Source organism: Microcebus murinus, chromosome 1 (assembly GCF_040939455.1).
Source record: "Microcebus murinus isolate Inina chromosome 1, M.murinus_Inina_mat1.0, whole genome shotgun sequence".
In the NCBI taxonomy this organism is placed as follows: domain Eukaryota; kingdom Metazoa; phylum Chordata; class Mammalia; order Primates; family Cheirogaleidae; genus Microcebus; species Microcebus murinus.
The window spans coordinates 140,276,494-140,398,389 of record NC_134104.1 but is presented as its reverse complement, the minus strand read 5'-3'; the positions used below and the strand labels follow the sequence as shown (position 1 = coordinate 140,398,389).

The 121,896-nt window shown below is 39.6% G+C and overlaps 1 protein-coding gene, 3 non-coding genes and 2 pseudogenes across 5 annotated transcripts; 3 read left to right on the top strand and 3 right to left on the bottom strand.

Annotated features, from left to right (window-relative positions):
• Positions 1–853: 853 nt before the first annotated feature.
• Positions 854–81,369, bottom strand: CNOT10 (CCR4-NOT transcription complex subunit 10). 2 transcript variants are annotated; one of them, XM_076005993.1, is made up of 19 exons: positions 81,075–81,369; positions 62,788–62,882; positions 61,640–61,801; positions 56,736–56,886; positions 51,348–51,490; positions 48,511–48,597; positions 47,748–47,831; positions 45,645–45,762; positions 42,144–42,293; positions 41,208–41,410; positions 36,873–36,994; positions 35,098–35,274; positions 33,326–33,406; positions 15,631–15,744; positions 10,175–10,305; positions 8,671–8,706; positions 8,341–8,468; positions 4,228–4,303; positions 854–1,289 (listed from the first exon to the last, which is right to left on the bottom strand). In XM_076005993.1, the coding sequence occupies exons 1-19, from the start codon at positions 81,094–81,096 to the stop codon at positions 1,135–1,137; spliced, it is 2,235 nt and encodes a 744-aa protein (XP_075862108.1). In that variant the 5' UTR covers positions 81,097–81,369; the 3' UTR covers positions 854–1,134. The 2 variants fall into 2 exon arrangements, with proteins under 2 accessions (XP_075862108.1, XP_075862104.1); XM_076005989.1 differs by lacking the exon at positions 81,075–81,369 and adding an exon at positions 72,802–73,089.
• LOC142875450 (small nucleolar RNA SNORA18) lies at positions 3,603–3,737 on the bottom strand. The gene has a single exon (XR_012922803.1). It is a non-coding gene; the product is annotated as a small nucleolar RNA SNORA18 (small nucleolar RNA).
• LOC105873878 (small ribosomal subunit protein eS12-like) lies at positions 9,250–9,718 on the top strand (annotated as a pseudogene).
• On the top strand, positions 12,756–12,854 carry LOC142875496 (small nucleolar RNA U13). Its single transcript, XR_012922855.1, has one exon. It is a non-coding gene; the product is annotated as a small nucleolar RNA U13 (small nucleolar RNA).
• Positions 81,370–105,220: 23,851 nt separating the features above from the next.
• Positions 105,221–105,328, top strand: LOC142875102 (U6 spliceosomal RNA). The gene has a single exon (XR_012922621.1). It is a non-coding gene; the product is annotated as a U6 spliceosomal RNA (small nuclear RNA).
• An 11,832-nt stretch (positions 105,329–117,160) lies between these two features.
• Positions 117,161–119,607, bottom strand: LOC105873905 (WW domain-binding protein 11-like; annotated as a pseudogene).
• Between the last annotated feature and the right edge of the window lie 2,289 nt (positions 119,608–121,896).

Below are 121,896 nucleotides of genomic sequence, written 5' to 3'. Positions count from 1 at the left end.
GAGGAAGAAATTTTTCCTGTCTCTGCATCTGTGGGCAATGCCTAGTTAAATCACAGATACTCAGTTCCAGTACATATATCCCTATCTGAATTCTTTTTATGGTCAGCAACAGAATAATTCAGATGGTTTCAGATAAATCATGTGCTTATCCAAACACTTGCCTCTCTATTTCTGAAACTGAGGAACCATGTAGATTCAGCTAGTGTGTTCCACTTCCCTGAGGCTGGTCTCCAAACTAGGGAACTGAAGAGATGTAGGCGGCAAAGGATATTCCTAAATGGCAAGCTGTGATGAATCTATTAATGCTTAAAAACTATCTTAACTAGAGGTCACCCAGTTTTCTAAAGCAAATCTGTGTTATTTTTTTCTACTTAAAGTTAGCATACATCTACCCTATTGGCAAATTTGTCAATGTCAGTCCCATAAAACATATCTGTCTTTTGGGAAGAAGCTTTTACATTCTTGCTTGCATTTGCAAAGGGGTGAGCAATGGACCTTGAACTACATGCTAACAGACTCCAGAGCTTCTGCCTAAGGGTACAGAGCATAGAACAAGCCAAGTGCACTGAACCTTATTTGTCTGTATTTGTAATTTTTAAGGAAATTATTCCTAACAGATCAGTCATCTCTTCTTAACCCAATTATACCAGCCCTATGGGTTATTACACATTTTCTGGTCCCTTTAGTCACAACTAGGCATAAAACACATCAATTATCTCTCTCCCTTCCCTCCACCCCAGGTCAGCTTCTGGACTGGCTATTTATCTATTGCTGATGTTCTTGTGTGAATTTTTAAAATAATTAACACTAAATCTCAGATGCTAAATATTCTGTTGCAAGAAAAGACTATAACTTCTGATAAGATCGTGTTTTAATTGCCTATGACACATGTTGAATAATGGTTCAAAATTAACAGGCAGAAATTAAAGAAAAACAGCAGAAAATGAGTTTGTGAATCCTTAATTTTAAGTATGCTTCTGGCAAAAAAGTCACAGGTAGAGAATGTCTCAAAATTCTGTCTTCAAAATTAATAACCTTCACCATCTGTCTTTTATTCATTTTGCTGTGATACAACGAAAAAGGCCAGTGAATACCACCCTGGGTCTCAGGTAACAGTTTTCCAAAAGTGCAATATCACTTTCTCTGCACAGTGGTGAAAGCTGGCATTTGAATGGGCTGGATCGGGTGGACAGGCTGAAACACTGGCTTCTTTCTCACATCAGCGTGTGTTTTCACTGCAGGGAGCAGCTGATTCCTTTTGATGATCTGTAAGGCCAGCTGGGTATTACCTGTAAAAACACATCCCGGTAAAAAACAAAGCACACAATAATACCACCGCACAGAAAGCTACCCATCAGAATTCTGCAAGTGAGGTAAAAGATGATCTAGAAAAGTGGTGGGTCTGTAGCCTTGGCTGTACACACAATGCCTACGACCCATCTCCCAAAATTCTGATTTAAGTGATGTAGGGTGTGGCCTGGGCAATGGGATTTTTAAAAGCTTCCTAGTGATCCCAAGGTACAGCCCAGGTTAAGAACTTGCTACATTTTTCTCTTTTGGAGCTCCGAGGGACGGGGGAAGAACTTGTTACAGGTGAGCTATATAAAAGAAGGGATCTAGGACTGTGCACTAACCCTAATCAAGTCTTTAAGGAGTCCAAGGCTTACTGCATACCAGGCACTTAAAACTACTTCTTCAGCTACAAAAAAAAAGGGAGCCTTGTAAGGGTTTCCATGATCAACAAGGAGGTATAACTTAGATCTCTCTCTTTTTTTTTAAAGTAATGGGGTCTTTCTCTGCTGTCCAGGCTAGAGTTCAGTGGCCATTTACAGGCATGATTGTAGCACACTGCAAACTCAAACTCCTGGGCTCAAATAACCCTCCCACATCAGCCTCCTGAATAGCTGGGACTATAGGCATGTATCACTGTACTAGGGTGTGACTCAGAACTCTTAATATTTCTATCCCTTCTATTATAATTTATCCCATTCACATCTCTTTTCTATTTTATGCCATCTCATATTTAAGGCTTATAGCCTTTTTTCTAGGAAGCCACACCCTAGAGATCACATATGCTCTAGAGGCATGACCTGGATTTATGTTTAAATAAATAATTCTCAGCAAGAACTGGCTTACTGTAAAACTCATTAATGACATCTGTGTTCAAAATACTACGGTGTAGAATTCAAAGCAACAGGAATTCTGACTCATGTTTTCAATTAGAGTCATTTAGCTGCCTAAGAGAAAAGTTAATTAGTAGAGATTAATTATAATTAAGTGTCAGAAGTTATGATTCTGCATTTTCACAGATAAAAGAAAATATGCTTAACTTGCAAGGAGGTATTTGTAGGATATAAAAAACTCTCTAATTATATTTTCTCTTTTTCTTTTATAAAAAAAAGTTTTGGGTTTTTTTTTATGATGGCATTAGGCAAAATTATTTAAAGTCAAATAAATTTTCATTCAAGGAATTTAACATGTGGTTCCTTCTACTGTCCATCAAGGGTAGCCCTAGTTCTTCAAAGGGTAGAGTCTCTGAAGCTCTACCTTCAAGATGGCCCTTTATAATAGAACATATCCTTAATCCACAGTTGTTTTGTCAGCCCAGAAGTTACTTGCCACAATTTTTTTTTTTCATTTTGGCTTCTTTTATCTCCATCTGAATATGAACATTCTGATAAAAATTAAAATTCCCCAGCAAGAATCTGTGGGATCCGCTGGGAGCAGTGGCTCACGCCTATAATCCTAGCACTCTGGGAGGCTGAGGCGGGCAGATCGCTTGAGGTCAGGAGTTCGAAACCAGCCTGAGCAAGAGTGAGACCCTGTCTCTACTAAAAATAGAAAGAAATGAATTGGACAACTAAAAATATATAGAAAAAATTAGTGGTGCATGCCTGTAGTCCCAGGTACTTGGGAGGCTGATGCAGAAGGATCGTTTGAGCTTGCTGTGAGCTAGGCTAACGCCATGGCACTCCAGCTGGGGCAACAGAGTGAGACTCTATTTCAAAAAAAAGAATCTTTGGGATCTAATTTCTTTCAGTTACTTTAGGGTCATTTTTAGAGTAGATCTGACTAAAAAAAAAAATAAAAGAAAAAAAAGAAAAAATCTGACTGTACATATCTTGACTAAAAAAAAAAATAAAAGAAAAAAAAAATAGAGTAGATCTGCCAGGTTCTCCATTTGACACCCTTTGGAAAAATAAATGAGTTCAAATCGCATTAGTTCCTGAAGCCATCACACTCAAGAATAGTACAGATCTGGCCGGGTGCCGTGGCTCACACCTGAGCTCAGGAATTTGAGATCAACCTGAGCAAGAGCGAGACCCCGTCTCTACTAAAAATAGAAACAAATTATTTGTACAACTAGAAAATATATATAGAAAAAATTAGCCGGGCATGGTGGTGTATGCCTATAGTCCCAGCTACTCAGGAGGCTGAGGCAGGAGGATCACTTGAGCCCAGGAGTTTGAGGTTGCTGTGAGCCAGGCTGATGCCATAGCACTCACTCTAACCTGGGCAACAAAGCAAGACTCTGTCTCAAAACAAACAAACAAACAAACAAACAAACAAAAACAAATTATTAGGTCTTTCATATTTTTAGCAACTGTCTTGTAGTTCCTTCCTACAGATCTAACAAAGTTTAGTCCTGTGAGTAAAGCAAAACCACAAAGTTACTCTATGAGACGTTTCCAACCATTTGCAGCTACAGGAAAAGCCCCAGTGGGATAGACCTCAACCTCTACCTACATTTTTGTTTAAAAGAATTTGATGGGTGATATCTTCAAGGAAGGCAAAGTTTTGATTTTTTTGTGTTTTTTTTTTGAGACAGAGTCTTGCTTTGTTGCCCAGGCTAGAGTGAGTGCCTTGGAGTCAGTCTAGCTCACAGCAACCTCAAACTCCTGGGCTCAAGCAATCCTGCTGCCTCAGACTCCTGAGTAGCTGGGACTACAGGCATGCGCCACCATGCCTGGCTAATTTTTTCTCTATATATTAGTTGGCCAATTAATTTCTTTCTATTTACAGCAGAGACGGGGTCTCGCTCTTGCTCAGGCTTGTTTCAAACTCCTGACCTCGAGCAATCCGCCCACCTTGGCCTTCCAGAGTGCTAGGATTACAGGCGTAGTCACTGTGTTTGGCCCAAAGTTTTGATTTTTAAGAGAAAAAGCACACATTAAAAATCTTGGGTACTTTTAAGGGTTAAAGTTCTAACTAGAGAGAATTACTCACCATTCTGCAGTTCAAGGTAGACTGCCAACAAGATGGCCTCAGGGGGCACCTCTTTAGGATGGATCATTGAAGCCGCCTTTGCTCAAAACAGAAAGACACCCATGAAAAACCAACAGCTTTAGATACAAACTCCAACTCAGACTTGTGGGGGGAGGGGGGGAAAAGGGCATTTATTGAAACCTTAAAATCTGTACCCCCATAATATGCCGAAATAAAAAAAAAAAGATACAAACTCCAAGTACATCTGCCAACCAAAGACAAGGTAGCAAATTTATTCAACCTCATTCAAACATAACTTCCTGGGGACTACCTATTGTTCTGCTAAACTAGACGTCCCTCAGCTGCCTTTGTCTTAAAACTTACCAATTAAGCTAGACATATATATTTTTTTATAGCCAGGGTTTTGATATGTTGCTCAGGCCAGCCTTGAATTCCTGAGCTCAAGCAATCCTCCTTCCTCAGCCTCCCAAGTAGCTGGGACTACAGGTGTGCACCACTGCCTCTGGCTTAGACATGTAATTTTTAGTTAAATGATTCAATATTTTCGCTTGCCTAATCCATAACAAGTTCTTAACAGGGGAAAGTTTTTCTTCCCTCTTGGTTTTCACATGCTTGGAGTTCTTATTCCGTCTCTTGGCTATTCTGGGTTTTGAGATGGGTGATCCAACACCCCTGATTGTACATGTTAGTCATCTGTCCAGGTCTGCTACAGTTGCATTTACATCAAAATCTGCATGCCCATTTGTTTTCCTAAGCAACATCTCAGTATTGTAGGCTGTAAGTTGCCAATGTCGGGAATAAGAATTCAAACTTAAATGGTAATAATATAGAAAACATGTACCTCTTAGCATGTTTGATTTCCTTACTCTTTTTTCCCATAGGACAATATCACCTTTATGATTTCCTTATTCTTTTTTTTTTTTTTTTTAATGATTTCCTTATTCTTAAGGACTGAAACATAATACAATTTGGTCAAATAGAATCATTTATTGGCTTAGGCAACATGCTGCCCTTAAATCTGATTAAGAGCCATAGCACCAACCAGCAGTTTCTCTCTGATCCAGTCCTGAGGAAAGGAAGCCTGGACTGCTCTGGTCAAAGGCGCTGAAATGATAGGTTTATTTTCTCAGTCTGGGCCTCTCTGGGCTGTGGCCTTTTCTTCACCTTACTATCAACTTGTACTTCCCCATCTAGTCTCAGTTGCTCACTACTTCCAGTCCGCTTTAATTCTTCCCTTAATCTAATCAGAAAATGTACTTCTACAAATACTGGTTGACCAGAGGTGGGTGTGGAGATAAGACAGGGACTTCCCCTGATGATAAACCAGCATGTAAATAACTAACAATAATCCAAACAACTTTACCTAAATTGCTGCATACCCTGGCATTACCTAAATGCCAGGGAAAGAGGCCAGTTAAATGTGCTGTGAATATGGAGAAAAAGAAAGAAGTTTCTTTTTCTTAAGGAAGATAAGGCAAGGAAAGAATTTTCTTTCAAATAAAGAGCTTTGGGGTAAGGGAGGCCTCCCTTAGTCTCTGCAGGGCAGATATTTGATAGGCAGAAAATGGGGGAAAATGGCATTGAAGGCTGAAGCTTGAATGTGGAAGATGTCTGGGCAAACCAGAAACTTGTACTAGGTTAGTTCCTGGCAGCACAAGGAGAGACCAGTGGGGCGTGTCACCCAGAGAATGTGCTCCTAAGAAGTTCCTCATGAATGAGGTGGGGAGACTTTTATTCTTCTCACTATATCACTGAGGTATAACAACTTAGTTGAAAAAAAATGAGAATTTACACTTCTAGGCCTAGCTTTATAAGAAAGCCATATAGCCAAGATCTTTACATCATTTTATTTCCCATCCAAGTGGCTAGTACACACAGGCCATTTATTGTTCTTTGCACTGACCACAGTCTGCAGGTTTCTCTAAAATACAAGAGTTCAAGGCAACAATTTTATGAGACTTTACGGCATTTTGCTTACTGGCTGTTCAGAATGGTTAGTGGTGGGCAGGCAACCTCGGAAACATCTACTCGGAGCCCTTCTTCACATCATTGTTCTGCCCTCCCAGGCACGGTGGGCCTCCCAATTAACAAAGGTCCAGCCATTGGATTAACCTAAAAACCAAGGGACCAAAACAAAACCCCCTTCAGACCCCAAACCAGGCCTGACCCCATCTGTCTCTCCCAGCGTGGCAGCAGCCATGGCCACCTGCTGTACGAGAACCTGAGTTGGACTGTACACACTGTAACTTTAGATCAAAAGCCCTGTTTGCTGCAGTGACTGTGGTCCGGGGGCACTTTGAGAAGGGCTGTTAAACACCCTAGCCTTGCCACTGAGAACAGCGAAACATTCTAGCTCTTACCAGTTGAACTCATGCACTGCATTCCTAGAGAAGTAGCAAACACGTCACCCTGCATAGTCTACCGCTTAACTTTTCTGATTTTAGATCAGAAATACTGACCAGGTGACACTAAGTTGACTAAGGATCACATGTTGCTCATTTCCACATGGTAACACATCCTCCTTTCTAGATACAACAAGGTTGCCCACATAGGCAGGAAGTTCTGGAAGCAACCATATTTCCTGAGAATAGGTTTAATTTCAATTTTACTCTGGCAAGCATGTGGGGATGTGGGCTCTCATGTGCTGCTAGTGAATTGGCACAAACTTTCTATTCATGTATTAGAAGTTTTAAAATTCTGCATAGTCTGACTTTGTAATCCCCCTTTTAGAAAGGCGTCTCCTAACTGTAAGGTATATGGGGGCAGACTGTATCATGTCTACTTATTTACAGTCATACTCCCACTGCTTGGCACAGAAGTTAGTGCTCAACACATATCTGCTGAGTCAGTTTCCTTTTGAGGAATTATCCCTTTCTAATTCTGTGAAACCCCTTTCAGGTTGCCAATGGCAGTATCCAGCCACCTACTGCACATATGGTTCCATGCCCAGGGATGAGTAGGTAACCTAAAGAGGTCCAATCAGAATCTCCCTTGAGACTTGATGATATACCATGTCAGTAGTAGAATTCAGAGGTCTATTTTAGTTATATATTGCCAGCAGCTTTCTTTAGTGTGTATGGAGTTTGCCCAATACTGCTCTTCTGAACACTGACTTTCTGAAAGGTGTATTTGTATTTTTTTTTTTTTTTTGAGACAGGTCTTACTCTGTCGCTCTGGCTGGAGTGCAGTGGTGTCATCATAGCTCACTGCAATCCTCTTGCCTCAGGCTCCTGAGTAGCTGGGACTTCAGGTGTGTACTACTGTGCTTGGCTTATTTTTTCTATTTTCAGTAGAGATAGGGTCTCACTCTTGCTCAGGCTGGTCTTGAACTCCTGACCTCAAGCGATCCTCCCACCTCTGCCTCCCAGAGTGCTAGAATTATAGGTGTAGCCACCGTTCCTGGCCATAATTAACTTTTTGAATATACATTTATACAATTCAAAATTAAAAAGCATTAAGAGTATACATTGAAAAGTCTCCCCATTCTAGTGTTCCAGCCACACAGTTTCACCCTGTTACCCCTACAACTGTTAGCAGTTTCTGGTGTGTCCTTTCAGAGATCTTTTACATACATATAGGATTAGGCAGAAATTTTTAAAAATTTATTTTCATTTTTTTCAGAGATGGAGTCTTGCTCTGTCACCCAGGCTAAAGTGCATAGGTATGATCATAGCTCACTGCAGCCTTGAAATCCTAGGCTCAAGTGATCCCTGCCTCAGCCTTTTGAGTCACCGCGATTAAGAAACTGTTTTATACCTTGCTCTCTTCACTTGGACATCCATTCACTTTAATGCATAGAGTTTATAGCTGCATTGTGTTCGACTATATGGCTGTGCCATTATTTATTTCAGTGGTCTCTTAGATGGCTTTCAATCTTTTGGAATTTTAATTACTATAATCATCAAGAAAAACTCCCCACTAAGTGTATAGGTTCATTTGCAAGACTGATCAGTTGTTTACCTTGCAAGAATATTTGTAAACCTCAAAGAGTAATATTTCAACTGTTCAACAAACTGACCAGATGCCTCAAACAAAATAACAAAAGCCATAAACCTCAAACCCTTTGCTGGCTGCTTTATAAGAAGGTTCAGCCCCTCCCACTCTTGGGCTCACCTGCTGGAGACATTTTCGGGCTTTGTCATATTCGCTCCTCAGGCAGTAAGCACTGCCAAGGTTGAACAGCATCACAGTCCTGGCAGAGTTGACGGAACTGGGGTAGCACTGAGGGGCCCGCTTCCCAGCTGGGGAAAAAAGAGTGTAGATCCAGGTGAAGAGGCCGTGCCAAAGGCAAGGGAGCAACCCAATCCACCGCCCTTGAGGAGCCACTCAGAAAAAAGCACAGCACTATTCCTCAGGCTTTCAAATGGATGACACAAGATTTAGAGTCGAAATTTTGGGGATGCAGGCCAGACTACTTAAGTATTTACAAAACTTCTTACTTACAGGATTCCATTGCTTCATTTTCACCTTTGTCTGAGCCTATAAAAACATGAAAATGAATCTGAGAGGCAAGACAACAGAGCATATTTTTTAAAAAATGTAACTTTCTTTATGAAATGGAAATATACTATAAAATAATTTATCAAATTTACTTTTCACGTAGTGGAGGTTCTATTAAGAGACATCAGGCTGGCCGTGGTGGCTCATGCCTATAATCCTATCACTCTGGGAGGCCAAGGCGAGAGGATCACTCAAGGTCAGGAGTTTGAGATCAGCCTGAGCAAGAGCGAGACCCCATCTCTACTATAAATAGAAATAAATTAATTGGCCAACTAAAAATATAAAGAAAAAATTAGCTGGGCATGGTGGCACATGCCTGTAGTCCCAGCTACTCAGGAGGCCGAGGCAGAAGGATTGCTTGAGCCCAGGAGTTTGAGGTTGCTGTGAGCTAGGCTGACGCCATGGCACTGAAGCCTGGGCAACACGGTGAGACTGTGTCTCAAAACAAAAACAAAACAAAAAACAAAAAGAGACATCAGCTCTTTCCCTGCGGCCGCCGAGTCGTGCGGAGGCAGAGGCTTGGGTGCTTCCAAGATTCAGCTTCACCAGTAACCCACCGCCATGGCCGAGGAAGGCATAATGCTGGAGGTATAATGGATGTTAATACTGCTTTACAAGAGGTGCTGAAGACCGCCCTCATCCACGATGGCCTTGCACGTGGAATTCGTGAAGCTGCCAAAGCCTTAGACAAGCGCCAAGCCCATCTTTGTGTGCTTGCATCCAATTGTGATGAGCCCATGTATGTCAAGTAGGTGGAAGCCCTTTGTGCTGAACATCAAATCAACCTAATTAAGGTTGATGACAACAAGAAACTAGGGGAATGGGTAGGCCTTTGTAAAATTGACAGAGAAGGGAAACCCCGTAAGGTGGTTGGTTGCAGTTGTGTTAAGGACTATGGCAAAGAATCTCAGGCCAAGGATGTCATCGAAGAGTACTTCAAATGCAAGAAGTGAACAAATAAAAACTTTGGCTCATGAAAAAAAAAAAAAAAGAGACATCAGATTGCAACCACCCACCACCACATTAACCTGAGAGCTAACCTTGAATAAAGTGAATGTCACATAATTTAACTTCCTCAAAAACGTAGCCATGATTTAAAACTGACTTTTGAATGCAACAGTTTTATTCCCCCTTTGATAGTGGAAGCACTCCAAAGAAAAAAATACAGGTAGAATCAACGTATCTAAAAAATATGTTAGAACCAACATAAATGTCCTAACACTACCAGCCTATTAGCCTTTTAAAAGCGAGAATTTAGATCATGTGATAATCAATTCCCAGGTCTACTTAGCAAACAATTACTATAAAGTACAGCCCAAAATGTGGAAAGCTGGCCCACAGCTTCCTTTTCTTTACAGCCATGCCCTTAAGTTTCCACATATCCTGAGTTACGACAGGAAGGAAGTAGGAACGGTGACCAGTTCTGATCAAACGTGTCCTCATTAACCTTGGTCCTGCTCATTTGAAGAGACCCCTAAGGAGACATCAGTGACATTCTCTGGGTTCAAGTGAGTAATAGCATCAGATATTCTGTCGAGAGAGATGAGTGCTTCTGCAGCATATAAATGGCCCAAAAACCTAAAATGAAAAAACGGATTTCCAAATTGAAAAGTAGGTCATGGGAAAAATACCTAATGTAGAATAATATTGGGTATACTATGTTATTATACATTACATATAAATCTCCTATATTAAACTTGAATTAAAATCTACATTTACTTAGGAAAAATGGATCAATTAAGAGTAACTTGGCCGGGCGTGGTGGCTCACGCCTGTAATCCTAGCACTCTGGGAGGCCGAGGCGAGCAGATTGCTCAAGGTCAGGAGTTCCAAACCAGCCTGAGCAAGAGCAAGACCCTGTCTCTACTATAAATAGAAATAAATTAATTGGCCAACTAATTATATATAGAGAATATTAGCCGGGCATGGTGGCGCATGCCTGTAGTCCCAGCTACTTGGGAGGCTGAGGCAGCAGGATTGCTTGAGCCCAGGAGTTTGAGGTTGCTGTGAGCTACGCTGACACCACATCATTTTAGCCCAGACAAGAGACTCTTGTCTCAAAAAAAGAAAAAAAAAGAAAGCAGTTAAAACTGACAAATTCATGCTGTTCTATTCATATAGAAAATAATATTAACACAAGAAGGTAATAAATTTCTAAAATAAGAGAGAGATCCTAGGATGGATGCCCATATGTGAAGAATGAGGATCAGATTTTTCTAGTACATGTTGCTGGGAGAGTCTAAAAGGCACCAGAGCGCCAGACCAAATTTAGGCTGGATCAACCTTATTTCTATTCCAAAGGTTTCCTACTTCTCACACTATCAATTTTATTTTATTCCCAATGATGCTAGAGAAGATGCATAGCCTCCTCCTTTATCCAGTCTCTTACTTTGAGCCGTTTTCTTGATTGAGTTTTCAAAATTACTAATAAAACAGTCTTAGACATATTATTATGTCCTGTTCAAAATCTTAATGACTTTTCTACATGAGAACAAAACAAACAAAACTAAACTTTTATAGTTTCAAAGCTCTCCACAATTTGCCCCCACTCAACTATATCCAGCCAATGTTGTCGCTGCCCCAACCCACTGCTACCCTGCAGCCCTGCCTCCTAGGGCTCAAAGTCTGGCCTGATCTCCACAAACCAGTAGCTAATGACACCTTCTTTTAAAGGGCCTGCTCAGGTCTCATCTCCTTAGTTGGCCTCCCTCAACTGAGTCAGTCCACATGGATATTGAGTATCAAATCTTAGGCTCTTTTCAATTTGACCATTTTTTGGGATTTATGCACATTAATCACCTAAGAGTTCTTTATCTCTCTGTTTTTTGCTTTTGTTTTTGAGACAGGGTTTCATTCTGTCACCCAGACTGAAGAACAGTGGTATGGGTCACAGTTTACTACACCCTCCAACTCCCAGGCTAAAGTGATACTCCTCATTTAGCCTCCCAGGTGGCTAGACTATAGATGCTTGCCACCATCCCTGGCTAATTAAAAAAAATTTTTTTTGTAGAGAAGGGGTCTCACTATGTTGCCCAGCTTGGTTTAGAATCCTAGCCTCAAACAATCCCCCTCAAATCCTGGTCTCCTTATCTCTTTATTAAGCAATTTCTTCTAACTAGTGGGAGCTACAATGACCTTTTGTTTCTCTAACAAATATCCTAAGAGAAATTATATTTAAGAAAAAAAAATCAGTAACTTCAAATATATATATATTATTATTATTTTTTTTTGAGACAGAGTCTCACTTTGTTGCCCAGGCTAGAGTGAGTGCCATGGCATGAGCCTAGCTCACAGCAACCTCAAACTCCTGGGCTCAAGCAATCCTCCTGCCTCAGCCTCCCGAGTAGCTGGGACTACAGGCATGCACCACCATGCCCGACTAATTTTTTTTGTATATCTTTTTAGTTGGCCAATTAATTTCTTTCCATTTATAGTAGAGACGGGGTCTCGCTCTTGCTCAGGCTGGTTTCAAACTCCTGAACTCGAGCAATCCGCCCGCCTCGGCCTCCCAGAGTGCTAGGATTACAGGCGTGAGCCACCGCGCCCGGCCACTTCAAATATATTTTGAAATAAAATTTTTAAAAAAATTAATGCAGTACCTACAAGCCAATAATCACTACAAAACACAAACATACAACTTGAAAGAGCTATGTCAATCTGTTTTCTGTAAAATTAAAAATATATATTTTTTTTGCCAGGCGTGGTGGCTCACACCTGTAATCCTAGCTCTCTGGGAGGCTGAGGCAGGCGGATTGCTCAAGGTCAGGAGTTCAAAACCAGCCTGAGCAAGAGTGAGACCCCGTCTCTATTATAAATACAAAGAAATTAATTGGCCAACTAATATATATAGAAAAAATTAGCCGGGTATGGTGGCGCCTTCCTGTAGTCCCAGTTACTTGGGAGGCTGAGGCAGGAGGATCGCTTGAGCCCAGGAGTTTGAGGTTGCTGTGAGCTAGGCTGACGCCATGGCACTCACTCTAGCCTGGGCAACAAAGCAAGACTCTGTCTCAAAAAAAAAAAAAATTTTAATCCTTTGGTAGTTTATAAGTGTGATGACTGAGTTTTCACGCTTCTGTGTGAGATGTGCCTCCCTTAAACCTTGTTATGAATCAGCACATTATCTGACATGAAAAATAATTTTATTTTAACCAAATGAAATGTCTTCATGATACAAAAAGTGCCAAATCCTTGACTAGGTGTATAGAAAGCAACGAACAGTGGGGCAAAAGCTGTTAGGTATTCAAGGGCAGCCAAATGCAGAAAGACCTATTCACTGGGAAGACAGACAGGTGGTCTTGTTATTAATTAAGAAACCAATACTTAGGATAGAATGATAGAATGGTTAAGACAATTAAAAAATAAATTTCCATTCTACACTATGAGTTAAAAAAAAAAAAGGAATTTCCAGACATGGCTTGGCCAATCCCTTAGAAATTACCTAAGAAAACATACAATCTTATAACCTAGGAATTTTATTTTTTTGACTTTCAGAGTAAAAAGTTGACAAATGAGGTTAAAACCTCCCAAATGCCAAATGGAGAATCTACTTTGAGTTACTTGAAAATAATGATCACAATGTCAACTAAAGGATTCAAAAAGCAGCTAAAGGCTGGGCGAGGTGGCTCACGCCTGTAATCCTAGTACTCTGGGAGGCCAGGAGGACTGATCAAGGTCAGAAGTTCGAAACCAGCCTGAGCAAGAGTGAGATCCCATCTCTACTAAAAATGTATTAATTGTACAACTAAAAATATATAGAAAAAAAAAAATGAGCTGGGCATGGTGGTACATGCCTGTAGTCCCAGCTACTCGGGAGGCTGGGGCAGATGGATGGCTTGAGCCCAGGAATTTGAGGTTGCTATCAGCTAGGTTGACGTCATGGCACTCTAGCCCGGGCAACAGAGTGAGACTTTGTCTCAAAAAAAAAAAAAAAAAAAAAAAGCAGCTAAAATTTGGGTGTAATTTTTGTTAAAATAAAGTCCACTGTTGTCATAATAGCCATACACACCACAGCCACAGCTCCTAACTTCGGCACTTCACAGAGTTGGGCAACAGTAAGGATGTAAGGCACTTTAGAAGCAACCCAACTGCCTTGAACTGAAACTCAGAATCCCCCTTCTAGGCCTGGATATTGGACAAAGTTCTCTTGCAGAAGAGCAGGAACCCCCTTATATTTGAATTGTGACAAACTCTCTTATATGACTGGATGATTTCTTAATTACTTTTTATTTATTTATTTTGAGACAGAGTCTGACTCTGTTGCCTGGGCTAGAGTGCCGTGGCATCAGCCTAGCTCACAGCAACCTCAAACTCCTGGCCTGAAGTAATCCTTCTGTCTCAGTCTTCCGAGTAGCTGGGACTACAGGCATGCGCCACCATGCCTGGTTAATTTTTATATATATTTGTAGTTGGCCAATTAATTCCTTTCTATTTTTAGTAGAGATGGGGTCTCGCTCTTGCTCAGGCTGGTTTCGAACTTCTGACCTTGAGCGATCCTCCCGCCTCGGCCTCCCAGAGAGCTAGGATTACAGACATGACCACCACGTCCGGCCTTACTTTTTATTGTTTAATTTTTTTTATTTCTTCTTTTTTTTATTTTAGCATATTATGGGAGTATAAGTGTTAAGGTTACTTATATTGCCCATGCCCCCCTCGGCCCCTTACTTTTTAAATATAAGGAATATTTGGAGAACACTGACCTGAAACAACCTTAATCAATGTTAAATTTAGATGTTTATATAATCAATTTTTTAAAAGGTAAAAAAAGTCAAATATTTATGGAATTATTTCTCAGAGTACAACCTTACAATTCTAAGTATTGGACATTGTAACCAAAGACCACTAAAAAGCAAAAGAGTTAGTAGTTACATTTTAGAATTTACTTTTAAAAAATTTATTATTTTTTTGTTTTGAGACAGAGTCTTGTTCTGTTGCACCGGCTAGAGTGCCATGGCATCAGGCTAGCTCACAGCAACCTCAAACTTCCTGGGCTCAAGTAATCCTTCTGCATCAGCCTCCCCAGTAGCTGTGACTACAGGCATGCGCCACCACGTCCGGCTAATTTTTTCTATATATATTTTTAGTTGTCCAGATAATTTCTTTCTATTTTTAGTAGAGACAGGGGTGGGTAGGTGGGTCTCAGTCTTGCTCAGGCTTGTCTTGAACTCCTGACATTGAGGGATCCTCCTGCCTCCGCCTCCCAGAGTGCTAGGATTACAGGCGTGAGCCACCATGCCCAGCCTATATTTTGGAATTTGTAAGTATATATCTACAGGATGAATGAAAAACAACTGTCCTATTATTATGCAGAATACTCATGACTTCGGATAAAATTTCTAGGATCAGCATCATTAAAAGATTCAAAGACACCGTAATTTTACCCAATTTTGATAAAAGAAAAAATGATGTGCTTTAGAAAATTTTAGCATGACAATCACACTAATACTGAAGAGCCATCTAGAATCTGAATAAAAATATCTTAATAAATGGCTAGGAAAAAATCTTTTTTAGTATTTTAAATATTTAAAAATTCTTATCTATCTAAATTGCATTCCTCAAAGTAGATTTATCATGTTGACCAAATTCCTGTTTTGGTGGGTCTTCTCCCTGAGGACCTGACTTATTTTGTGGCCTAAAGTGCTCCAGTCAGGCCTAGCAATGGACATTAGTAGGTCCCAAGTTTTTGTCTCTGAACACTCAGTATAGCAAATGCCATTTCTACTAATCCCTGAGGTGCAACAAATGAAAAATTTCCACTGTCAACACTTGAGTTAAGAAATTTTTTTAACTAGTTTGTTTCCCCACCAAAATATATTCTACCGGAGGAGTGAAAAGCAGCAGTACATACCATAAACTAATTGGAAACCTCAAAACGAACCAGGGACACATAGGGCAAGTCACACTTACTTAAGAGATCCTGACAGCTTGGGCTGCTGAAGAAGTTTATCTGCATGGTTCAAAGCCATAAGGTTATCACCCAAAGCCAGAGCCACATATGCACTGCAAGCAAGTATGGAGCACCTAGAACACAGAAAGGAAGGGGCAGAAAACCTCATTTTAAAAGCTGATGATGGTTCTATCTGCTAAATAGGAAAGAATGACTTAATTATAGCTGTGACAATCTGGACACCAGGAAAGAGGAGAGGAGGCCATGGCACTGATGGTAAGAATTAGAATAATGTATAAAATCATCCTAAAGCACAATTTACCTATTTACCTAAATCATCTTTGGCTTCCATCCAACTGACCCACACCCCCAACAAAATAACCAAACGAAGTTACAATATATATTTAACCTGTAAAAAAATAATGTTGCAGTTAATGGCTTAATAAGAATTTACTTCATAGAACATTTCTTTTAACATTCTAGAAATAAAGCTATGGAAGCAAATCTTATCCTTTCTATATATATATTTGTGATTTTGCTAAGAAACACAATTAACTTACTAAAGAATCCATTAACTTAGCTTACCATAAAGTGTTCTTGTCTGAACCTTTTAAGAAGACAATAGTTCTCGCTAAGTAACAGTATCAAGAACAGCTAAAACAATTTTTTTTATTTACACAGTTACTATTATTCTAAATGAATATTCAAGGAAGAAAATAAGTTAAACATATCTGATGATAAAATTTAAGTTACATTGACTTTGCTAAGTTAGGTTGGAAACCTAAATTTCGATTTGGTTTTCTACTTAATGGGCAAGCTCATTTAAAACAGTTCTACCTAAAGACTTGACACTAATAGATCACTTGAATGTTAAACAACTGCTCCAACAAAGCAATCTTAAAATAAACCCTTGTCGGCCAGGCGCGGTGGCTCACGCCTGTAATCCTAGCACCCTGGGAGGCCGAGGCGGGCGGATTGCTCGAGGTCAGGAGTTCGAAACCAGCCTGAGCAAGAGTGAGACCCCGTCTCTACTATAAATAGAAAGAAATTAATTGGCCAACTAATATATATAAAAAATTAGCCGGGCATGGTGGCGAATGCCTGTAGTCCCAGCTACTTGGGAGGCTGAGGCAAGAGGATTGCTTGAGCCAGGAGTTTGAGGTTGCTGTGAGCTAGGCTGACGCCACGGCACTCACTCTAGCCTGGGCAACAAAGTGAGACTCTGTCTCAAAAAAAAAAAAATAAAATAAAAAAAAAAATAAACCCTTGTCAAATAGAAATGAAGTCTGAATGGCCGATCATAAATGACCTGACTAAGATATAGGGTTTTGAGTTATGTTTACAAATTACAATATGCGTACATATCATTAAGTGCATTCAGGTTGTAATTTTAGTCTAACGAAGAGTATAACCATCATATCACTAGAGTTTTCTAATGCTCTGAAATCCTCCAACTACAAATGGCCCTTCTAGTAAAAGGTACAGCTAGGCAAATTCAAAAGTATTCTGCTGTTTCCTCTTTATTTGCTCACTTTTGGTTGATAGAATCTCAGAAAAATATACCCTCAACTCCAAACAACATAGAGAAGTAGACTGGTCCTGGAAAAGGCACAAGGAAATTGAGGTTTATGGCCTTAGACTACTATGGTAGGGCACAAAGACTGTTTAAGGCAGTGTGTTGTTTTACCAATGTAAAGACTGACATCCAAAATGGTTAAATATTTAATATATCCTCTAGCTTGGAGTATATGATTAGTCGGGACTTTCAACACTGTAGACTCCCAAACCACTGCTCTTCCCATCTAATCACATTGGTTCTCTATCAATTCAAAAGACTGCCTTAAAAATAAAGAAAAGATTACTGTACATGATGATTTTTTTAAGTACTATGCACACATAACATAGGTACTCTGGGCCTACTCCAAGCTAGAGGATATATTAAATATTTAACCATTTTGGATGTCAGTCTTTACATTGATAAAACAACACACAGTCTTTGGGCGGATTGTTCTAGGTCAGGAGTTTGGAACCAGCCCGAGCAAGAGCGAGACCCCATCTCTACTATAAATGGAAAGAAATCAATTGGCCAAAAAATATATACAGAAAATATTAGCCGGGCATGGTGGCACATGCCTGTAGTCCCAGTTACTCGGGAGGCTGAGACAGAAGGATTGCTTGAGCCCAGGAGTTTGAGGTTGCTGTGAACTAGGCTGACGCCAGGGCACTCACTCTAGCCTGGGCAACAAAGCGAGACTCTGTTTCAAAAAAAAAAAAAAAAAAAAAAGGGAAGCACATTAGGGTTAAGTATGTGTGGCAAGATTAAGTGACAATCTTTTCTTTTGGCTTATTTATAGTTTTTATTTTAAAATGGCAATGAACATTCATTCACTTAAGAAGTATACTGAATGCCTACCACATGTCAGGCATGTACTACTTATGAAGAAAAAAAAGAGACTTTAAAGGTCTAGTGTCCAGAGGCTCAAGAAGATCATCAGCTTAGAGGCCAGGATGAATGACAGTCACAAAATTTAATATCCTTTTCATCTGTGACTTTGCCAAAGGTTAGGGCAAAACACAAGCTCCTTAAGAGCAGAAGCACACACATCTTTTGTTGCCTATGCAAAGACTAGAACAATTTCTCACCATCTGCAGTAGGTGCTTAATAGGTAGTTGTTAAAGAAGACAGCTTTCAATGTTTTAAATTTCAGGCACCCAGACTTCCACCTTTCTCGTTGGTAGGTCACTTTGCTGATGAAGCCAACTCCTTTTTGGCCCCCATATACAGGCGTCTCTTCCTAGGTCCTAGGGTCTACGATAAACCCAATCTCAGGAAGGCTTGCTGGGAAATGCCTGCCCTGGCCTCCCCTGACAGTAGGTGGGCTATTACTGCTCCAGCCCACTGTCAAGCCCACTTTGGGTCCAGAAATCAGTCATGTAAGATGTGCAGCAAGGTTTTGTTTCTTAGGAAGCCCAAACTATAATTATGTACAAGAACATAAAAATCTTTCTTCAACTTTTACCTTTTACTCTAAGGTATCATATTAAATCACAACAGGGTAAAAGAGTCTAACAATAATCATTCTATTAAAAAATAAATATGCAAATAAAAATCTTTGGGGTTGTCATTCTGACCAAGGGCCATCAAGATTAAGCAAGTTTCACTGCCCAAAACTCAAACCAACACTTATGCTCCTCCTCTCTTGGTGCCTTACAATCTACCCCAATTCACCTCTCATCACCCTCTCACACTCATCCTCCTTTTCCTTTTAGAAAACATTATTGCACTCAGCAGAATTCCTGCAGACTGCTAACACTAGAGGATACACACAGCTCTATCTACTAAGCCTCTGGAGAAATCACTTTACTTTTGATAGTTACTGTTTAAAATAACCCCCCTTCCCCCCAATTCCTCGAGTCACTGTCCAATCCATTTTACCAATCACTCAGTGGATCTGACAGTTCATCAGACTGGAAGAACTATTCCTCAAGGGAAGAGACACTAGCTTCTCCCCCCTGTGGAGGATCTGACAAAACGCCACACTCTCCCCTTCACAGGCTGGAGGAGCTAGCTCTAGGTCCTCAGAACCCCAACCCGTGGAAAAGAAGAGGAAAAAAAAAAAGGAAAGCAAGGAAAGGAGGGAGGAAGAATGGAAGGAAGAAAGGAAAGAAAAGGGAAAACATTTCTTCTTAAAGCACCAAATTACAACTAACTATACAATACTGGGCATTAAAATTTATCAAGCCACATATTCTGTGAGTTAAATGAATCTAAACCAAATATCTGAAATAGATTAACCCTTTATTAAAAGAGGCTAAAGTGGGGGTAAATCCAGTCTCCATTTGTCAAAGGAAAATAAATTTACAAAGCAATCTTACAGTAAACATTACATGAAAATTTGTCTAAAAAAACTCAATGTAATTTCTTAAACTGTATATATGGTAGATTTAAAAATGTCAAGCAAAAAATATTCAAGCTGATTCACTTTATCTACAATAATCCAAAAAATGTTAAATTTGGCAACTTTCAACTCTTTTTTTTTTGAGACAAGAGTCTCACTTTGTTGCCCAGGCTAGAGTGAGTACCATGGCATCAGCCTAGCTCACAGCAACCGAAAACTCCTGGGCTCAAGCGATCCTGCTGCCTCAGCCTCCCGAGTAGCTGGGACTACAGGCATGCGCCACCATGCCTGGCTAATTTTTTCTCTATATATTAGTTGGCCAATTAATTTCTATTTATAGTAGAGATGGGGTCTCGCTCTTGCTCAGGTTGGTTTCGAACTCCTGAACTCAAACGATCCGCCCGCCTCGGCCTCCAAGAGAGCTAAGATTACAGGCATGAGCCACTGCGCCCGGCCAACTTTCAACTAAGTTTAAAAGCCCGGCGCGGTGGCTCAAGCCTGTAATCCTAGCACTCTGGGAGGCTGAGGCGGGCGGATTGCTCAAGGTCAGGAGTTCAAAACCAGCCTGAGCAAGAGCAAGACCCCGTCTCTACTATAAATAGAAAGAAATTAATTGGCCAACTAATATATATATATAAAATTAGCCGGGCGTGGTGGCGCATGCCTGTAGTCCCAGCTACTCGGGAGGCTGAGGCAGCAGGATTGCTTGAGCCCAGGAGTTTTAGGTTGCTGTGAGCGAGGCTGACGCCATGGCACTCACTCTAGCCTGTGCAACAAAGCGAGACTCTGTCTCCAAAAAAAAAAAAAAAAAAAAAAAAAATTCAATTAGGTTTTCACTTTATGTCTTCTGTAAACATTTTGCTATTTATAACAGTTCTATGCAAAAAGAATCTCATTGACAAACATATCCCAGATCCAACAAAAACAGAAGTCCAGCACAAATAAGCTAAAAAAGTTTTATCTTCACCAAATCTAGCATCCCAAAGAGCCCAATCCTAGCCCAGGCAGGAAATAAAATGCATAAAGTCACAGAAGTTAGCAATTTATACACGGACAGGACCTTAAGATCACCCAATCCAACTGCTTTATTTGACTCAAGAGGAAAGTAAGGCCCACTGGGGTTAAATGATTTGTCCAAGGTCAACAGTGCCTCTGTGGGGTTTCCACAGAGTGGCAGACCAGTGACAGATTATTTTAACCCTGGTTTGTCATCAATCTGATCACCAGTTCATTTAAATGAGATCCTTGGAGGCAGATGTGAATCATGCCAAGGTGAACACAGACTACTGATAGTGTGAAGAACATGCCACATGGATGGGTTCCTTTTATTGTAGGGTTTATTAAATGAACAAATTACAGTAGGACCACACTTAGTCATAAGAATGAAATGGAGGCCAGGCGCGGTGGCTCACGCCTGTAATCCTAGCACTCTGGGAGGCCAAGGCGGGTGGATTGCTCAAGGTCAGGAGTTCAAAACCAGCCTGAGCAAGAGCGAGACCCAGTCTCTACTATAAATAGAAAGAAATTAATTGGCCAACTATTATATATAGAAAAAATGAGCCAGGCATGGTGGCACATGCCTGTAGTCCCAGTTACTCGGGAGGCTGAGGCAGCAGAATTGCTTGAGCCCAGGAGTTTGAGGTTGCTGTGAGCTAGGCTGACGCCACAGCACTCACTCTAGCCTGGGCAACAAAGTGAGACGCTGTCTCAAAAAAAAAAAAAAGAAAGAATGAAATGGGGCTGGGTCTCTAGCAAAAGCAATAGAAGATTTAAAAGATTATTAACCATAATCCAGTTAGGTATATCTTATGAGCTACAGTGTCACCACTGGGCTAAGACCAAAAGAAATATGATTCCTTAAGTATACTAAAGCTGTCTATAATATTTATGTTATCAACCATTTGTTTGATTCATCTTCTTTTATAAACAATGGACCACAGGAGGTCCCTTTTAACTAAATGGGAAATAATTCACTGAGTGTCACATTAGCGTCTGAAAGAACTAATTAAAGCTTTTATAATTTATACCTGTGGAATAACTTTAACTGGGCTTAATTAAATTTGGTCCAAACATTTCCTTTTATATAGTTTGGGGCCTCCCATTAAGAAAAAGACAAATTAAAATTTCATTTTCTATGCTTTGATTTTAATTTCTTATACAGACATTTCTGATGTTGGCCCCAACATTATTTTCTATCCTTTTCTAGTTCTGTTATACTCTTTTCCAAATTCTAGAGCAGTCTCCATTTTAATTTTAGAAAATAAAAGTTTGGCTAGTATCACAATCTCTGATTGAATAACAAAGATGTCCTGTAATACGCAACATGTAAGACTTAACACATATCCATGACAGTAACGAAACCACTATGCAATAATAAAATGTCAATATGTCACTAAACCTATGAACTCATTTCTTTATTATTAATAAGATCCCAGTAGGCACAAGAATGAAGTTGAGCCTTATCTTACACCATACACAAAAATTAACTCAATATGGATCAAAGTCTTAAATCTAAGCTCTAAAACTTAAAACTCTTTTTTTTTTTTTTTTTCTTCTTTTTTGAGACAGAGTCTCACTTTGTTGCCTGGGATAGAGTGAGTACCATGGCATCAGCCTAGCTCACAGCAACCTCAAACTCCTGAGTTCAAGCAATCCTCCTGCCTCAGCCTCCCAAGTAGCTGGGACTGCAGGCATGCACCCCCCATGCCCAGCTAATTTTTTCTATATATATTAGTTGGCCAATTAATTTCTTTCTATTCAGAGTAGAGACGGGGGTTTCACTCTTGCTCAGGCTGGTTTTGAACTTCTGACCTTGAGCAATCCGCCTGCCTCAGCCTCCCAGAGTGCTAGGATTACAGGTGTGAGCCACCGTGCCAGGCAAAAACTCTTACAATAAGGATAAATCCTCAAGATTTTGGATTTAGCAAAGGAACCTTAGATGTGACATGAAAAGCAAGAGCAGCATAAGAAAAAAATGTAGGCTGGGCGCGGTGGCTCATGCCTGTAATCCTAGCACTCTGGGAGGCCGAGGCGGGTGGATTGCTCGAGGTCAGGAGTTCAAAACCAGCCTGAGCAAGAGCAAGACGCCATCTCTACTATAAATAGAAAGAAATTAATTGGCCAACTAATATATAGAAAAAAATTAGCCGGGCATGGTGGTGCATGCCTGTAGTCCCAGCTACTTGGGAGGCTGAGGCAGCAGGGTTGCTTGAGCCCAAGAGTTTGAGGTTGCTGTGAGCTAGGCTGATGCCATGACACTCACTCTAGCCTGGGCAACAAAGCAAGACTCTGTCTAAAAAAAAAAAAAGAAAACAGTCTGACAATTCCTCAATTAAAAAGAAAAAGTGTATGACCCAGTAATTCCACTCTTAGGTTTATACTCAAGAGAAATAAAAACATATGTTCACACAAAAACTTATACATGAAGTTTATAGTAGCATTATTCACAATAGCAAAAAGACAGAAATAATCCAAAAGTCCATCAATGGACAAATGGATACATAAAATGTGGTATTATCTACATAATGGAATATTATTCAGCCATAAAAAGGAATGAAGTACTAATACATGCTACAACTTGGATCAACCCTGAATACATTATGCTAAGTAAAAGAAATTAGTCACAAAAGCTCACTTATTATATGATTCCATTTATACAAAAGTCCAAAATAGGGAACTTCATATAAACAGAAAGTAGGTTAGCTAGAGATGGGAGTAGACTGAGGAAGAGGGGGTGAACAACTAAAGAGTATAGGGTTTCTTCTTTGGGTGATGAAAATGTTCTGAAAGTGACTATGGTGATGGTTGCACAAATCTATGAATATACTAAAAACCATTCATTGGACTGTACATTAACTGCCATGTGAGTTGTATTTAACTCATGCTAGTTTTGAGCCTGGGACTTCATGAAGCTTATGTAACTCACATACCTCTTTACCGTGGGAGCTTCTAGAACTATTTTTCGAGTTGCATATAACTCAGGCACAGAAAGCAATAAAAAATAATACATTTTTCATTAAATTAGAAAAAATCATTTTGTTTTTGAAGTTTTTATTCTATTCTCCTAATAAAACACCATGGCCCCAAGGGAAAAAAATATTTTCTAGTGTGGTAGTCAATGTGTTAAATGGGCGAATGGTATGGTATGTGAATTATATCTCAATAAAGTGATTTTCAAAAAATAAGGTACCAGTGCACAGTCAATAAATGTTTGACTTTTTTTTTGAGACAGAATCTCACTCTGCTAGAGTGCCATGGCATCAGCCTAGCTCACAGCAACCTCAAACTCATGGGCTCAGGCAATCCTCCTGTCTCAGCCTCCTGAGTAGCTGGGACTACAGGCATGTGCCACCATGCCCAGCTAATTTTTTCTATATATTTTTAGTTGGCCAATTAATTCCTTTCTATTTATAGTAGAGATGGGGTCTCACTCTTGCTCAGGCTGGTTCCTAACTTCTGACCTTGAGCGATTCCTCCGCCTGGGCCTCCCAGAGTGCTAGGATTACAGGCATGAGCCACCGCACCCAGCCAATGTTTGACTTTTTAAAAAATAAGAAACATCTTAGGAGAAAAATATACTCATATTATAACCAATCATTGTATTTAAAAAAACCCATTATCTCCCAAAATGTATATGGCAAACACTCATATTTAAATCAAAGCATATGGCCAAAATATCAATCCTGCATAAGCAACTGCATTCTAAGATTCCTTTGGACATTAGGCCTTTTAAAGAAAAAAGTTCCCTGAAGAGGCTGGGCAAGGTGGCTCACGCCTGTAATCCTAGCACTCTGGGAGGCCGAGGCAGGTGGATCGTTCAAGGTCAGGAGTTCGAAGCCAGCTTGATCAAGAGTAAGACCCTAAATAAAAATATTTCTACTAAAAATAGAAAGAAACTAATTGGCCAACTAAAAATATATAGAAAAAATTAGCCAGACATGGTGGCGTGTGCCTGTAGTCCCAGCTACTCGGGAGGCTGAGGCAGGAGCATCGCTTGAGCCCAGGAGTATGAGGTTGCTGTGAGCTAGGCTGACGTCATGGCACTCTAGCCGAGGCAACAAAGTGAGACTTTGTCTCCAAAAAAAAAAAAGAAAAGAAAAAAAAGGTTTCCTGAAGAGATTAAAAAAATTCAGCTAAAATTTGTGGCATGTGAGAAAACTCTCGCCTAGTAACATTACACACTTGTAGAAAGCATGTTACAACAAATACAAACATTTCAAATACACTTTGGTCTTCAGCCTGAGAGCAGTAGTGTTCAACAGAAATATATTTGGAGCCACAAATATAATTTTAAATTTTCTAGTAGACACATAAAAAATTAAAAGAAACAGGTGAAAGTAATTAATTTTAATAAATTTAATTTAACTCAGTGTCTAAAATATCATTTCAACATATAATCAGTATGAAGATATTAATGACATATTTTACTTTATAGTAAGTTTTGAAAGCTGGTATGTATCTCACACTTAAAAGCGCACCTCAATTCACACTGGCCACATTTCTTTTTTTTTTTTTTTTTGAGACAAGAGTCTTACTTTGTTGCCCAGGCTATAGTGAGTGTCATGGTGTCAGCCTAGCTCACAGCAACCTCAAACTCCTGGGCTCAAGCGATCCTGCTGCCTCAGCCTCCTGAGTAGCTGGGACTACAGGCATGTGCCACCATGCCCAGCTAATTTTTTCTATATATATTAGTTGGCCAATTAATTTCTTTCTATTTATACTAGAGATGGTGTCTCGCTCTTGCTCAGGCTGGTTTTGAACTCCTGATCTCCAGCAATCTGCCCGCCTCAGACTCCCAGAGTGCTAGGATTATAGGTGTGAGCCACCTCGCCTGGCCTATCTATCTAATCAATCAATCAATCGATTAAACTATCTATCTATTTATTTATTTTTTGAGACAGAGTTTCACTTTATTGCCCAGGCTAGAGTAAGTTCCATGGTATTAGCCAACCTCACAGCAACCTCAAATTCCTGGGCTCAAACAATCCTACTGCCTCAGCCTCCAGAGTAGCTGGGACTACAGGCATGGGTCACCATGTCCAGCTAATTTTTTCTATATATATTAGTTGGCCACATTTCAAGTGCTCAGCAGCCGTGCGTGGTAAATGACTCTGGTACTGGACAGTGCAGGCTTAGAGTCTAAGGAATACCTGTTAAATACAATTAGAGAAGTTTTCTTTTTCTTTTTGGTTAAGAAACCAAGTTTACCATATCATGTCACTTTATAAATGATATATAAGGAAAATCTACCACTTATCAATATTGATGACAAATTATATTTCCTGGCCGGGTACAGTGGCTCACACCTGTAATTCTAGCACTCTGGGAGGCTGAGGCAGGAGAATCACTTGAGGTTTGGAGTTTGAGATGACCCTGAGCAAGAGTGAGACCCTGTCTGTACTAAAAATAGAACAAATTACCCAGGCCTGGTGGCACATGCCTGTAGTTCCAGCTACTTGGGAGGCTGAGGCAGGAGTGCTTTGCACTTGATTGCTTTTTTCTCGATTCCTTTATTCTACTCGGGATTTAATTTTTTAATACCCCAGAATAACAAATACTGGAGTTTCTTTTCATACAAACTTATTTATTTGGATTTTTTAATATTTCAAATTATTGATACATTCAAAGAGTAATTTTAATCTCTATAATTTTTCATGGTGTGAGCTGTTACCGATGCTAACCATGTCGAGTCACACTCGACACCCGAGTGCAAAGGGTTAAGCCCAGGAGTTTGAGGTTGCTGTGAGCTAGGCTGATACCATGGCACTCTAGCCTGGGCAACAGAGTGAGATTGTCTCAAAAAATAAAAAAATAAAGTAATACAACAATAAAAAAAAAACACAAATAAAAAACCCAATATGGTGTAACTATTAATACTATTTACATATCATTTATATTGTATTAGGTATTATAAGTAATCTAAAGATGATGTAAAGTATAAAGGAGGATGTGGTAGATTATATGTAAATACCATACCATTTTATATAAGGGAATTGAGCATCTGTGGATTTTGATATCTGTGGGCAGTGCTAGAACCAATTTCCTACAGATACCCAGGAAGAACTGTGTCCTAACCCATTACATTAGTATCTCTAAGTTCATCCAAGCCTTATAATTAAACTATTTACTTGATTTCTCAGACATTTTCCTAATTTGGGGACAAATTTTTATTTGTAAGACTATGTTTCTGAAAGCTACTTTGATTTAACGTAGAATCTCACAACAGCTTCAACTGTCATCTGTCTTCTGAAAACATACCTATAACTTCATTATAATGAATTTTTTGACTCATCTTCATTTATGTATGAATGAAAAAAAAGTGAAAATACTCAAAGGGCTGTGAACCCATAACATAAGAAGTGGCCATTAGAAAAGTCATGGTAATTTAGTGCATATTAGTTATGCTGGAAATAGGAAATGGGGCTGTGCATTGGTGTCTTAGGTATTATAGAGCACAAGGGGTCAACTATGGAAGTCCATAGAAACTAAACTATATACTAGTCACACACATTTTCAATCACATAAAAGATTCAGATCAGAAATAGACAGAATCTCTAAGAATTCCACAATCTTAATAGAGAACCAATGTGTCTAGGATCCTGACATAGAAAACAGCAGGCTCCTGCCACAGAATTGCGCTTTAACACACCCAACCGCACTGTGAGCTTTTATAGCTCTGAAAATTTCGACACAAATATTTTACGACTCCTTTCCTTCACCATTTGTCTCCACATTATCATTGCTACTGTCTTTGCATGGCAGTCCTTTTTATAAATCTACCTTAAGGCTCCTTCCAACTTGTTCCATTTCCTTTCACCCATCTGTTCCATAAGAAAAAAAGGTTAATATATACCAGAGAGCCCATCTTTGCCTTACTTTATGATGATGGAATTCCCTATGGAGGCTCTCTGCCCCTTTCCACAAAAAGAGGGAAGTAATGGGAAGTAATTTTATCTTCTCTGAAAATCACCATCCCCTACTAGGACATATGGAAAGCAAAGAGTTGTACCATGAATGGTACAAAATTCTTTGAGAAGAATCCCACCCTGCACGTACCCTTCTCTTTAATGACATTCTTAGAAGGTAAAGTTAAATTACAGTTCTGCAGATGTTGAACCATTATGGGATACTTATTAAATTGCATGCATAAATAAAGCAATCCTAAGATTAGTACTTGTTCAAGTAAATTTTTTTTTTTTTTTTTGAGACAGAGTCTCGCTTTGTTGTCCAGGCTAGAGTGAGTGCCGTGGCGTCAGCCTAGCTCACAGCAACCTCAAACTCCTGGGCTCGAGTGATCCTTCTGCCTCAGCCTCCCGAGTAGCTGGGACTACAGGCATGTGCCACCATGCCCGGCTAATTTTTTATATATATATCAGTTGGCCAATTAATTTCTTTCTATTTATAGTAGAGACGGGGTCTCGCTCTTGCTCAGGCTGGTTTTGAACTCCTGACCTTGAGCAATCCGCCCGCCTCGGCCTCCCAAGAGCTAGGATTACAGGCGTGAGCCACAGCGCCCGGCCAATGTTCAAGTAAATTTGTAAAAATTAAATCAAATTTGAAAAATCGTTTCAAATCCCTTATTCATTAAAGATTTCCCTTAAATGTGTACAATGACATTCACTACAGCATTTGTAATAGAAGAGACTGAAAATATTATAAAATGCTAAAGTAATGTTAAGTAAATTATGTCATATTCATAAAATACAACTCTGTGCACCCATGAGAAAGAATGAAAGAGGTTTGTACTGATATGGAACAATCTCTAAAGATATATAGTCAAAAAGGAAAAGTAAGGTATAGCACGGTGTAGAGACCACACAATTCCTGGTGTAAAAAACATCACACACATATGTTGGGATAAGGAGGAGAAATGTCACTAGGAGGATGTACAAGAAACCAGTCAGGCCAGGTGTGGTGGCTCACGGCTGTAAATCCTAGCACTCTGGGAAGCCAAGGTGGGCAGATTAATCAAGGTCAGGAGTTCAAAACCAGCCTAAGCAAGAGTGAGACCCCATCTCTACTATAAATAGAAAGAAATTAATTGGCCAACTAATATATATAGAAAAAATTAGCTGGGCATGGTGGTGCATGCCTGTAGTCCCAGCTACTCGGGAGGCTGAGGCAGCAGGATTGCTTGAGCCCAGGAGTTTGAGGTTGCTGTGAGCTAGGCTGATGCCATGGCACTCACTCTAGCCTGGGCAACAAAGTGAGACTCTGTCTCAAAAAAAAAAAAGAAACCAGTCAGCAAATACCTGCAGGGGAGAGGAAACAGGACTGGCATAGGGCAAGATTTACATTACATTACATAACCTTTTGTATTATTTGTATTTTTACTATATAAAATAACTTATTAAAAATAAACGAACCCTTCAATATGAAATTCAAGTGGTTCCGTAAACAGAAATCTCTCTAGAAAACATTAAGCACACTAGGGGAAAAGGAACTTTTTTTAGCAAGTTGAAGCATTTCCCCAAATATTGCCTTTGCTGAACTTTACAATCTACACCTTTCCTCCTGAAGCTTACTTTATACTAAACCCAGTTTAGCTTTACTTAATTTGCTTTGTTTTACACAGTCCCACTTAGAATAAAAATCTAGCATAGTGACTTTATTTTAGTTATATAGCTAGAATTTGATTGCTTTCTTTCCCATTTTGGGTTCATGGTTGGAGCTCTATGACAAAAGGCAGATTAAGAAGAGAAAAGAAACCAAATTTACTTAATAAGTTTTATGTGACACCAGGAGCGTTCAGAAATGAAGACTCAACCAAGGAAACAAACGTGTGTATTTTCATGTCTAGGTTTGTTGAAGAAGTTGGTAGTTGTAAAGTATGATTGGACAGATATGGTATGATAATGGTAATAAACTGGGTAGAACTTGGTAAGGCTCCCTTTCTCCCTAGATTCTTCTCTGTGTCCCTAAGTCTTCAGAGATAAGAATGTTCCTTTCCTCCATGTATAGGAAAGGCACCTCTTGAATGAGGGTCATATGACCTGTTTTTCAAGGGAAACAAGTGGGAGAAGGTCAGAGAGTGACCTTCCTAGGTTTTATAGCCTATTTCAGGGAAGAAGGTGAGGAGAAGGTGAGAATGGACTCCAGCTTCTGCTGTTTTCTCAAATGCCAAAGCACCATATTTTGGGGGTAGCGTGTTCTGAACCCCACCAGAAAGTATTACCAGGGATAAAGAAGGATAATTCATAAAGATAAAAAGGTTAGTTCATCATAAACCTAATGTGGCATAATAGGAAACATATTTGGTTTTTGTTCCTATTCCTGGCAGAGAGCTCCTAAAACTCTTGGAATTTCCTGAGTAAAAGGAATGTCTTTTCTTGCTCATAACCAGCCGCTTATTAACATAACCACACCCTAGTTTATGCTAATGAACCAATTTAGGGTAGGGCCCCCAGACAGCCTTAGGATGGGGCTGGTCAACAAAAAGACCCAGAGATTAAAGAGAAGGCAGGAACTTTTTGCTCCTCCCACCAAACTGGGGGTAGAGGGGAGATGGGCCAGAGATAAAGCTCTATAAAACTCTTGAACTAGGAAATCTGATGAGCTGCCAGGTTGGTGACTGCATCTACAGCTAGGAGGATGGTGTACACAAGCTCCATGGGGACAAAAGCTCCTGTGCTGGAAACCCTTCTGGACCTTGTCCTATGTACCTGTTCATCTGGCTATTCATCTGTATCCTTTATTGTTTTTATTTTATTTTATTTTTTTTTGAGACAGAGTCTTGCTTTGTGCCCAGGTTAGAGTGAGTGTCGTGGTGTCAGCCTAGCTCACAGCAACCTCAAACTCCTGGGCTCAAGCAATCCTACTGCCTCAGCCTCCCTATAGCTGGGACTACAATATGCGCCACCATGCCTGACTAATTGTTTTTTTTTTTCATATATATATATTAGTCGGCCAATTAATTTCTATTTATAGTAGAGACGGGGTCTCGCTCTTCCTCAGGCTGGTTTCGAATTCCTGACCTCCAGCAATCCGGCTGCCTCAGCCCCCCAGAGTGCTAGGATCCGTATCCTTTAAAAGTACATAAAGTGTTTCCCTCAGTTCTGTGAGCCATTTTAAAGAAATTTAAAATGATCAAATTTTAAAACTTGAGAAGGGGGTTGGGGTAGCCCTTAATATATAGCCAGTCAGTGAGAAGTATAAGAGGCTCAGAATTGGACTTGGCATTTCAAATGGAGGCAAATCAAATGGACACTTTACAAGATGGTACCCTTTAACTTGTGGGATCTGGCCCTAACTCCAGGTATATAGGTACCTATATATATATAGGTGTGTGTATATATATATATATATATATATATATATATATATATTTTAATTCAACATTAAATTAAATTACAGGATACTCAGCCAATGTCCACAGAATTGGTAAATTTGGTTGGTATAGGAAAAAATCCACACATCGGATGCAAGAAGTGTTCTGCATGAGTGTGTTGAGAAACTGTTTTCTTCAGACATGGTATGTGCCTAATAATAGGACTTTCAAAATACATGAAGGAAAAATGGGCACAGTTAAAGGGAGAAATAGATGACTAGTCTACCATCAGATATAACTATTTTAATCTCAGCCCCGAAACAATTGATAGGAACTGAACAACAAAAAATTAGTAAAGACATGGAAGATCTGAACAATATAATACTATCAGCTACGATGAGTAAATATTTACAGAATAATACACTCAACAATTGCAGGACACACATTCTTTTCAATAGTATAGCTCACTCATTAAGATAAACCATATGTGGGCCATAAACTGGGTCTCAATAAAGTTAAAAAGAATTAAAATCATACAAAGTATGTCATCTGATCTCAATGGAATTAAACTAGAAATCAGTAAGATATCTCAGAGACACAAAAATATTTGGAAATTAAGCAATATGCTTGTAAATGCTCTACATCAGATATGAAATCACAGGAGAAATTAGGTAATTAAAACTGAGTGATGGCCGGGCGCGGTGGCTCACGCCTGTAATCCTAGCACTTTGGGAGGCCGAGGCGGGCGGATCGCTCAAGGTCAGGAGTTCGAAACCAGCCTGAGCAAGACCCCGTCTCTACCAAAAATAGAAAGAAATTAATTGACCAACTAAAAATATATATATACAAAAAATTAGCCGGGCATGGTGGCGCATGCCTGTAGTCCCAGCTACTCGGGAGGCTGAGGCAGTAGGATCGCTGAGCCCAGGAGATTGAGGTTGCTGTGAGCCAGGCTGACGCCACGGCACTCACTCTAGCCTGGGCAACAAAGTGAGAGACTGTCTCAAAAAAAAAAAAAAAAAAAAAAAAAAAACTGAGTGATAATGAAAACACAGCAACATTTGTGGGAATCAAGATTCAAAACATTGAGCTTGCAGAAAACCCTGTGCTAAGAGAATGAAAAGATAAGCTGCAGACTGGGAGAAAACATTAATATGCCACATATCTGACAAAGGACTAGTACCTAAAGAACTCTCTAAATAAAGTTTAATTAAAAAGAAAAACCACACCATGCCAGATGAAGTAACAAACAAAACAAAACAAATTATTAACCTGGCATGGCAGCGTGAGCCTGTAGTCCCAGCTACTTGGGAGGGTAAGATACGAGGGTGCTTGAGCCCAGGAATTTAAGGTTGCAGTGAGCAATGACGACACCACTGCACTCTGGCCCTGTCTTAAAAACAAAAACAAAAAGAACCCAAAACAAAACAAAAAAACCAATAAAAATCAAATTAATTTGTGGGATAAAGTTATACCTGGGCTTAAGAGGAACTGTGTAGCTATTTAAAATGTTAGTATTAGAAAAGAAGGTCTAAAATAAATAAAGAAGCTAAAAAGAGAACAAAACTCAAGAGTAGTAGAAGAAAAAATAAAGGTAAGAGCAGAAATAAATGAAATAGAAAACAGACAACAAAGGAAGAGAATGAAGTAAAAGTTTATTCTTTGAAAATATCCATCTAATAACTAAACCAGTCAGGGGAAGGAGAAAAAACGAACAAACCCAGAAATGATCATGGACAGAGAACAGTAGATCCTACAGACATTAAAAAGATAAGGGATTGCTTGGTGGCGTGCACCTGTAGTCCCAGCTACTCAGTAGGTTGAGTCAGAAGTAGGCTGGAGCCCAGGAGTACAAGTCCATTCCAGGCAACAGAGCGAGACAAAACCCTGTCTCTTTAAAAAAGTAAAATAAAATAAGGGAATATTATAACCATGTTCTGCCATAAATTTGACAACATATAAAAAGAAAAATTCCTTGAAAACTATAACGTACCCAAACTAATACAAGATGACATATAAAATCTAAATAATGCTCTATTGAATAATTTGAATTCATTTATCAAAAATTTTCCCACAAACAAAAGTCTAGGCCAGATGGTTTCAGTGGTGAAGTAGTCCAAATATTTGAGAAGCAAATAAGACCTATCTTACACAAACTCTTTCAGAAACTAGAGGGGGAAGAAGTACTTCTCTCTCTTTTTTTTTTTTTCAGACTCTGATTTTTGCAAACTTCTCAATTCATTGACATGGTCAGCATAACCCTCAAAGTATAACCTGACAAAGACATTTCAAGGAAAGAAGAGTATGAACCAAACTTCCTTGAAAATATAGAATCAAATATTACTAACAAAACATTAATGAATCAAATCTAACAATTTATAAAACAGGTAATACATTCTGACCAAGTAGATTTTACCACAAGATAGAAAGGCTGGTTTAACATTTGACATTTAATAAATGTAACTCATAATATTAACCATATACAGGAGATTAAAAAAAAAGACATGCTCATTTCAATAGATGCAATGCTAATTCTGCTTAGATACTCACTTTAAGTTTTCTAATTCCTGTCTTCTCAATGGAGAAGAAGGTGGAGCTGGAATGAATTTGTCTCCATCATGGCTTTTACTGCTAAAATAGAGATAGAATCTTAATTATGAACAGCAACAAATAAACAATTTTGTTTTTTTTGAGACAGAGCCTCGCTTTGTTGCCCAGGCTAGAGTGAGTGCCGTGGCGTCAGCCTAGCTCACAGCAACCTCAAACTCCTGGCTCAAGCAATCCTCCTGCCTCAGCCTCCCCAGTAGCTGAGACTACAGGCATGTACCTGCATGCCCAGCTAATTTTTTCTATATGTATTAGTTGGCCAATTAATTTGTTTCTATTTATAGTAGAGATGGGGTCTCGCTCTTGCTCAGGCTGGTTTCAAACTCTGGACCTCAAGTAATCTGCCCGCCTTGGCCTCCCAGGGTGCTAGGATTACAGGCATGAGCCACTGCGCCCGGCCAACAAATAAACAATTAAACGTAAAATTTTGTTTCCCTGTTCCCACTCTGATGCAATTTTTTATGACAAAAGTATAAAAGAGTCAGAATAAAAATGCTTATTTGGTAGCACCAACAAGTTAAAGCTATACTGTATATTATTTGCTTTTCCCCAGTACACAATACTGCTTTTAAAAAATCTCTAACTGAAAATAATATTTCTTCTACATAAAATAAATCAATCTAATATTTTCACATATTGCTCATTCTTCTAATTGCTTTTTTTGTTTGTTTGTTTCTTTTTTTTTTTGAGACAGAATCTCACTCTGTTGCCCCCAGGCTACAGGGCCATTAAGTCAGCCTAGCTGACAGCAACCTCAAACTCCTGGGCTCAAGGGATCCTCCTGTCTCAGCCTCCCAAGAAGCTGGGACTACAGGCATGTGCCACCATGCTTGGCTAATTTTTTCTATATATTTTTAGTTGGCCAATTAATTTGTTTCTATTTTTAGTAGAGACAGGGTCTCGATATTGCTCAGGCTGGTTTTGAACTCCTGACCTTTAGCGATCCACCTCGGCCTTCCAAAGTGCTAGGATTACAGGCGTGAGAAACCGAGTCCTGCCTGCCTTTTTTTTTTTTTGTAATAGAGATGGAAGTCTCACTAAGTTGCCCAGGCTGCAATGCAGTGGTTATTCACAGGTGTAATCATACAGCCTTCAACTCTTGGGCTCAAGGCCTCCTGCCTTGGCTCCTGAGTAGCCGGGACTACAGGTGCATGTTACTGCATCTGGCTATTCTGATTGCTTTTAATCAACTGCAGTAAAACATAACTTGTTAACAGGAAAAACATAAAACCCTAACTCCATGATTTTGTTTCACATTTTCTACAGTAAACATGTATTTCTACTATAATCAAAGAAAAAATGCTGGGATGAGACATATGAGTTCAAATGTGCCATGTGTGAAAAGCATAATTTCTTATATATAATGATGTTTGTTTTGTTATTATTAGATAAGCTCCCCTGATTTCTACAGATTCACATAATTTTTAATTTATACTAGGAAACTAGAAATATATAGAACTTCTTACAAAGTATTATGCTTCATGTCAATAAAAAGTTACTTTCCACTCTTCTCTCTCAAGGATCTCTCCTCATTTTAGCCTTTATTTCTCTCTCCCAGAAATACTTAGAAATATAAATACTTTCCTATTATTCAAAACAAGAGAATCTTGGAAATTCAGGCTGAAGATTTTAGGAATTTATCTAAAGGAAAAAGAGGCTTAATAAAGGAAGTCCTGAAATGATTTTGCCAAGGGAGGTCACAAGGATTAGAATACCTGCAAGTTTCACTGCTTTCGCTGCTTTCTGTGTTCCCACCTAATTGATTACTATTTTTAGACCCATTTTCCTGCTTTGGATCTTGCTGTTCTTCAGGTAGCAGCAACAAGGCATTTCTGAGACAAATGGCTGCAAACTCCATACTGGCTACAGGAATGGCTGAAGACTGTCCATCACTTAAAAAATAAAACCAAATTAGCTAAGCAGAGAGCATAAAAAAATAAAACTTTTCTATTATCAGGAATAAAACCAATTGATCATAAATGAAAACTTTGTCTTCTGATAGGTAGAAATTTTAATATAAGAAGTTATAAAACAATGCTAAATAATGCAAATCCTGAATATTATATATAGGTTGTAAACAGTAAAATTAATGTATTGTATTAAAATTAATGTATATACATTACATACATTGTGTCTCTATGAATGAGACCAAGGATGCGAGACAACTTTAAGTATATCTTATGTTAATGTTAACGTAATAGAAGAACTGCAGACAAGGAAAGTTGTAACGAAGGCCAGGATAGGTAGAGTAAGAATGGGAAGAGAGGGGAAAAAAAACAGATTTTCACATTTGAGCTTTGCTTTGTGATTTCAAAAATGCCTTTATACATTTTGAAACAGCAGTATTCTCTTTTGTCTTATCATTTTGCTGATATTTTATATTTAATATAACTTTCTGTTGGTTTGATATAACAAACTGAATCATCTTTATTAGGAAAAAATAAAATTTTGAAAACAAGTAACAACTTTGAAATTGTAGGAAAATGGTGCTTTATCATAATAGTCTTTTAAAATACTCCTGAATTATAGTTGAACTAAATTAAGAATAAAATATTGTATTATCAGATACTATTTAAGCTTTGGAAAACCTTTAAAACAGCAGAAAACAATTTTCTTCTCTGACCAAAAAAACAAATGCAGCTAGTACTTTGTAAAGTGTACTACTTCAGAAATAACAGCAACTCCAAATTAGGATTTTTTGAGTTGCTGGGACTACAGGCATGCGCCACCATGCCCGGCTAATTTTTTCTATATATATTAGTTGGCCAATTAATTTCTTTCTATTTATAGTAGAGACGGGGTCTGGCTCTTGCTCAGGCTGGTTTCGAACTCCTGACCTCGAGCAATCCGCCCGCCTTGGCCTCCCAGAGTGCTAGGATTACAGGCGTGAGCCGCCACGCCCTGCCTCATGAGGATATTCTTAATTAAAAATTCTTCAACTGAAAGTTGTCCATGTAACATCTTCTATATTGCTTTGGTTGCTCTATGTACACTTTCTTCCCCTAATACTAAGAATTAGCTTTAAAGTATTTCCATTCCTAGGACTACGAAAAATACCTAAATGAAAAGTAACAATGATGACCCAAACTATGTATTAATAAAAAGGAGACATCAAGATGCCCTCTTCTGGACATTCTGAATAATGGCACTGAATGGACCAGGGCTTATTAGGCCACTGACCATTTCAGCACCCATGGACGTCATAAACCAAAATCACAACATGTTAGATAACATTCACTATGGACCTACCTATGGGGATCTGTTTGTTGAAGTAGCAATAAAACCTAGTTACAAAGTAGTTCTTTCACCTAATGATAAATCCTAAGCATACTTTTATACATAAGTAACATACCAAACAGTATTAAATATAAAAACACTTTCTCTCCAAGTTATACTGAGGGCTTAAAAAAAAAACAAAAAAAACAAAAAAAAAACAAACAAAAACAAACAAACAAACAAAAAAAACACTTTCTCTTTGTAAAATACTTACTTATAAACAGTATTCTGTATGGACTGTGAAGCCAGAACTATTTTACGGTGATAGCCTTGACCAACAATGGACTGTACAATTCCTTTTTTGCTTGGAAGACCTTTAGTTTCTTGTTCAGATGTCTAAAAAATACCAGTAATTTCCAATAAACTTAAGAGAACTATAAGATATGGTATAAAATATGATCGAATACCTTTTACAACTGCTCTAAACTTAAAGTTCTTAAGATCCATCAATGTGGACTTTTTTGGTGATAAAGGAAATATTTGTTATTATAAGAAAAATTACATGAAGCTGAAAATCTGTATATTTTGTTAATATGAGAGCTGAAGTAATTCTAAGAAAACACTCAATTCATTTATGACCTAACAATTTATTTAAAATGATTTAGTTAGAACTTTTACACACCCGGTATCATGCTGTATTATATTACAGGAGTTTGATATCAGAGTAAGGAAAATAAGCTAAAATGCAGTGTACTGGCCCATGTTCTGGAGGAAAAAAAAATGTAGTGTAAAAGAAAAGGGAGGCAGCTATTTAATACACTTCCTAAAATACAGACATTTTCTTTTCTTTTATTGCCCAACCTGGGTTGCAGTGGCTATTCACAGATATGATCATAGTGCACTGCAGCCTTGAACTCCTGGCCCGATCTATAACATCCCCCTATCTCATCCCAGCTTCCTTAGTAGTTGAGACTACAGGTGTGCACCGCCGTGCCCAGCTTGATCTTGTCCTTCTTAAATGAAAGTATTAATTAAATTATCAACAACATGTAACCTCTACCAAGCTCTATATGTTAAAATTTACATGAGCACAATTTTTTTTTTTTAAATAGACAGAGTCTGGCTCTGTTGCCCAGGCTAGAGTGCCGTGGTGTCAGCCTAGCTCACAGCAACCTCAAACTCCTAGGCTAAAGCAATCCTCCTGCCTCAGCCTCCTCAGTAGCTGGGACTACAGGCATGTGCCACCATACCTGGCTAAATTTATTTATATATATATATTATTTATATATATATAAATAAATATATATTATTTATATATATATATAAATAAATAAATTTTATTTATATATATGTACACACAGACACACTTTTTTTAGTTGTCCAGATAAAATTTTATATATATATGTACACACACACACTTTTTTTTTAGTTGTCCAGATAATAAAAATTTATTTTATTTATATATAAATAAATTATATATATATATATATACACATATATATATACACACACACACACTTTTTTTTTTAGTTGTCCAGATAATTTCTTTCTATTTTTAGTAGAGATGGGGTCTCGCTCTTGCTCAGGCTGGTCTCGAATTCCTGAACTCAAATAATTCACCTGCCTCGGCCTTCCAGAGTGCTAGGATTACAGGCGTGAGCCACCACGCCCAGCCTAATAAAAAATTTTAAAAAGTGTATATTCTTAACCATTACTGAAAGGACTTCCATTCTGACTGCTTTTCCTAGTGGTGGTAATAAATTTACATTGAGTCATGCATATTCTCTTCCCTGATCCCTAAGGCCATGAAAACTGATCCAATGGCTGTATCTGAAGACAAAAACAAATTGGCTTGTCATGGAATGGAACTGAAAACTCATAATAATAAACTATAGCTTTAATCACCAATAGCAGAATATGTGCCAGATCAGTTTTAATGTAAAAGGATCACATATAATTAAAATATTGGGTCTACGATTGTGTTTAGCAGGATCTTTTTCATATATTATACACTTTCTAGGTAATCACAAGCCTGGCTTCTGCCAAGAAAAGTCTATAACAACATCCACCAGATAAACAGGACAAAATGACCTCCTTAGCATCACCAACTTACCTTTTTTTAATTCAAAATGAATTCATTTCTGAAAGTACAAACTGCTTTGTTCAGCATCTCTCCTGTACTAACTAAATAAATTTTATGGAATTTCATTTGGAGCTTGTAAGTACTCCTATTGGGATTTGTTCTCTGATTTTATTCTGCAGTGTTTTGAGGTTGTTTTTACTGTCTTTTAGGTTACCTCAAATCTTTTTTATTAATTTATTTATATTTTTAGAGATGGGGTATTGCTCTATCACCCAAGCTGGAATGCAGTGGCACAATCATAGCTCACTGCAACCTCAAACTCCTGGGCTCAAGTGATTTTCCTGCCTTAGTTTCCCAGGTAGCTGGGACAACAGGCATGCACCACCACGCTTGGCTAATTTTTTTTAGGTTTTGTAGAGGTCTTCCTGGTCTCGAACTCCTGGCCTCAAGCAATCTTCTTGTCTTGGCTTCCCAAAGTGCTGGGATTACAGGTGTGAGCTGACAAACCTTTTTTAGAAGGAGCAAAAGCAAAAACAAAGATAGATAATTATTTATGGTAAGTTTCCTACTAGCAGCACAGATTGTATGTGTTCTGATATCCACCAATTATGGCAACCAAAAGTCATCCTTGGGCTGGGTATGGTGGCTCACGCCTGTAATCCTAGCACTCCGGGAGGCTGAAGCAGGCGGATTGCTCAAGACCAGGAGTTCGAAACCAGCCTGAGCAAAAGCGGGACCCTCTCTCTACTAAAAATAGAAAGAATTAGCCAGGCACGGTGGTGCATGCCTGTAGTCCCAGCTACTCGGGAGGCTGAGGCAGAAGGATGGCTTGAGCCCAGGAGTTTGAGGTTGCTGTGAGCTAGGCTGACGCCACGGCACTCACTCTAGCCTGGGCAACAAAGACTGTCTCAAAAAAAAAAAAAGTCATCCTTACCATTTAAAAAAAAATTATAAATTTAGAACTTTCTAGAAAAATATGGAAAGAAGGGGAGGAGTCTTTGTAAGCCCAATGATATCTATAGAACAAAGACAATCCTAAAAGTACTATTTCTAAAAATAAGTAATTTAAAAAGAAAATATTAAACTTTACTATATTCTCTAGTTCCAGAAGAAGTAACCCCCTGGTTTCTAGACATTTTCACAAAAGGCCCTCAATATTTAAATTCATGAATGGATTAAAGAGAATAAGCAATTTCTAGAGGTCTTTTTATTTTTAAAAAGTATAAACTCTACCTAGAATTATTTATCAGTTAACAATTATCTGATAAGAGGCCAGCTGTCGTGGCTCATGCCTGTAATTCTAGCACTTTGGGAGGCTGAGGCAGGAGGACTGTTTGAGGCCAGAAGTTTGAGACCAGGCTAAGCAAGAGTGAGACGCCATCTCCACAAAAAAATAGAAAAATTAACCCGGCATGCTGGAGTGTACCTATAGTGCCAGCTACTTGGGAGGCTGAGGCAGGAGGATCACTTGAGCCCAGGAGTTGGAGGCTGTAGTGAGCTATGATGGTGCCCCTGCACTATATAGCCAGTACCACAGAGTGCGATCCAGTCTCAAAACCAACCAATCAAACAAAAAAATCCAGTAAGAAAGTTGTCTTTTAAAAGCAAAGTACAATTAAATAAATCATTAAAGCCTTTCAAAGACATCACTCATCTCTTCCTCTAAGGTGTACTCAAATCATAAATTACTTATGTGCCACATGTAAAAACTGCCAGGCAAATATACCTATTTAACCTCATTAGCTCTTGTAGTTGTTTCTCAGCAAGTGCTGTTCAGTAGGAGAGCCCTAACATCTTATATCATCTATGACAGGTAAAAACTCAGGAAGCCATACCACCCCAGTCTTCACATATCCAAAGAGCACAGCAAGGGCAGGGGTGGATGGCAGATGGAGGATATAGACATCGGGTAATTCTGATACAAATTCTTTCCCCTACCTCCCACTGACCCCTCCCAACCTGAGATTCAAAAGGCTTCCACCAGCTGCCATGTGTAGATAATCTAAGCATGGAAGTCCACACAAACCGGCCTATTCTCATAGCCACTATGGTCTATTATTGTATATTAGAGATAAACAGCCTGGCATTCCATAAGCTCTGTTATCATTTACTGAAACCAAAGTAAGATCCCCAAGGAACTGAAGGAAATACAGTTTAACGCAGTGTCCTTTCAACACTGCATCAGTACTTCTCTAATCACCTGGTACACACCCCATTCTAATGCCAGCAGATGGCATGGGCCCTGCCCCAGCCACTAGCAAATCACTGTTTCAACAGACATGACCTTCTCGTTGACTGCAACTCTTTAATGTTGCCATACTTACCAAGGGCCAGAATGTTAACAATTTTTTGAAACTAAATTTTTTTCCCAATGATTAAAAAATAGAAGACTATCTTTACAAATTCACTAAGGGTTAAAAAGGCAATGATGTCCTATATGTTCCCAAATATTTTTTGCTTTCCATATAATAATAAGTGTGTGTGTGGGGAAGATGAGCTATAAAAAGATATCCAAGCCATACTCACCCCCTTATTGGCAGCAATGCAGCATTCAGCCAGCCGTAGCCAGAGGCGAGGATTTGCATGATAAACCTGAACTGCTTCAATCAAACACTCAAAGGCAGCAAGAGGCCTTCCAATGTGAAGAAGCTGAATTCCACAGTTATATAGCAACTCATACCTCTTATTGGTTAGTAATGTACACATGGGTCTTCCAGAAAATTTTTTGCCTAGTGATAAAAATCAGGTAAGAATAAATAATTAGATTTAAAGCAACAGTTTAACATTCAAAACATTTATTCCACTAAGTACTTAAGTGCTACCATGTTTAATACCAAAAACCCTGATTTGAAGTTGTAATAGCTCTCACCAACGGTGGTCTCCATCCTTAACCCCACAAATATTCTCCAGAGTCATCTCAGTTGTCTATGCTGGCAGGGCCAGAGATGTATGTCTCTTCTCATTTGCCAGCTTCTCAGGCAACAATGTTCCAGGAAGGCAAAGATAAGAGATAGGACCCACTCTCACTCCTTTGAACCTTACACCACTTTCCACATTTTTAGAGTCTGCAAAAGTTTCCATTTTTAAAATGTTTGGCTTGGTTAACCATTTTGTCAGGTACTATCACTTATTCAATGTTTCACAGTCCATAAATAAAATAAGACGTGTGATTTGGAATACATTTTTCATCAATTAATTTAAGGAGGTTTTAATTATTTTAAAAAGCTAAATAATTCTTGATATTGAGCATTTCAGATCAAGGATCCACATGACTATTAAAGGATAAATCTCAGGAATTTGGAGCAATATATACTAAAAATCCCTAGAGCCAAACTTGTTGGGCAGGATCAGTGTTAACTGTATGTAGGTCTACATGGCATGTATTTTGACCAGATGCTTGCTCTGTAAATCATGCTTTTCTCAAATAGTAAAATACAAACTGTCCCCCAGCACTGGGATTACCTGGATCAGTGCTACCTGCACTGAGCTGAGCACAGACATTGTCATTCTCCTGCAGAGCCTTTTTAAAGTAGAAAATTCCCAAATTGTGCTTGCTCATGGCAAAATGGATGCAACCAAGATTATTCCAGAACATGCATCTCAAACATTCACCTGAGGAAAACACAAGCAAATTTGTTTGCTGACAAATTTTACCGTTGATATCCCTCATACAAGAATGGGGCTTAATCTGGTATGAATCAATTGTTTGCCATTCTACTTAGTCCCCAAAGAACAATTCATAAGGCATTTGAAATTTACGAAACATCTGAAAAAGTTTTAAACTCCCTTTAAAATCTTTTATTAAAGATGATAAACTTATTTTTAAAAAGTCAACCCCGCATATTTTGTTGGCCTAATTTTGTTCTGATTTTGGGGGGTTTTTTGAGACAGAATCTGTTGCCTGGGTTAGAGTGCAGGGGTGTCACCATAGCTCCCTGTAATCACTACTAACTCCTGAGCTTAAGTGATTCTCCTGCCTTGTCCCTCCAAATAGCTGGGAGTACAGGCATAGCCCCACCTGATTTTTTTTTTTTTTTTTTTTTTGAGACAGAGTCTCACTTTGTTGCCCAGGCTAGAGTGAGTGCCATGGCGTCAGCCTGGCTCACAGCAATCTCAAACTCCTGGGCTCAAGTGATCCTTCTGCCTCAGCCTCCCAACTAGCTGGGACTACAGGCATGCGCCACCATGCCCGGCTAATATTTTTCTATATATATTAGTTGGCCAACTAATTTCTTTCTATTTATAGTAGAGACGGGGTCTCGTTCTTGCTCAGGTTGGTTTCGAACTCCTGAGCTCAAACGATCTGCCCACCTCGGCCTCCCAGAGAGCTAGGATTACAGGCGTGAGCCACTGCGCCCGGCCCCCACCTGATTTTTAATTGTAGACAAATAATACAAAAACCCAAAAGATAAAAAACATTTATTAGTAATGTAATAGATAGCACTGTATCCACAAAATGAAATATTATGTAAAAACTGGAAACAAGGAAGCAAATATATGTGTAGAAACATATATATAAAGTATATTAAGTGAAGAATGGTAAGAATATATAGATCAGAACAGAATATGTAAAATCTTGCTTTTGTTTGTTAAAGAGTAAATCTCCACTGTTATTTTAATTCACACTCCTTTAAATATCACTGTGGCTATGCATCTTTTCATGTTTGTTGGGTACTTGTATTTCTTAGCCTGTACATCGCCTCTTCCTGTCTTTCTGCCCTTTTTTATTTGGTTACAGATATTTTTCCTATTGGTTAGCAGTTGGTCTATAGAAACCGGCTGTCATATCTGTTTCAAATATTCCTGCCCACCCGTCTATCATTTGTTTTGTGACTAGGTCCAGTATGTGCATGTGTGTTTATGTTTCTAATCATAAAAAGTTTAACATTTTTTTGTGGTCACATTTAGTTATCTTTTCTAAACTCTATGGTATTTGGATTTTGGATTATGTTTAATCAAACTTTCCTCACCACAAAATTAAAATATTCATCCAAGTTTTGTTTTGCTACCTTTATTTTATTTTTATATTTTAATCCTTCCTATCTCTCTGGATTTTTTTTTTCTTTTTTTTTTTTTTAATGCAACAGACTGGCTTAATATCTCTGGATTTTATTTTGGGTAATGAAGGTAATTCAAGCTTTAGCTTTCTTTTTCTAAATGGCTATGCAAACATTCCAAAATAATTTACTTAATAGTTCATATTTTTTTCTTCAATGATACAAAATGTCTGACTAGAATGACAAAATTAATAATCAGGATATTTATTGCTTAGTACTAAAAACTAAAGGTTATCTTCTGAGATATACATATATACTTTTTGGTTTTTTTTTTTTTTTTTGAGACAGGGTCTCTCATTGTACTTCCCGGCTAGAGTGCAATGGCATCACAATAGCATACTGCAACCTCAGACTCCTGGGCTCAAGCAATCCTTATGCCTCAGCCTCCCAAGTAGCTGGGAGTACAGGCATGTGCCACCATGCCCAGCTACTTTTACTTTCTTTATTTTTTGTGGAAACTGGGTCTCCCTCTTGCTCAAGCTGGTCTTGAACTCCTGGCCTCCAGCAATCCTCCTGCCTCAGCTTCCAACAGTGATAGGATTACGGGTATGAGCCACTCTGCCCAGCCTGTCTTTTGATATATTTTTAAATTAAGCAATGACAATATTTTAAAAGGAGAAAAACTAGGCTTTGAAAAAGGTAGTAGGAAGCACACTAAAATGTTTCAAGGAGGTTGTTTCCTGGTAGTGGCATTGTTGACAATTTAAGAAAAATTCTATTTTCCAAATTTTCTCTAATAAGCATCTTTTAGTGGCAGTAAAAAATAAAGCTTATATATGGAAAGCAAATTAAAGATTTTAAAATTAATAACTATGAAAAATATCAGTACATAAAATATACAACTATATAAAAATCTTTCCCATTAGATAACTGTTATATCCCATCTCTTCCACCAATATTGATGCAATAACTCTACTAATAAAAAGAAATAGATTATAACTGTTGACTAGTACACCCTGCTTCTGATTTCATTTTAAAGACTGACAATATCAACACTGAAATCTGCATCAAGACAATCCTAAGCAAAATTTTCTCAAAGCATATTATCTTTTTAGTTTGAGAGATAATTTCATGTTGAGTGTTAGTGAGCCCCTGAGGGGATACTATGTTAATGAAAACATAAAAAATTAAAATTTAGCAGAATCAGAAAATGGGTACTTTAGAACAAAAAGAATACCCACAAAAGAATTATAATGGAACAAACTGCCTTTTCCAACCTCATGTCTCCAATGACTTGAAAGGATAAATGGGGGAAGGTATGAGTGAATTTGCATGTGTACTCTGTGTATGTATCAGACAGAATGCAAAACATTTTTAATAGTTTACCCTCATTTCTTGAATAACTGAGTTTTCTTCCTTCTCTTTACAAAACGGTGATGACATACCTAAATGACAGCCATAATTTTTACCTTTCATTTTACCATTAATATAAAGGGATTCATAAGACTTTCTAAATAGAGGCAAGAATAGTTAACAATAATTATCTTCCTACTTTGTAGAAATATTTTGATATCTTTAATAGCCTAAAGAAATCATCATATTATTCACTGCTTTTATGGGAGAAAAGGGAAAAGTAAAAATTATCTCATTTCCTTCAAAGGTCACATTTTACCCATGAACCTTATGCCTCAACATAAATTCTAACCTGGAATTAAAAAACAAAATAAAGAAAGAGCAAGTGAAGTTAAAGAAAAATGAAAGAATGAAGTAATGAGGCTTCTTCTAAAGTGGAAACAAGCCATAAACTGAAATTCCAGGAACTTTCTGCAGAAATATTAACATATTTTCATTGAAAAATTAGCATAAATTCTTATGAAGACCAGTTCAGGAAAAAACAAAAACACCAACCAAAAGGGGTAAAAAAGCCAGGCAGAAAAAATATTAAAATTTCACAATTTTCTTTTACCTGTTTTCATGAATCCTGGATGCTCAGCAATGTTTGAACTATTTAATAGCTTCACAGCTTTTCGATAATTGCCCCTTAAGTACTCAAAATTGCTTTTAAGAAACAGAGAGGGTGCTGACTGTAAAGAAAATATAAAAGTTACTTATAACTTTTTTTCAAATGACTAATGGAAGATGGTATAATACTTATACTGTTGCAGCAGTGTGTATTTAAGAGCATAAATGAAATCAATTACGTCATGGTCACAAAAAATATAGTCTCTAAATTTTTCACTGTTCTTGCAATCTAAAAATTGAAACCTATGATAGAGCATCTTGTAAAAAGAATTATTACAGGGCTACCTAAAAAATAAATACAACATATATATAAAAATATAGTCTGCAGATTATCAACTCACTGACTGCCTTCATCTATTACACTACTAAATGGAAGTCAACTTAACGAAACAAACTAGGTCCTTCTTTTTAATGGTTATTAGAAATACTGATTATCTTCCATATTTTTAAAGATACAATTGCACTTTTCATTAGAACTCAAAGATAAACAAATACTTTTCTTTCTTTCTTTTTTTCTTTCTTTTTTTTTTTGAGACAGACTCTCACTTTCTTACTCAGGCTAGAGTGTCGTGGCATCAGCCTAGCTCACAGCAACCTCAAACTCCTGGGCTCAAGCAATTCTCCTGCCTCAGCCTCCCGAGTGGCTGGGACTACAGGCGCATGCCACCATGCCCAGCTAATTTTTTCTGTATATATTTTTTAGTTGTCCAGCTAATTTCTTTCTATATGTTTTATAGAAGAGACGGGGTCTCGCTCTTGCTCAGGCTGGTCTCGAACTCCTGAGCTCAAACCATCCTCCCACCTCAGCCTCCCAGAGTGCTAGGATTACAGGCGTGAGCCACCGCCCCCCGCCTGAATGGAAGAATATTCTAACAGAATGCCTTATTTGGGAGCACTAATCTTGCCATTCCAAAGATGTTTTGGATTGTAGATAACCTTTCATTTCTCCTAAGAATCCTCATGGTGGAAGGGCCTCTAAACAGCAATACCTATTTTGAGTGCAAAAGCATGCAGAGATATAGAGACTAAATATCCATGCAGGAGGACATCTGGAATCCTTGTCTCATTATTAATCCACTGTAGCTTAGCCAACAGGCTTTCCTTCTAAATCCTAGTTCATCCTTTGCTCTGCCTCCCGTCCACCCCAGAGTTCTGGTCACTAGGGAAAAACAAGGGCTTTCGAGGCTTATTCTCAGTGGCAGCACTTCCTCCTGAAGTTTTTCTTGATTCAGGTGTGACTATTACACTGAATTGTAATTATTTTTGTTTGTCTCTCCTCTATGACTATGGCCTCCTTTAAGACAAGGATTATGTCTTTTATCTCAAGAAAGGTTTGATAATGGCTGGATAGCTAATTAGGCCTTTCCCTCTTAGCCTCAGGTTTAAGCTACAATTCTCAGAAATCACAAGAGAACTAACCTAGTGGGTAATCTGGATCCTGCCTGAGATTTCTAACTGTATCTTCTTATGATTTCATACTTCTAAATTTACAGTTTTCCTAAAGCATCAAGATTTTTCACAATTTTGTTTCTTCCCTAGACTATCTTAAAAATTATTTATCAATAGAGGATTAGGGTGGAGGGAATGGAAGGATGGAGTAATTATATCTCAAATACTCCAGTACTAGTCAAACTGAAGGTATTATCAAGCCAAATCATTTGGAAGAGGCAAGTTTTTGCTATAATTTGACTGTTTTTAACAGATGCTTTGAGTATAATACTAAAAAATTCTAAAATAATCTAAATGTCTAATATCAGCAAAATGTTTAAGTAAGCTGTGATAAACCACTCACAGAATACTAAGCAGCTATTTAAAATGGTGGTTTTGAAGGCTACATAAGGGAAAATTTTTGTTATAATGTTAAGTGAAAAAATGTACTAAACTATAGACACAGTATGATCACTAGTTCCCAATTCTATAAAACCAAGGTTCTCTCTGGTTGTATGTATAATACACTAAAATAAATTATTTAAAACTGACAAATACCCAGTCTAAATAAGAAACTCACAAATTGAAAAACAAGAGAAAAAGTCCAGAAGAAACTTACATTTCCAGCTGTGTTCATAACTGACTTGATTTCCCTTTTGCATGCTTTCAGAGATTTCATTTGGATATAAGCTCGTACTTTGTACTGTCAAAGAAAAAATGCTAGCATGTAAGAATCATGGTAGATTTACATGCACTAAAGTTTTTCTTTCTAGTTAAGAACATTTAACTCAACCTGTTTATAACATCATTATACTGGTTATTTGCCATAGCAAGTTTAAAATTATCTGAAATATTCTATTTTGACTGTATCTTGGAAGGTACTTTAAAAACTATTAATAAAACATGGTAGAATTGGCTGGTCTAATGGTAGTGGGTTATAAGAACTTAATAACATTAGTGTCACTCAAGTTGGTATTTGATCCCCCACTGTTAAATTTGACTGACTTTAAAAAAAGAAAAGAAAAAAAACAACTGGTAGAGTAAAACTTATACATAAATTCTAAGAAAAAATCCTATTAATCCTCATCTGTTCATTATTAATAACAATGATTTTTAAAAATCCACCAACTGATTTTATCACCTAGAAATATCCCTAGGACATTTCTCTCAACCTTTTATACAGTAATTTAAAAGAAATTATATATTACATTATAGTGTTAAGTAAAACATATTCTAAACTACAATATCTCAAAGCCAAGTAGGTATACATGCCTTCAATTATTTACTGGTTTCAATGACCTATCACACTGCTTCATTCTTCATAACCACAAGTAAATATATGTGATGTATAGATGTATAATCTCCCTTTAAATTTATACTACCTGATGTATCTTTGATTTTGCAGCTTCTATTAGAGCTCCACTTTCAGCTTTATGATTAGATCCATCTTTGTTGCTGTTATTACCAGTCTGTAGGGTAATGAAAGAAAGTTTACCAAAATTAAATATTTTTTCACCATAATATAAATCAGAGTGAGCTAATCTAAATCATCTAGAGAGCATTTTCAAAATGCAGAATCCCTGGTCCTACTCCCAGAAATTCAGGTTCAGCAGTCTGGATTGGGTGAGTGGGTGCTAGGAAACTACTTATAAGAATCTCACAGTTGAGCATAACAATGAGCTTGTTTTAAAAAGCATGGATATTACTTGGGCAAAACTCAGATTATCCTTCTATAACTCAGAAAAGATCATATTACTCCCTTCTTAAAAACTCATCCTGTTATAAACACTGCCAAGAACATCAAATCCTATCTTAACAGTAAGCTTACCATCTTTCAAGGCCCAAATCACATACATTTAAATTCCTCTGAAACATTCCCTAACCTCCTTCTTCCCCTATCTGTGAACAGATACTGCTCAATCTAAGCCCAGACCTAAAATACTTGAAAGCAAGAACTGTAATGTTTTCATTTTTGTCACCTTGGGAGCTGGTAGAGAGTACCTTAGAACCGGTAGAGCATGCAAGCATCTGCTGAACTAAATTATATTTCATCAAGTATTTTAAGTACTGAATATAAATGAAATATTTTACTGCACATTTAGAAATAAAGCTAAGGCTATTCAACTGAAATCGCTTATCAACTTATGTAGATACTTAAGTTGAGAAAAGTAATGCTACATGTTTATTTTATTTTTAAACCTCAACAGCTTACACAGACAGAAAGATATTGACAATATGGTTTTTGCAAACACTCCTTTTTTTAACAAAGGGCAGGAACAGAAGAAACAAGAGCTATCCTTTGATGACCAGAAGCAAAAGCAAAAGCAAAAAAGTGAGACCCAGGATGTTTTCTTACTATACATCAAGTCTCTTATTAGAACACAGTGAAGTTTTATCTCATAAAGATATGTTCTTTTTGAACAATGTTAATGATGAAATTTTCCCTAATCAAAGCTACACTGTTTATCCAGACTATGGATTCCAATTGTCTTAATATTCTAACCTTTTTTTTTTGAGACAGAGTCTCACTTTGTTGCCCAGGCTAGAGTGAGTGCCATGGCATCAACCTAGCTCACAGCAACCTCAAACTCCTGGGCTCAAGCAATCCTCCTGTCTCAGCCTCCTGAGTAGCTGGGACTACAGGCGTGTGCCACCATGCACGGCTGATTTTTTCTATATATATTAGTTGGCCAATTAATTTCTTTCTATTTTTAGTAGAGACGGGGTCTCGCTCTTGCTCAGGCTGGTTTCGAACTCCTGACCTCAAGCTATCCGCCCGCCTCGGCCTCCCAGAGTGCTAGGATTACAGGCTTAAGCCTCGGCCCCCGGCCTCTTTCTATTTATAGTAGAGACAGGGTCTTGCTCTTGCTCAGGTTGGTTTAGAACTCCTGAGCTCAAAGGATCCGCCTGCCTCGGCCTCCCAGAGAGCTAGGATTACAGGTGTGAGCCACCGCACCGGCCCTAGCCTTTTACACTCTGTAAAAATAATATCTCACACATGAAAAAATGCTCAATGCACATCCTTAGTCATTAGGGAAATGCAAATCAAAACTATAATAAGATATCCTCACTTCACACCAAGATGACTAAATTTTTTTTAAAAAGACAGACAATAACAAGAGTTGGTGAAAATGTGGAGAAATTATAACCTTGCTGGTGGGAATGTAAAATAGTGCAGCCACTTTGGAAAACAGTTTGGTAGTTCCCCTTGAGATTACATACAGTTACCATTTAATCCAGTGACTCTGCTCCTAAATGTTATACCCCAGAGAACTAAAAACACATGCTCTTACAAAAATCTGTACATGAATGTTCATAGCATTATCTGTAACAGCCAAAAAGTAGGAAACTATCCAAATGTCCATCAACTGATGAATTTAAAAAATGTGGTATATCTAGATAATGAATGAAATATTATTTGGCTATATAAAGGGATGAAGTACATTAAAAAGGAATACGTACATGCTACAACATAAAGGAAGCTTGGGCCAGGCGCAGTGGCTCTTGCCTGTAATCCTAGCACTCTGGGAAGCCAAGGCGGGCAGATTGCTCGAGTTCAAGAGTTTGAAACCAGCTTGAGCAAGAGCAAGACCCCGTATCTATGATAAATAGAAAGAAATTAATTGGCCAACTAATATATATAGAAAAAAATTAACCAGGCATGGTAGCACATGCCTGTAGTCCCAGCTACTTAGGAGGCTGAGGCAGAAAGACTGCTTAAGCCCAGGAGTTTGAGGTTGCTGTGAGCTAGACTGACACCATGGCACTCACTCTAGCCTGGGCAACAAAGCGAGACTCTGTCTCAAAAAAAGAAAAAAGAAAGAAAGAAAAAAAAGAAGCTTGGAAGCATTACACTAAGTGAAAGAAGCCAGTCACTAAAGGCCACATATTATGATTCCATTTACATGAAATGACAGAATAGAGAAATCCAGAGACATAAAGTAGATCAGTGGCTGCCATGGAGTGAGGGAAGGGGAAAATAGGGAGCAACTGCTAATAGGTACAGGGTTTCTTTTTGGGGTGATAAAAATGTTCTGGAATCAGATAGTGGTGATGGTTGTACAATTCTGTGAGTACACTAAAAAACAATGAACTCTATACTTTTAAAAACGGTAAAGTTTATGATATTTAAATTATATTTCAATAAAGCTGTTAACATATTTCAAAACCACAAATATTAATATTTTAAATTTTAGCCTGATTATCTCTGAATACTCACCTCATTCTTTCCATTTTTATTATTGTTACCCTGTGAAATCATTTTTTCTAGGACAGCAAGAAGATGCAAAGCTTTCTCAGCTTGGTAGGTTAATATATATAGGTCTACAAGCAAAAAACACACTGCTTGGGCAAATTTTTCTTCTGGGAGAAAAAAAAAAGGAAAAGAAAAGTCACAATACAAAGTGAAACACATATCTCAGACCACCCCTGCTCCTCCCCACAAAAAGATGCCAAGCTTTAAAAAGCAGTTTAAGTCTTTACTCAAATGAATGCATATCACCTGGAGCCATGAGCACCTAGAGCAACTTCCAATGCAAACAATGTTATTCTATTAGGCATCACAAAGTCTCTAATTTCAGAGATTCCAGTGACTGAATCTTCTTTGGCAAAATGTTTACTAAACACTAGCACATGGATGTTACTGTCTCTTATGGAAAAGATAAAAAATAAACAAAAAAAAAAGGAAAACTTTATTTTATAAAATTAAAACAAAAAAACAATAAACACTAGCACATATAATGAGGAATATTACTTTAGGCAGAAGAAAATCAGAATCCCAGTATAGGTTGAGTATTCCTAATCTGAAAATCTGGAACCGAAAATTCAAAATGCTCCAAAATCCGAAACTTTTTGAGTGTCAGGATGACACTCAAAGAAAATGCACATTGTAGCATTCTGGATTTCCGATTTCCTGATAAGGGATGTTGAACCTGTCAGTATAACACAAATATTCCAAAATCCAAAAAAAAATCCCAAATCCAAAACACTTTTGATCTCAAATATTTTGGATAAAGGATACTCAACTCTGCCACTAACTAGATGTGTGGTCTCTATACATCATTTAACTTTTCAGATCTCAGTGGGCTGACCTGTAAAATGGGGAGAATGCTTTGCCTGCCGAAAGACAGAGAAGGTGGACCAGGTGACATTTTGACCTTCCTTTTAACTCTAAAAAGCTCTATAAATCTATGAAATAGATTTTCTTTCTAGGTCACAGAAACGTAAAAAGGACATAATCTGATTACAGAACCAAAAGAAGAAAGGCGTGGATTGGAGTATATCGAAAATGAAGACCGCCAAGAGGAAAATATAAAGACAAAGCCTTCAAAGGAAGAAGGGCCCAACAAAGAGAGGAAAGGAAAAATATAAAGGAAAAGTAAGGTCTAAAAGGCAGCTGCAACAATCAAGAACAGGAAATTTCAAAAGCCTTTAAAGAGTGGATTCTATTTAAAACTAAAATCAACACAGTTAGTGCACAAGTGTCATAAAAGTGCTTCTCATTACACCTAAGACAGTAAGTCCTTCCCTAGCAGTTACCTGTTCCATCTCTGGCTATTTCTGACTTTTTGTCCAACTATTCTCCCCACACAATGGCCTCTCTGCCGTTCTTGTCACCAAACACTGTCACTCTCCTCAGGTTCTTTTTTTTTTTATTTTGGCATATTATGGGGGTACACATTTTAAGGTTTCAATAAATGCCCTTTCCCCCCCCTCCACCCACAAGTCTGAGTTTCCAGCATGACCATCCCCCAGATGGTGCACATCTCACTCATTATGTATGTATATACCCGTCTCCTCAGGTTCTTTGCATATACCATTACCTCTGGCAGGAATACTTTCCTTCTAAAGAGTCAAGAGGCTGGCTCATCTCCTTTCTTTATTCAGGTCTCTTTTCAAATACTGTCTTATCCCAGGCCTTGCTAGACTACCTTAGCTATTAGGTCATTAAATATGAAATGGCTTATTTTGAATTAAAAGCGTAGTTTATCTCAAACAAGAAGCAGTACAGGCCAAGTGCGGTGTCTCACGCCTGTAATCCTAGCACTCTGGGAGGCTGAGGCGGGAGGATCGTTTGAGCTCAGGAGTTCGAGACCAGCCTGAGCAAGAGTGAGACTTTGTCTCTACTAAAAATAGAAAGAAATTAATTGGACAACTAAAAATATATAGAAAAAATTAGCCGGGCATGGTGGCGCACACCTGTAGTCCCAGCTACTCGGGAGGCTGAGGCAGAAGGATTGCTTGAGCCCAGGAGTTTGAGGTAGCTGTGACCTAGGCTGATGCCATGGCATTCTAGCCCAGGCAACAGACAGAGACTGTCTCAAAAAAAAAAAAAAAAAAGAAGCAGTACAATTAATCAAAGTATGAGCCCAAACTATCAGCACAGTTTTGCCATCTTAACAGTGCTTGTTTATGACAGCAGAGAAGAAGCCTGAAGAGCAAGTGGCAATGAAAACACAAAAGGCGTTTTCCACAGCTTGTTGAGAATTGAATATTTTTCTTTGCAACAAGTGGTACAAAGCTTAAAAGAAGTGGTAGTTGGTTCTGGTGAATACAACGGATGACAGAGAGTTTCCGAGTCCAGCTTCTGCAGCTTGAGCAGCATTATTATTATTTTTTTTTTTTTTGCAACATGTGGTCTTACAAGAGGATTGGCCTGTTTCTATTGACCAATATTGGCTGCTTAATCACAAGCATCCTCATCATTTCATCCAACTGGCTGCAATAGACATGTGCTGTAATTGACTGACCACGTTTCATGAAGCTGTAGTGAATACTACCAGTGCTGGACCACCAAACAGACACAATTAGCTGTTTTTAGTGAACATTTGGTTTTGGACTGTGTTTCACACTTCATCTTCGTCCACTGTGCTATACACTTGCGATTGTCAAAAAACCACATTTTTCATCACATGTAACAATATGGTGTAGAAATGGTTCACCTTTATGTTGTGACAGCAAAGAAAGTCAAGCTTTGAGATGATTTCTCTTCTGATGCTCATTTAATTTATGCAGAACCCATTTATCCAGCTTCTTTACTTTGCTCATTTGTTTCAAATGGTCCAATATTATTAGAATAGTAATGTCAAACCTTACTGCTAATTCATGTGTAGGTTGAGATGGATTCACTTCCACTAGAGCTTTCAGCTCATCATTATCCATCTTGTTCTCAGGTTGCTCACGTGGCTCATTTTCAACATTAAAATCATCAGAATGGAACTTCTCAAACCATTGATGTACTTTGTGTTCATTAGCCACATCCTTCTCAAACACTTCATTGATATTTTGATCTGTCGGCACTGCACTGGTTCCATGATGAAACTCATATTAAAAAATAACACGAATTTTTGACTTATCCATAGATTCATGAAAATTGCTCTAAAAAAATGTGAAAGATAATCACAAGCCAAAACGTGCATTTGAAAGAATATGTACCCTCACAATAAAAAAACAAAACAAAAACCCAAGTGTCAAAAATGAAATATCAGAGCTATCAACTGTCAAACTTAGTACTTAAGGAAATCAAACATTTCATACTTAATAACCTAATAAAGCTTTACAGCATCCAACTACCTCACAATATAGTCAGCCTTCCATTTCTGTGGGTTCTGCATCTGTGGATTAAACCAACTATGGATTGATATTAAAAAAAAAGATTCGTTGCATCTATACTGAATATGTAAAGACTTTTTTCTCAAAGAATACAGTATGACAACTATTCATGGAGCATTTACATTGTATTAGGTTTTATAAGTAATCTAGAAATGATTTACAGTATATGGAAGGATGTATGTCAGTTATATTACAAATACTATGCCATTTCGTATAAGGGATTTGAGTATCAGTGGATTCTGATATCCGTTAGGGGTACTAGAACCAATCCCCCAAGAATAGTGAGGAACAAATGTATATACAGTGTTGCTTTTTCTCTCATTAGAATATAACTTAATGAAGGTAAAGAGTTTCTCAATTTTGTTCACTGCATTATCTCCAAATGGAATAGTGTCTGGCCCACAGTACTGGCCCATGGCTCAATAAATATGTTGTATGAAGAATATGAGTACTTATGATTCCAACTTTGACATTCTGGAAAAGGCAAAACTATAGAGACGGTATAAAGGGACGGGGGAATGAAAAGGAAGAACACAGAGAATTTTTAGGGCAGTGAAAATATGCTATATGATACTCTAAGTGGATACATTTGTCCAAACTCATAGAATGTACAACACTAAGAGTGAACTCTAATGTAAACTATGGACTTTGTGTGATTATGATGTGTCAATGTAGGTTCACAAATTATAACAAACCTACCACTCTGTTGGGTGGCATTGATAATAGGAGAGGCAATGGATGTGAAGGGGCCAAACGATACATGAGAAATTTCTGTACCTTCCTCTTGATGTTGCTGTGAATCTACAACCACTCTAAAACAATAAAGTCTTAAAAAAAAAAAAGGAGTATTAGTAAAAGTTAAAAAAAAAAAAACCAAAATAATTTTCAAAGAAGAAAAATATGAACACTGACTAGTTGATTGCTATATTCTGTTTAGCCACAGTGCATATAAACAGCATTACATGAACTATTCCAAGAATCCTAAAAAGCATCAATAACAGTAGCTTTATAGAAATAAACATGCGCCATCCTATAAGTATATTCTGATTTCTAGCTACACAGAAGGAAGGAATTGGTCACTAATTACACAATCCCTTATAACTGATGTCTCTCTAGCTCAATCTGTCCAGCCACCAAGCCCTCAGGATTGAGAGAAAGAAGAGAAGCACTTAAAAATGGATCCCTGAAGCCACAGTAACCAGCTGTTCAACCAACTGTCAGCAAAGGGAGACCCTCTAATTTTTCCCAAAGCACCACAGAGAGCCATCACACCCCACTACTTGTCCTGTGGTAATCACATTAGCAATTAGGTGTTCTTAAATTAGGAATTCCCATTACTGTTTTGAATTTAAAAGAAAGTAACCAAGGAGAAAAAACAAAAATGTGACTCACAAATGAAATCTGACTACTTGTGAGCTGGAAACCAACAGCCCTCTCTAACCATTTCCTGGATCTAGATTTCCCTTTGCTGCTCTTTTTTCCTTTGCCCTTATCTTTCTTATTACCCCTACTTGAATCTATAATAGTAACAGTAAGCTAGGTAAGATAACAAAAAAGCTAAGAGTTCCATTCTACTTACTCCATGATTATCCACAAAAATTTCGGTTAGGCAACACACAAAAGTGAAATGCTACACTATCTCCTAACATTCCAAAATGCTCCTTCCTTAATGTACTAAAGTAAGAATGAATCAGGCAAATAAGGTAGTGTTTCAGGCAAATAAGGTAGTGTTTAAACAGAAAAGACAACACAAAAATCAGTAAGTCCAACATTTTCCAACAATAATTACCTTCAAACTTTGGGAAGGAAGGGGGTCTAAAAGAAAATCTGGATTACATTTTTATTTTTTCTAACCATTAAGAAAAGCTGACACAGCTTTTCTTTTTTTCTTTAAATTGTGACATAATTCTCTGATATACGTAATCTATGTAAAAGTAACAGAAAACTTTGCAAGTATGAAAAGACAGGGAAATTTCTGATTTGACTGACAACATACCAAAAGGTTCTATGAACTGATAAAGTTTTTCACCAACTGATATTGCTTCTGTATACTGCCGCAGATGATACAGAATGACTGCTTGATTATAATACAACATGCTGTTTTCAACATCATCTAATCCATCCATTTCTTCAACAGCTGAGTGGACCTATAAAACAATCAACAGAGACCATTTTCGAACAACATTAAGAAAATAAAGAACAAAAGTCAAAGAATTCATACGAGTAAACAGAAACACAGCCCAACATTCTTATTCTGAATTTCTCCATACTTTCAACAGCACCTCCAGATTTTTAATTATTCTCACATACTAAAAATTACTTCATTTGTCCATTTCATACATAATAAAATTTTACTAAGTAAACTTTTTATTTTTTAATTTTATTTATTTGAGACAGGGTCTTGCTCTATTGCCCAGGCTGGAGTGCAGTGACTCGATCACAGCTCACTGTAACGTCAAAGTCTTGAACTCAAGTGATCCTCCTGTTTCAGCCATAGCTGGGACTACAGGCATGTGCCACCATGCTTGGTTAATTTTTCTATTTTCTGCAGAGTCTATGGAGTCTTGCTATGTTGTCCAGGCTGGTCTCGAACTCCTGGCCTCAAGGGATCCCCCCCACCTCAGCCTCATAAAATGCTAAGATTACAGAAGTGAGCTACCATACCTGGTCAGGTAAAACATTTTGCTGGGACCTTATTAAGTACTCAGCACAAGGCAAGGTGATTCTCCTCTTTTCCACGGTGAAGATATGTTCCCTGTTTTAACTGCCAACATGGTTTCTGAGTGGGATTCCCATTTTCTTATTTTTTGGGGTGGTGGGACGGTTAAAGTAGTTTATTGAGGGGAATTGAGGACAGGGAACAAAAAAGGGCATAGAACAATGAGATTTAACGTCTTCAGCTGGGCTGGGACCCCCAAGCCTTTGCTGACATGGACAAGCAGGATTTCCACTTTCTAATTTCATGAGCGGCAAGAGACTATACGGGGAGTGGGCAAAACTCAAAATGACCTTTCCCATAAAAATGTAATACAGAATACACAGTTTGACTCCATTTTGTAAAAACTAAAGTAAAATTTAAACATTAATAACAATAGCTAACTACTTACCATGTGCCAGGTTTGCTATGTTAAAACTTTTATGTGTTAATTCTCACCATACTTCTAGGAGACAGATGATTTCATTTCCATTTTATAAATAAGGAAAACCAGCACAGAAAAGCTTAATTACCTAGTCCAAGGTCATATGGCTACGAAGTATATTTTCAGGTTTTGTTCCCATAGTAAAAAAGAATAGATTTTTTAAAGTAATAAACGACAAAAATATACTATGCTACATGTGATGCTTAGAATAGGTTTTTAGGGGCTTTGGTAGAACCCCAAATATCCATAACTGATACCGAAATTTAAAAAAATCTTGACACATTGCATTTTAAAGTTAATGACATTTGCAGTTTAAAACTGTAACTCCTTCTGTAAGCTATAGCAATAGGATTGTTTGTTTTTAGAACAGTTTGTTTTTTATTAACTGATGGAACCTTTAGATGTCTATTTTTAAAGAAAGAATGATGAAAATGAAATAGAAATTATCTTAAGTATTTGTGCCACTTCTTTTTTTATTTCAAAATATCAAGGGGATACAAATGTTTTTGTTACATGGATAGTTTTTGTAATTCTTGAATCAGGGCTATAAAGGTTCCATCACCCCAGCAAAAGGCTTTTAATTTTAATCAAGTTTCACAACCATTCCATAATTCCACATAACACATGAAATTGAAGTCTACCTGTATTTAAACTAATGATTCTTTGTCATTACAAAGATTGGAATGAATTATTGTAAAATATTAAGTAATTAATTCTAAGACTGACCTTTCTCTAAATCATGCAGAACTCTGATTTATAGTACACGGACTTCACAACCTCTGGCTAATGGCAAGGAACCTCAAGGTTCATGACACACAATGATTTGTAATTGGATTTTGACAAACTTCAATCACACATGTGGTTAAAAGTTTGACAAGACCACAAATTGTTAGCAAGGGATTACCTGACCAACAACGTGTGTCTCAATGAGTTTGGAAACTCTTTATAATCCTCATTTCCCAAGTCCCTATCTTCAAGTAATTAAAAACAGTCTCTTTAAACAGAGAAACTTCAAAGTACAACAAAAGGCAACTCTTCTTTTTTTTTCGAGAGAGAGTCTAACTCTGTTGCCCAGGCTAGAGTGAGTGCCATGGCGTCAGCCTAGCTCACAGCAACCTCAAACTCCTGGGCTCAAGCGATCCTCCTGCCTCAGCCTCCCGAGTAGCTGGGACTACAGGCATGCGCCACCATGCCTGGCTAATTTTTCTATATATATTACTTGGCCAATTAATTTCTTTCTATTTATAGTAGGGATGAGGTCTCGCTCTTGCTCAGGCTGGTTTTGAACTCCTGACCTTGAGCAATCCACCCTCCTTGGCTTCCCAGAGTGCTAGGATTAAAGGCAAGCGCCACCGAACCCAGCCAAGGCAACTCTTCTTGTATGAATACTTATGTAATGGAGAATGAGCTAAGAAAAGGTTAATTCTTAGCCAGAAAGGAAGCTTTTAGATAAACTAAGGAGTTTTGAATTCAGCAACAGCTGAACTTACCATTACCATGTGAATAACTTAGTCACATTTTCTATGATTCACCAAAATAGTCTAGTAATTGCTCCAGCCAGAATAAAATTCATTAAAGAAGCCAGGAACTTCTAGGAAGCATAAAAATTCTAGGAAAATTAAGAGTTGGAAGGCACTGAACAAACCTTATTAAGAATAAAAGCTGGTGAAAAGATCTTAAAAAACCATTTTCCTGGCCTAATAGGAAGTCTGCAGGAGCCCCTTATTTAAAAAAAAAAAATTAAGGCTGAACTTGTGTTCAAAGACCAATCAAATCTGTCCAGGAAGAAACTATCTATGGGGTTATAGGGCGCATGTACTAGATATTAGCAAACATCATCTTTCCTTTGATTCTGGAACTCCAGATAAAGTCATGGGTAATAACATTGGAGTAATGATGAATGTGATGACATATAAATTTATGAACACTGAGGTGGTTATAAGAACAGGCTCAAAAGTCAGACAGCCTGGTTGATACACTGCTACTTATTCACTGTATAAATTAAAACTATTCGACTTCCTAAATCCAAGTTTTAAAACTGAGATAACAAGTACCCATCTCAAGAGGTGAATGTGCAGACTACATAAGGCATAAAAAGCAATTAATATAGAATCTGGCATCAAGTAAACATTAAATAAATATTGGCTGTTATTTTCATTTTTGTTGAAGAATTTTAATGGAGTTTTTAAATTAGTTTACTCCTATATAAAGTATTATGGGCTGGGCGTGGTGGCTCACGCCTGTAATCCTAGCACTCTGGGAGGCTGAGGCGAGTGGGGTGGATAGCTCAAAGTCAGGAGTTCGAAACTAGCCTGAGCAAGAGCAAGACCCCGTTCTCTACTAAAAACAGAAAGAAATTAATTGGCCAACTAATATATATAGAAAAAATTAGCCGGGCATGGTGGTGCATGCCTGTAGTCCCAGCTACTCGGGAGGCTGAGGCAGTAGGATTGCTTGAGCCCAGGAGTGTGAGGTTGCTGTGAGCTAGGCTGACACCACGGCATTCTGGCCTGGGCAACAGAGTGAGACTCTGTCTCAAAAAAAAAAAAAATTATGAAGAGCCCAAAGGGATCACTTATTTCTAAATGTATCATGTTTTAGGGTGATGCTGTATGGTATAATAGTACTCATGACTACAAGGCAGGGGCTTCAAAGGGTCTCAAAACTCCCAACAGCATGAAGTAGTAATTTAAATGTGCAGTCTCTAGAGTCAAACAGAACTGGGTTCATGTAGCTCTTACTACTTAAAAGCTTAGTGTCTGTGGACAATTTACACAGCTATCTGTGCTTGAGCTTTTCCACCCGTAAAATGAGAAAAATTAAAGTAGCTACTTCATAGTGCAATTGAGAAGAATAAAATGAGATGTTGCATATAAGGTTACTAGCAGAGCCTGTCACACAGTGAGCACTAATGTCTTCTAGCTGATCCTATAAGCAAAATCACTGTTAACAACGAGAAGTATTAACTGTTATGGCCAGCCCAATGACCCATTCAAGTCCCAAACTAGATGTAAATCAGAATATCTATTTAATTAATCATCTCCTGATACAAAAAGCTAAAACAACCTGACATTATTAATAATCAGATATTTGCAGTTACAAACAAGATCTATCTCAGTAGCTAAATTTTTTTTTTTTTAATTTTTTTTTTTTTTTTTTTAGACAGTCTTACTCTGTTGCCCAGGCTAGAGTGCCGTGGCGTTGGGCTAGCTCACAGCAACCTCAAACTCCTGGGCTCAAGCAATCCTCCTGCCTCAGCCTCCAGAGTAGCAGGGACTACAGGCATGCGCCAACGCACCCGGCTAATTTTTTCTACTTTTCAGTTGTTTGGCTAATTTCTTTCTATTTTTAGTAGAGATGGGGTCTCGTTCTTGCTCAGGCTGGTCTCAAACTCCTGAGCTCAAGCAATCCTCCCGCCTCGGCCTCCCAGAGTGCCAGGATTACAGGCGTGAGCCACAGTGCCCGGCTTAAACTTCTTCATATAGTTCTACTTTAATTCTTTCTCAAAACTCTAAAGCTCAATCAAATGTGGTATATTAAGTTATTATGTTCAAGTTAATTAAAAATCAGACAACATACCTTTCATTTTCTGGAATAATTTTATGAAAATAAAATTAATACCAACAAATGTTTCAGATACATAAAAAATTATGCTACCAATATCACATAAGAAGTCACATTTATTTTCCTTAACTATTTATATTTCACAAATTAAAGAACAGAACAGTATCTTTTATAGTTAAATTCATTTGTGTATCACCTGATTCTTCAGCTGGTTAAGTGTTTGTCTCAAATTATCTGTTGTTGTTTGGTTACTCTTAAAAAACTCAGCTACTGCTGTATTCAAAATTATTTTATAATCATCTTTGTTTATATCTTGTAGACAGGCAAGGTGTTGTAGACAGGCATCATAATTTCCAGACTAAAAAAAAAACCACACACATACACACAAAATTACATACCAGCTTTAAGAACAATACATCATTCCAAATATATTTCACTTATCTTTATCTTAAAAATTCTTAAAAAGATAATCCTCCTAATAATCAAAATTGCTAGATAAAGCAATATTCATGTCAGTTAAACTGTAGATATATCCTTACTAAGACTCAAACTCTGACACTGACACATGTATCTATAAGAGACATATATAGATATAATAGATACATTGCTATATATGTATTAATATAATGCTAGCAGAGTATAAATAGTTGAAACTAGCCAAGAAAAGTAATATAATTACTCCAAGTTTTAATTTCTAGTAAGTATATTTTGAATACTCAAGTATCAAGTTCTTATGCTTACTTACATGTATGTAACCTGATAATCATTATTATTATTTTTTTAAAGAGATGGAGTCTTGCTATAGGCTGGAGTGTAGCGGCTATTAACAGGGGTGATCCTAGAGCACTGCAGCCTTGAACTCCTGGGCTCAAGTGGTCTTCCCACTTCAGCCTCCTGAGTAGCTGGAACTACAGGTGTGTGCTACCAAACTTGGCTCTTGAAAATCAAATAAGATTTTTCTCTCATATCATTTAATGTCAGAAAAGTTAAAATTCTGACAATAAACTTTTAAAGTTCCATTTTAAAGTAAATTAAAGAAAAAGAATTGACCAGAGTAGTGAAATGAAAAGACTGATCCATATACTTACAAATCTAAATTTAAAAGACTTAAAAACATGTTTATGAAAATAGAAAAACTTGGGAATGGCTCAAATTATTCCCATTCTTTCACCATATTTAAACTCTAAGATATTTTTCTTTACTTTAACATTAAATCTACTTCTTTCTAAACTTAACTCTTGAATGATTACAGCATAAAAATTATAAATTAAAAAATTCACCATAAAAGGATTCATACTTGGCAGAATCCTACAATTGAGCAGATTAAGAGAAGTCAAAGCTTACTGTGAAAGCTTGGAAAGCATTGGTGGAAAACTCCTTCTCTTGATCAGTGATCCCAGAGGACTGACCTGTGCCTTCATGTTTCTCTGCTCCCTGATCTGCAAACAAACAAGTTTTACAGTTCTTTAGAAAAAAATTGTATAGTAGTCTCTCCTAATCCATGGTTTCAGTTACCTGAGGTCAACCATGAACCAAAAATATCAAATGGAAAATTCCAGAAACTAACAATTCTACAGTTTAAGATCACACACTGTTCTAAATGGCAGAATGAAATCTAGTGCCATCCCAAACTATCCCACTCCATTCCACCCAGGAAGTGAATCATTTCCTTTGTCCAGCATTCAATGGTGTGTATAATACCCACCTGTTAGTTACTTGGTTATCAGGTTGACAGATCACAAGGGTGAGTATAGTACAGTAAGATATTTTGGGGAAAGAGGGACCATATTCAGATAACTTTAATTATAGTATATTGTTTTAACCATTCTATTTTATTATTAGTTATTGTTGTTAATCTCTTACTAGCTTAATTTATAAGTATTATCATAGACACATATGTGGAGAAAAAAACATTACTAGCATAGTACCTGTAATCCTAGCTACTCTAGAGGGTGAGCTCAGTGAGAGCATTGCTTGAGCTGAGGAGTTAGAGACCAGCCCAGGCAACATAGCGAGACCCTGTCTCTATAAAAATAAAAAAAATTTGCTGGGTGTGGTGGCATACACCTGTTTCCCAACTACTAGGGAGGCTGAGGCAAGATTGCTTGAGCCCAGGAGTTTGAGGCTGCAATGAGCTATGATCATGCCACTGTACTCCAACATGGGTAAAAGAGCAAGTTCAGTACTATCCGCAGTATCAAGCATCCTCTAGGAGTCTTGGAATGTATTCCCTGAGGATAAGGGGGGACTACTGTACAGTGAACTTGTCTCCAGTTTTCTTCTTAAATGTCTTCTTCCTAATAAAGTTGCCAAAATTAAAGCTCTCTAAACAACAGCCAATCAGTGTGATAAATAAGAAGCCACTCCTCTGAAAACCTGAAATGTTTTTCTTGGTTGGCCTTGGTGAAACACAATGAAAACCTACCCACTTAAATAAGGACTACAAGTTCTGCTGATCAGGACAAGCAAGCCGAGGATGGTGTGCTCTCCTAAAAATATTAGATCTGCCACCTAGCAACATACAGACACCCACATACTCAAGAAAACATGACAGATCCTGGAGATACAAGAAGAGTATAAATACACTTACAATGTCTTCAAGAGGTTTAATAATCTAGTTGGAAAGTAGTAACAATTAGCAATTAGAAAACGATATTGATAAGAGCTCAGTATGGATATCTAATTTCAGGCTAATAAAAAAAAGAAAAAGAGCCGGGCACGGTGGCTCACGCCTGTAATCCTAGCACTTTGGGAGGCCGAGGCAGGTGGATTGCTCAAGGTCAGGAGTTCGAAACCAGCCTGAGCAAGACCCCGTCTCTACCAAAAATAGAAATAAATTAATTGACCAACTAAAAATATGTATACAAAAAAAAAAAAAAATTAGCCGGGCATGGTGGCGCATGCCTGTAGTCCCAGCTACTCGGGAGGCTGAGGCAGTAGGATCGCTGAGTCCCGAAGATTGAGGTTGCTGTGAGCCAGGCTGACGCCATGGCACTCACTCTAGCCTGGGCAACAAAGTGAGACTCTGTCTCAAAAAAAAAAAAAAAAAAGAAAAAAAGAAAAAGAAAAAAGTTCACTTAATTTCCAGGCAAAGAATGTTTTCATAGGCTTGGAAATCCAAAAGCCAATGATTAACAAATTTAAAAAGTTTCTTTAACATGATTAAGTCCATTTATATTTTAAGTAAAGATGAATAATCTATTTAGCTGGGAAAACTATCTCCTACCCCACTAATTAAATACTAAATTTAATTTCCTATTTTAAAAATTAGATTTTGTTTTTTTTTCAAAGACAAAGCTTTGCTCTGTCACCTAGGCTAGAGCACAGTAGCACAATCACAGCTTACTGCAACCTCGAACTCCTGGGCTCAAGTGATCTTTCCAACTCAGCCTCCTGAGTAGCTGGGACTATAGGCACAAGCCACCACACACAGCTTTTTTATTTTTATTTTTTATAGAGATAGGTTCTCACTATGCTGCGCAGGCTGGTCTCAAAACTCCTGGGCTCAAGTGATCCTCCTCACCTTGGCCTCCCAAAGCACTGGGATTATAGGCGTTGCTTTGTTTTGTTTTGTAAACAGAATTCCAAAGTAAAGATAAAAATTTCAGCAGAACCAAATCTAAAACTCTACTCAAAACAAAAGCATGTAAGTATAACACTTTAAAGAGCTCTGACAAATGCTTCAGTGGTTTTTAAGGTACACTAAAGAAGAGTAGTCATCACTTTCAAAGTTTGTGAGCACACCACAGTAAAATTATATCACTTCTTGTTCACTATGGATCTTTCTAGACTAAGCCTAATTTGTGGTAGATGATTTTTGGTGGGGAGAGGTTTGCAGAAATCATTTGTCCATTTTCTTCTCCTTGGGAACTGGAGCCTTGATGTAAGATATAAGTCAAAGGAAGCTAATTCACTAAATCATACTCTGCAGACAGAAGAATGATGCTTATTTAGTTCTCACAAACTTCAAACCTTCACGTGTAAATTACATAGTAGTAGCCATAAAACATATTTAGAAGAATTCAAAAACATAGTTCATATTTCTGCACAGAGAAATAGACACGATTTTTAATTTTTTTTTAAAGCAAAGAAAAGGTAACAAAATACATTATAAAAATTGAATTAATAATAAATACTTCTAGGCCGGGCGTGGTGGCTCGCTCCTATAATCCTGGCACTCTGGGAGGCCGAGGCGTGTGGATTGTTCAAGCTTGGGAGTTCGAAACCAGCCTGAGCAACAGTGAGACCCTGTCTCTACTAAAAAATAAAAATAAATTAATTGGCCAACTAAAAATATTTGAAAAAATTTAGCTGGGCATGGTGGCACATGCCTATAGTCCCAGCTACTCAGGAGGCTGAGGCAGGAGGATGGCTTCAGCCCAGAAGTTTGAGGTTGCTGTGAGCTAGGCTGATGCTACGGCACTCTAGCCCAGGCAACACAGTGAGACTGTCTCAAAAAAACAATACAAAACAAAAAAAATAATAAATACTTCTATAGTTAACCACATCTGGGCATGGTGGCTCACGCCTCTAATCCTGGCACTCTGGGAGGCCGAGTCGGGAGGATTGTTCGGAGGTCAGGAGTTCCAAACCAGCCTGAGCAATAGCGACACCCCGTCTCTACTATAAATAGAAAGAAATTAATTGGCCAACTAATATATACAGAAAAAATTAGCCGGGCATGGTGGCGCATGCCTGTAGTCCCAGCTACTCGGGAGGCTGAGGCAGCAGGATGGCTTGAGCCCAGGAGTTTGAGTTTGTGAGCTAGGCTGATGCCACGGCACTCACTCTAGCCTGGGCAACAAAGCGAGACTCTGTCTCAAAAAAAAAAAAAAAAAAAAAAAAAAAAGTTGTCTAATACATCAAGGGACCATAAAAAATGTTTTGAAACTGATTTCAAAATCTTTTAGCCCCTTTCACATTTATCCAACACTATGAATGGCAGGTGGGGAAGAAAGCCATGGTCCTTGAGAAGGTATAGTTAGCTATAATGCCATGGGTTATTTTAACGTCATCCTTAACCTCAAAATTTAGGATACCATGACTCTTCTTGCTTTTCCCTACGATACTGATCTCAACATACAAGTTGTCTTTAACTGTTTTCTTCTAAGATTTACAAAGATTTTTTCCACTTAGAAAACTTTCTTTTGATTTTTTTTTTTTTTTTTTGAGACAGAGTCTCACTTTGTTGTCCAGGCTAGAGTGAGTGCCGTGGCGTCAGCCTAGCTCACAGCAACCTCAAACTCCTGGGCTCGAGTGATCCTTCTGCCTCAGCCTCCCGAGTAGCTGGGACTACAGGCATGTGCCACTATGCCCGGCTAATTTTTTTTTTTTTATATATATATCAGTTGGCCAATTAATTTCTTTCTGTTTATAGTAGAGACGGGGTCTCGCTCTTGCTCAGGCTGGTTTTGAACTCCTGACCTTGAGCAATCCGCCCGCCTCGGCCTCCCAAGAGCTAGGATTACAGGCGTGAGCCACAGCGCCCGGCCTTCTTTTGATTTTTAAAAAAACTCCAATCTACTTTTCTAGTATTTTTTAGATCTTTTTATCTCCAATCAGCCCTCCTCACAAACTTTGAAAATTTTCACACCTACAGAAAAGCTGAAAGAATATACAATGAACATCCATATTTTCCTCACCTAGACTATTTTTTACATTAAACTTTTTATTTGGAGATCATTGTAGATTCACATGCGGTTGTAAGACATAATACAGAGCTATCCCTTATATTCTTTGCCCAGTTTCCGCCAATCTAGTATCTTCCAAAACTATAGCATAATATCACACTCAGGACATTGACAATGATACATTTAAGATACACAAGGATCCTTGGAAAAGCGGAGGGGGGTAGGTATATTCACAGTTAATGGGTGCGGTGCCCATTAAATGGGGGGATGGACACACTTGAAGCTCTGACTTGGATGGGGCAATATATGTAATCTAATTAGGATTTTTATATTAATATAAGGGTATGCTTAATTAAAAGCTGTTCAACTGAAAGTTGTCCATGTAACAGTTTATATATTGCTTGCCTGTTTTTTCTTTTTTTTGACAGAGTCTCCCTCTGTTGCCTGGGCTAGCTAGCTGGAGCATCAGCCTAGCTCACAGCAACCACAAACTCCCGGGCTCAAGCGATCCTCCTGCCTCAGCCTCCTGAGTAGCTGGGACTACAGGCATGCGCCCCATGCCCGGCTAATTTTTTCTATATATATATATTTTTAGTTGGCCAATTAATTTCTTTCTATTTTTAGTAGAGACGGGGTCTCGCTCTTGCTCAGGCTGGTCTCCAACTCCTGAGCTCAAGCGATCCGCCTGCCTTGGCCTCCCAGAGTGCTAGGATTACAAGTGTGAGCCAAATCCATTTAATTTTCAACTCAGTCGCCAGGTGGGTACTTCCTATTGTGTAGTCACATAAACTGAAACATGAAGCTACGAGAACTTTGGCTAAGGTCACAAAGCTAGTATTAATAAATTATGGAACCAGACTCAAACTCCAGCAGATTTGCTCCTGATCATTTGAGTACTATACTGTTCCCTGGGAAGCTTCTCCTCAGCACAGGGTCTAAGAATGGGGAAGCTTCAGGGGTTTGCAAGTAGTCCCCGGCTCCTTTCCCTCTCCCTTTTCAGGTTGCTCTTTCTGGCCTAAGGGAAAGGACCACCAAGTTCAGAGACTGCTCCCTTACAGACAAATCAGCACTTCCAGTTCCTCTGCTGAGTATCCTCTCCTCAAAGACCATGCATGGACCACTCACTGTGGTCAATTACCTCCTTGAGCTCCCATTTCTAGGGTGGATATTAATTAGTATAAGTTCCCTAATCTTTTGGTCTCTACTTCTATTAACACAAAATCCCCTTCACAAGATATATATAGAGAGAGATCTGGATCCCTTTTCTTTCCCAGGAGCAGCCAGATATGGCTTGTTATTGGTAATAATAATAAATGCTGGGCATTTAACTGTATGCCACTTCTTACAGTATTAATACTAGGAGCTTTATGTAAATTACCACTAATTATTACAATTAGCAAGACAGATGTTCATACCACTTTATAGACAAGGAAACTATGGCTCAAAGAAGTAACTTGTCCAAGGTCACCCAGGAATAGCAAAAGTGAACTCTAAGCTCAAAGCTGGTGTCCTTTCACCATGTCAAACTGCCTCCTTCTTAGCCTCCCTACATTCCAGAAAGTTGTCAAGAAGCACACCTCTAATAGAGTTCCTCTGCTCACTCTCTCCTTTCAACTCTTCCTTTCTCCTCCTACAGGTCTGCCAACATGGACTTGGATTGGGGCTGGAGCTGGCAAAAATGTTCCTCCAGTATTCTACCCCAGAGTTTTATCTTCATGATAGTCCCTCTCGCCATTCACACCTTATCCATCACAAGCTCCCCTTCCAGGATACTGGGAAAATGTGACACCCCTCCAAAGTAGCTTTCCAGGAGTTGAATAAATAAACAAGTCCCCTTATCCTCAACAGCCTTCTGGCATCTTCACCAAGGTCAGCCTTACTGCCATAGTCCTTCGTAGCATTCCTCAAACACTAGAAACGTGTTCAAAGAACAGTAAATATGAATGGTTTAATAACATACAAAATTAAATTTGGTCTCCTTATTCCATCCCCTTCACCACCACCCCCCCCCAGAATCTTGCTCTGTTGTCCAGGCTGCAGTGCAGTGCTGCAATCATAATCATTGCTCACAAGCGCCTCGAACTCCTGAACTCAAGTAATCCTCCTGCCTCAGCCTCTAGAGTAGTGGGGACTACAGGTGTACTCCACTACACCTGGCTAATTTTTAATTTTTTTGTAGAGACAGGGTCTCATTATGTTGCCCAGGCTGGTCTTGAATTCCTGGCTGCAAGTGAGCCTCCAGTCTTGGCTTCCCACAAAGCAGTGGGATTACAGGCATGAGCCACTGCACCCGGCCCAGTCTCATTATTAAATACATGTAAATTAAAACAATAACAGTGAATATCTAGAAATAAGTATCCTTCTATTAAGACATTTGATAACTAAATCATTGTATAGGTCTACAATGGCACATTAACTGTTGTTAAAAAGACATTTACATAATTTGACATGGAAAAATATCTACAACATCTTGTTAAATGAAAGAAATAGACTACAAATTGTTTTGTACAACCCAATCCTACATTTTAATAAAAATATATACAGACATATGCATATCTGAATATGTACAGAATGAGTCTGAAAGGATACACAACAAATTCTTAGTGGTTACATCTGGGGAAAGAGATGAAGAAGGGGCCAGGCGAGGTGGCTCACGCCTGTAATCCTAACACTCTGGAAGGCTGAGGTGGGCGGATCGTTTGAGCTCAGGAGTTCGAGACTAGCCTGAGCAAGAGTGAGACCCCCTCTCTACTAAAAATACAAATAAATTAATTGGTCAACTAAAAATATATAGAAAAAATTAGCTGGGCATGCTGGTGCATGCCTGTAGCCCCAGCTACTCGGGAGGCTGAGGCAGAAGGATCGCTTGAGCCCAGGAGTTTGAGGTTGCTGTGAGCTAGGCTGACGCCACAGCACTCACTCTAGCTTGGGCAACAGAGTGAGACTCTGTCTCAAAAAAAAAAAAAAAAGATACATAGACAGGCTTCTGAGGTGTTGATATTGATCCATTGGAGTGATCAGTGTGTGAGAATTCATCAAACTGTATGTACATTTATAATCTGGGCATTTTCTGGTGTTTTGTTTTTTTTTTTAAGACAGTCTCACTCCATTGAGAGATGGGGTCTGGCTCTTGCTCAGGTTGGTCTCGAATTCCTGAGCTCAAGTGATCCTCCCACCTTGGCCATCCAGAGTGCTAGGATTACAGGTGTGAGCTACCATGTCCGGCCTGATCTGGGCATTTTCTGGTAACTTCCTAGAAACTGGCATTTCAGGAGCATCTCAAATAACCAGCTGTCAGGATAGCTGACTTCAGGGGGCCCTGGCCTGGCACATGTGAGCACCAATGAAGATTCCCAATTTCCCTCTTTCAAGAAGGCAAAATATAATTAAAAGAGCACAGTCTTAGAATCAGTCACATCTTCATTCAGTCCAGTCTCCCCTTGGCCTAACTATCTTTAATTGGAGATGCTAATAAATATGGCTCCCTTCTCCCTTTCCTTTTTCCAGAACAATTAAGAATTCTTGCAGTATATTTTTTAAAATATATGTCTGCACATTAAACATAATAAAGTAGGCTGGGTGCGGTGGCTCAAGGCTGTAATCCTAGCTCTCTGGGAGGCCGAGGTGGGCAGATTGCTCGAGGTCAGGAGTTCGAAACCAGCTTGAGCAAGAGCGAGACCCCATCTCTACTATACATAGAAAGAAATTAGTTGGCCAACTAATATATATAGAAAAAATTAGCTGGGCATGGTGGTGCATGCCTGTAGTCCCAGCTACTCGGGAGGCTGAGGCAGGAGGATTGCTTGAGCCCAGGAATTTGAGGTTGCTGTGAGCTAGGCTGACGCCATGGCAGTCACTCTAGCCTGGGCAAAAAAGTGAGACTCTGTCTCAAAAAAATAAAATAAAAAATAAAAAAAATAAAATAAAGTTGGTAGACAAATCAGTATTTCATTTCCCCTTCAGCATACAGATAAATAAGAACTGAGTGCTAATAAGGTGGAAGAAAAACTAATAGTTTAATGAAGAAAGTTTAGTGACCTTGTTGTGCAATGTTAGTGTGTGTCTAACTCCAAAAAGTTTATAGTGTTAAACAACTTTTTCTTTAGAAAGCTAGTAACAATGAGTTTGAATGCAAGACTACCAACAGTTTAGACGACACATCAGTTTTGCAAAACTCTTGGGTGCACAAAATCAATAAGGATCATTACTTTAAAATGTGTAAAAATGGAATTCAGGATTCTAAGACTCCAGAAAGCAAGGTGTAAGTTTAGATTTATATGAACCCTCAACTCCATGTATGGTCATCATAAAATTTTAACAATGAGCATAAATACTATGTTTCTTTTATTGTTTAAGATTTTAAGAAACCTAACATTTAAAAAAATGTATCTTCCCTCATAAGGAAATATAATAAATTTAAAGCAAATGTCCAAAATTCTTATTTTGCCCTCAAGTTATCTCCATTGCTTCTTCTAAAATATGCCCTCACAGATCAAGTGACATTCTTTAATGGGAGTTCTGGGCCCAATTGTCAGAGTGACTTAGAAATACAGGGCAGGCCGGGCGCTGTGGCTCACGCCTGTAATCCTAGCTCTTGGGAGGCCGAGGCGGGCGGATTGCTCAAGGTCAGGAGTTCAAAACCAGCCTGAGCAAGAGCGAGACCCCGTCTCTACTATAAATAGAAAGAAATCAATTGGCCAACTGATATATATATATAAAAAAAAAAATTAGCCGGGCATGGTGGCACATGCCTGTAGTCCCAGCTACTTGGGAGGCTGAGGCAGAAGGATCACTCGAGCCCAGGAGTTTGAGGTTGCTGTGAGCTAGGCTGACGCCACGGCACTCACTCTAGCCTGGACAACAAAGTGAGACTCTGTCTCAAAAAAAAAAAAAAAAAAAAAAAAAAGAAATACAGGGCACAGGGGAACACCCGATAATTCACCTAGGCGATAAAGATTTTAAGCTTCTATTCTCCACTAAAAGCAGAGTAACTCATGTGGCACTGCTGTCATCAACTCTTAGGAAATGTAAAAGTCTCTCAAAATTCTCCAGGAAAGGAGAGAAGCCAACTTTAAGATAAATAAGCTGGGCCAGGTGTGGTGGCTCACACCTATAATCAATCCTAGCACTCTGGGAGGCCAAGGTGGGAAGATTGCTTGAGATCAGGGGTTTGTGATCAACCTCAGCAGAAGGGAGACACCATCTCTACTGAAAAAATATAAAGAAATTAGCTGGGCAACTAAAAAAATACATATACATAAAAAGAAATTAGCCGGGCATGGTGGCACATGTCTGTAGTCCCAGCTACTCGGGAGGCTGAGGCAGGAGTATGGCTTAGGCCCAGGAGTTTGAGGTTGCTATGAGCTAGGCTGATGCCACAGCACTTTAGCCAGGGCACCAGAGCGAGATTCTATTTAAAAAAAAAAAGATAAATAAGCTGGACTCTAAGACTGAAAAGAGACTCTGAAATCCCGATTATACATTTCAGAGAACTGAGCTCAATAAATAACCTTTTATGTATTAACCAACCATTATTTTACCAACAATCTTTTCAGTATAAAAATTTTCCTTTTTTAAAAAATACACTTCAATGAGATTACTATTTTTATTTTCCTTGTTATATGTTTGTATATTTTTCAAATTATCTGCCAGGAATGGTTATTAATGTTTGTAATCAGTTTTTTTAATTTTTTAAAACATTCGTTACTTGTAACTACTGACTTCTTACCAGACATAGTCTGCACATAATTCCACAATGTGTCTTTATTGGTCCAAAAGTAGTCTCCGTTGCCAATTGAAAGAGTATATGACCGTTCGTCCATAAGCTTGACTTTTCTTCTACTATGGCCCAATGAGCATGACTGACCTTCTAGACGTACAGAGCTCTTTGACCCACAAACCTTGACATTCTTTAAGCCAATAGACTTCATTTCTAATCAAACAATTGCTTTTAGGTTTAAACTAAGTAGCAAAGAAATGCATCACTTTTTCAAAACTGAAAAAAATCAGTTAACTGAAAGCAGACACATTCCAATATAGAATGTTAACAATTCAAATCTGATTGGAGGATGACCACAAGCTACACTTGTCAAACTACAGCTCAAACATGTTCAAGAAAAGAAGATTTTTTTATAGAAAAGAAAAATGTTAAAAGGCCTAAGGAAATCAACTGTACAGTCACAAAATACTGACAGTGCCATTGTAAAACAATGTTTTAAATAAGGATGTCATTTCAAAGAAAAATAATTCAGGCTCACTAAAGCCACCATACATAGTTGAGATTAACACAACTCACAATGTGGTTTCTATCATCTGAACAAGTATACCTGACTTATCAAAACCCTACATATAAATGGCTGATTTCTACACAGCTCAGAGAAATAACATGTGACTCAATGGAACCATTTTCTACAGCCAAGAAGTATTCTCTAATATTCCCCCACTTTAGGTTGGACATGAGAAGCTGGAGAAATGGCAGAGCACACATTTCAGAGCCCAAAGAATAAGCCATTCATAACCAGCAATGCTACAGACCTGAGCATCCTGTCCAGTACTGAAAGGAACAGAAGTTCAAATCAACAATATCAGCACGCTTTAAAGAATACAGGCGAAGCAAAACACTGCTATTGCTGATGAGTACTTTTTTGAGGGGACAGGGTCTCACTCTGTTGCCCAAGCTAGAGTGCAGTGGCATCATGTAGCTCACTGCAACCTCAAACTCCTGGGCTCAAGTGATCTTCCCGCCTTGGCCTCCCAGAGTGCTAGGATTACAAGTGTGAACCACCGCACCTGGCCTCTCTTCTCTTGATTTCTTATTACTCATCTGACACTATTTTTCCCTTCTTTATAATGTAATCAAATCTTTTCCTATTAAGTCTACCACTACCATCCTCATAGTCCAAATTCTCAGGTAACTTCAAATCTAGGATTTTGTGTCCAAACTCCAGCTACTTTCCCCTTTCATATAACCATTAAAAGGTCAAATAAATCATTCTAAAATACTGTTGGTATTTCCTTAGTCAAGAATGAAACTGTTTTCACACCACTTTTCTATGTTATATGGGGACATAAACTGTGTGAACCTTCCACTACCCCTTTCAAGCTTTGTTTTTGGTTTGTGCCCCTCCACCCTGAGACACCTCTCTCTTTAGGATTTGGTTGAAATATAATTCAGGATGGGGGATCTGCTGGCTGCTCCATTAATGGGAAACCACGCAACCCAGAAGCACGTAAATTAGCTCCCCATGGGATGAGTCTTAACCAACTGGAAACAGGAAATGTAACGAAGCTGGACAGATAAATCATCCCTCCTTTCTTTCTTCTATGGACTACTCTGATGTCTTTGAAATCCTTCCAGCGTTTCCTACTTTCCCACTCATCTCACCCCCGTCCCACACACACACACACACACACACACACACACACACACACACACACACACACACACACACACACACGTGCGCGCACATGCATGCAAAAAATAAAACATGCTGGGTGTGGTTCCTAGCACTCTGGGAGGCAGAGGTGGGAGGACTGCTCGAACTCAGGAGTTCAAGACCAGCCTGAGCAAGAGCAAGACCTCATCTCTACTAAAAATAGAAAAACTAGCCAGGCATTGTGGTGTGTGCCTGTAGTCCCAACTACTCTGGAGGCTGAGGCAGGAGGGTCTTTTGAACCCAGGAATTTGAGGTTGCAGTGAGCTACGATGACACCACTTTACTCAACTGGGGGTGACAAAGTGAGACTCTGTCTTGAACAAAACAAAACAAACAAACAAACAAAAAAACACTATCAGAAAAATCCCATGTGTGAGTGACCTGCTATGTCTCTTCACAGCTCAAGGTCTAGTAGTAGCCAGGGATGTAAATTATTACATCTTCCTTTGCCTTACTTCTTTCTCTCCCTCACTTTCATTACTCCAGTCTTGTACCTTCCAAATAAAAAGTTAGCTCCTTAATTGGGTTCTGCTTCCCAGAGGATGTGGGCTAAAACACACACCTTACCTCAGCTGAGCCTTACAAGCTACAATCCTGCAAGATAAATAAATTACAAAGCTATTATCCCATTTTATAAATGAAGAAATTGAGGATCAACGTCTCTTTCTGAAGGAGCACGGCTTTCTGCTTACCTACTATATCCAGTCACAAAAATCTGCCACTTTTAGTTTCTAAACATTTCTCACATCTGCCATCTCCTCTCCACCCTACCACTACCCTATAGTAATATTAACCAGCACTTTTCAAAAATCAGGGCCTGAGATCATCTTATTTAACTCTTTAGCAGCCCTGTGAGGTGATTACTATCCTTGTTCTCATTCTACACACAGGAAAGATGATGCTTAAAAAAACGTTTCTTAAAATTTGCCCAAAGTCACACAGATATCAAGTGGTACAGCTCAGATGAACCTACACTGATTTCAAACCTCATATTCCTAATTCTTCATCATCTCTCACGTGGCTCAGTTAAAACATAAACTATGACGGGGCACAGTGGCTCACATCTATAACCCTACCACTTTGGGAGACCGAGGTGAGAGGATCCCTTGAGGCTGGGAGTTTGAGACCAGCCTAAGCAAGATAATGAGACCTGTCTTTACAAAAAATTGTTTACAAAATTAGCTAGGCATGGTGTCGAACACCTGTAGTCCCTGCTTCTGAGTAGGCTGAGGAAGGAGGATACCTTGAGGACAGGAGTTCAAGGCTACAATGAGCTATGATGATGCCACTGCACTCTGGCCCAGGAAAAGGGTGAGACTCTGTCTCAAAAAAAATCAAAATAAAACAAAAATAAACCTGCTCTCAGTTATCCTCTTACTCATTTTTTCTTATATTCAGAGTATCACACTTTTTTTTTTTTTTTTGCAATCACACAAGAGGAGGTTTATTTTCTGGCTAGCCAGGGTCCAAGCCCCAGAGCACCAACGCAGTGGCCACTCTCGCAGGCAAGGACCCCAACCGGAACAAACGGCATGCCTTTTATCCCCATGGTGCACAAGAGGCGCACAAGCTGACTACACATGGATCATGCGTTAACCTTTAAAATGATTGGTTGCCCACTATTGCCTTTTGAAATAATTGGCAGGTTGGTTGCCCTCTATTGCCTGATGGGCCAGTTGCCCGTGCTTCAATGACCTCATCCCATAATTCCCCATACAGTGGTGTAGCAAGCAAGCAATGACCAGAAGCAAAAGTTTGCGGTTAGCTCATTGCCCTACCCAAGTAAATTCCCGACAATTGGAAAAACTCCTCTGCCCTTCCTCTGTCCTACAAATTCCTCTGCCCTTCCTCTGCCCTACATTCCCCCCTTTCTCTAGGTAGCAGACAAGCACTCCTGCTCGTCCTCAAGGTCTCTTAGGTGCTCTAGTTCTATAGCACTTGACCATAGCTGCTGATATTGTTGTTGCAATACTAGTAGCTGGACAGTGTTTATCCGTTCTTTCACAAAAGCTACTAGTCTATTAATTACACATGGCGCGAAAGTAAGGACTAAGATTAGCATAACGAGTGGGCCTAGTAGGGTGGATAGTAGCGTTGTTAACCAGGGGGAACTGTTAAACCAAGACTCAAACCAACCTGCTTGCTGTTCATATTCCTGTTTGTGGCGGGCAAGCCCTTTCCTGACCTTAGCTATAGATTCTCTAACAACTCCTGTATGGTCTGCATAGAAACAACATTCTTCTTTGAGGGCAGCACACAGTCCTCCTTACTGGAGGAATACTAGATCTAACCCCCTCTGGTTCTGGAGCACTACCTCGGATAGGGAGGTTAGTGACTTTTCTAGGTGTGAAATTGAATCTTCTATCCTTGCAATATCTTCATTAACAGCTGCCCTCAGAGTACTAAACCCTCTTTGCTGCATTGCCAGAGAAGAGATACTAGTTCCTGCTCCTATTGTCCCTAAGCCAAAAAGAGTAGCCAGGGTTATGGCTGTGAAGGGCTCTCTTTTTCTTTCAAAAATTAGGTTGGTGACTCTTCACCCTAGACACTTTTAAATTATATTTATTTTTTATTTTGTTTACATGTTTATCTGTCTTTCACACTACATAATAAGTTCCATGAAGACAGAGACTTTGTCTGTCTTGTTCCCTGCTCAGTGCCTAAAGTAGTGCCTGGCAAAGCAGGCCACTGGTGAATATTTACTGAATAAATAATATCACATTAGTTGGTTTTAGGTGGTCTCTGGGCTTCCAGTCTTGTTTCACTTAAATCCACCCTCTACCACAGCAAGTGTGATGAGGTCACTTACCCTCTTAAATCCTTTCATAGCTCTCTTTTCTTACCTAATGAACAAGCAGCACACAAGAACCTCAATGACAAGGACCCTGATTTCGGGAGCTCAGAGAGGAAGTAGGATGTAAGGTAGATTTTGAATGAGGAGAATGTTCAACAGATAGAGAAGAAAAAGAAGGGCATTATGCTCAGAAGCTCATGATTTGCAAGAGAGTCATTTCTGATGTTAAGACTAGGTGGGTTGATATAGAAAAATCAGCTGGGAAGATTGTGAAGATGAACAAACTACACTAAAGAATGCCCAAAAGATGGTAGAGTCTTAGAAAGTTTATAGGGGAATGGCATGATCCAATGTCTTAGAAATAAAAAGAAAGGGCTGCAGTTAGGAGAATGGACTGGATAGAAGAGACAAATACCACTCAGAAGCCTTCTTAATGTGAAATAGATCATATTAAGAGACAAAGGTCAGCTGGTCACGGTGGCTCATGCCTGTAATCCTAGCACTCTGGGAGGCCAAGGCAGGTGGATCATTTGAGCTCAGGAGTTTGAGACCAGCTGAGCAGGAGTGAGACCCCGTCTCTACTAAAAATAGAAAGAAATTACCTGGACAGCTAAAAATATAGAGAAAAAACTAGCTGGGCATGGTGGCTCATGCCTGTAGTCCCGGCTATTTGGGAGGCTGAGGCAGAAAGATTGCTTGAGTCCAGGAATTTGAGATTGCTGTGAGCTAGGCTGATGCCACAGGACTCCGTCCTGTGCAACAAACTGAGACTCTGTCTCAAAAACAAAAAAGAGAGACAAAGGTCAAGCCCTGTGTGGTAGCTTGCACCTGTAATCCCAGCTACTCAGGGGGCTGAGGATGGAGGATCACTTGAGGCCAGGAGTTTGAGACCAGCCAGGGCAACATAGTGAGACCCTATCTCTAAAAAAAAGAAAAAGAAAAAAATTTAGCATGAGCCAGGCAGGCTAGCATGTACCTGTAGTCCCACCTACTCAGGAGGCTGAGGCAGAAGAATGAATTCCTATGAACCATAGGAGTTCAAGGCTCACTATGATCATGCCACTGCACACCAACCTGGGTGACAGAGATCCCATCTCTAAAAAAAATCAAATAATTAAAAAAAGAGAGATAAAGGCCAGAACTACAGCAGTTGAAATGGAGATGGGGGCCATGCGTGGTGGCTCACCCCTGTAATCCTAGCACTCTGGGAGGCCGAGGCGGGCCTATTGCTCGAGGTCTGGAGTTCGAAACCAGCCTGAGCAAGAGTGAGACCCCATCTCTACTATAAATAGAAATTAATTGCACAACTGATATTTATAGAAAAAATTAGCTGGGCATGGTGGCGCATGCCTGTAGTCCCAGCTACTCGGGAGACTGAGGCAGCAGGATTGCTTGAGCCCAGGAGTTTGAGGTTGCTGTGAGCTAGGCTGACGCCACGGCACTCACTCTAGCCTGGGCAACAAAGCGAGACTGTGTCTCAAAAAAAAAAAAAAAATGGAGATGGAACAAAGCAGACAGATTCACAAGAGCCCCGTTGAACACTCATCTACTTCATACAAATTCAACCTTACTATCTAGGTAGAAAAAGTTTCCTACAACGTGGCCTATAAACTTAAACCAATCAAAGAAACAATCTCCTAATTACTCTGGACCTTATTCTTCAATTATACATACTACATAGCTCTTACCAAATGGGAATGCAACTATGATAAGTCTGTTTCCTTTACCAGACTTAAGAGCAGGTCCTCAAAGGCAAGGAGTGTGTCATATCCATTTCTTCAACATCTGAGGAAGTATCTGCACTCAATCTTTGTGAATGAATAAATGAACAAGTAGAGAAAGGCTTTATGACTGAGGTAGGAGTTGAAAACTAGACAGGGTTAGGTTTTAAAATGTGATTCCTGGCAAGTGTTATGGTATGTGCAAGTAGGAACTACAAACATGGGGAAGAAAGGCACTGTCCTAAATTAAGAAAGAAGATGTTGGTCCCCTTGTCAAACCTTGGACAAGCCATGCTTGTTCCTTGTCTGTAACATTCTCCCCTATGCACCCCACCCCATTCCACATGGCTCACTTCTTTGACTTCTTTCAGATTTCTGCTCTAATATCACCTCAACAGAGGCCTTCCCTGACCAATCTATTTAAAATCTACAGCAACTCTATTATTCTCACTTTCTAACACTTTGTTGTTTTTCTCTTCTTAGAAGATTATTGAAGAAGCCAGGTGAGGTGGCTTAGGCCTGCAATCCCAGCCCTCTGGGAGTCCTAGGCAGGAGGATCACTTTAGCTTAGGAGTTTGAGACCAGCCTGAACAATGGTGAGACCCCCGTATGTGCTAAAAATTGAAAACTTAGCTGGGTGTGGTGGCATGTGCCTGTAGTCCCAGCTACTAAGGAGGCTGAGGCAGGAGGATAGCTTGAGCCCAAGTCTGAGGTTGCTGTGAGCTAGGCTGACTGCCAGAGCACTCTATTTAGGGCAACAGAGTGAGACTGTCTCAAAAAAAAAAAAAAAAAAAGATTATTGAAGAGAACCTCTAATGATTCTATTCATCTGCACCGGCATTAGGACTGACTCGCTTGGATTTCCAAGTGAAGTTCATTTGTCGGTTATTCAGATCAGAATCTATTAAAATTTATAGCACACTGAGACTTCTTTCTTTCTTTCCTTTTTAAAATTAAATTCACTGTAAAAAGTCTAGGTCCTGCCACTTAAGTTTCTTCCACTAAAACTTGCATGTCGCCAGGCATAGTGGTTCACATCTGTAATACCAATACTTAGGGAGGTTGAGGAGGGAGGATTCCTTGAGGCCAGGAGTTCAAGACCAGCCTGAGCAACATAGCAAGACCCCTGTCTCAAAAGAAAAGAAAAGAAAAGAAAAGAAAAGAAAAGAAAAGAGAAAAGAAAAATTAGCAGGGTGTGGCAACACATCTGTAGTCCCACCTACTCAGGAGGTTGAGGCAGGACTGCTTGAGGCCAGGAGTTCAAGGCTGCAGGGAGCTATGATTGTGCCCCAGCACTCCAGCCTGGAACACAAAGCAAGACCGTCTCTAAAAAAAAAAAAAACCCAAAACCCAGATGCCACAGAGAATATTAATTTCTTGCAGTAAACATACACCAGACATTCCCAGACGTGAGCAGGAAAGAATTTTATATTCCTTAATGGGGAAAATTCTAGGAATGAGGGCAATAGCCCATAAAGACAACCGGTAAGTAGCTAATCTTGAGGAACTAGCGGAAAACAGGTACCAAACGCAAGATATTAGAGAGCACAGACCCACAGAGAGACGAAGCAATTTTAAGCCTACTTCAATAAGTGATTTTCACAAAGTTAATTCCATAGTACGTTGCTGACCAGAAGTAGTTTCATGTGGCCAAAACAGCCCAGATGAATCCCAGCCTGAGCCATGCAACATTAAGGCAGTTGTGTGCTCTGGGGTGACCTTCCCTTGGTCTGCCTTTCCCACTAAAAAGTGAAAAAATCTGTGAGGCGGCAAAATAAATTGAGGCTCTTTAGGCCAAAGTTGTTATGGAGAGTAGGGCAAAGGTAGTCAGTAGCGGCTTCATCCTGCATTTGAATAAAAAAACTACTGGAGCTGGGGTCCAAAGACTCACGTTAGCGACAGCCGAGGTGGAGAATGGGGGAGAGAAATGCAAGCCCAAAATTATAGTCGCCCTCGAGTCCCCACTCCTAGTCCCCACCGCCGCAGCGCGCCAGGTCCGCCCGCCCCCGCGTGTCCTGCGGCCTCATCGCTCAGGGCGCTGGCACCTCACCTGCAGGCTTGTCTGCAGCCATCTTCCCGCCTCGGCTCGGGTTCTTCCCCGCAGGTGGCGTGGCCCCAACTCCCGCCTCCGGGCTGGCCGCAGTCCTGGACCTCGAAGAACAACTCTGAGCCCACTCCGGCTCCGGGCCCTCGGGTTCCGGCTTGGGGAGTGGGCAGACGGCGGGCTGAGGAAGTGACGAGGGCTAGTTCTCGTCGTCTAGCAACAGCAACAGCGTCTCCGCCCAAGCAGCACCACAGCCTCCCGCCACACACGGCTTCCGCCCCGCGGCGTCCGGGTACACACTACTTCCGGGGGCCGCACCCGTCGCGCCTGCAGCGCCGGCGTGGGGCGTGGCCAGCAGCTGTTCCCACGCCGGCGTCCCCTCGGCGCCCCGCCCCGGCCGGACGTGTGGGTGCTAGAATCTGTGGATGTGTGCAGGGTGGTCGCAGAGCGTCCTGCACGCCTGTCCTTTGCTTATTCTGATTAAAATACCAAAATGTCAGAGCCCTTGTCTCTCATTTTACATAAAGTTGCAGTGTCACATCTGACATTTATGTGCTAAGTCCTGAGCCCTGCACTTGGCCTGTACTGTCTCTGATTTCTCACAACCACTCTGTGAGAAGGCGTTGTTGAGGTTCCCGTTTTTTAAAGTTTTTTTTGTTTTAGGATAGTTGTATATTTGCAGATAAGTTGCAAAGAAGGCACATAAAATTCCTGTATACTCCTCAACCAGTTTCTCCTATTGTGAACATCTTAATTATTCAATCAGTGTGGTACATTGGTCACATCTAAGAAACCAGGTTGTTTGGTGCAGTATTATTAACTAAACTCCACATCTTATTCAGATTTACTGGTTTTCCGTCAATGTCATTCTTCTGTTCCAGGATTCCGTCCAGGGTGCCACATTGCATTTATTGGTCATGTTTTCTTAGGCTATTTTTGGCTGTGATGGTTTATCAGATTTTCCTTGTTTTTGATGACCTTGACAGTTGTTTTTTTTTTTTTTCTGTATCCATGTTGTTAAGGAAGCCCACACCTTGACCGTTTTAAAGAGTAATGCTAGATTTTTGGAAGGATGTACCTCAATATGGGTTTATCCAGTGTTTTCCTCATGGTTAGACTGGGGTTACTGGTTTTCAGGAGGAAGACCACAGAGATGACTGGCATTCTCATCACATCAAATCAAAGGTATATGCTATCAAAGTGACACCACTGATGACTTTAACTTTGATTACCTCTCTCAGGTAGTGTTTGCCAGTTTTCTCCACAGTAAAGTTGCCTCTTTTATGCTTCCACACTACTTTTTGGAAGCAAGTCAGTAAGTGCAACCCACAGTCAAGGTGGGAAGGGGGATAGATAGTGAAGCTCTACCTACTACATGGGGAGTCTGTACATAAATTATCTTCTCCAAAGACGATTTGCCTCTTCTCCTCCATTTAGCTATTTATTCAATAATATACTTACATCACTATAGAATCATGGATATTTATTTTATACTTTGGTTGTAATTCAATTATACATTATTTTGTTGCTCAAATTATCCCAGTTTTGTTAATTGGGAAATTTTTCAGGTTTGCTTCTGTGTCCCTTTGACATGATTGCCTGTTTTTTGTTTTTTTTTTGAGACAGAGTCTCACTCTGTTGCCCAGGCTAGAGTGAGTGCCTTGGCATCAGCCTAGCTCACAGCAACCTCAAACTCCTGGGCTCAAGTGATCCTCCTGCCTCAGCCTCCCGAGGAGCTGGGACTACAGGCATGCGCCACCATGCTAATTTTTTCTATATATTTTTAGTTGTCCAACTAATTTTTTTCTAATTTTAGTAGAGACAGGGTCTCACTGTTGCTCAGGCTGGTCTCGAACTCCTGAGCTCAAGTGATCCGCCCACTTGGCCTCACAGAGTGCTAGGGTTATAGGCGTGAGCCACCAGGCCCGGCCTACAATTGATTTTTGAATACTGATCTGCATCCTGCAAAGTTGCTGAATATGTTTATTAGTTCTAATAGTTTTTCAGTTGACTCCTTAGGATTTTCTATATACAAGATCATATCATCTGTGAATAGAGATATTTTTATTTTTTCCTTTCCAATCTGGATGACTTTTCTTTTTTTGCCTATTTTTTCTGGCAAGAAATTTCACTGTAATTTCAAATATAAATAGTGAGTGTGGGCATCCTTGTCTTATTCATGAACTTAGGGGGAAAACATCCAGTCTTTCATCATTAAACAGTATGCAGGCTCTGGTTTTTTTTTTTTTTTTTTAGATACTATTATCAGGTTGAGGAAATTCCCTTTTATTTCAAGTTTTTTGAGTGCTTTTTTTTTTTTCCAAAAAAAGGTACTATATTTTGTCAAATGCTTCTTTATGTCTATTGAAATGATCATGTGGTTTTTGTTTTTTGTTCTATTAATATTATGTATTACAAGAATGGCTTTTGGGGTGTCAAACCAACGTGCATTCCTGGGATAAATCTCACTTAGTCATGATGTATAATTCTTTTTACATGTTGCTGGATTCACTTTTCCAGTATTTTGTTGAGAATTTTGGTATCCACGTTCATAAGAGTTTTTGGTCTGTAGTATTCTTTTTTTTTTTGAGACCAAGTCTCACTCTGTGGCCCCAGCTAGAGTAGCGTGGCATCAGCCTAGCTCACAGCAACCTCCAACTCCTGGGCTCAAGTGATCCTCCTGCCTCAGCCTCCCGAGCAGCTGGGACTACAGGCATGCGCCACCGTGCCCGACTAATTTTTGTTTGTTTGTTTGTTTTTTGTTTTTCTTAATCCCTTTATTTCTTTTTCCTGCTGTACAGTACTAGCTTGGATTCACAGTACAGTATTGAATTGAAGTAGTAATAATGAGCATCTTTGTCTTGTTCTAAATCCTATAAGGAGTACTTTCAATGTAAATAGATATTTTGTAGACACCCTTTATCAGGTTAAGGAAGTTCCCTCTGTTCCTAGCATGCTAAGAGGTTTTTTTCTTTGTTTGTTTTATAATATTCTTTTTTTTTCTTTTATTTCATCATATTATGGAGGTACAAATATTGTTAGGGTTACACATATTGCCCCTGCCCCCTCCCCTTCTCCCTGGTATGTCCAATCCCCTGGTGGTGTGCATCACACACATTATGGAAGCATACACCCCTTTCCTCCTCCCCCCTCCCGCCTGCCCACCGCATGCTAAAAATATTTTTTTTTAACATTTTGGTTACATTGTATATCTTTGCCTCTCCTTCAGAAGGGTTAGAGTTATGCCCTTCCCCTCCAAAATGCTCACTCCACTAATTTTTTTATATATATCTTTAATTGTCCAATTAATTTAATTTTAGTAGAGATGGGTTCTCACTCTTGCTCAGGCTGGTTTCGAACTCCTGACCTTGAGCGATCCTCCTGCCTTGGCCTTCCAGAGTGCTATGATTACAGGTATGAGCCACTGTGCCCAGCCTGTAGTATTCTTTTCTTGCAATGTATTTTCCTGGTTTCAGTATCAGGCTATTACTGGCCTGATAGAATAAGCCGGGAGGTGTTTATAGTATTATTTGAATCTTATATTTTCTTGATCTTCTGTCTAGTTGTTCTATCCATCATTGAAAATGAGGTATTGAAATCTCCAACTACTGTTGTTGAATTGTCTATTTTTTTTCTTCATTTCTGTAAGTTTTTGTTTCACATACATTTGTACTCTGCTATAGGTACAACTGAGTTTATAACGGTTATTTCTTCCTGATAGATTGATCCGTTTATCATCATAAAATGTCCTTCTTTTTTTTTTTTTTTTTTGAGAGAGTCTCACTTTCTTACCTGGGCTAGAGTGCTGTAGTGTTAGCCTAGCTCACAGCAACCTCAAACTCCTGGGCTCAAGTGATCCTCCTGCCTTAGCCTCCAGGGTAGCTGGGACTACAGCCATGTGCCACTGTGCCTGGCTAACTTTTTTCTATTTTTAGTTGTTTGGCTGATTTCTTTCTATTTATAGTAGAGACGGGGTCTTGCTCTTGCTCAGGCTGGTCTGGGACTCCTGAGCTCAAGCAATCCTCCTGCCTCGGCCTCCCAGAGTGCTAGGATTACAGACGTGAGCCACTGCACCCGGCCAAAATGTCCTTGTTTATCTCTAGTAACTTTTTTTTTATTTTAAAGTGTAGGCCTGGTGCGGTGGCTCACGCCTGTAATCCTAGCACTCTGAGAGGCCGGGGCGGGAGGATTGCTCAAGATCAGGAGTTCGAAACAGCAAGAGCAAGACCCCATCTCTACTATAAATAGAAAGAAATTAATTGGCCAACTAATATATATAGGAAAAATTAGCCAGGCATGGTGGCACATGCCTGTAGTCCCAGCCACTCGGGAGGCTGAGGCAGCCGGATCGTTTGAGCCCAGGAGTTTGAGGTTGCTGTGAGCTAGGCTGATGCCATGGCACTCACTCTAACCTGGGCAACAAAGTGAGACTCTGTCTCAAAAAAAAAAAAATAAATAAAGTGTATGTTGCCTAAAAGTGTATATTGCCTGATATTACCATAGACACTGCAGCTTCCTTGTGGTTGCTGCTTGCATGAGATATTGTTTTCAATCCTTCTACCTTCTACTTACAGTATTTTGCATCTTTGAATCTAAAATGTATCTTCAGTAGACTACATATAGTTGAATATTGCCCTTTTATACAGTCTGACAATCTCTGGCTTTAATTGGATTGTTTGATCCATTTGAATTTAGCATTGTTATTGATACTAGCTGGATTTTCATTTGCCATTTTACTTTTTGTCATTTTAATTTTTGTTTTCTATGTATTCATGTCTTTTGGTTCTCTCTCCTTTCTCTTTCTTTTTTTTTTTTTTTTTTTTTTTTTTTTTTTTTTTTTTTTTTTTTTTTTTTTTTTTTTTGAGACAGAGTCTCACTTTGTTGCCCAGGCTAGAGTGAGTGCCGTGGCGTCAGCCTAGCTCACAGCAACCTCAAACTCCTGGGCTCGAGTGATCCTTCTGCCTCAGCCTCCCGGGTAGCTGGGACTACAGGCATGTGCCACCATGCCCGGCTAATTTTTTTATATATATATCAGTTGGCCAATTAATTTCTTTCTATTTATAGTAGAGACGGGGTCTCGCTCTTGCTCAGGCTGGTTTTGAACTCCTGACCTTGAGCAATCCGCCCGCCTCGGCCTCCCAAGAGCTAGGATTACAGGCGTGAGCCACAGCGCCCGGCCTCCTTTCTCTTTCTGATACTTCCATTATATGCATATTCGTGTGTTTAATAGTGTTCCACATTTTCTTCATTCATTTTTCTTTCTGTTGTTTGAATCATATAATCTCTGTTTATCTATCTTCATGTTTGCTAATTCTTTCTTCTGCTAGTTCAAATCTACTGTTGCACCCCTCTAGTGAATTTTTCATTTCAGTTGTATTTTTCAACTTCAGAATTTCCTTTGGTTTTGTTTTGTTTTTGGTAATTTCTCTCTCTTTTGATAATCTTTATTTGATATGATACTGTCACATCTTCCTTTACTTAATTTTTTTTTCTTTCTTTAAAATTTTCCTTTATTTCTTTAATTATGGTTTCCTTTGGTTTGTTCAACATACCTAGAATAGCTACTTTGAAGGCTTCATTTATCAAATCTGAAATCTGCTTACTGTAACTTGTAGTAGCTATTGCTTGAGTTTTTTCTAATGTATGAGTGTGCTTTCTTGGTTTTTTGTATGCTCCATAATCTTTTTTGTGAGAAACATTTTCGATAACATATGGTAGTAATTCTGTGCATTGGCCCCTTCCTCTGGGGCTTGTTATTGGCTTATTTGTTTAGTGACTGGTTAGATTATTTTAGCATAGTCTATTCTCACTTCCTACCCTCACTGTGTTAAACTCAGGGCAGAAGCTTGTCAGTCCTCAGAGGAGAAGCCTGTGTGCCCACTGTTACCCAGGGATGACAGTGCCTTTAACTACTTTCTTAGTTCTGTTCTCTTATTCTGGGAGTCAAGAATATATTTTCTTCCTAGCACTCTGGGAGGCCAAGGCAGGAGGATAGCTCAAGGTCAGGAGTTTGAAACCAGCCTGAGCAAGAGTGAGACCCCGTCTCTACTAAAATTAGAAAGAAATTAATTGGCCAAATAAAAATATATAGAAAAAAAAATTAGCCAGTCATGGTGGTGCATGCCTGTACTCCCAGCTGCTCGGGAGGCTGAGGCAGGAGGATTGCTTGAGCCCAGGAGTTTGAGGTTGCTTTGGGCTAGGCTGATGCCATGACACTCTAGCCTGGGCAACAGAGTAAGACTCTGACTCAAAAAAAAAAAAAAAAAAAGAATATGTTTTCTTCTAAAACATAAGACAATACTTTTAAAGCCTTCCCTTAAAAAAAAGTATATATAATAACTGTTGGCTAAAGTAAGGTATTCACACCATGCTATACTGTTCAACTTTTTTTCACCAGATCTTATACTGACATTCATAGAACCAGAACTTTTTTAAGAAAGGTTTTCATTTTTAAATAATTTCAGACTTAGACAAAGTTTGCAAAAATAGTTCAGAGAGTCCCCACATACCTTTCATCTGGCTTTATCTAGTGTTAATATCTTACATAACCAAAGTATAGTCATTAAAACCAGGAAATTAAGCTTGGTATAATATAGGCATACATTATTTTATTGTACCTCATTTTATTGCACTTTGCAGATATTACATTTTTTACAAATTAAAAGTTTGTGGGTCAGCGGGGTACGGTGGCTCACGCCTGTAATCCTAGCACTCTGAGATGCCTAGGCAGGCGGATTGCTCAAGGTCAGGAGTTCAAAACCAGCCTGAGCAAGAGCGAGACTCCATCTCTACTAAAAAAATAGAAATAAATTAATTGACCAACTAAAAATATATATACAAAAAAATTAGCCAGGCATGGTGGCACATATCTGTAGTCCCAGGTACTCGGGAGGCTGAGGCAGTAGGATTGCTTGAGCTCAGGAGTTTGAGGTTGCTGTGAGCTAGGCTGACGCCATGGCACTCACTCTAGCCTGGGCAACAAAGTGAGACTCTGTCTCAAAAAAAAAAAAAAAAAGGTTATGGCAACCCTGTGTTAGCAACCTCTAAATGGAAATTTTTCCAAGTTCTTGGTAATCCTTGGGAAAAGAATTTTAGGATGCACCATGTAAGCCAAGCAAGCAGCTTTTTTTTTTTTTTTTTTTTTTTTGAGACAGAGTCTCGCTTTGTTGCCCAGGCCAGAGTGAGTGACATGGCGCCAGCCTAGCTCAAAGCAACCTCAAACTCCTGGGCTCAAGCAATCCTCCTGCCTCAGCCTCCCGAGTAGCTGGGACTACAGGCATGCGCCACAATGCCCGGCTAATTTTTTCTATATATATTAGTTGGCCAATTAATTTCTTTCTATTTATAGTAGAGACGGGGTCTCGCTCTTGCTCAGGCTGGTTTTGAACTCCTGACCTCGAGCAATCCGCCCGCCTCGGCCTCCTAGAGAGCTAGGATTACAGGCGTGAGCAAGCAGCTTTTTATTGAAAGATAGAAAGCAAAAATACACTCTCCAGAGAGAGCAGGCAGACTCAGAAAGAGCAACTGCACTATGGGGAAGTGGTGTTTGGTGTTTTGAAGTCTTACTAATTGAGGGGAGGAATATTCAAGGCTTAAGGGTCGGCTTTTTAGTAAGAATTTGGGTAGTACTTCTTGGAATTGAGTTCCTTTCATTTTCATACATTTTATGGTTGTTTCAGAACTGTCATGTAGTCCGGGCACAGTGGCTCACACCTGTAATCCTAGCATTGTGGGAGGCCGAGGCAGGCGGATTGCTCAAGGTCAGGAGTTTGAAACCAGCCTGAGCAAGAGCGAGACTCAGTCTCTACCATAAATAGAAAGAAATTAATTGGCCGACTGAAAATATGCAGAAAAAATTAGCTGGGCATGGTGGCGCAAGCCTGTAGTCCCAGCTACTCAGGAGGCTGAGGCAGGAGGATCGCTTGAGCCCAGGAGTTTGAGGTTGCTGTGAGCTAGGCTGACGCCATGGTACTCTAGCCCGGCAACAGAGCCAGACTCTGTGTCAAAAAAAAAAAAAAAAGAACTGTCATGTGATTTCAAGGATGGAGAAATTTTAAAACCACAATGTAAATGATATTATAATTAGTCAAAGTTCATGTAAGATGACAGAGATAGCTGACAAGCCAGTTGAAGCTGATTCTTGCCTAAAGTTATCAGCCTTCCTACTTAGCTTCTGCCTTAGGGTGTCTACTTTAACACCTGCACCCAAAATGGAGGCCTCTGCATCTAGTCTCAGCCCTGTCTCCTAGTGTCCTACTCTAACACCTGCATCAAGCAGGTCCATCAGCATCATTTTTCTAACAACATTTGCTCACTTCATGTCCTTGTGTCACATTTTGGTAATTCTTGCAATATTTCAAATGTATTATTATTATTCTATCTGATATTGTGATCTGTGATTAGTGATGTTACTATTGCAATTATTTTGGGACACCACAGACTGTGCCCATATAAGACAGTGAAATTAATGGTTTTTTGTTTTTCTTTTGAGAAAAAGTCTCACTCTGTTGCCTGGTCTGGAGTGCCATGACATCAGCTAGCTCACAGCAACCTCAAACTCCTAGGCTTAAGCAATCCTCCTGCCTCAGCCTCCCAAGTAGCTGGGACTACAGGTATGTGCCACCATTCCTGACTAAGTTTTTCTATTTTTAGTAGAGATGGGTCTTGCTCTTGCTTAGGCTGTTCTTGAACTCCTGAGCTCAAGTGATCCTCCTATCTTGGCCTCCCAGAGTGCTAGGATTATAGGCATGAGCCACCGTGCCTGGTTAACAGTAAAGTTACTCGATAAATATGTGTAGTCTGAATGCTCCACCAATCAGCTGTTCCTCAATCTCTGTCCCTCTCCTTAGGCCTTCCTAAACCTGGAGACACAACTATATTGAAATCAAGCCAATTAATAACAAGACAGTGGCCTATAAGTGTTCGAGTGAAAGGAAAGTTCACACATCTCTCATTTTAAATCAAAAGCTAGAATAATTAAGTTTAGGAAGGCATGTCAAAAGCTAAGAAAAGCTGAAAGCTAAGCTTTGTTTTGTTTTGTTTTTGAGACAGAGTTTCACTCTTGTTGCCCCGGCTAGAGTGCTGTGGCATCAGCCTAGCTCACAGCAACCTCAAACTCCTGGGCTCAAGTGATCCTCCCGCCTCAGCCTCCCGAGTAGCTGGGAATACAGGCATGCGCCACCATGCCTGGCTAATTTTTTCTATGTATTTTTAGTTGGCCAATTAATTTCTTTCTAATTTTAGTAGAGACGGGGTCTTGCTCTTGCTCAGGCTGGTCTCAAACTCCTTAGTTCCAACGATCCGCCCTCCTTGGCCTCCCACAGTGCTAGGATTACAGGCGTGAGCCACCGCACTCACCCGATTTTGTCTTTTTAACAGCCAATTATGTCAAAGAAGACCAAGAAAATGCTTACAGTTCACATTTGTTCTAGTCATTCATGTGGCAAATTCCTTCTCATCCACTGGGTCTCACCTTGGGCTCCCCTCATGTAAGAAGCCTCCTCTGATCTGTTACTGAAAGTTTGGTACTTGTCCTCGAGGCTGTCTCAGAACAAGAACAAGAGGTTTGAGGAGAGTTAAACAATATATAGGCCCTGGGCGCGGTGCCTCATGCCTGTAATCCTAGCACTCTGAGAGGCTGAGGCCGGAGGATCGCTCAAGGTCAGGAGTTCAAGACCAGCCTGAGCAAGAGCAAGACCCTGTCTCTACTAAAAATAGAAAGAAATTAATTGGCCAAGTAAAAATATATAGAAAAAAATTTAGCCGGGCATGGTGGCACTAGCCTGTAGTCTCAGGTACTCGGGAGGCTGAGGCAGGAGGATCGCTTGAGCCCAGGAGTTTGAGGTTGCTGTGAGCTAGGCTGACACCACAGCACTCTAGCTAAGGCAACAGAGTAAGATTCTGTCTCAAAAAAAAAATTAAATAAATAAAAATAAACAATATAGAATAGGCACCATTCAAGTACCCTCAGCATGAATTGTCTTCACTCATCCCTCTCCCCTACCTCAGGGAAACATAGCCTGGTCCAAAACATTCCTGAACTCAGAGCAGTGGACCTAGAACAAGGCTCAATGCTCCCAGAATCTCTGGGATCATTCAAAAGATCCTTGGACCAGCTGAAGGGCCTAGCTGTAGGCATCTAGGTTCGAAACCTAGAATCATCTTTCACACTTCCCCTCCATTCTTGGGAAATTCCTCTCACAACCTTTGCCCGTTTTAACAGCCACTGCTGCCACCTGTTCCACATTACGCCTTGGTCTTGGAGATGCCCTTCACCGTCCAGGGTTCTCTCCACACCCTTCTGCATGTTTGGCTTGCATTACAAGCGTATTGAGTACCTTTGTGACTTTGTTTATATACTCCTGACGTGAAAACATAAATTTACTGTTGACCACTAGGTGGTACCATATCACAAGTTATTTTGCATTGAGCGGAAGCATTTTAAGACAGGTTTCTTTGTTTGAGGGTGTCTCATCTGACGAAGATAATATCTCCCTCAAGAGTGTCAATTTAAACATTGGGGGGCCAGCCCCAACATGAATTTAAAGAACTTGGCTAAGTGACATACTTAAGTAACCATATAGTGAGACTGGTTGGATCTCCTACTTTGTTCCTCCATTTGGTATGTATTTGTTGAATGTCTGTTATGAATTAGCCACTGTCTTCCATAGAAACATCTTTTCTATACCTTATTTCCATCCATACTACCAGATATCCCTGTGCATGCCAATCTCATGTCTCTCCTCCACAGTCTAGCTGGCTCAGTCTCAGAACTTTGCCAACTGGGGGTACGCCTTCCACCTTTGCTCTTTCACTTATCAATAGAAAAGGAGTAAGAACGATAAGACCACAGATAATCCAAATGGAAATAAACCAAGATATCTTGTCTTGTGGATAACTTTGATTGTTTTGGCTCTTTGCTACTATTTAACTTCCTTTGGTCATTGTAACCATATTCAATCCAACCTGTGAACAGCTGGACGTTGCTCAATCCCAGCAAATGCTGGGAAATCCAACCCAATTCTCCCTACGTCTTGTCACAGTGTACTTGCAGACTGACAATGCTTATTATCTGACTTCCTGTCGTGGTTATTTGTTTTATTTCATGTGCCTACTGTTTAAAAATTTTATATGTTATTTTTAATTGACAAATATTAATTATATACGTTTGTAGGGTATGGTGTCATGTTATGATACATGAATACATTGCCGAATGATTAAATCAAGTTAATTAACATATCCATCACCTTACATACTTATTTCTTTGTAGCGAGAACATTTACATTCCCTTCTTTTAGCTATTTTGAAATATACAATACACTTTTTTTTTTATTTTAGCGTATTATGGGGGTACAAGTGTTAAAGTTACGTATATTGCCCATGCTTCCCCTGCCCCCTATAATACATTTTTTTTTTTTGAGACAGAGTCTCACTTTGTTGCTCAGGCTAGAGTGAGTGCCGTGGCATCAGCCTAGCTCACGGTAACCTCAAACTCCTGGGCTCAAGCAATCCTTCTGCAACTCAGCCTCCTGAGTAGCTGGGACTACATGCATGTGCCACCATGCCTGGCTAATTTTTTCTATGTATATATTTATTAGCCAATTAATTTCTTTCTATTTATAGTAGAGATGGCATCTCGCTCTTGCTCAGGCTGGTTTCGAACTCCTGACCTTGAGCAATCCGCCCGCCTCGGCCTCCCAGAGTGCTAGGATTATAGGCGTGAGCCACCGCGCCCGGCCTACAATACACTAGTATTAACTTTGCTCATCATGCTGTGCCATAGCTCACTAGAACTCACTCCTCTTGTCTATCTGAAATTTTGTACCCTTGACTAACATCTCTCCTTCCCTGCCCACCTCTGCCCCACAGCCCCTAGTGGCCACCAAGCTATTCTCTGCTTCTGAATGTTCCACTTTTTTAGAATCCATGTACAAGTGAGATCATGGGGTGTTTTGTCTTTTTTGTGCCTGCCTTATTTTGCTCAGCACAGCGGTCCCCAACCTTTTTGGCACCAGGGACTGGTTTCACGGAAGACAATTTTTCCTTGGGACAGGGGTGGGGGAAGGGTGTGTGTTGGGGATGTGGGACTCAGAGCTCTGGCAGTGACTGGAGTGATGTGAGGAGCGGCTGTAAATACCGGCTGCTCACCTCCTGCTGTGCGTCCCCCTTCCTAAGTTTCATAGAAGATAATTTTTCCACAGGTGGGGGTGGGCGTCTGTGGCAGAGCTTTACAGGCTGGTCCCTAACAGTCTGAGGACCAGGGGTTGGGGACAACAGGCTTAGCATAACGTCCTCCATGTCCATCCAAGTTGCCAATTTTCTTTTCTTTTCTTTTCTTTTCTTTTCTTTTCTTTTCTTTTCTTTTCTTTTCTTTTCTTTTCTTTTCTTTCTCTTCTTTTTTTTTCTTTTGGCTGAATAGTATTTCACTGTATGTGTATGTGTATATATAACATTTTCTTTATCCGTTCATCTTTTGATAAAAACCACAAGGAGATATCACTTCATACCTGTGAGAATGCCTGTTATTCAATAAGACAAAAAATAGCAAGCGTTGGTGAGCGTGTGGAGAAAAGGGAACCCTTACACGTTGTTGGTGAGAATGTAAATTAACACAGGATTATGGAAAACAGTACGGAGGTTCTTCAAAACCACAAATAAGATTACCATGTGATCCAGCAATCTTACTACTGGGTATATAATTCAAAGGAATCAAAATAAGTATATTGGCCGGGCGCCGTGGCTCACGCCTGTAATCCTAGCACTCTGGGAGGCTGAGGCAGGCGGATCGTTTGAGCTCAGGAGTTCGAGACCAGCCTGAGCAAGAGTGAGACCCCGTCTCTACTAAAAAATAGAAAAAACGTCAGACTTGTGGGGGTAGAGGGAGAAAGGGCATTATTTGAAACCTTAAAATTTGTGACCCCATAATATGCTGAAATAAAGAAAAAAAATAGAAAGAAATTGGCTGGACAGCTAAGACTACATATAAAAAATTAGTTGGGTATGGTAGTGCATGCCTGTAGTCCCAACTACTCGGGAGGCTGAGGCAGGAGGATCGCTTGAGCCCAGGAGTTTGGGGTTGCTGTGAGCTAGGCTGACGCCACGGCATTCTCGCCCAGGCAACAGAGTGAGAATCTGTCTCAAAAAAAAAAAAGGCATGGTAGAATTATAATAATGAACAATCACTGGGCGTGTATGTTCCTAGGGGCACATATTGAATAATTTTAACACCTAAAAATTAAGGACTATATTTGATTAAAACATATGAATATATAAAAAGCCATCCATTCAGAATAATATTTTAGAAAAAGAGTGATCCTGGAGATTGTTGGGCCATCAGCTCATTCCTCTGAAAATGGATAATTACAGGGAAAGCACTAAACATTTACCTTGTTTTTCAGATATAAAGTGAATCTCAGTGTAACCAATTAATCCCTATGGAGAAGGGAAATTCTTCAGTATGGAAGAATTCTTAGGCCGGGCGCGGTGGCTCACGCCTGTAATCCCAGCACTCTGGGAGGCCAAGGCGGGCGGATTGCTCGAGGTCAGGAGTTCGAAACCAGCCTGAGCAAGAGCGAGACCCCGTCTCTACTATAAATAGAAAGAAATTAATTGGGCAACTAATATATATAGAAAAAACTAGCCGGGCATGGTGGCGCATGCCTGTAGTCCCAGCTACTGGGGTGGCTGAGGCAGGAGGATTGCTTGAGCTCAGGAGTGTGAGGTTGCTGTGAGCTAGGCTGATGCCACGGCACTACTCTAGCCTGGGCAACAAAGCGAGACTCTGTTTCAAAAAAAACAAAAATAAAAAAATTAAAAAATTAAAAAAAAAAGAATTCTAGCTAGGGCTGGGACTAGGGTGAGGCAAGAGAGGTGTCTGGGGTATACAATTTAAGGAGGCATTTACTAAGCCTTGAGGCTAGTTAGCAAATGCAGCAGTGCCCAAATTGGAAAATCATTTCAGCCATTTGTGAAATAACTGTTTCAGGCAATGGTTATTAAATCTTCGAAAACCACAAGGTGAAAGGCTGGTGAGAAACGTACAAAATCAGGCCATCTCTACCTGAACTCAAGAATCAATGTTTAGCACTCTGGGAGGCCAAGGTGGGCAGATCGCTCAAGGTCAGGAGTTCAAACCAGCCTGAGCAAGAGCAAGATCCTGTCTCTACTAAAAATAGAAAGAAATTAATTGGCCAACTGAAAATATGCAGAAAAAATTAGCTGGGCATGGTGGCGCATGCCTGTAGTCCCAGCTACTTGGGAGGCTGAGGCAGGAGGATCACTTGAGCCCACGAGTTTGAGGTTGCTGTGAGCTAGGCTGACGCCACGGCACTCACTCTAGCCTGGGCAACAAAGCGAGACTCTGTCTCAAAAAAAAAAAATCGGTATATTGAAGAGATATCTGCACTTCCATGTTCATTGTAGCATTATCCTCAATAACCAAGATAGGGAAACAACATATTTATTCTTGATTGGAAGCATTTATCAGCTTCTGTTTGATGTAAAGGACTTTGCCCCTGGCAGAGCATTGTACAATGCAGAGGATTTTAAACTGGGGGTTGGCGAGGGAAAGGTAGACAGTCTGTAGACAGTCTGGTTAGCTTCAGCTTACTTAGCAGAGCCCCGGTACTAATGTGACAGTTCCCTGCTGATTTGTATTGTTTAATTCTTTTGAGAGAAAATAGGTGAGAAACCAGCGTGGTGCAAAGAGAAACTTAGTGTTAACCTACTTTTGGTTTGTGGGATTAAAAGCAAATCTCGTTCTGTGATCATAAACCTCAGATTTACCTGTGGATAGTAATTTGGATACACAGTGCAGGAACTACATAAGACTCTGACCTTATTCAAAATTCAGCAAATAGGCTGGGCTCGGTGGCTCACGCCTGTAATCCTAGCACTCTGGGAGGCCAAGGCTGGAGGATCGCGCAAGGTGAGGAGTTCGAAACCATCCTGAGCAAGAGGGAGACCCCGGCTCTACTATAAATAGAAAGAAATTAATTGGCCAAATAAAAATATATAGAGGCCGGGTGCAGTGGCTCACGCCTGTAATCCTAGCACTCTGGGAGGCCAAGACGGGCAGATCGCTCGGGGTCAGGAGTTTGAAATCAGCCTGAGCAAGAGCAAGACCCCGTCTCTACTATAAATAGAAAGAAATTAATTGGCCAACTAATATATATAGAAAAAAATTAGCTGGGCATGGTGGCGCATGCCTGTAGTCCCAGCTACTCGGGAGGCTGAGGCAGCAGGATTGCTTGAGCCCACGAGTTTGAGGTTGCTGTGAGCTAGGCTGATGCCACGGCACTCACTCTAGCCTGGGCAACAAAGTGAGATTCTGTCTCAAAAAAAAAAAAAAAAAAAAAATATATATATATATATATATATATATAAAATTAGCTGGGCATGGTGGCACATTCTTGTAGTCCCAGCTACTCGGGAGGCTGAGGCAGTAGGATTGCTTGAGCCCAGGACTTTGAGGTTGCTGTGAGTTAGGCTGACGCCACGGCACTCTAGCCTGGGCAACAGAGTGAGGCTCTGTCTCAAAAAAAAAAAAATAATAATAATAAAAAGAATTTGGCAAATAAAATGACAGTGGCTGAAGTTAGCTATGTGGAGAAATTACCAAACTAGACTGTCACCCTGACCCCAGGTCAGAAGGAGGCTGGCTAATAGATAAAATTAGGAAATGAATAGCAACAGGTTAATAAAAAGAACCACAGTCCATGTGGAAATAAATCTTGATATGTGGAAATACAATTGAATTCCCTCTCTCCCTGTGGAAAAGCCAATTTTGCATCAATTTGTAAGTTCATTTCAGCATTAACGACTGCTTATATATGTGTTTTTCTTCAAAATAGCCTTTGAGCCAATTGTAACATCTTATTAGTCCTCTATTTTGTTAACAAGTTAAATAAAATCTTTGAGATGTTCTTATTTCACATTCGGGAGACACATGATTATGCCCTTTTTTAAAACAAATTGTCCTTTACCAACAACAACTCAGAAATCCAATGATCACAAAATTATTTGGCCGTAAAACCATAATTTTCTTAATAGACTGCCATGACAAAAGTGATGAATTGCTTCAAAAATGGCTTAACTTAGCCCATGGTTTTAACTGTACACCAGGAACATATGGACAGAAAAGATCAAGTACTAGAGCAGTGGGTTTACCAAATACCTCTGGAATAAGTTTAGAGTTATGAAGAAGCTAATGGTTCATAGTGCTTTCTGAACACAAATTTTATTGACGAGGCTTGTATCTGAGGTTATTCAGAGTTAAGAGACTGATTCTTTCACCAGAGGAAAAAACGTTGCCTCAGCCATTCTTAGATAATGAGCCTTTGTGTGTGCGTGCCCCATCTGTGTCCTCTTGGGGGCTTTCTGTTGACAGAGGGGGCTATGGCTCACCACACGTGGGTGGTCTCAACAAGACCACACTGCAAGAAATGACAGTGGGGTGAGATTTGGGGTAGGCAGCCCTGAGAGGAAATGTACACATGGAAGAGGGAATTCTGGAGGGTATAGTCACAAATCTGCAATAAACCTTACTCTTTTCCTTTACTATGTTTCTTCAGTGAGTTAATTCTAGACCCTGGGAGATTTAGAAAAAAATTTACAAAAGCTAAGTATTAAGATACTTGGTTCCCCTGAAACCAAAGCTTACCCTTAAAGTTCGTTAAGTTATTTATTCAAAAATGTGATCCCAGGGGACACGAGGACACGAGTGAAAACAGAGATGGAGGACAAGTTAAAACAAGGATGCATTTTCAAGGATGCTGAAAAAAATTATTTAGTCACTGTTGCAGGATGTTGTTGAACAAACATTTGGAAAGCTGGAAAATAAAGGTAGGTAATCAGATATGCATGCTGTCTTTCCAGTACCTCTGTTTGGTACTGCACCTCTATGTAACCAAATAGTAGATGAGGAGAAGTGTTCTTTATAGAAGTAGTCCAGCTAATACTTGAAGAAGAAATGGAAAAAATCAGAATATCACTATATTTAAATCCCTGATGGAATAATGGATCTATTATTGGTGGTCAATAGCTGATCATAAGAGAGACAATCAGTTATGTGCCTCCTGATTGAAGACCACAATATGAGCCATGGAGCAGTCTTGTAAACAAGCAAACAAACAAAATTCCCAAAGCAGAGTGAGCCACTAGATACCAATACAGAAAATATAGAGGGCAGAGGAACATGTTAAATACACCAGGAGGAATGCAATGAGCAAAATTGAGTCAGCACTATCCGATAGAACTTTCTATAACAATCGAAATATACAATATTTGCACTGTCAAATATGGTAGCCATTAGGCAACATGTTGTACAGACCCATTTGTAAGTAAGCCAGGCGTGAGCTTTTTTCTTTTTCCAAAGTTGGTCATAGGAGACTCTTCATGAGACAACAGGTGTGGATGGATGGAGGAGCGGCAAAGCAGCTGGAGCAGGTGTCGAAGGAGGAGTAGGTGCTGAACAAGCCAGAGCCATCTGCTTGTACAACTTGCTTATGCCCTCTTGGCCTGCTTCACTCTAATGTCACGTATACCACGACCATCTGATGATGAGCTGCAGCTGCACATACCTCACTCACAGCTTGGTAGGTCAGAGAGCTTCCAGTTCACAGTGATAGTCATGCATTAGCTTAACAACAGGGATATGTTCTGAGAAGTGCATTGTTAGAAGAATTTGTCATTGTTAGGGTTTGTCACTGTTAGAAGAGTTGAACATCATACAGTGCACCTACACAAACCTAAATGGTACAGCCTACGACACACCAAGGCTATGTGGTACAGCCTATTGCTCCCAGGCTACAAACCTGTGCAGTATGTTACTATGCTGAGCACTATAGGCAATTGTAACAAATGGTAAGTATTTGTGAACAAAAACATATCTAAACATGGAAAAGGTACAGTAAAAATACAATATAAAAGATTAAAAAAGGGCTGGGCGTGGTGACTCACACCTGTAATACTAGCATACTGGGAGACTAAGGCAGGAGGATCACTTGAGCTCAGGAGTTTGGGACTAGCCTGAGCAAGAGCAAGACCCTGTCTCTACAAAAAATAGAAAAAGGGGATGTTGGTACTTTGAGATGGGAGTCTGCCAACATCCTCATTTGCTGGCAAATTAATAAATAGCTCTTTCCTTCTCCTCAAAATAAAGAAAAGAAAAGAAAAGAAAATTAGTTGGGTGTGGTGGCATGCACCTGTAGTCTCAGCTACTTGGGAGGCTAAGGTGGGAGGATTGCTTGAGTCCAAGAGTTTGAGGTTGCTGTGAGCTACAATGAGGCTACTATACTTTATCTGTGGTGACAGAGGGAGACTCTGTCCCCCTCATCCTCCTCCTCCCCTCCAAAAAAGATAAAAAATGGTACACCTGTATAGGGCATTTACCATGAATGGAGCTTGCAGGACCTGGTGAGTCAGTGAGTGAGTGGTGAGTAAATGTGAAGGCCTAGGACATTACTGTACATTACTGTAGACTTTATAAACACTGTACACTTAGGCTGCACTCAATTTACAAAAAATATTTTTCTTTCTTCAATAATAAATTAACCCTAGCTTACTGTAATTAGTCTAAATTAAAAAAAAATTCCTAACTCTTTTGTAATAACATAGCTTAAAATACAAATATGTTGTGCAGCTATATAAAAATATCTACTTTCTTTTTATACTTATTCTATAAGCTTTTTTAATTTTAAAGTTAAAAAAAATTTTTTTAGGCCGGGCATGGTGACTTATGCCTGTAATCCTAGCACTCTGGGAGGCTGAGGCAGGAGGATTACTTGAGCTCAGCTAGTTCCAGACTAGCCTGAGCAAGAGTGAGACCACATCTCTACCAAAAAGAAAGAGAAAAAAACTCCAGCAGGGCATTGTGGTGGTCATCCATAGTTTCAGATACCTGGGAGGCTGAGGCAGAAGGATCGCTTGAGCCCAGGAGTTTGAGGTTGCAGCGAGCTATGCTGATGCCACTGCATTCTACCCCGGGCAGCAGAGTGAGACCCTGTCTCAATAAAAACAAACAAGGCAACTGAACATCTCTCCCCACAAGCCCTAACTCTTCATTAAAAAAAAAATTTTAGTACTCATAAATTATATCTTGTATCTCTTTGGGATCGGTTGTGATATCTCCTTTTTTATTCCTGATGGAGCTTATTAGAGATTTCTCTTTTCTGCTTTTCGTTAGCTTAGCCAGTGGCGTGTCAATTTTGTTTATTTTTTCAAAGAACCAACTTTTTGTTTTGTTAATCTCCTGAATAGCTTTCCTGTTTTCAATTTCATTTAGTTCTGATTTGATCTTGTTGATTTCACTCCTTCTGCTGGGTTTGGGGCTGGTCTGTTCTTCTTTTTCCAGCTCTTTGAGTCGTTTCATTAGATTGTCTATTTGTGATCTTTTTGACTTTTGATTATAGGCATTTATGGAGATAAACTTTCCTCTCAGAACAGCTTTAGCTGTGTCCCAGAGGAGTTGATAACTTGTCTCTCCATTGTCGTTTTCTTCATAGAAGTTTTTTATTTCCGTCTTGATTTCTTCATTTACGAAGTAATCATTTAGTAGGAGGTTGTTTAATTTCCACGTTTTTGTGTAGAAATGTGAGTTTCTGTTAGGGTTGATTTCTAGTTTTATTCCATTGTGATCTGAGAAGATACATGGTATGATTTCTATTTTTTTAAATTTCTTGAGATTTACTTTGTGTCCTAGGATATGGTCAATCTTAGAGAATGTCCCGTGAGCTGATGAGAAGAACGTGTATTCAGTGGATTTGGGGTAGAATGTCCTGTAGATGTCAGTCAGACCCAATTGTTCTAGAGTTTTGTTTAAGTCCATTATTTCTTTATTAATTTTCTGTTTGGAGGATCTGTCTTGAGCCGTCAGTGGGGTATTGAAATCTCCAGTGATTATGGAGTTGGTATTAATCCATTTGCTTAGCTCCAGTAAGGTTTGCTTTATGAAACTGGGTGCACCTAAGTTGGGTGCATAAATATTTAAAATTGTTATCTCTTCTTGTTGAACTGTGCCCTTCACCATTATGTAATGACCCTCTTTGTCTTTCACTACTTTTGTTGGTTTAAAAACTAAATCGTCTGAAATTAGAACAGCCACACCAGCCTTCTTTTGGCTTCCACTTGCCTGGAATACTGATCTCCACCCTTTTACTTTTAGTCTGTATGCATCCTTGCAGGTTAGATGTGTTTCTTGAAGACAGCATATACTTGGCCTGTATTTTCTTATCCATTCAGCCAGCCTATGTCTCTTGAGTGGAGAGTTTAAGCCATTCACATTTATTGAGAGAACTGATAGGTAAGGTAAATTACTGTTCATTCTCTTGGGTTGGATGTTGTTGCTTTGATTTCTCTGTTGAGCCATAGAGATATCTGGCCTTTAATCATTGGGTGTTGGTTTTTTTTTGCTGTTGTTTGTTTGTTTGTTTTTTTTTTTATATTCGTGAGTTTCTATTATGGTGTTCGATGTGTAACACTGTTTTGAGAACTTCTTGTAGGGCTGGTCTTGTCTTGGTGAATTCTCTGAGGCTTTGCTTGTCTGGGAATGTCTTTATTTCTCCTTCATATATGAAGCTTAGTTTTGCAGGGAATAGGATTCTAGGCTGGGCATTGTTTTGTTTCAGAAGAGTGAGAATGGGGCCCCAGTCTCTCCTTGCTTGTAAAGTCTCATTAGAGAAGTCTGATGTTATTCTAATTGGCTTTCCTTTATATGTTACTTGCTTCTTTTGTCTTACAGCTTTTAGAAGGGCCTCTTTAGTTGATACTTTGGTCAGTCTGATGACTGCATGACGAGACGTCCTCCTGTTTGCATTGAATCTCCCAGGGGTCCTCTGGGCTTCTTGAACTTGTATATCGAGATTTTGAGCAAGGCCTGGGAAATTTTCCTCTATTATATCTTCAAAAAGCTTGTCCAGCCCCTGAGTGTTGTCTTCCTCCCCTTCGGCCAACCCTATGACCCTCACGTTAGGTTTTTTCACATAATCCCACAGCTCTTGTAGACTTTGCTCTTTTCTCTTGTTTCTCTGCTGTATTTCTGTGACTGATTTATTTAATTGGAAGGTGTTATCTTCAAGCTCTGAGATTCTTTCTTCTGCTTGATCCACCCTGTTCTTGAGACTTTCCACAGTATTTTGTAGTTCCCTGAGTTGATTCTTCATCTCCAGGACTTCGGTTAAAGTTTTCTTCACTATGTCAATCTCTTTGTTGTACCTTTGTTCCATTTCCTGGAGGTTTTTTCTGTTTTCTTGGTGTTGGTTATTGAGTTGTTGTTGCAGGTCAGTGAGTGTTCTTATGATCCACATTCGAAATTCCTCTTCTGTCATTTTAGTTGCCAGGTTTTGGTTGTTGTCTGTTTCTAAGGGGCTGGTGCTCCTCTTTGGGGGTGTGTTTTCCGTTTGTTTCTTCATATTTCCGGAGTTTCTTCGCTGATTTCTTCCCATTTTGCTCAGTTGTTGTTTCTTTCCTTTAGGTTTTCGTTTGGGTATTCACACGTCTTATTTATTTTCTGAGCCAGTAGGTGGAGTTGCTCTCTGTCAGCAGCCTTCGCTGGGGTGGTGTCTGCAGGTCTCTCAACCTGCTGGGGATCCAGCAGTCGGAGATGTAGAGGAGGGGAAACAGCTAATTACCCTACCCCTCCTGCTGGTCTCCTTAATTACACAGGTGGGAATAGATGGCAGGAACTGGAGCAGTTCCTCTCTCAGCTCCACCCCCTGAGTAGCACCTAAGTGGACACACAGGTGCTACAGTAATAGGGTATTGGGGAGGTGGGAGGGGGGAGGGGGGCGGGTATATACATACATAACGAGTGAGATGTGCACCATCTGGGGGATGGTCATGATGGAGACTCAGACTTTTGGGGGGAGGGGGGGAAATGGGCATTTATTGAAACCTTAAAATCTGTACCCCCATAATATGCCAAAATAAAAAAAATAAATAAATAAATAAAAAAAAAAAAAAGAAAAAAAAATTTTAATTAAAATAAATTTTTTTGGCCAGGCTCAGTGGCTCACGCCTGTAATCCTAGCACTCTGGGAGGCCGAGGCGGGCAGATTGCTCAAGGTGAGGAGTTCAAAACCAGCCTGAGCAAGAGCAAGACCCCGTCTCTACTAAAAATAGGAAGATCTCCCAAGACAGAATGCTTAAAAAAAAAAAAATAGGAAGAAATTAATTGGCTAACTAATATATATAGAAAAAATTAGGCAGGCATGGTGGCGCATGCCTGTAGTCCCAGCTACTCGGGAGGCTGAGGCAGAAGGATCGCTTGAGCCCAGGAGATTGAGGTTGCTGTGAGCTAGGCTGACGCCACGGCACTCACTCTAGCCTGGGCAACAGAGTGAGACTCTGTCTCAAAAAAAAAATTTTTTTTTTACTTTTTAAAACTTTTTCATTAAAAATTAAGACACAAACACACACATTGGCCTAGGCATACACAGGGTCAAGATCATCAGTATCACTGTCTTCCACTTCCACATCTTGTCCCACTGGAAGGTCTTTCAGGGGTGTTAACACAAATCAAGCTGTCATAGCCTATTCCATCTTTTTCTGGAACATCTCCTAAAAGATATGCGTGAGGATGTTTTACAGCTCTATTTTTATGAGTAGGAGGGAGTAGACACTAAGTTATGATAAAAAGTATAGTTTAGTAAATATATAAACCAGTAACGAAGTCATTTGTTATCATTCTCAAGTGTGCTAAGAATATAGTCATGAGCCACCACACGTTAAAAACTTAAGAACATCAAAGGATACTACCAAGTAAATGAAAAGACCACCCACAGCATGGGATAAAATATTTTCTATATCACATATCTCACAGGATCTAATATCCAGAATATATAAAGAACTCTAACAACTGAACAATAAAAAGACAACCCAACTTAACAATGGATAAACAGACATTTCCCTAAACATATGCAAATGGCCAAAAAACACATGAAAAGATACTCAGCATCATTAGTCATTAGTGTAATGCAAATCAAAATCACAGTGAGCTACTACTTCACACCCTGTAGGATGGTTATAATAAAAATGACGGGCTGAGAACAGTGGCTCATGCCTATAATCCCAGTACTTTGGAAAGCTGAGGCAGAAGGATCCCCTTGAAGTAAATCAGTCATGTCTTTCTTGACACTGACACTTTCGAAGAACATTGGCCAGTTATTCTGTAGAATGTTTTTCAATTTGAATTTATCTGAAATTTCTGCATAATTAAATTCAAGTTATGCATTTTGGGGAAGAAATGATGTTGTATCTTTCTCAGGGCATCATTTCTGGAGGCAAGTAATGTTGGTTTTCCTGATGTCAGTATGTTCTGATATTGGTGATGTTATCTTGGATCGCTTGATAAAGTTAGTGTCTACCAGATTTGCCACTGTCAAGTTGCTATTTTCCTCTTTAATGTGGGGACATACTTTCGTATTATATAAATACTTTTATAGTAACGTGTGGGGAGATACTCTCGTTCTATATAAATACTTTATTCCTCATCAAACGTTCACTCGCTGGTTTTAGCATCCATTCATGATTTTCTAAATCCTCTGTGGTTTAAAATGACTTGTTTTCATGTGCTCGCGACACGTAGGGATGAAAATGAAAAAATAAAGAAGGAAAACAAATGAAATAAAATGACTTGTTTCTACTCAGACTAGAAGGAGTTTAAATGTATTTGTGTTTTACTCCTAACACTTATATCTCTACAAAACATATTTTTTAAAACAAAAATTCTGTTTCTCCAAATATATTATATCTCCTGATCAGAAGAGAAGCATCTAGGCTAAGAAAAAGTTTGCCACAAAGAATTAAAAAACAGTAGGGTGGCTTCTCTTTTCTGTTATCTTTTGTTTTTCAATGTAAGCCCTGTGTCTAGACATGGAAATAAACACACAATTGTTGGGTGTAATTATATCCATTGTTTATGGGGCTGAATCAGTCTGCTGGGGGAGGATTGACTAATGAAGAGGTTAACAGAATTTCTTCCCTCCCACTCAGACACAGATTGGAACAAGTATAGCTTTGGAAATGTAAAATAATGTTTTCCATGCCTTCATTAAGCCCATCACTTGATTTCCTTTTAGGTAGTCCTAGTGATGGTGGGTACAGATTTACGGTGAAGCTACTGGCTCAGGAGACATTCTGGTAATAAAATGCTACATGTGCTTGCTTCAGCAGCATATGTACTAAAATTGGAACCATACCAAGAAGATTAGCATGGCCCCTGTGCAAGAATTAAAAATTAAGCTAAAGAAGCAAGGGATTGGGTCCCTTTGATCCATATCTTAGCAGCACAGCTTCCTGGCTACATGTGACCCTAACACGAGCTTTCTCAGCTCCAGTTTCTTCATATGAAAAATGGGGGGAGGGGTAATAATAATACTCAACTCATTGTTTAGCAGGTTAAATGAGATAATGTGAATCAGTTGGTATGGGTTTACACCTGGTAAGTACACTGTATCTTTATTATTATTATCTTTTTTTTTTTTTTTTTTTTGAGACAGAGTCTCACTCTATTGCCCAGGCTAGAGTACCGTGGCATCAGCTTAGCTCACAGCAACCTCAAACTCCTGGGCTCAAGGGACCCTTCTGCCTCAGCCTCCGGAACAGCTGGGACTACAGGTAAGCAGCACTATGCCCAGCTAATTTTTTCTTTCTTTCTTTCTTTCTTTCTTTCTTTCTTTCTTTCTTTCTTTCTTTCTTTCTTTCTTTCTTTCTTTCTTTCTTTCTTTCTTTCTTTCTTTCTTTCTTTCTTTCCTTCCTTCCTTCCTTCCTTCCTTCCTTCCTTCCTTCCTTCCTTTCTCTCTCTCCCTCCCTCCCTCCCTCCCTTCTTCCTTCCTTCCTTCCTTCCTTCCTTCCTTCCTTCCTTCCTTCCTTCCTTCCTTCCTTCCTTCCTTCCTTTCTCTCTCTCCCTCCCTCCCTCCCTCCCTCCCTCCCTTCTTCCTTCCTTCCTTCCTTCCTTCCTTCCTTCCTTCCTTCCTTCCTTCCTTCCTTCCTTCCTTCCTTCCTTCCTTCCTTCCTTCCTTTCTTTTTTTTTTTGAGATAGAGTCTCAGTGCGTTGCCAGGGCTAGATGAAGTGATGCCATGGCATCAGCCTAGCTCACAGCAACCTCATACTCCTGGACTTAAGCCATCCTCCTGCCTCAGCCTCCTGAGTAGCTGGTACTAAGGGCATACGCCACCATGCCCAGCTAATTTTTTCTACATATTTTTAGTTGGTCAATTAATTTCTTTCTATGTTTTAGTAGAGACAGGCTTTCGCTCTTGCTCAGGCTGGTCTCAAACTCCTGAGCTCAAGTAATCCTCCAGCCTTGGCCTCCCAGAGTGGTAGGATTACAGGTGTGAGCCACCGCACCTGGCCAGCTTTCAGTATTTATATCATTCTTTGGTGCTTCAATTTCCCCATTTGTAAAAAAGGAGTAATTTCTTTTTTTTCTTGAGATGTGGTTTTGCTATGTAGCTCAGGCTGGTCTCGAACTCCTGGGCTCAAACAATCCTCCCACCTCAGTCCCTGAGGAGTAATATTAATAATAGCATAGAGGAGGAAAAATAATTTTCTCCTCCACCATGCATGAATTCTTGGCTGGAACTCCCTGTAGCAAAAGATAGATAAACAAGAAAAAAATAAACAGAAATTTAATAGCATATATACCTCCAATATATATGAGAGATTCCCAAGAAAATGAGTAAACCTCTAGAGTACATCTCAAACAGCTGTTTTAGACTTCAGGCTTAAATACTACCGTGTTTCCCTGAAAATAAGACCTACCCATAAAATAAGCCCTAGCAGGATTTCTAAGCATTTGTGCAATATAAGCCCTATTCCAAAAATATGGCCTAGCGATAGGCGTGGCTACGCAGTGTATTTGCACAACCCATGCATTTTGTCACGAAGTGGGAAAGAAGACTAGCAGCCCTTCTCATCTGCCCCATGAGAGCTCTATTGCTCCACAAGAGAGATTGGGGCCAATGGTTGTAAAGGAAATAGAGTCGCAAGAAATTCAGGATGGAATTTGGGGTTTGGAGAGTTATGATGGTGTTCCAGAGGAAGACGACTTAACTATGTAAGAAATGGAAATTATAAGAAAAGCTCAGAGCTAACAGCTTAGCTTCTGTCCCCTCAGCTTGCTTGCTTACAATAAATATAGAGCTTAAGTGAAGCCATGATAGGCTTCAGCGGGTGCTAGGCCTCAAAAGGTGGTAACCGCAGGTCATTTCCTGATTGGAGGTTGAAAAGCCCTGGATGGGGGAGGGAGGGCCAAAGGCCGGATGACTCTGCAGTAAAATGCTGAAATAAAATGCAGAGGGAAAGCCCTAACGCCAGAACCAATCAGCTGGTAAGAGGAACCAACCAGAAAAGAGAGGAAATAAACTGCTGAAGGAGACTGCAGGAGGGGGAGGGGGAAAACTACTTAAGGGATGCCGGTAACCCAAGCTGGGGTCCTTGTCAGAATACAGGCCACTGCGATTGGTGCTCTGAGACTCGGACCCTAGCTCGAGCTAGTCAATAAAACTCCTTTTGATGATTTCAGCCTCAGTGACTCTGTCTTTTTGCTCCGTGATACTGCGGTTTCCCGCTCTAACAACTATATTTGAATAAATGTAGATTGTTGTACCGTACTTAAAAATAATAACGCATCCCCTGAAAATAAGCACTAGGTTGTCTTCATAAGGAAAAATAAATATAAGATCCTGTCTTATTTTCAGGGGAAACACAATATGTTTGCTAAAACAAAGAAGATGTGGGGAAAGCCTGGTTAGGAGAAGACAGGAAACAAAAGCACCTTAATTAAGGGTACGTTTTGTTATGCAAATGTAAGTGAGGGCTTTCTCCATTGGTAAGAGCCTCTAGTGATTTAGTCATCCTTTTCTTCCTGGCATAGAGAGGGAGACATCCTTACAAATGGAGATTTCCTTTATAAATGTCAATTTGTCTTACAAATAGGTAAGTTTTTAGAGCTTGTTCTGTGTCTGCAGTTTCTCAAAATAATCCTTATGCCAAAGGGGCATATTTGGGGTGGCACATTCTAGTTTTCTACAGTCATATTTTGGGGTGGCATGTTCTAAGCTTCATTAATAGTATTTACTATATGTTGCCCTGTGGGGAATTTTTTTTTTTTTTTTTTTTTTTTGAGACAGAGTCTCACTTTTGTTGTCCAGGCTAGAGTGAGTGCCGTGGCATCAGCCTAGCTCACAGCAACCTCACACTCCTGGGCTTAAGCAATCCTCCTGCCTCAGCCTCCCAAGTAGCTGAGACTACAGGCATGCGCCACCATGCCCGGCTAATTTTTTCTGTATATATTAGTTGGCCAATTAATTTCTTTCTATTTATAGTAGAGACAGGTCTCGCTCTTGCTCAGGCTTGTTTTGAACTCCTGACCTCGAGGGATCCGCAGCCTTGGCCTCTCAGAGAGCTAGGATTACAGGCGTGAGCCACCTCGCCTGGCCCCCTGTGGGGAATTTTAAGAAGGCAACAAGTTCTGGCTTTGTTAAACCTTCAGGAACTACCTTCCCCGAAAATAAGATAGGGTCTTATATTTATTTTTCCTCAGGAAGACACCCTAGGGCTTATTTTCAGGGGATGTGTTATTTTCCCCTCAAAGCCTCTGCTTGCAGCACGCACAGGATGGCCAGGACCTGATGGGGGAAGCCGACCTTGTTGGTGGGGCTGCCTGCACCTTTCCTGTCACCTCTGGGATAGTAGCTGTCATGATGGGGCAGATGAAAAGGGCTGCTCGTTTTATTTACCGCTCCAGGATGAAATGCATGGGTTGTGCCTATACGCTGCGTAGCCACACCCATCACTAGGTCTTATTTTCAAGGTAGGACTTACATTGGGCAAATGCTTAGAAATCCTGCTAGGGCTTATTTTATGGGCTCAATCGATGGGCTCAAGGTAGGGCTTATTTTATGGGCTCAAACTCCTGGGCTCAATCGATTCTTATTTTCGGGGAAACATGGCAGACGCATGCCAGTTTTTCCTCCCACCCAAAGAGGACAGCTGGAGTTGATTGCATGTATGCACAACATAGAATTGGATTTTAACCAAAGGCTGGTGGTGTTGGTAGAAATAAAGTAGATCTGCGTTATTCTAGACTGAGAAGGAGAAATCTCAAGTGGCCTTGGTGATAATGGCCAATATTTTTTGAGTACTTAGTGCCAGGCACTGTTCTAAATACCTAACATGCGTTAACTCATTTAATCTTAACCATAAGTCTGTGATGTAGGTTATATTAAATATCTATATGAGAAGTAAAAATAAAATCCTAAGCCCCTCAACCAACTGAACAGACCTCCTCTTGGCCCAAGGGAACCATTTTAATATCCTGTGATTATTAGGTATACAACCAAGGTGATTAAATGTGCCCTCAACAGGCCAGGCGTGGTGGCTAGCACTCTGGGAGGCTGAGGCCGGTGGATCCTTGGAGCTCAGGAGTTCGAGACCAGTCTGAGCAAGACCCCATCTCTACTAAACATAGAAAGAAATTATCTGGACAACTTAAAATATATAGAAAAAATTAGCCGGGCATGGTGGCACATGCCTGTAGTCTCAGCTACTGAGGAGGCTGACGCAGGAGGCTCGCTTGAGCCCAGGAGTTTGAGGTTGCTGTGAGCTAGGCTGACGCCACGGCACTCTAGCCCAGGCAACAGAGTGAGACTCTGTCTCAAAAATAAATAAATAAATAAATAAATAAATAAATGTGCCCTCAACAAAATCATTTAGTGTCTAAACAAATTTAATATCTAAAAATTTTTATAAACAAAATTGGGAAATAAATTTTAAATTATAGACCAAGAAACAATTACAACATATAGTTTTATCTTTTACTTTTAAACTTAAAAAACCTACCAAAATAACAAATGTAGTATTCTAGTAAGACTGGCCATTCTGAACGATGTAACATCTTTCTTTTCTTTTTTTTTTTTTTGAGACAGAGTCTCACTCTGTTGCTCAGGCTAGAGTGAGTGCCGTGGCATCAGCCTAACTCACAGCAACCTCAAACTCCTGGGCTTAATCGATCCTTCTACCTCAGCCTCCCAAGTAACTGGGACTATAGGCATGCGCCACCATGCCTGACTAATTTTTTCTATTTTTGGTAGAGATGGAGTTTTGCTCTTGCTCAGGTTGGTCTGGAACTCCTGAGCTCAAACAATGGACCTGCCTGGGCCTCCCACAGTGCTAGGATTACAGGCGTGAGCCACCCAGCCCAGCCAATGTAACATCTTTAAGTTCTGTAAATATGGAAGAAGTTTTAGAACACATCCTGCTTAAAATGTTAACCAATTTGATTTTTCTAAAATATCAATATCCCTGAATATAATTTATTGAAATGATATCACCTAACTATAGACTGAATAAACCTCTAATATCAATCCTTAACATCTCAAATAATGGCACAAAGTCATAATATTTTTTTAACATAAGGACCAAGATCAAGCTATTTTAAAAACAATCTAACTGGTCTCAAACCATTTTTCTACTTAAGTGCAAATTCAATTACATGTAATACTTCCAAAGAATAGGATTATTTTCATATTCTCTTTGAATTCTAGCAATAACTATTTTGTTGATTTTGAAATAAATTACTATACAGAAATTAACAGTTCAAGAATTCTTTTTTTTTCTTTGCTTTGCTTTTATTTTTTTGTTTTTTTCTGGAGCCTTTAGTAGAAATACAAATTCAAAGATTCTTTTCAAAATTTTTCTAGGCAAAGGCCTTTGCTATATCAACATGACATTCACGTAACAGGCAAGTTTGCAACCAGTACTCAGAAAGAGTGACCAAAATCAAAATAGACCTTTGACCATAAGTTTCTGTTTTTGTGCTGTTATTTTCTTAGAGTTTTATTTATTCTAATTTACTTACACTTAAAAACCAGTTTGTTTATCAAAGATTACTAAATTCACATGAGCTTGAAAAGCATTTGGCCCTATTTATTTAATTTATGAGAGCTCCTTTTATTTAAAAGACAATTTTGGTACCATGTACATACATGAAACACGTGTAAACACACACACAAAGTTTTACTAGCATTTATCTCATAACTCTAGCCATGACATCCTCTGAAGTTCCACATAAATCTGGATACAGTATGTTTCCATTCCTCTTTCCCTGTCCAACAGTGGGCTTCCCCGCCCACTGGACAGAGATGTCTTCTAATCTCCCAGACCTTAGGACAGAGGCGACTTTTAACTTTTTAGATCTTAGAATTTAACTTTTTAGATCTTAGAACTTTTTAGATCTTTTTAGATCTTAACTTTTTAGATCTTAGAATCTTTTAACTTTTTAGATCTTAGATCTTTTAACTTTTTAGATCTTTTAACTCTTTAGATCTTAACTTTTTAGATCTTAGATCTGCCACAAGAGAAGCCACCAATGGAGGTATCCTTCAACCTCCCAGACCTTGTACTGTGCTTATAATACCATCAACAGCAAATTTAACATAGGCAAAACGAAAATAGAGACAAGGAGCTTAACAGACTCCACATTTACACACCACACACTAATACAGATACACCCTCAACATAAAGAGAAGTTCAAGACGTTCCAAATAAATGAGCTACAGTTTCACCTACTAAGCCTTGGGAGTGCCAAATCAAAACGATGAGGTTGTTCCCTCTCTTATAAATGGTTGGGGGCTTATCTAACCCCAAACAAACAGGAATTCCCTCAGAATCCCCTAAATTGAAAGGTGTGCCCCCCTCTGTATGGTACCTTCAAATAGTACTCACTCACCTGGACGAAAATTTCAAAATCCAAATCCAGAGTTTCTTTCTTTGGAGACAACCAGGAAGCAATGACTAAGGTGTTGGAGGTCAGTAATGGCGGCCCTGGGGGAGTGTCCAGAGCAAATTTGGCCAGGCAACTGCTAAGAGAAGCTTTTGGTCTCTCCCTGCTCCACAGCCACCTGACCACGAGCAATGCCATCCCAGAGGAGCCTGCATAACTGTGGTCGAAACTGCAAAGGGGTTTTGGTTTAGGTCCAGTTGCTCTTTGCACAAAAATCCAATTATTGAGATGAGGATTGTCAAGGAAGAAAGGAATTATTTAATAGTACAGACATCTTGTTGGGCGAATAGGAGAAGCTGCCTCAATCCATCTCTCGACTAAGGGAGATCAGGGGCTTTTAATAGAGGGGCGTGTGCCTTGGGGCTGGTCATGGTATAGCTAACAAGGGGGCTACATGCCATGGGGCAGGTTAGAGAGATAGTGAGTTTAAGCACCAGGAAGTCTGCCCAGGGGGCTTCAGAATCTTAGCTCTTTTGTCTTGCAGAAAATCCACTATTCTTGGGAAATAATTTGAAAGTTCAAGGAGTTAGTTAAGGAGGAGGATTATATAGGGGTCGTTGAATGAAATATGTTCAATGGGGGGCAGGTTACAGTAAGATATTCTTTTCTGCCATTCATTTACAATCATAGATGGAGAAATAAAAAAATAAAAGGTAAAAAATTTATTAAAAAAATAAATAAAAATAAAAATTAAAAAATACAGTAAGATATTCATTGTTGACACTAGGAAATGCAAAGATTTCATGCCACATCTTCCAGTTTTTCAGGAGAAGGTAAACATTTAAATTTTTGTATGAAATCTCTTGATTTTAAATGGATGCCCTAAATATATGTAACATTATACAAATCATTCAGAAGGCTGAATATGGAAGCAGCCTGGACACAGTAGTTTGTATGATTATTTATACCTAGAAATGGAGGGCATAGTGTAATGGAAAGGATTTTTGTTAAATAAGCTTAAAAGTTATAACTGTTTTCTAAGTATTTACATTTTATCAAGTGTTTTTTTTTTTTTTTTTTTGAGACAGAGTCTTGCTTTGTTGCCCAGGCTGGAGTGAGTGCCGTGGCGTCAGCCTAGCTCACAGCAACCTCAAACTCCTGGGCTCGAGTGATCCTCCTGCCTCAGCCTCCCGGGTAGCTGGGACTACAGGCATGCGCCACCATGCCCAGCTAATTTTTTTTTTATATATATATCAGTTGGCCAATTAATTTCTTTCTATTTATAGTAGAGACGGGGTCTCGCTCTTGCTCAGGCTGGTTTTGAACTCCTGACCTTGAGCAATCCGCCCGCCTCGGCCTCCCAAGAGCTAGGATTACAGGCGTGAGCCACAGCGCCCGGCTATCAAGTGTTTTTATATGCATTATCTCATGCAATGAAGCAGGGAATCCTTGTTTACAGATTAAGTAGACTAAAATGCCAACTAGGCCAGGCAAGGTGGCTCATGCCTGTAATCCTAGCACTCTGGGAGGCTGAGTATCCTCGTTTGAGCTCAGGAGTTCAAGACCAGCCTGTGCAAGAGCGAGACCCCGTCTCTACTAAAAATAGAAAAAATTAGCCAGGCGTGGTGGCATGCACCTGTAGTCCCAGCTACTCAGGAGGCTGAGGCAGGAGGATTACTTGAGCCCAGGAGTTTGAGGCTGCTGTGAGCTAGGCTGATGCCACAGCACTCCAGCCCGGGCAACAGAGCAAGACTCTGTCTCAAAAAAAAAAAAAAAAAAAAAAAAAAAAAAATTAAAATGCCAAGGTATAAAAGGATAAGGAAAATGAGAAAGAAACAGAGGTTTGGGGGCCTCCAGGACTTTCTGGGCCATTTGGGAAGCCTGAGACATCTGGCAGACCACAACACCTCAGCCTTCCTGAAGCTGCCATATCTCATCCTATTTGATTGGTTCACAGTACCACCACACCCCTTCTTAAATTATTGATTGGCTTTTTTTTTTTTTTTTTTTTTTTTTGAGACAGAGTCTCACTTTGTTGCCCAGGCTAGAGTGAGTGCCGTGGCGTCAGCCTAGCTCACAGCAACCTCAAACTCCTGGCTCAAGCAATCCTCCTGCCTCAGCCTCCCAAGTAGCTGGGACTACAGGCATTCGCCACCATGCCCGGCTAATTTTTTGTATATATTAGTTGGCCAATTAATTTCTTTCTATTTATAGTAGAGATGGGGTCTCGCTCTTGCTCAGGCTGGTTTCAAACTCCTGACCTCGAGCGATCTGCCCGCCTTGGCCTCCCAGAGTGCTAGGATTACAGGCGTGAGCCACTGCACCCGGCCTCTATATATTTTTATTTGGCCAATTAATTTCTTTCTATTTATAGTAGAGCCGGGGTCTCCCTCTTGCTCAGGATGGTTTCGAACTCCTCACCTTGCGCTATCCTCTAGCTTTGGCCTCCCAGAGTGCTAGGATTACAGGCGTGAGCCACCGCGCCCGGCCTTGATTGGCTTTTTTGTCTTTTCTTTTTGTAAATTTTAAATAAATGATTTGTGGTCTGGGAAACACTCTAAACTTTATTGTGATTTGGATGCTTTTGATTTTTTTTTTTTTTTTTTTTTAGTGACAGGGTCTTGCTCTGTCACTGAGGTTGGGGTGCAGTAGTGTGATCATAGCTAATTGCAGCTTCCAACTCCTGGGCTCAAGCAATCCTCCTGCCTCAGCCTCCTGAGTAGCTAGGACTACAGACACACTATACCACACCCAACTAATTAAAAAAAATATTTTTTTTTTGTAGATACATGGCATAACTGTGTTGCCCAGGCTGGTCTTGAACTGTCCTCAAGCGATCCTCCTGCTTTGGCCTCTTAAAGTGCTGGCATTTCAGTCATAAGCCAACGTCCTTGGCCAGCTCCTGATTATTATTTTTTTTTTCTTTTTTTTTCTTTTTTTTTAAAGATTCCATGTCTAAGCTTACATTTTTTAATGATTGAGAGAATTGTATGGGTTATCTGTCACTTTGTAACAAATCTCCCAATATGTGGTGGCTTAAAACAACATTTTTAATCTCGTGATTCTGTGGATTAACTGGGCTCAGCTGGTGGGTCTCTTGTTCCCGAGACATCAGCTGGGGCTGTAGTCGCCCTGAGGCTTAATTGAGTGGGAATATATCCTAATAAAAAAAAAAAATTGAGTGGGAAAGTCCAAGTTGGGTCATGTGGCTCACAGCTCCAGGCTGGGGCTCAGCTGGGCTTGTCCCAGGAAACTCCTGCAATGACCTCTCCATGTGACTTGAGCTTCTCAGAGTATGTGGCTGGGTTCTAAGAGTGTCCTGAGAATGAGGGTTCCAAGAGGGAGGAACCCCAGAACTTTCACTAGCCCAGAACTAGCAGAGTCTCTTCAGCCACATTCTATTGGTTAGGCAGTCACAGAGCCCGGTTTTGAAGGAGGGGAAATAAAGTCCACCAAGGAATTTGTGGCCATCTTTCAACTCCTTCAGCAATTAAGCCATTTCCTTCACAGAAAAAACTATTCTCCATTACACATATCTGGTGGTGCAATTCTTCTGTTTCCCTTTCGTTGAATTTCAGGTGTAGAGGGCTGAATTGGTGACATCACTCTTAGTTCATGACATTATCACAGGTCCACACAAACCCTTTTGCGTTGTATTTATTGATCCCCTTGTTACTCCCATCCCCCTTTCCATTCTCTTCTCACCACTAGCAAATACTCCAAGGCATTTAAAATACATCCTTTTGTTTATAGATGTACTTGAAAAATAAAAATGTGTGCTGATTTGTATGCATGTGTTTTTAGTTAACATAAATGGTATTCTTTTTTTTTTTTTTGGAGATAGAGTCTCACTTTGTTGCCTGGGCATGAGGGTAGTGGAGTGATCACAGCTCACTGCAACCTGGGCTCAAGTGATCTTCCTGCTTCAGCCTCCTGAGTAACTGGGACTACAGGTGCGTGTCACCATGCCTGGCTAATTTTTTAAAATTTTTTGTAGAGATGGGGTCTCATTATGTTGCTTAGGCTGGTTTTGAACTCCTGACCTTAAGTGATCTTCCCATCTTGGCCTCCCAAAGTGCTAGGATTACAGGCAAGAGCCACTGCACCAGGTCATAAGTGGTATTCTGATATGTATGTCAGCACATTAATATTTGTTCATGTTGCTATATATTTATTCAGTCTAGTTCTTCTAATAGATGCACGATGCTTTCCCACAGTTTATTGACTGCCCCAGTGTGACCACTCAGATTGTCCCCAATTACCTGTTAACACAAACTAAACCATGATAAACTCTCTTATCTTTGCCCTCATGTGGGCCAGTACGTAAATTCCTTTGGGATATACAAGGGCTATCGGGAAAGCATCCAGCCATGTAATCGTTCTTGCTATATTAACAGTGGCTGGATACTTTCCACACAGCCCTCGTATAACCAAGGATATATGCTGTATCATAGGGTATGCTTATTCTTAATTTCACTAAGAACTGCCAAATTGCTTTTTGGGATGGCTATACCACTCTCACTAGCAGGGCCTGCAAGATCCTATAGCCCCAATGCCAGCTACACTTGCATTATCCATCTTTCTAATTTTTGGCAGAGGTATAAAGTGAAATCTCAGTGCTATTTCATTTTATATTTCTCTGATTATTAATGAGCTTGAGCATACCAGCACATGCCTGTTAGGCTATTTGGTTTTGTCTTTTATAAATTGCTCATTTTCCTGCTGGGATTCCTGTCTTTTTTCTGTTGATTTATAAAGGTCTCTCTCTTTTTTTTTTTTTTTTTTTTGTGGTGTAGAACAGAACATTTATTTATTTTTTCCATAACACTCAAAGTTTAGGTCAATAAGAAATAATTTTAATCAAAGAATTGTACATTTTCTTCCCACATATCCTGCTTTGTATTAATAGGAAATGACATTGTGATGCATTTCACTACAAGTAAAATATTACAAAATATTTACAGGAAAATATTAAAAATAACTCAAACACAAAAGGCAAGATGAAATAAACTGGTTTTTCAGAAATCTCTACTCCAGTGCCTACAGCATACAAGAAGAGAGTCAAAACAAATAAGGAACTCAGATCCCCCTGATCACAAATTTCCAAAGAACTGGAGAATTGGGATGAAAACGGTGGTGTGAAAAGGAATGGATGTTAGCAGCACAGCTTTAATAACCAATCTATTCTGAATGCAATACTCTCTCTTAATGCAGTAAATTCTGAACAAGGCTAAACTTTAGGATATTCCTTGAACTGAAATTAGAAAATACCCTGACAGTGGAAACAGTTCTTTCACCTAAGTTTAATAATAGCATCTTTCTTCATGGGCCACTGTTGTGAACAGAAGCCTGTTCTGGCATCAAAATCTGTCATAGTAGTCCTTCCATCTCTTTCATGAAAGCTTCATACACATCATCCTTAGTTGGTACTGAGACAGGAACAGAAGGACCAGATTTGGAGGCTGCTTTGGCAAGAGGCACAGCAGAATCATCCTCTGACTTTCTTTGGAGAGCAGTGGTAGCCCCTTTATTCTCCCGACGTACTCTCAGTGCAGTGGGCACAAATCGAGTAATCTCTGCCTTGGGATTAGTGATCTGTGGCTTGGCACTGATGGTTGCTCTGGCTTTCTTCTCAATGGTGGCTGCACTTGTATCATCCGCCTTGGGTCACTGAATCAAGATGGGCGGGACACTTAAAACCCCAGGGTTTGGCAAGGGAGCTGGTGAGAAAAGCCCAGGGGGGGCAGGTCCAAGTGGAGGGACCAAAGGTGAGTGCATCATGCCGGGACGGGGTGGAGGGATACCTGGAGGTGCAGGGGGAGGTAGCTTTGCTGGAGGTCCCCGAGGAGGAGGATCAGGAGGCAGACTTGGAGGTGGACCTGGGGGAGGACCAGGGGGTCAGCCTGGTGGTGGTCCCAGAGGTAAAAGTCGAGGTAAAGGCCCTCGGAGTCCTGGCATTCCAGGTGGTCTCAGGAATGGAGGAGCTCCTGGAGGTGGTCCAGGAGGAAGGCCTGGAGGTGGTCCAGGAGGCCGTAAAGGTGGAGCAGGTGGTGGTCCAAGAGGACGTGGTCCTGGCATGGGAGGTGCTTGTATCTGAGAAGGAGGAACAGACTGTGGGGGAGCCTGCTGCTGTGAAGAAGCAGTAGATGTGCCATCAGAATGAGCTTCCTCTTTATGCCGTTTTTGTGATTGCTTTTCTGCTTCAGAGTCATCAGAATCTTCTTCATCATCGTCCTCTGAAAATTCCTCTACTTCCCTTCCCTCCTCAGGGATTTCCTGACCAGCCATGCAAAGCATCATCGCTAGAAGGGGAGTCATCTCCTTCATGCTCTTCTTTTTCTTCCTTGATTTTCTAGGCATATCTGCAAATCATACGCTTAGACCTGACCTTTTTTCTTCATTTGTTGTCTCTTTCATTATCATCACGGTGTACAAATTCATCCCCCTCACTTTCTCCATCTGATCTGTCAGTGTCACTGTCATCAGTAACGTCATCATGCTTATCTCGATCCATGTCCTCAGGATAGCCGTCAACTTCGCTGGTGCTGGAAACGTCATCGTCATGACCCCGCTGCGCAAGTTCAGGACCATATAACATGTCTTCATCTCGTCTACGAGAAGGAAGATCGAGGGCAAAGCCCACTTCACAGCCATACATCTGCAAAACTTGAGGAGGAGGTGGACCAGGGGGAGGGTTAGGAGGTTTTCTGCCTGGGGGCAAACATGGAACACCATGTCCAAGAAGAGGAAGGATAGAAACAGCCTGAGTTGGAGGCCCATAGGCTGAGGTTTTCTTAAGGATGGAGGGTGGCTGGGCACCAGGAAGTGGAATGTCCTGGGTCAAAATGTTGGATGGAGCATGTGGCATATCTGGCAAAGGAATACTCTCCACTTCCACATGCTGAGTATTCTTTTTTTTTTTTTTTTTTTTGAGACAGAGTCTCACTTTGTGTCCCTGGCTAGAGTGAGTGCCGTGGCATCATCCTAGCTCACAGCAACCTCAAACTCCTGGGCTCAAGAGATCCTCCTGCCTCAGCCTCCCGAGTAGCTGGGACTACAGGCATGCGCCACCATGCCCGGTTAATTTTTTGTATATATATTTTTAGTTGGTCAATTAATTTCTTTCTAATTTTAGTAGAGACGGGATCTCACTCAGGCTGGTTTTGAACTCCCGACCTCGAGCAATCTGCCCGCCTCGGCCTCCCGGAGTGCTAGGATTACAGGCGTGAGCCACCGCGCCGGGCCACATGCTGAGCATTGTTGGCAGCATCAAAATACTGGCTAAGTTGAGCCCTCTTCTGTTCATATTCTACTTCTAGCTTTCTCAGTTCTTTGTAAATATCTGGATTCTCTTTTACATAGAGTCATAGAATACGTTCAAAGGTTTCACACAGCTTTTTACGCTTGTCTTTCAGTACTTTCTCATTTAACTGTGGCTGTTGCACTGGATTAAATTCCATTTCATCTAATTTTTCCATGTCCCGGATAATCTGTTTGGGATCCTTCATCTTCAAAACTGCAGCTCGTACCATCATGAGCTGTTTTTTGTTCTTCTTTAATTCTCTTTTCCGGGCTTCCTTTCAAGCTTGGTCTGTAGGGTTCATAAATTTTCCACTCTTGGTGGATGATGTAGATCTCCATTCCATGTTGACAATCAGTGTGGTTTACTTGTTCATTAAAAGAAAATAAAAAACACTTCTGCTGGGCTCCCAGAGCTGTGAGAAGCAGGGAGGGGACGACTCCCAGCCTCTTTTACTTTTTAGGGCCTTCGAGTCAGCCTCTCGGTCAACCAACCAGCCACCGCCATCTTGAAACCTCGCGCCTATAAGGGTCTCTTATACAGTCTAGATGTTAGTCCAATTTTGATACTTCTCCGTTAACTTTTTCCATCGTGTTCTTCATTGAGCATGAGTAGTTGATCAGATTTATCACATTTTTTTCTGTACAGTTCATGCTTTTGAGTTTCATTATAGTCCTCAACATAAAGTCTCCCACATTTTCTTATTTTAACTTTATATATTTATTTTCACATTTAGGTCTTTAATCCATCTGGAGTTTATCTTTGCATGTGATGTTAAGTAAGAATCCAGTTTTATTTTCCCCCAAATTGTGTGAGCCAGTTTTTTTAAGAACTTTTACTAAACAACCAGCTTTTTCCCCATTGTGATGGGAGAAGGTACCATGTTTGTCTTGGAAAAGCCTTCCTGAGACCATAGACAGGCCAGTAGAAAGCAGAACTGAACAGTGAAGGGAGAGGCAGAGACTTTGTTGTTTGAGTTCTAGATATATCTAAAATCAGAAATCTTCCCTTTGCTTTTACTTGGATTTTTGTCATTTGCAACTAAAATGACTATTACAACCCTGGTGCCCTAATCTAGTTTCTGTCTAGAGCTAATTTCATATCCTGCTGAGATTCAAATGACAATGACAATTCTAGTCAACACAATGTATTCTTACTTGTATCAGTTAATTGAATTTGTGATGTGTTTGGTTAGATCCTTTTGTTTCTTTTTAACTTGAGGCAGAGAAATATTACGCAGTTAAAATGTGACTTCATTCTGAGATAACTGGGAAAGATTTTGAGAAACTGGCAAATTTTGAGAAACTGACAGTTTTTCCTGGTAAAAAGTTCATAGGGAAAACATAGGGAAAAAATATTTTGACTTTCGGTTAGGCAAAGATTTCAAAACCAAAAGCATAATGTATAACAAAATTGAAAAATTAGAGTTCCTCAAAAGTAAAACCTTTTTTTCTCTTTGAAAGATACTGTTAAGAGAAAGAAAATGCAAAGTATAGCCTGGCAGAAAACATTTGCAAAGCACTTATCTGATAAAGAAATTGTATTCAGAATATATGAAGAACTCTCAAAACTCTATAAGAAAACACCTGTCCAATAAAATATTGGACAAAAGATTTGAATAGATACTTAACTAAAGAAGATGTATACATAGAAAATAAGCATATGAAAATATGCTCAACATCATTAGTCATTAGGGAAATTAAAACCACAATGTAATATTACTACACATTCATTAGAAGAGCTAAAATAAAAAAAGATTGATGAGAGCAAGTGCTAGTGAAAATATGGAGCAACTGGAATTCTCATGTACTATATAGCATGAGTATAAAATGACCAAATACCTTCTTTTATTATTTTGCTTTTATTTATTTATTTATTTTGAGACAGAGTCTTGTTCTGCTGCCTGGGCTAGAGTGCCGTGGTGTCAGCCTAGCTCACAGCAACCTCAAACTCCTGGGCTCAAGCTATCCTTCTGCCTCAGCCTCCCGAGTAGCTGGGACTACAGGCATGCGCCACCATGCCCAGCTAATTTTTCTATATTTTTACTTGTCCAGCTAATTTCTATTTTTAGTAGAGACAGGGGTCTCACTCTTGCTCAGGCTGATCTTGAACTCCTGGACTCAAGTGATCCTCTCACCTTGGCCTCCCAAAGTGTTAGGATTACAGAAGTGGGCCACCGCGCCTGGCCTCCACCCATTTCTTATTCCAGGACCTGGCTGAAGGGACAGTGGCTATCTGAGGCAAATGGCAGAAATGCAAGAAGTCATGCCAAGTTTCACAAAGTCATATAAAGTCTCTGGTCAGACATAGGATATGTTAGTAGACATTCACCCACATTCTGTAGGTCAAGTCCAGGGCAAATGAGGTGGAGAAGCATAATTTATTCATAATAAACCATAGCAAGGGTGAGGAAGGAAGAACAAATTGTGAAAGAAAAATACTATCTACCACAGGGACAAATCAGGATGGAAGATAAAATGAAATTCAGACTGAGGACGACTGTTGAACCTTATAAATGCACTTTGAACCCTTACCTCTTGAGAACTACAACAGCTTCATCTAGTGTGCCCCCAAAGTCACTTGATGAAGTTTCTTCTCTGATCATACTCACTCTGCCTTTATATTTTATATGGTTTTGCTCTTTAGGGTTATGAAGCCCTCACCTGGGGTCTGTAAAAACAAGAAAGATTAAACTACCATATCAATTTTTGAATGTTTTTTTTTTTTGAGTCAGAGTCTCTGTTGCCCAGGCTAGAGTGCCATGGCATCAGTCTAGCTTACAGCAACCTCAAACTCCTGGGCTCAA

Excerpts from the sequence above, each read along its gene's own strand:
- CNOT10 (XM_076005989.1), bottom strand. The coding sequence starts at position 73,003 with ATGAAGTCTATTGGCTTAAAGAATGTCAAGGTTTGTGGGTCAAAGAGC. Across the intron at positions 56,887-61,639 it reads TTAACCAGCTGAAGAATCAG|GTCCACTCAGCTGTTGAAGA; the intron begins GTGATACACAAA and ends ATTGTTTTATAG. Across the intron at positions 35,275-36,872 it reads ATACAGAATACTGTTTATAA|TGATGGACAGTCTTCAGCCA; the intron begins GTAAGTATTTTA and ends TTATTTTTTAAG.